Raw genomic sequence first — 140,930 nt, forward strand, 5'->3', positions numbered from 1 at the left:
AGCCTTGGGTAGGTGAGGCTGTTGTAGGTGGTCTATGTCTAGACCAGCTGTTCTTTGGGGATTTTTTGGAGTCTTGTTCAAAGAACTGAAGGAGTACATGCAAACAGCAAAGCATTAAGGGGTTTTTGTTGGGAAGCAAAGTGAGAATCCAGAGTGGATCCACTGTGAGCAAGCAGTGGGCTCTGGGCAAGCATGCAGCAAGGTGTGTGTGTGTGTGTGTGTGTGTGTGTGTGTGTGTGTGTGTGTGTGTGTGTGTAGGGGGGTCTGTGGTAGTTAGTGTTGATTTAACAGACTCTAGACTCACCTGGGAAGGGAGTCTCAACAGGGGATTGTCTGTATTAGGTTGGCCTGTGGATGCATTGATGAGGGAGTTTCTCAGCTAGGTTAAATGAACCCCCGCCCCCGAGTATGGATCACATCATTTCACAGACTGGACCCTGGATGGAATGAAAAGGGGAAGCCAGGCATGGTAGTGCACACCTTTAGTCCCAGCACTCATAAGACAAGAGGCATGTGATCTCTGAGTTTGAGGCTAGCCTGGTCTACGGTCTACAGACTGAGTTCCGGAACAGCCAGGGCTACACAGAGAAATGCTGTCTCAAGAAAAAAGAAAAAGAAAGAAAGAAAAGAGGGAGAGGGAGCTGAATACAGCGGTCCTTGCTCTCTGCCTCTTGACTATGGATGCAATGTGTTGTCCAGTTGTCCGCTGCCACTGTGTGGAACTTCCCTTCAGTGATGGACTGGAACCCAGAAGTGTGAGTGGGGTGGGGGGTGGGGATGGGACTTTCTTCTCTAGGTTGCTTTGCTCAGGTATTTTTATCATAGCAACAGAAATGAAACAGGATCCCAGGTACTAAGTGCTCGGTTAGGAAAGGAACGTGTATGGAGCTCAAAGCAAGGGGGTTCTGGGGTGGAAGCTCCCTCTCCAACTGCCTGCTTTACTGACGTCATTCACCCTCCCTCCTCTTTGCAGAAAGTTCAGCGAGGGCTGAGGGGGGAAATGCCGTGTGGCTGAAGAGGCAGAGGAGGAGAAAGACAATGGAGAGGTTTAAGGACGCCAAGAGGATCGGATTGCAGGAAGACAGGGGTGGGGGTGTGTGGATGTTTGTCGAGAAGCCAGAAGGCTTAGTGGAGACAGGATGACAAAATGCAGTAACAGCAGACTCGGGTGCAAACCAGTTGCTCGGTGCCGACTCAGACTGGCAAAGGGCACATGCTGTTTCCATTACGAATCAATAGTGGATTATGGGTGCTTACGGGGAGAACATTGCCCGTGGCCTCTGTCACAGCAGCAGGATTTTGGTAGCAGGTCTCCTCTTCTCTATGGTCAGTCATCTTTCCCGAAGTGTTCCTGACCCTGTCACAGCATAAAATCTTCTAGTGGCTTCTCAGGCCTCCAGGATGAATCCTGTAACTCAATATGGCCAACCCTGCTTTCCTGATTTCCCAGCTTCTCATCCCCACCTCTCCCTAAAGCAGCTCCCAACAGATTCTGAGCCTATGGATTGCCCATACAATTCTCAGCACCTAACACAGCACCTGACCGATACATGGGTGGTAACAAAGCTATCTGGCAGGTAGGACATCTATCCACCACTGTCCTTGCAGCTTTGAAGTGCAGCAAAGGCAAGACACACACACACACACACACACACACACACACACACACACACACACACACACACACACACCTCGCTGCTGAGGTTGTATGGCCTCCTGTCCAGTCTGGTTCTGCAGTCGATGTATCAATCCTGCAGAACCTTGGGGTCTGCTGGGGTCCTTCAACTACCTTGGTCCTCTTCTCTTCAGAGAATTCTGTCATGCCTCTTGCTGCTTTCCATGGCATCCAGGAGAAAGGGAAGGCGTGAGATCACACAGGTGTCTCATGGGAAGTTAAGCATCAGGTGTTTGGTACAAAGAGAGGGACCTTGTTGGAATTCCCCAAGACCCAAAACCCCCCAGGGAGGAGAAAAAGAAGATAAATGTGAGAAGGCAGCTCAGGCTGGAAGGAGAGAGCTACACAAAGGGGTCCTTTAGCTCCCTGTCACCCCAGGACAGCGCCCCCTCCGCCCCCTCCCCTGCAGCTAAGAAAACATTCCTAGAGCTTGTTGCTACAGGTGCCCACATTCTTGTGTAACTACAGGGGGGCAGGCCCAGTGGGAGAGCAGGGGCTGGCTGGGGGAGGAGCTGGAATCATGCTTGGAAAACCCCTGGAGATGCTCTAAAGGGCCTTTAAGGAATCTGGAAGCCAATAGTCTGGCAAGAGACTGTGCTGAGATGGTTGTGGGGGAGCCTCACAAGCAGGGTCATCCAGCTCCCCGTCCTTCCTAGTGTTGGACCATGTATGGGAACAAATCGGGAGCTACCACTCCGGACTAGATCAAAAGTAGGCCAGTCAATGCCCGGGGAGCTGCCAAGTCCTGTAGTCACTGAGTCCAGGCCTGCCTAAGAAGGAAGGAGTGTCCAGTAGACCCCCAGTGGCAGGACCAGGAGTGTTTCCCTGGGGTCAGTGTGTTCTATTCCATCTTGAGCCTCTTCCTGAGGGAGTCAGGTCTCTATGAAGCTTTAGAGAGAGGAGCTTGCAGGGGGAAGGGACATTTCCTCTCTGTTCCCAGATGGCCCCTGTATATGGCAAAGGCTGTGGCCAGGCCCATCTGTCACTCCAAGTGAGTAGCTCTTCAGGCAGAAAACAAAAGTCAGTTTAGTTTTAATGAACATCGTCCTGGAACTGGAGCAATGGCTCAGCAGTTAAGAGCACTTGCTATTCTTCCAGAGGACCTGGGCTTGATTCTTAACACACACATGGCAGCTCATAATCCAGTTCCAAGGGATCTGACACCTTCTTCTGACCTCCTGGGGCACCAGGAACATGAACATGCATGGCACACACCCATCTGTACCCACAGGGAAAACACTCAGACACATAAAATAATCGAGTAAATCTTGAAATAGGACGGTTGTTTGGGTGGCCTGATCTAATCACAGGACTTCATTAAAAGCAGGGAATTCTTTAGCAGCAGAAGTCAAGAGATCCCAAGCACAATAGAGATTGAAGCACCTTAAGTGGGCCACATGGAACATTTTAGATTTCTTCAGCCAATAGTCAACACAGGAACAGGGACCTCAGGCCTCCCATCTCAAGGGACCAGATGTCAATGCCCAAATGACCTTGAAAGGGGATTCTTCCTTGTCTTTTCAGTGTTTATGGCTGTGAAGAGACACCATGACCATGGCAACTCTTATAAATGAAAACATTTCATTGAGGTGACAGCTTACAGTTTCAGAGGTTCAGTCCATTATCATCATGGTGGGGAGCATGGCAGCATGCAGGCAGACATGATGCTGGAGCTGAGAAGCCTACATCTTGCAGGCAACAGGAAGTCAACTGACTGTCACACTGAGGGAAGCTTGAGCAAAAGAGACCGCAAAGCCCGCCCCCACAGTGACACACTTCCTCCTATAGTGTCCCTCCCTTTGGGGGTCATTTTCTTTCAAACCACCACATTCCTCAAGGCTCCAGGAGAGCTCAGCCAAACCAGTGCCTAGATCTTGACCTTGGGATGCCCTAAGGATCCTGTAGAACCCTCTAGAGACTCAACCAGGAGCTCATAAATTCCTTTTTCTTTCAAAGGCTTATTCTTAATCATGTGTACATGTGGATATGTGGATGTGTGAGTGCAGATGCCCTCAGAGTCCAGAAGAAGGCGTTAGACTACCTGGAGCTGGAGTTAGACTGTTGCCAACCACCTGATGTAGGTGCTGGGACTTGAACCTAGGTCGTCTGAAAAAGCCACACACACGGGGAGCTGGAGAGATGGCTCAGAGGATAAGAGCACTAGCTGTTCTTCCAGAGGTCATGAGTTCAATTCCCAGCAACCACATGGTGGTTTACAACCATCTGTAATGAGATCTGGTGCCCTCTTCTGGTGTGCAGGCAGAACACTGTATACGTCATAAATAAATGAATACATCTTTAAAAGAAAAGCCACACACACAAGCGCTGAGCAGCTCTTCAGTTCCATCAATCCTTCACAGAAGCCAATTCTGTTCCAGTTATTCCAGCAGGACTTCCTAACTGAAGCAGAAGACTCCTTCTTAGACACTTCCTTAAAAAAAAGAAAAACAGAAACAAAACAAAACAAAACAAAAGGCAACAGTGCTGGCAGAAGCTTCTGGAACTCACTCTGTAGCCCAGGCTAGCCTCAGACTCAAGGAGATTTTCCTGCCTCTGCCTCCTGAGTGCTGGGATTAAAGGCCTGCACCACCACCGTGCCCGGCTGAGAGAAACTTTCTTTCCTTTTTTTTTTAAATACTTATTTCACTTATGTATATGAGTGACCTGTCACTTCTTAACACTGGGGACAAAGTTGTGATAGGACTCAAAGGTAAAGCTCTCCTTTAGCACGTGTGAGGCCCCAGGCTCTCTCCAGCTCCCAAATAAACCCAAAGAAAGCAAAATAACAACAATCAGGCAGCAAACACCTCAGCGTGAGTTGCTCTTCCTTGGTGCCCTGATAGCCCTGGTCTAAACTGTCTGTCAGAACGTCCACTCTTCTCCGACAGTCCTCACTGAAGAGCAAAGACTGCATCCCCCACCACTCCTGTGACTGTGTCCAGTCACGTGACTAAGTTCTCCTCACTAGACTGTGAGCGGACACAAGCGCACCTCCTCTGAGCCAAGGCCATAAGAAGGCATCTTCCTCCATAGTTCCTCTTCTGCCAGTTGTGGGTAACCCCCAAGATCAAAAGATCCTGGGTCCCCCAATCACAGAAAGGGGGAAAGTCATCACCCACTTCTTCTATTATGTAAAAAAAGGTTTTGATTCTATTTGCATTTTATTTTGATGTGTATGAGTGTTTTGTTAGCATGTATATGCTTGGTGCCCACAGAGGTCAGAGGAGGACACTGGATCCCCTAGAACTGTAGTGGGTGCTGGAAATTGAACCCAGGTCCTCTGGAAGAGCAGCCAGTGCTCTTAACTGCTGAGCCATCTCTCCTGCCCCCAGAAATAAGTTCTAAAGTGGTGGTTCTCAACCTGTGGGTTGCCATTCCTTTGGCAAACCTCCATCTCCAAAAATATTTACATTATGATTCATAGTAGCAAAATTACAGTTACGAAGTAGCAACAAAAATAATGTTATGGTTGGGGGTCACCACAACATGAAGAACTGTACTGAAGGGTCGCAGCATCAGGAAGGTTGGGAATCACTGTTCTAAGGCACCTGAACGGTTACACAGTCAGTGGTCTCTTTGTGATTCTCTTTAGCCTGCCCTTCCTCAGACACATCCCTCTCAGAGGCTCTCAACTACATCAAGCTTCACAAGATGCTGACGAAGCTCTTGGGATGCAAACCTCCAACCAGCCCGATGTTCCGCTTTCCTCGGCTGGCTCCCGTCCCCATCCTGGTTCACACTGTCTGCCTGCGCTAAAGTCTGGCCCACTCAGCCAGCCTGGGCCACCATCCATCTGCTGTCGATGAGTGCCTGGCTCCTAGCAAAATGCACATTTATTCCCCAAACATAGGGTTCTTTTTTCAGCAGAGGTGGTGCGGCGATGTATTTGGAGAAGCAAGCTGCTATTCTGCACATAGCTGCTGGTTACTTTGGGAGGCAGCCAAGGATCTGTGAGCCTCAGCCCAGCTCCCCAAGCTAGAGCCTCCGGAGGTTGGGGGCAGGGCTACGGAGGGCAGTTTGGGGGGGGAGCAAAAGAAGGTGACAATTCTCTCAGAAAGCAATTAAGCATTTCTTGGGAGCCCCAGGGACCACTCAACGTTTTGTGCTTTTCCCCCAGGGAGGCAAGGGGTGGGGATCATCTCTGCCTGCAGTTCTAAGAAAACTCTGCTTTGAACTGTGGCTTTGGGAAGCTGGGGACGCCAGCTACAGAAAAGAGCCCCACCCTGCCTGCTTTACCCCTCCCTCCATGGGGTACCATGGGGCCAGGCATAGCGTGGGGCCCCTTGCCACAGGTACCACCCATTCCCGGAGTCTGGCTCCGGACCTGACAGAGGGCTGGATTTGAGATAGGGTGTCCACTGTAACTGGCAGAGACAAAGGCCCGGCTTCTCCAGAGTCAAATGCTCCGACGGTTACAAAGTGACATGGTCCATCCTTCTAGGGGCTCTGGGAGGCCTCTGCCTCAGCAATTTCCAGAGCAAATTTGCTGCTTGTTTGAGTCAGGAAATAACAGGCTGCAGACTCCCCAGGGGCCCAGGAATCCAGCCACTGGCTCCTCCTGTCTGTCCTTACATTGGGAAAACTCAGCCAGATGTATAGGACAGCACCAAGGTCGAATTACATGGGCCTGACCTCGGCTGCCCCACAGACACGGAGACACGGAGACCCACTCAGAGAGGGCCAGTGGGTAACCAGGCTTCTCACTGGTCTGTTTGCACAAAGGGCCTTGAATTCTCCCCACATAGCTATGGAGCATCTCAGTCCCCTCCTGCAGGCAGCTTGTAGGGTTAACCCTGCGTCAGTGATGAGCAGCAGAGCCAGGCATGGAAAATGCATCTCTTGGGATTTCCAAGGAAGATGTTTCCTAAGTACCCCTAACACTGCACGGAGGCTCCTCAACCTCCCCAAGAGACTCTCTGTCCACTGACACCATTCTCTACCCTTAGTCTGGTTCCGTTCCTTCTGTTTTACAGCTTAGGACTTTGCTCATCGATTTCCTTTCCCACTCTCCCTGGGTCCTTTCCATGCCCGGGTTCATAAACACACCTGGCCGGATTCCTTCCTGCAGCATCTACCTCTACCAGGAAGCCTAGGTTTGACAGGCACACTGCCCAGGGTACTAAATGACAAGGAATGCCAGAGTCCAAGGTCTTCCCCCAAGCCAAGTGGTTCCCAGGGGAGAAATAACCTGAGCCCACTGCCCTTTCCCTTTGGGAGTGACTCAGCAAGAAGCTGGGAGATGGCGACACACATCTACTCCTGCTTCTGGAAGGTGGAATCGGACACAAGGCCTTGCCGTGTATGGGAGGTACTGGGGCTGGTCAGAGGGACGAGAGCTGAAAAGATATTTGGTGTCCTTGTTGGTCAAAGAAGTGGAAGGGAACTTCATCTGGGGCCCATTTTCCACAGGGAAGATTGACAAAGACTTTGAAAGGTTTGACAACACATTGGAAGGGTGCTCTCCACTGGCCGGATTGTAAACCGATACAGCTTCTGTGGAGGGCAATTTGGCACATTCTACCCAGGGCACACAAACTCGAAGACCCCGGCATTCCTCTTCCCGCAGTGAAGCATCCACTTGTGTGTGGATATTTGGGAATTGGGCTGGTGGTGTTTTTTTTTTATGACAATGGTAAAGGTAGGAGGTCCCACCCTTGGGCTATACACTCCCGTGAAAGACTGCAGTTGAGAGAGAGAGACAAAAGAATTAGATCTGTGAGGTCTGAATACAGAACCAAGTTCTGGGAACACAATGAAGCCACAAATCAAACAAGTGAGGTCATGGAGAACCAGGCTGTCCGGCTTTAGGTCCCAGGGCAGGAATGAAACGGGCCGCTTCCACAGGGCCAAAGAAGAGCAACGCACACACTTGTCCGCTGTGTGTTATAAGAACATCTCTGGATGGGCTACCTGAGAAGCAGGGTGCATTGGTTTTACAAGAGCCAGTATTTTGGCAACAGACATTGTTATAACCTTCAAATTGTGGAATTGTAACCTGTAGGCTGTAACCTCTAAGTTCCTCTTCCCTGAGTTGTTTCTGGTCATGGTATTTATCACAGCCACAGAGAAGTGAACTAAATGTTGAGATCTAGTTTAAAACGGGCCAGGGTGATGAGATGGCTCAGTGGATATAGTATTTGCAATCCAAGTGTAAGGACCAGAGTTTGGACCCTCAGAACTCAGTGGGCTCCTACCTGAGTGACTCTGGGCAAGTTTGCCTAATGGGGCTGTGCTGGAATCTGAGTGTTTGTGTCTCCCCAAATTCATGAATTGAAATTTAATCCCCCCCCCTTTTTTTTTTTTTTTTTTGGTTTTTCAAGACAGGGTTTCTCTGTGTAGTTTTGGTACCTGTCCTGGATCTTGCTCTGTAGACCAGGCTGGCCTCAAACTCACAGAGATCAGCCTGGCTCTGCCTCCCAGTGCTGGGATTAAAGGTGTGTGCCACCACCACCCGACTGAAACTTAATCCTTAATGTGATGTGATTAAGAGGTAGGGTATTTGAAAGGCAACAGTGTCCTTGTAAAAGAAGCCTAATGCTCAGGAGGTAGAGGCAAGAAGATCAGAAGTTTGAGGTATTCCTATTTAAAGCACTGTCTGAGAGAGAGAGAGAGAGAGAGAGAGAGAGAGAGAGAGAGAGAGAGAGAGAGAGAGAGAGAGAAGGAGGGAGGGAGGGAAGGAAGGAAGGAAGAGAGGAGCCAGACAGACAGCTCAGCGGTAAAGTGCTCACTGCATAAGCTGGCAGTCTGAGTTCAATTCTCAGAACCAACGTAAAGGAGGAAAGGAAATTTCTGGCTGTACAAAGTTTTCCCCTGCCCCACACCTGTTGTGCCATGGCACACACAGACACAGACACACCACACATACCCTAATAACAACGGTAGTAGTAGTAGTAATAAATAGATTTCTTCAAAGAAAAAAAGAGGCAGGCTGGAGAGACGGCTCTTCAGTTAAATACACTTACTGCTCTTGCAGAGAAGCCTGGTTCTGCTCCCACAACCCACATGGTGGCTCACACCACCTGTAGTATTTAACACCCTCTCCTGGCCTCCTTGGGCATCTCTGCACACTTAGTACATATAAATTCATGCAGGCACACACACATACACATAAGTAAATAAAAAATGTTTTAAAGAAGGTTCCATCTATCTGAGAAGCCGAAAGTCTTCACAGGCTACTAAGTCAGTAGGTACCATGATCTTGAACTTCCCAGCCTCCAGAAGTGGCTGCTGTTACCTTCAAGTCCCTTATAAACTGCCCAGCCTAGCTGGGTGGTGGCGGCGCAGGCCTTTAATCCCAGCACTCAGGAGGGAGCCAGAGGCCTATGGATCTCTGTGAGTTTGAGGCCAGCCTGGTCTACAGAGCAAGTTCTGGGACAGCCAGAGCTACAACAGAGAAACCCTGTCTTGAAAACCAAAACAATAAAAATAAATTGCCCAGCCTGAGGTATTGGTTCTGGTATCCTGTATGGGCAAACGCAGGCTTCCCATAGCTCCATCTGTGAATCAGGAGTAACGTCTGCCTCACAGGACGGCATGGGCAAAGTCTAAGGAAAGAGCAGCAGCCCAGAGGCGCACACAGCCCAGGTTTCCCGCTCTGCTGTGGGCTGTTGTGGAAACGAGAAAGAACATTCTTTGCGCTCACTGGAGCATATTTTTGCATTGTCAGCTTGCCAGGGGCTGCTGGATGCTCTTTTCTCCTCCCCGGCTCTTGTTCCCACTTTCTTCTCGCCCTCAGCTGGACCTACACAGTCTGAAGGACAGAAGGACTCTCTGACCTTCAAGTTCACGTTCGTTTCTTTAAGTTAGTTTTGTTTTGCTGTTCCCACCCTCATTTTCACGTGTGTGTTTGCATGTGTGTAGGTGCGAGTGTGTGTTGTAGGTGTGAATGCACACATGTGAGCATGCCTGTGGAAGCCTGAGGTTCGTATCATCAGTTATGCACCCTTCCACCTCACTTAATTAAGTCAAGGTCTCTCAGTCAAACCCAGGGCTTGCCTATGTGGCTAGTCTTGCTCTGGGGATTCCATCTCCACCTTCCAAAACTGGAATCACAGGAGTGCAGCCACAATCACCAGGCATTTACAGGGGTTCTGGCCATCCGAAGCCCTGTGGTCCTCACGCTCGCACACTTTAAGCACCGAGACCTCTCCTCAGTAGTAATTTGGCCTTTTGTTTTTAGTGGTTTTTGTTTGTTGGTTGATTGATTGGTTTTTATTCAAGACAAGGTTTCTCTTTTTAGCCCTGGCTGTCTTGGAACTTTCTCTGTAGACCAGGCTGGCCTGTCTCTGCCTCCTGAGAGTGCTGAGATTAAAGGCCTGCACCACCACTCCCGGCTCAGAAAGGACTGTCTTAAGGGGACTCAAGAGATAACTCAGCAATGAGGAGCACTGGTTGCTCTTGCAGAGGACCCAGGTTCAGTAGTTTGGTTTTTTGACACAGTTCAGGCCTTGAACACTCCCAGACAGTCTTGTGACCACCTCCTGAGTGCCGGGATCACAGGTATGCACCACCGCTGTGGGCTTCAGACTGAGGACAGGGACCCCAGCCATCCCTAGGGCGAGCAGGAAGGAGGGAGGAATGTTAGAGTCTACTTCTGCCTTTTCTCACCCTCTCAACAACATAAATATCCAAATATTTGTTTTGCCTGAAAGTTATGCTCAAATAGAAACAGGTGGAGAGGAACAGGCTCAGAAGAGACACGAGCTTTTCTTCCTCTAAAAAAAGAAAAAGGGACTGGAAAGATGGCTCAGTGGTTAGAGCACGGGCTGTTCAGGCAGAGGTCTGGGGTTCAGTTCCCAGCATCCACAGGGCACACACAACCATCTATAATTTCAGTTCCAGGGGGTCCAACACCATCTTCTGGCCTTGGTGAGCACTGCATATATGTGGTACACATTCATACATGCAGGCAAAGCACCCACATATGTAACATAAAAATGAATAAATAAATGTTTTTAAAGGAAAAGCTTGGGTGACAACTTGCTGGTCACCTAAACAGAGATCTGTTACGATCAAGAGCAAAACTTAAGTTTTTATTTTCTTTTTGAAAAATATTTTTAGAAGCTAGGTGTGGCGGTACACATCTTTAATCCCAGCACTCAGGAGGTAGAGGCAGGAATATCTCTGTGAGTTTGAGGCCAGCCAAGGTTATATAGTGAAGAGAAGTGCTGATCTAAAATAATTTTTTAATGGTTTTCTTTTTTTTTGGGGGGGGGGGCGGGGTGTTGTTGAGACAGGGTTTCTCTGTGTAGTTTTGGAGCCTGTCCTGGAACTCACTCTGTAGACCAGGCTGGCCTTGAACTCACAGAGATCCGCCTGCCTCTGCCTCCTGAGTGCTGGGATTAAAGGTGTGTGCCACCACCACCTGGTAATGATTTTTTTTTAATGTGCATTGGTATTTTGCCTGCACATATGTCTGTGAGGGTGTCAGATCCCCTGGAACTGGAGTTACAGATGTGAAACGAGAAATGCTGATTTTTTTTTTTTTTTTTTATGGAAAGTTCTTCGGGAATGGCCATTCACCTGCCTCTGGTGGAGCAGGTTGTAATTTGCCCAAAGGACCATGAAAAATGCAGATTTGTTTCCTCTACTCACTTGGCATTGATCCATGTTTTTAAAAAGACTCAGACTACGAACCACTGTGCTAGTTTGCCGTGGCAAGTTAGTTAGCATTTGGGTTTTGTCAGCAAAAATGGTGGCAGTCTTTTGTCGTGTCCTGTAGAATATCACTTAGCTGTTGGAAATAGGCTTTTCTCTTCTTTTTATTTTTTTTGTTTGTTTTGTTTTGTTCTTTTTGAGACAGGATTTCTCTGGCTGTCCTGGAACTCAACTTTGTTGACCAGGCTGGCCTCGAACTCACAGAGATCCTCCTGCCTCTGCCGCCCCGAGTGCTGGGATTAAAGGTGTGCGCCACCATGCCTGGCTCTGAAATATGCTTTTCATCAGGTCTAATGACTTGACTAAAACTGTGCAATTCTCCTACAGATGCTGTGGGAATGCAACCTGTCTTGTGATTATCGGGTTGGAATTCAATGCACTCCAATTTTCTGTTGAGGGGACTCATTAAGAGGGAATAGGAACAGCTGTCTCTGAGGGCCTTGCTAGGGCCACCAGAGGTCCCATCGGCTTTCTTACTGGCACTGGAGTCCACTGTCCTGCCCCTGGCCTCCCAGCTCTTCCTTTCTGCATGAGGGCGGACTCCTCAACTCTGGCCATGCCTGCTAGCTGAGGCCTTCCGAGAGGTGGCCACTCTGTGTCAGCGCTACACTGGTGAGTGTCTTGGTGGCACTCACTTATCATCTCAGCACTTGGGAAGTGGAGGCCAGAGGATCAGAAGATGAAGACTATCCTAACATATCAAGTTCAAGGCCAATCTGGCTATGTGAGGAAGATCTCTGCATTTGTAGCTGTGGGGCCAGATGATCTACTTGGGGAGATGAAAGCATTCATCAGGACCAACCTCAGGGGCAGGAGCAGCAGGCCAGGCTTCGGTTATGTAGTGGGAGTGACATGTTTAGTCCTGGTAGCTTGCTCTTAGACCCACACGGAGAGCCTGACTTCCTTGGGCGCTTTTTGCTTTCTTAACGGTTGTTGTTTGCGGTGAGATTTTTTTGTTTTGTTTTATCTGTTTATAGGCAGAACTTTCAAACTTGTTATATATTCTGACCCTCCTCCCTCCACTTCCCAAGTGCTTAGATTATAGGTGAGGAGTTTTTGTTATTTGTTTTTCGAGACAAGATTTCTCTGTGTAGCCCTGGCTATCCTGGCACTTGCTCTGTAACTAGGCTGGCTTCGAACTCAAATCCGCCTCCCAGTGCCTCCTAGTGCTGGAATTAAAGGCACGCGCCACTATGCCCAGCTTATAGGTGAGTGTTTATGCGATGCCGGGGAATTGGACCCAGGGCTCCATGCATGCTAGGCAAACACTCTGCCTACTGAGCTATAGCCCCGACCTCCTTGGCTCACTTGTAAACCAGCTACTCTATATTCTGACCTGCTCATATCATGGGATTATTGCAAGATGCAAATAATTAAGCACAGGAAATTTCTGGAAAGAGACTTCCCTAACCAGTGGTTCTCAACTGATCCTTTAACGCAGTTCCTCGTGTTGTGGTGACTCCCTCAATCATAATATTCTTTCATTGCTATTTCATAACTGTAACTTTGTTACTGTTATACATCATAATGTAAACATCTGATGTGCAGGATGTGTGATATGTGACCCCCTGTGCAGTCTCAACCCACAGGTTGAGAACCACTAGCTGAAACTGAAAATTCAGGTGGCTTCCCGGGGAACACAAGCAGGAAAGTAGAGGGAGCTGAGGGAAGGTCTGCTTTTACCTTCAATAAAATCTGACTGGGTTTCAATCTTCCAAACAGGTGTGGATTCCCTTTATGATTTAAAAATGGTGTTTTAAATGATTTAAAAAAGGGCTAGGGATGTGGCTTCTGTGCCTTGAAGACTGAAGGTCCTGGGATCCATCCCTGGTGCCAAAAAGCAAAACACACTGGACACCAATGTGTAAGTATTCACGGAGCTTCCAGCCCTGTGAAACTGTGCCTTCTTCTTTGGAGTCTATACTGAGAACCGCTTGGCTCGGGATTTATCAGACTGATTTCACAGCCAACCACAGACTTCCCAGGCCCTGGAAATCTGAGGGTGACAGTGAACCAGGGTGGTAGGAAGAGCCATGGGCTCCAGTGGGACCCCATGTTCCGGAGGGATAAAGGCTCTTCTCTCCTTGCTCTTGGCCTCCTAGGCATGGGGCATATGCTGCTTCCTGGCAAGCTGGCCAGACCAACCAGCAGGCAGGCCTTGTGGTGCCAGAGAGAAGGACAGAATACTCAGCACAGAACACATTAGAAAAAAAAAAATCAATGGCTAGAGCAGCAACCCACCATAGTAAGGGGACTGGACGCCAAGGCATCCTCCCCAGGAGCCAGCTGCAGCCGGAGTTCTGGGGACGCTGATGGCTCAGCAGGAGCTGTGGTCAGCCTGAGCCAGCAGCTCTCTGCACCCAAAGGCACAGCCAGGGCTGGCACACTTCACCGGGCAGGGAGGAGGAGGGGCCCTGGGTCTATGCACTTGTTTATTTCCTGTTTGAAGCCAGAAGCAGGTAAAGTAGTGAGTGGGTGCTTGGATTTTCCTCTGTGAAGTCCCTGAAGAGCAGGCCCGCCCCCACTTCCTCAGACCCTCTGCCAGCTCCGGAAAGCTGCAGGGGTCACAGTCCAGGAGAATCCAGGACACCCCGGAAGCAAGAAAAGGGACCAAGTAAGGAGATCGCTGTTGCTCCTAATCAGGCAATCCTGGCCAACTGTCATTCTGACCAATAACAGGAGAGCAGCCTCCCTAGACCTTGCTCTTCCTGGAGTGGTAGAGAGGAGAGGAATGGGGGAGGGGAGTGCCAGACAGCCACTTCAACCAGGTCACACTAATACAGCGATCTGGTTACAGCCCTGCTCAGTCTCAGGCAGGGAAAATTCACCTTCTGCCCCAGGCTCGGCAGTCAGTCTGGGGCAGGGGGTGTGAGGTGGGGAATTCCTGTGTGTTGTGAACAAGTCCTTTCCTGTCATCCTGGGCTGTGGGATACGGGGCATGTGGTGGTGGTGGTGGTGGTGGTGGGGGGTTTGTTCTGGTTGCTGCCCAGAGGCCAAGGTAGCACTTTAGCCGCTTGGGTACCCAGTGGCAGTCTCAGGACATCAGTGAAGGCAGGGACACCTTGGTCCCTAACTGGGCTCTGGTCCTGAATAAATCCTGACACCAACACATCCTTGCCAGCTGATTACAGTCCTCAGGACCCATTGTAAAGAGGAACCTCTTATGCCCCTCTTTCGCCTGATGGAAGCCCTGTCTGGTCTGTCATGGTAGAACTGTCTGATGCAGAGGGCAAGCCTGGCAGGTTGGCAACGGCCCTTATTCGGGGTGGTCAAAGTTTCTGTAAAGGGCCAGATAGCAAGGATATTTAATTTCCCAGTCAGGTGATCTCCACCACTGCTGTGTGATGTAGCGTGAAATCAGAGGGAGGCAATAGTCAATAAATCCACAGAGCTTTGTAAGGACAAATGGTGGGCCCGGGGATGTGACTCAGTCACTCAGCCTGCTCAGCATGCACAAAGCCCTGGGTTCCGTTCCCTACCCTATAGAACCGGGAGTGGTGGGACATGCCCGTCATCTCAGCTCACGGGAGGAGGAGGAAGGAGGACCGGAAGATTGGGGGCATCTTCTGCTGCATAGTGAGCTTGAGGCCAGCCTGGACTACACTGTGAGTTCCAGATCAGCCTAGAATACAGTGTCAAAAGAGATCCCAGGGCAGAGACAGCAGTTAGAGCACTGGCTCCTCTTTCAGAGGACCAGAATTCAATTCCCAGCACCCATGTGGTGCCTCATACTCCAGGTTCCTCTCCTCCGACCTCTGAGGCGTGTATGTGGTATATACATACATACATACATACATACATACATACATACATACATATATATGTGTGTGTGTGTGTGTGTATACATATATGTGTGTATATACCTATGTAGTCAAAACACTCATACACAAATTAAAATAAATATTTTTTTAAAGATCCCCATCCCTATGACCAACACACACACACACACACATACGGTGGGGATGGGAGTTGCAGTGGGGGGCAGACAAGATTTGCATTTGGCTCTGGGTTGAGAAAGATAACACCTCTAAGGTACATACCACAATTCCTGGTATGCACACAGGTGGGGTAGTAGGTTACTCATTGGGTACCTCCCACATCCTAGAAAAGGCCTTTGTTTCTTTTTTGAGGTGCTGGGAGACTTTAATCCAGGGCCTCACATGTGCTAGACAAGTGCTCTACCACTGAGCTACAACCTTACATCCTTTTTCTTGGTTGGTTGGTTCTGTATTTTTGAGACAGGGTTTCTCTGTGTAGCCCTGGCTGTCCTGGAACTCACTGTGTAGACCAGGCTGGCCTCAAACTCAGAGATCCCCCTGCCTCTTCCTCCGGAGTGCTAGGATTAAAGGCATGTACCACCACCGACCAGCTACATGGTTTGTTTTTACTGAGATAATACTTGGCTTCTTAGTCCAGCCTGGTTTCAATTTTAGAATGATATGCCTGCTTCAGCCTCTAGAGTGGCTGGGATTAAGGCATGTGCCATCACGTCTGACTCCTGCCCTGCATCTTGTTTGAGACAGGGTCTCACTATGTAACTCTGGCTGGTCTAGAAGTCACTGTGTAAACCCACAGATGCCAGAAGTCTTCAGCATTCCTTGGCTTTTAGTAGCACAAAGCATCACTCCCATCTCTGCCTCAGTCATGTGACCTTTCCAGGTCTCTAAGTAGCCATGCTATGAGGCAGCGATCTTGGTTTTCATTTTACAGAGAGGAAACCCAGGCTTAGGGAAGCAGTTAGTTGTCCAAAACCACACAAATTTAACTATAATCAGAGGGGAACTGTGAATGCTGATATACAAGAAAAGGACGGAGTGAGGAACCCGGCCGGGGTCCTGCTTCTGCAGAGAGTAGGCACATTGGTAGCTTGCAGGGACTGTGGTTTCAGTTCATGCAGGGACAGAGCTCAGCTGCCCCTGAGCCACCATATGCTCAGCTAGGGGTCCTACTGGTCTCTCCTGGGAAAGCTGAGACTGTCCTGGGTGGAAAGACCTTTGGGCATTAGTGGGATAGACACCCAGAGGCTGTGTATTGTACAGTGTCCCTCTGTGGGTCTCAGTGTGTTTGAGTGTCTGCTGTTAGGCTGTGTTTAGATAGCAGTCCTGTACCACCACACCCTTATTGGAATCTGGGCCATGATAAATATAACTAAGTATTGAGATAAGATTTAGATGGACCCCAGGCTGTGGTGGCATACACCTATAATCCCAGCACCTGGGGGCTGACTCTAGATGGATCATGAGTTCGAGGCCAGCCTGTACCACACAGGGAGACCTTATCTCAAAAGAGATTGTGTTTGAGCTGGGCATGTAGCTCCAGGAGTCAAAGGCTTGCCTAGCATGTATGAAGCCCTGATTTTGACTCCCCAGCATAAATCATGCATGTGGTTTATACTTGTTTTCCCAGTATTTAAGAAGAGGAGGCAGGAGGATCAGAAGTTCAAGGTCATCAATGACTTATGTAGTGAGCTCCAGGCCACCCTGGGAAACATTCAACTCTATCTCAAAAACAAACAAACAAACAAACAAACAAACAAACAAAAAATAGACTGGAGGAGAGATGGCTCAGTGGTTAAAAGCACTGGCTGTTCTTCCAGAGGACCCAGGTTCAATTCCCAGCACTCACATGGCCGCTCACAACTGTCTGTAACTCCACTTTCAGGGAATCTGACTCCCTCACAGAGACACACATGTAAAACACCAATGCACATCAAAAAAAAAAAAAAAAGCAAACAAACAAAACAAACAAAATAGCAACCAACACAATAATAATAATAATAATAATAATAATAATAGATTAGAAGGAACCCTAAGTCTGATGAAGACTGTCTGAATTGGAACCAGTGATGGCTAGGAGGCTACTTAGAGACCTGGAAAGGTCGGTCACATGATGACTGAGGCAGAGATGGGAGTGATGCTTTGTGCTACTAAAAGCCAAGGAATGCTGAAGCCTTCTGGCATCCGCTAGCAGCTGGGAGAGAGGGGAGGACTGCATACTTTGCGGAGCTACCAGAAGGAACTAGTCCTGTGGACATTTTAATTTGAGTTTCTGCCCACCTCCCAGACTGTCTAACTTCTGGCCTAAAGTCACCCAGTGTGTCACAGCAGCCACAAGAAACTAATACATTCCATGTGCTCTTTGCAGGGTCATTCCGCCATCTCTTACAACCAGTCAGCTCTGAAGCATGCACAATGCTGGTAGGATAAGAGGGTGAACAGGAAAGGGGGCAAAGAAAAGGAGAAATCAGCTGGGATGGGAGGGGGTGGCTTGAAAAGCTGAGGCTACAATGACAGTTTGAAATCAAGGTCAGAGACTGTTAGGAGAGGCGTGGCTGACCAAGCACAGGCTCCTCCCCTCCGGCCCTGAGAACTGCATACAGAACTAGGGACAAGTTCTTCACTGAAGAGAGCAGCCAGGCAGTCATTTGGTTAGCCATGGCGTTTAGGCCTACACAGCTGTCCAGTGGACAATCAGGAATGCCCATGTAGCCATCACACTGGGTGGATATGGCTGAGGTCAGGACACGGCAGTGGGACAAGGGTGGTGCTGCCCAACTTCAGACACCGGCATCTTGGTGCCTCCAGGACCATAACGCCCATTGCCCTGGTAACAGAACCTGAGTGACTCCAGGAAAGGGATGCTCAATGGTTTTTCTGTTCAGGAAATGAAACTCAGCCTTTATCTACATCCTCCACCATAGCCAGGGCTTCCATGTTGCCATAACAACAGCTCTGATAAGCTAGGCAGCTCAGGAGCCTTAGAAATGGAGGCTGTCTCTGGTTCTGGGTGGCATTTGTCTCTGAAGGCATCAGACTTCACTTTCTCCCCTCTGTCACTGGTCCATGGGTAGAGGAAGTCCCTTCCTCCACCTCCTTCAACATGGACTGACTTATGAGTGCCTCCTACAGAATGTGGCAGTGCCAACCTGGGACACAGTTACATCCTCCTGAAGACTAGCTGAAATTGGGACCTTGAGCTGCCATTTAGAGGTCTGGACTGTCCTGTTGGACAGAGGCCCTGGGGAGAGGCCACAAGCTGCCATCTTGTCCATCTAGATAAGTTGGGTCTTCAGATGACCACAGCCCTAGCTATCATCATACTGCAAATGCATAGTGACCCAAGGAAGAGCCTACCTGCTGAGTCCTGCCAACTCATAGGACCATGACAGACAGAAATAAACCAATGGCGCTGGAGTCACAGCTCAGGTGGCAGATTATTTGCCCAGCATGCATGCACAAAGCCCTAGATTTGATTCTCAGCATCGTAGAAAACCAGGCACAATGCTGAATGCCTTGTAATGCTAGCACTCAGGAGAAGGAGGCAGGAGAATCAGGAGATCAAGGTCATTCTTTTATTTATTTATTTTTATTTTACAATACCATTCAGTTCTACATATCAGCCACAGGTTCCCCTATTCTCCCCCCTCCCACCCCCTCCCCTTACCCCCAGCCTACCCCCATTCCCACCTCCTCCAGGGCAAAGCCTCCCCCGAGGACTGCGATCAACCTGGTAGACTCAGTCCAGGCAGGTCCAGTCCCTTCCTCCCAGACTGAGCCAAGTGTCCCTGCATAAGCTCCAGGTTTCAAACAGCCAACTCATGCAATGAGCACAGGACTTGGTCCCACTGCCTAGTTGCCTCCCAAACTGATCAAGCCAATCAACTGTCTCACCTATTCAGAGGGCCTGATCCAGCTGGGGGCCCCTCAGCCTTTGGTTCATAGCTCATGTGTTTCCATTCATTTGGCTATTTTTTTTTCAATAATTGAGTAAAACCGAAATTTATTATAAGCCACAGTCGTTCAAGGTCATTCTTGACTATATGTCATGCTGAGCTGGGGGCTAGCCTGGGCTGCCTAAGAGTTTATCTCACTAAATAAATAGATATTATTGTTTTACGGTGCTAAATTTAGAATATCTTGTTTATATAGCCACCGATTCCTGGAATAATGTGGAAGATTTACCATCTCTGCCATCCTTGCACACTGGGTCCTTGGGAGGGAGGAGGGATACATTCATGTCCCACCTTAGCGGTTTGACCCAGTGGTCTCCCTAGCTTTGGTGACCAGCTGTGGTTACAGAGCAGAATGTAAGGGTGGCCTTGCTCCTTCTGGGCCTGGTAGGAAGCCCTTTCATTGAAGCCAACAAATATTTGTAAAGCAGCTGGACACTCATGGCTCTCCAAGGACTCGAAGGGGCTGACAATACCTTTGAAGAGCATCAAACAGCTTTCTGAGCGCTCTTAACATGACAACGTCCTCTCCACCCAGGACGACCAGCACAGGGAGCAGGCAGAAAGGCTGCCTTTGTTCCTGGGCAGGAAATGACATCATGGGCCCCACAGTCAAGGAACAGCAGAGCCCGGTCGAGTGTCTACTGGCTGCGGGTCTCTTTTGCATGACACCCTAGCTATCCCAAGCCATCGCGGGGAGCAGTTTTGGACCCGGTCAGGCCTGTTTTTGCCAGGTTGAAGGAACAGAGCTGGGAGCACAAGGGTTGTTCTGGGTACCGGCGTCACTTCTAGGAATCAGTGGTGGCTCAGGCATTACTTGTAATGAGTAGTAGTTAACTTTTCCAGGTCTCAGTTTCCCCATCTGCAAATGGAGGTATCTTAGGGTTTCTATTTTTGCAATGAGATACCATGACCCAAAAGCAAGTTGGGGAGGAAAGGGTTTATTCAACTTACACTTTCCCATCACTGTTCATCACTGAATGAAGTCAGGGCAGGAACCCAAGCAGGGCAGGAACCTGGAGGCAGGAGCTGATGCTGAGGCCGTGGCAGAGGGCTGCTGCTTACTGGCTCGCTCAGCCTGCTTTCTTATAGAACCCAGGACCACCAGCCCAGGGATGGCACCGCCCACAATGGACTGGGCCCTCCCCATCGATCACTAATTGAGAAAATGCCTTACAGCTGGATCTCATGGAAGCATTTCCTCAACTTCGGCTTCTTCCTCCCTGATGACTCTAGCTTGTGTCAAGTTGACACACAACCAGCCAGTACAAAGGGTGAACTGTGGAGAGATCTGTGAGCCTGAGGGAAGTGACTGACTCTGGGACTGGACTGACTACGTAGAGGAAGTGGCTCTGTGTGAGGACAGAATGCATGCTATCTGCAGATCAGGAAGCCATGATAGCAGGAAGAGGACAAACATGAGCTCCCCCCACCTCCAACCAATGGCTCCAGAAGCTACTTTCTGATTCTTCATTTCCAGGCCGACATGGCTAGGTACCGCATTTGAAAAGGAGTCAGTGAGCACCAGGAACAAGGGTCTGGGCAGTGTGCCTTGGAGGGGACTCTGCTCAAAACAGAACATTTAGAAAACTAGTGCTTTGGTTTCAGAAACTCAGAGGGAGACAAGGGCCAAAGAAATGTTAGCCAGCCTGGTCTACAGAGTAAGACCTAGTCTCCCAGGGTGCCCTCCCTCCACCAAAAGGGACCGTTGGAAGGGGCTAACTAATATGTAATAGGGCTGGGAATGTAGCTCAGTTGGTAGAGGGCTTGCCTAGCAGGTACAAAGCCTTGGGTTTGAATCCTGGTATTGCATAAAAACAAAACAAACAAACAAACAAAAAACAAACAAACAAAAAAAAAAAAAACTGGATGCTGGGCCTGGAGAGATGACTCAGTGATTAAGAGCACTGGCTGCTCTTGCAGAGGACCAGGGTTTAGTTCCCAGCACCCACTTGGCAGCTCACAACTGTCTGTAACTCCAGCTGCAAGGGCTCTGATGTCCTCTTCTGACCTCTGTGGACACTGCACACAAATTGCACATGTACGTACAGACAAACACACACTAAAGTCAAAATAAGTAAATCTTTAAAAGCAAGAAAAAAGAAACCCAACTGGGTGTAGTGGCATACGCCCACAGTACCAGCACTCAAGAGGTGGAGGCAGGAAGATGGGAAGTTCAATGTCATCCTTGGCTGCATGTCAAGTTCAAGGCCAGCCTGGACTACTTGAGATCCTGTCTCAAAAATAATTAAGAACAACTAACGCGCTGCTGGCAAAGAGCCCTTTATACATTGCATGAGCAGGCGGAGAGGGAGGGCGCAGTGCCTCCAAGGCCAAGAGGGGCTCTCCTGGATCACATTTCATCACCAAAGCAGGTCCGAGGACGGGGAAGTTGCTGAGCAGCTGCTGTTTGCAGGGCCTAGTTAGGAAATGGCCCAGTGAGCAAGACAACTGTTTTGAAATGCAATATGGTATTAGGGCGAAAGGACTGTCGGGAGTAAATCTACTGTTCCACTGCTCTGGGCTGGCTGCTTTAGTGTGAGCGATAAAAGTGACCTTGAAGAAGCTCAAGGCCTGCATGGAAAAACTGCCCACTCTCTTTTTTTTTCTTCTAAGTCTGAGGCTCCTGCCTACCACCTACGAGCAGGAAGCGGTGAGTGGTTAAGCGACCGAGGCAAAGGCCGTGGGGTCGGGGCAGAGGCAGGAAATCCCAGTAGTTAGTGGCATTTGCCTCTGGGATCCTTATAAGAACTGGATGCAAAGAGCCTCTAGCTGTGCTCCCAGCTTTGTGGTGGCTCCTCCCAGCCAGGTACGCCTGGAAGACATGAAGAAAGGTTACTGGGTATGGCCGTTCTCTCCTTCTGCTTTTACACTGGTTCTGAGGAACGAATTCAGGTCGCCAGGCTTTCACAGCAAGTGCCCTTATCCACTGATCCGTGTCCCAGGCCTGATAACAGCTTTTGATAACTAAAAAATGTTTATGAGGGTTTGCACTGGCCCGTGATCCCCACCCCTGCTTCCTGCCCTGGTCATGAGCACATGATGTGATGTCAGATGTCAGAAGGAAAGAAAAAAGATGGATGCATTCATGTCTTCCCACAGTGTCAGAATTTATTGAATAAAAATAAATTCAGAAAATACGCCAGTCTCGTCAGCTGCAATTTGTTGAAGCGTTCCAGTTTGCCGGGATAGCTGGTCATTGGCAAACAATAGCTCTTTTTTCCGGTCTTAATTATTATTAAATTAATTCTCAGATCACAGTTACATATGCAAAGTAATGAAGTTCTCATATATATATATATAAACCGTGTGTGTGTGTGTGTGTGTGTGTGTCTGTGTGTCTGTGTGTGTGTGCGTGCGCGTGCGTGAGTGCGTGCATGCGTGCGTGCGTGCGTGCGTGCATGCGTGCGTGCATGAGTGTGTAACAGAATGGCTACAGATGACCTAAGGATCCTAAAGAGTTCAAAGTTGCTATAAGAGGCAGAGAGCTGATAAAGATGGAGGCGCCTGTGTTGATAGGAGATAAGATACGGAGAAACTCGGAGCCTAGCTTCTGGGCCATGGGTTAAGCCAGCCCTGGAGGTTGAGCTGAGCCATAAGACAAAGTGCAGAACTTCATCCAGGTAGCTGGATGGACAGGCAGATGGACAGCATTCGACTAGGACACATCAGCAGTAGGGACTGAGCTGAACTAAAGCCTAGGGACAATTGTGTCTCTACCCACTGGTTCCTTCACACATACACACACACACACACACACACACACACACACACCCTGCATTCACATGACCCCATTGGTGGGAGCCGTTACCAACATCGTATTTGATGCCTTCCTCTTTAGGGCATCCAGTGAGAGTGCTGTTGCCTTCCTGGGTCTGGAGTGGTTGGTAAGGTCTTAGCCTGGTTATTCTGTTTTTTTATTTTGTTTTATTTTTATTATTTTTATTTATGTGTATGTGTGTCTGCATGAGTGAATGCCAAGTATGTGGCTTCCTATAGAGGTCAGAAGAGGACACCAGAGCTGGAGTTACAGAAGGTTGTGAGCCACCATGTAGGGGCTGGGAACCGAACCTGGGTCCTCTGTAAAGCAGCCGGTGCTCTTAACCTCTGAGCCATCTCTCCAGCCCTCTCATTTAAAAAATATTTCTGTGTGTGTGTGTGTGAAGGAACCAGTGGGTACCTTCCACTGACCGGCTGTCAAGGCGGGTGTCTGCTGGCTTCCTCTCTGTTTCACCCATGTTCTTTCCAAAGCTGCGTGCCTTGGGGTCCAGGGAATGCAAGTAGCCGCATTCTCCTGCTAGGACATCCAAACATGCTTTGGATTAGCCCATGTGCCCATAGGTTCCCAGTTGACGTTGACAGGTTTGTAGGTAGAATCTTTTTACTTTCAGGGATGAGTTCTTTTTTTTTTTTTTTTTTTTTTTTGGTTTTTTGAGACAGGGTTTCTCTGTGTAGCTTTGTGCCTTTCCTGGAGCTCACTTGGTAGCCCAGGCTGGCCTCGAACTCACAGAGATCCTCCTGCCTCTGCCTCCCAAGTGCTGGGATTAAAGGCGTGCGCCACCACCGCCCGGCTCAGGGATGAGTTCTTTATCAGTCTGTGTCTTACAGGTGGTAGTGTCTATGTGCCTGACACGCAGCTCCAACCAACCCACGTCTACATCTGCACAAATGCTGCTTTGTAAAATGAGGTCGCCCAGGACAAAGCACAATATGGAGTCACTTGGAGCAGATCTCCTCAGCTCCCTTCCAGGGCCTTACCACTGTAAACCAAGTTCAGGCCTCTCCTCAGTTGACTCTGGGGTGAACTTCTTATTTACTCGGGAGACTTCTTTTCCCCATCAAAACTGTTCCCCAAATGACTTCTATTGATGAGATTGCCTTCGCCCACACACCATCCACTAACAGCCCACAGCTTTGTCCACCTTGTCAACTCTCCCTGGAAGTGCCGTGTCTTAGTGACTTTTCCATTGCTGTGATAAAACGCCACACCAAGACAGGGGCAGTTTAGAAAAGAGAGAGTTTAATTTGGGATTTATAACTTCAGAGGGTTAGAGTTCATGGTGGTACAACAAAGTCCAGGGTAACAGGAACAGCTGAGAGTTTAGACCTTGATCCTCAAGGAGAGAGAGAGAGAGAGAGAGAGAGAGAGAGAGAGAGAGAGAGAGAGAGAGAGAGAGAGAGACACGGACAGATGGACAGACAGACAGACAGACATTGGAATGGCTTTTGAAACCTCAAAGCCTGTCCCCAGTGTTACATCTTTTCCCACAAGGCCACACCTCCTAATCCTTCCCAAACAGTTCCACCAACAGGGGACCAAGTACTCAAACATAAGAGTCTACAAGGGCCATTCTCATTAAAACCACTACACATCATTAGTATCCAAAACGGACTTGAATCTCAGGGGCTGCAACCTTGAGTGATCTTACAGTCACCTTTGCCCTCAATAAATGATGGATTCTGATTGGACAGGTTTGGGTGGGTTCAGAAATCTACAGTCTCGGCCTGGTGAGATGACCCAGTGAGCAAAGGTGCTTGCCACCAAATCTGACAACTTGAATTGGATCCCCAGAACCCATGTGGTAGAAGGAACAATGTCTGCAAGTTATCCTCTGACCTCTACACTTAAATACATATTAAGAAAAACCGGCTGGGTGTTGGTGGCTCACGCCTTTAATCCCAGCATCTTCCCAGGCAGAGGCAAGTGGATCTCTGAGTGCAAGGCTAGCCTGGTCTACAGTGTGAGTTCCAGAACAGTCAGAAATGTTACACAGAGAAACCCTGTCTCAAAAGACAAAACAAAACAAAAAGAAAAACAGAAATCTATAGCATATATATATATACACACACACACATATATATATACATACACACACACATATATATATATACATATATACTGTTTGTTTGTTTGAAGACAGGGTTTCTCTATGTAGCCCAGACTATCCTAGAACACACTCTGTAGACCAGGCTGGCCTTGAACTCAGAGATCCACCCACCTCTGCCTCCTGAACCCTGGGATTAAAGGAGTACACCACCACTGTCCAATTTAAGATATATTTTAAAAGTTATTTTTAATTATACATGTGTCTGTGTGGTATGTACACATGAATGCCCATCAAAGCCAGAGATGTTGGATCTCTTTGCTGCCAGAGTTACAGACAGTTGTGAGCTCCCCAAGGTGGGAGCTGGGAACCGATCTTGGGTCCTCTGTAAGAGCAGTTTGTGAGCTTTCTCTCTAGTATGAGAAGTCTATAGTCTTAATCAGCTCCTGGATGACAGAGGTGAGCCTTGTACTCCAAGGAACAATGTATTTTTCATTGTTGTTTTGACACAGGGTCTCACTATGTAGCCCTGGCTGTCTTAGAATTCACTTTGTAGACAAGGCTGGCCTCGAACCCTGGAACTCACAGAGATCTGCCGGCTTGTGCACCTGGAGTGCTGGGACTAAAGTCATGCGCCACCACATCCAGCCAAGAATGATGTGTTTAACTGAGATGATGTCAGAGAGTGCTGGAGAGAACTCACAGAAGAGAACACCAGGGCGGGAGACATAGGAGACCCAACCCACCAACTTCCTGTTCTTAAGAAACGTTTTAAAATTATATTGATTAATTGAGCGCATGCATGCTTGTGTGTGTGTGTGTGTGTGTGCCTGAGCACACATGTGCATGTACATGCTAGATCATATATGGAGGTCAGAGGACAACTTTCCAGAGTTGGTCCAGGTCCTCAGGCTTGGCAACAAACCAACACCCTTACCTACTGAGCCATCTCATGGGCCCAACTTCCATTTAATCTTCTCCTTCACAGAGATAGAGGAAAGACCTACCTCGGGGAGGAGCAGAGAGAAGGGAATTGGTGGCCGGGATGGGTTGAGAGCCCACCCAGTGTCCCACTCTGATGAACAGAAAGCTCACAGAGCTGGCAGGATGGCAGAAAAGCCCAAAGAGCACACAGCTTGCTCATCTGTAAAATGGGTAGCAGCCCCTGCCTCTGGGGACCATTGTGGAGGTGTGGTAGAGTCACCTACCCGGGGAACCACTGCCATCGGGAGCTCTGAGCTGGGCCTCATCTCCCCATCTGCAATACTGTGGGGAGGTAGCTGGGGAGGAACTGGGTCCCTCAGCGCACAAGTTCTGGGTGGATTGTGCTGCTTGGCTGACTTCTCCCCGCTGGCCTCAGTTGTGAACCCCTTCTCAATTTCCCCTTCTGATCATCTGCTGCAGTCCCTGGAGTGGCCCAACCGGCAGGACCGCAGGCAGCTTCTCGCTTTCTGTGTTTTGCCTGTCTCTCCTTCCTTCACTCCCAGAGGTTCCCATCTGTTCTTCTTTACTTGGCCTTGCCTTAAAAAAATGTACTTTTTACTGTGTGTGAATGTTTGCCTATATGTGTGCATTGGCACTGTGTGTATGCCTGGTGCTTGTGGAAGCCAGATGGGAGCATGGGAAGATCCTCTGCACTGGAGTCACAGATGGTTGCGAGTCACTGTGTGGTACTGAAAACAGAACCTTGGTCCTTTGTATGAGCAGCAAGTGCTCCTAACCATTGAGCTATCTCTCCACCCCCAACCTTATTTTTTTTTTATTTTTATTATTTTTATTTTTTATTTTATTTTTTTTTTATTTTTATTTTTTTTTTTTGGTTTTTCGAGACAGGGTTTCTCTGTGTAGCTTTGCGCCTTTCCTGGAGCTCACTTGGTAGCCCAGGCTGGCCTCGAACTCACAGAGATCCGCCTGGCTCTGCCTCCCGAGTGCTGGGATTAAAGGCGTGCGCCACCACGCCCGGCTTATTTTTATTTTTTATTTTTAATTTTTTTGGTTTTTCGAGACAGGGTTTCTCTGTGTAGCTTTGCGCCCTTTCCTGGAACTCACTCTGTAGACCAGGCTGGCCTCGAACTCAGAGATCCGCCTGGCTCTGCCTCCCAAGTGCTGGGATTAAAGGCGTGCACCACCACCACCCGGCTATTTTTTATTTTATTTTTTTGAGACTGGGCTTCATTGTGTGGTCCTGACTGCTTTGGAACTCTTAGGTTAATCAGGCTGGCCTTGAACTCACAGAGATCTGCCTGTCTTTGCCTCTGAGTTCTGGGGATTAATGCCCACCTTTGACTTTACTGTTTCTTAAGGCCAGTGTGCACCTTTTGGGGTATGGATATCAAGCAGGCTCCCAGGGACTTGGTAGGCAAAAATGGGCCCAGATCATTGATTTTCAAAGCAAATTATACAATCAGTTCTGAAGCTGTATATTCATGTAACACCACCCTAAATAAATAAATAAATATAATAAAAATATTAAAAAGGCAAGGACCTTGGAGGAAATTGGTTATTGGATTTAACTGGAAAGGACTACTTCAGAAGGCCCATGAATGGGTTAATTTTGTAAACAGGGCAGGTATGAGGATGAGGACATGTGAAACAGGAGGAAAAAGGACTGTGGGCCCTGTGAGTGACAGCAAGAAAGATGGTTACCAAGGCCAGAGCTGATCACAGGCCGCTTGCTCCTGCCAGGTCCCACTTTATCGAGACCACAACTGCTATTAAGACCCTCAGACTTGCCATCAGCGGTTCCGGATTCGCATAATGCCTGAACTCTGCCTTATCATCAGCAGGGAGGAGACCAGCTGGAAACCAAGGGAGCTGAAGTTTCATCGGCTGCCCAGCTCCATCACACTCCCAGAATAGCGCACCGGTTCCCGGCAGCCTGAGCTACACCGCAACTGGGCTTCCGGTGAAAGAGACAGTCAAGCCCCAGCAGCAGTGAGAACAGCTGGCCCCGGACATAACCCAGAAGCCAGCTGGCTGGCTCCTCCCTGCCTTGTCCTGCCCTGTCCTGCCCTGCCCTGCCTGAGGCACCATTTCTGGTGAGTGCAGGCAAATGAGCTGTCACGAGAGATCTGAGCTGAGCTCAAGAATATTGGGTGTCCTCAAATTCTAAATGAGAGGGTGGGCAGTGACTGGGTCTTTTAAAAATTTTTGTTGAGCCAGACATATTGGTGGGAGGCTGAGACAGGAGGATTGCCACGAATCTGAGGCAATCCTGCACTACAGACTGAAACTCTGGCTAACCAAGAACAGTTAACATAAGGGGCTGAAGCTGTGGCTTCCGTTGGTAGGGTGCTTGCTCAGCAGGCATGAAGCCCTGAATAAACCAGTCCTGGTAGAGCCCACCTGTAATCTCAGCTCACCGGAGGGTCAGAAGTTCAAGGTCATCCTTGGCTACACAGCCAATTCAAGGCCAAACTGGGTTACCTGAGACTCTGTCTTAAAAATCAGTCAGTCAAACAAACACAGTAATAAATAAGGCTTTGTTTCGTGGAGCACGCTGGTAGTGCCTGGATCAGCCGGGGAAGAGCCGTGTTGGTGGTGGCTGCAGAGGGGGGAGTGGGGTGAAGGGTCAAATGGCTGCAGGCTGTGTAGAGCTGAAGTGACCACTGAGGCCAATGGCCACCAGCAGAGAATGGAAACAGGCTGCAGCTGGCTTCTGAAGGCAAAAGGCTGGCTAGGGGAGGGGGGGCAGACGGGTACACTGTGGGCTGGACAGCTGGTGTGCCCCGAACCCTGATTTAACTTTCTTGGGCCCTTGCGGATCTTTTATTTACTAATTCCCTTTATAAATGATAACTGAAGCCTGGCTATGGGCAAGGGAAAAGGGAAGCACAGAGACAATCCAGCACACACCTTTCCCTCAAGTCTTACACGTTGGTTGAGGACACAGGTACATAAATAACGATCCGTTAGGCAGAAAATGGTAAGTAAGGGTCGTGCAGGAGGTGGGTTGTGGGTACAGTACAATAGGGTAGAGTCCGAAGTGCTAAAATAAATGCTTATAACTCACGGCTGGTTTTAGCCTCTATGAATCTGTTTATAAAAATCTATAAAATAGAGACAATAATATCTGCCTTGTGGAATCCTAGCTACCTTTAATATTACCTGTCTTGTGAAATCCTATTTGTCATTTGGATAGCTACAGGATTGTACGAAACATTTGTGTAAAAGATAGAAATGGTTTAATGCTATATGGAGGTAAACCATCCACAGGCATTGTATTATCAGCTAGGCTCCATCCCTGAGCCCATCAGCCCTGGAGCCAGGGACCCAGGGCCTCACCTACTCAGTTTCTTGTAGACGCTAAGCCTCCCTGACCTCCATCCCTTTACAGAAGCCTGACAGCTTCCTACAGCCCCTGACAATCAATCCGATCAATCCACCGATAGCTAGTGCTGCATTTTAGATGTGTACTGTCCTGTGCCAGGGGATGCTGGGAAAGAGAGCTTTGGAGTCTAGAATCCATCCCCAGAAGAGACTGTCAGAGAACCGGGGAGACATAAGGTATCATTAACAATACAGCCAGGTGGAGGCAGAGATTCAGACCAGGATTCAGACACCTGGAGCGGTCATCTCAAAGACAAGTTTAAAAATTAACAATGTAAAGAATAGAGTCAGGAGTAGTGATTCACACCTGTAATCTCAGGATTCTGGAGACAGAGAAAGTCAGGAGGGTCGAGAGTTCAAGACCATCCTTGCTTACTTAGAGAATTTGTGGCCAGCCTGGCTAAGCCAAACCAACCAACCAACCAATCGAACAAACCAACACTGTAAATACTGGGTGATTCCTAGATATGTGCCAGGGGAGAGGACCCTAGTGTCACCAGAATTCTTTCCAGTAGGATCCCCAGGGCTTCAAAGTGGGGATGGCTCCTGAGGGGCTGAGAGGAGGGGAAGGACATCCTGGATTGAGAATGGGGGCCAGTGGGAGTGAGCCCCAGGAAGGCCAGTGTGGGAGGCTGATTCGGACCTCTCTGCCTGGAGTGACTATTTCCTGTGAGGAAGAGGAAGGACCTTCCTTGCAGCCAGACCGGGCCAGAGGGACTGAAAGTGCAGATCCAGGAGTTCGGATTCTGACTTAGCAGCCATTACCTATCAGCTATGATCAGAACCAGTGAACGTCCTTCACTAGATGGGGCTTTGCAAGACGATGGAGAGGTCCTGAGCAGCTCGGTAGGTTTGGGAGCTTAGGGATCAGCCACAAAGTACGCTCCCCCTTGACCAAAGGTTCCAATTGGGATGACACCGTCTAAGGTAGGGAGAGCAGAACGCAGCATGGTCACATGTTTCTGTCCTGGTTTTTGGAAGAGCTGGGTGAGTGGAATGTCTTGAATGCTTAGACCTGGATTTGAAGCATGGGTCTTAGGATGTGCTAGGTCTGTTGATGAGGACTGGCCAGACCCATATGAAAATCTTAGAAAATCTAGTTCTTCCTTCCCAGGGGAGTTGGTTACTGCCCTTGAGCCACTGAGCTGTAGAAGGGGTGGGTGGGAAGTTGACGCAGGGCACGGGAGGCACGGGTTTCGTGGAAGGGTTCAGCATCAGGTGACATTCCAGCAGGCTCTACCCAAAGCCCGCTTCCGGGTACATTTCCTGAGTGATCAGCCATGGGCAGCCAGTAGTAGGGAGTGAGTGTTTAACTCCTCTGGATCCTGGTTTCCTGCTTCTTAATGTGGCTGCCCTGGTATGAATCCTCTCAAAATAACCCAGCAGTCTCAGCTCACAGCGGGAAGTCCTGTGAGCTCCAGGGGAAAGGAGCCCTGTACTGCACCTGGGGCAGTCATGGCTACCACAGGCCCAGAAGCCAAGAGAGGTAAGATACAAACTGTTTACCAGCAGCCCTGGGGCTCCCAGCCACCCCCACTTCTCCGCATAAGTTCCAGGCTCCACCCTCAGCTCAGTGTGGGATAGCCTGCCTGCCTTTCTCCCCCCACACACAACCCCCTCCTTTTTCTTTCCTTCTTTCTTGGGGGTGAGTGGAAGACCCAGCCTCATGAAGCCCAGGCTAGCCTCCTATTCAAGAAAGAACTCACGATCTCCTGTCTCTCTGTCTCTCTGGTGCTTGGATTACAGGATGTGCCATCATGCCTGACGCTGAGGGATTCTTTTTAATCCATCAGGGCCCTTGATCTCTAAGTCACGGCTGGCCTCCCTGGCTCCCTTGAGAGATTCCACACGTTGTGGTTCAGGATCCCTGCTCCTGGGATACTAAAACTTCCTTCTTGGGAATGGGTGTGACCTGTAGCACATGGGTTGACTATACCCAAAATGGGCCACCAGGTTTCTACCCTGGCTTTTTTTTTTTTTGAGACAGGGTTTCTCTGTGTAGCCTTGGCTGTCCTAGAACAAGCTCTATAGACCAGGCTGGCTTTGAACTCAGAGATCCACCTGCCTCTGCCTCCCAAATGCTGGGATTAAAGGTGTGCACCAACAGTGCTCTTAATTGCTGAACCATCTCGAGCCCCATAAGATAATCCTTTCTGATCCAGGCCTGTTGGTTCACACCTTTAATCTCAGCACTTGGGAGGCAGAGGCAGGTGGGTCTCTGTGAGTTTGAGGCCAGCCTGGTCTACAAAGTTCCAGGACAGCCAGAGCCACACAGATAAACCCTGCCTCAAAACAACAAAAAGTCCTTTCTAGGGGAAATGAGGAAGGCTTCTCAGAGGCAAGAACACTGACGCAAGGGGGAGTTTTAAACACTTTTGTTCAGACAGAGGTGGGGTAGAAGAGACAAAGCTTGAAGACAGAAAGACCAGCACAAGCCAGAGCTCAGCAGGACACAGACTGGCAGGCCTTCTCTAGCGATGGTGAATGGAATTGAAAGGATGCTGGAGAAGCAACTTCTTCCAGTGTGTGGTTTCGGAACAATTAGCTGCCTTTTTGTGGAGAGATCTGTGGCTCCGAGGGCTGGACCATCGTCACACAGGGAAAAAGAGTCTGGCCTCAGACCCATCTGTAAGTGCCAGGCGCGTGGGGGGGGGGGGGGAGAACATTCTAGACACGTTGTATTTGGAGGGTGGGGTTATCACTCTCGTTTTACCAAAGAGGAAAGTGAGGGGTCAGAGAGTCACACAGCTAGCGCGTGGCACTTCTAAGACTCTGAGATCGAGGGGCCTCCGGGCAGCTCAAAGACAGGCCAAGTGAATAAAGATGGCGTCAGTCTGCCTTTCAGCAGGAACTCGAGTATCTAGAGAGAAAAGAAGGTGAGGACAGCGCTGTGCTCCCTGCCAGCCTCACAACTCCAGGCTGTGCTCCTTGCCAGCCTCACAACTCCAGGCATGCTTTCGGGAGCAGGTGGGCAGTTCCTGCAACAGGCCATTTCTGGCGGCTGTTATACTTTGTGAAAACAGAGTAGCTATTGGGTTAAATCAGGGTGAGAGGCATCAGGGGGCACAGCTGTTCCTGTGGCTGGGGTCCCAGAGCTGCTGCCGATCTAAGGAACTTTAAAGTACTCCCGGTCTCAAGCAGCAGCCCACAGCAGGACTGACTCACTGGCAGGGCTCCCAACTCTTTCTCTTAAGACCTAAGCAGAGCGCAATAGGAATCTTGGAGAACCAGAGGTGGGAATCATCTGCCCAGAGGGACTTGCTTTGTCCTTTGAAGGCAGATCTTGTTCCAGAAGGGTGCCTGGGCGAACAGGGAAGAGCACAGAGTTCTCAGATACTGGCCTCATTTCTACTGCCCGACAGCCGCCTCTCAAGGCTGGCTGAGGGCAGGGCTCGGCCACTGCGGGGCCAGTCCCTTTTTAAATGACGCCCAGTGGGTGACCAGATGCTAGATACCCCTACCTGGTGGGGAAGGGGGGGGGGGGCTAAGAGTGGTGGCTTTGTTTTGAGACAGAATCTTGTGTAGTCCAGGGTGGTCTTGGGATGACCTTGAGTTCCTGATCCTCCTGCCTCTACCTCCCAAGTGTTAGAATTACAGGTGTGAGCTGCTATGCTTGGCAAAAATAGTCACAGTTTTGGAGGCTGTAGGGGAAAGAGAAGAGAGAAGGAAAATCGAGATGGTTTGCAGGGTCCTGCCACCAGTCTTGGACCACTTCCCTTCCTTGGGTCCCTGACCCCCACCGGCTCCCTTAGCTGGCGTCTCACAGATGCCAATGAGCCATCTCAGCAGAGTTAGGCATCAGTCGCCTAGTTAATGAAAAGCAGGCAGAGGCCAGGGCGACTCATTCCGCTCACTTAGGTCTAACCAGTATGTTTGCCTTTCTAGCTAGCGTGGGCACCAACTGCCTGCGCCATTCACTGGATCCTTAACCTTGGGGTGGGAGAAGGTACCCCTGCAGCAGCCACCCACTGAAATAGTTCGGGCTTTGCCCCAGACCGGCCAGAAACGGCAAGGCACAGAAAAGGATTCAGGGTTCTAGAAATCCTGGGCCCCACAGTCCCCACCGCCCCCTCCTAAGCAAACATTCCTCCCAGAGTCAGAAAAGAGCCGAGCTGTGTGCGAGGGGAGGAACCGGCCTGAGGTTTATCGCTCCGGCAACTCCGGGTGATTCATTGAGTTTAGACTCCAGGTTGTCATAGATGGAGGCACGCAAACACACAGCCAGCCGGGGAGGTACGGGTCACCAGCTCCCTGCCCTCCTCTACCTGGCTATCCCCTCGCCTGTGACCAGCTGCCTCCCCTCCCCCTCGAGGGCGCTCAGGGTTGAGCAAACACGCCCTGCCGCCTGCCCTGCCACCGGCTGGCTCCGACCGCGCTCCTGGCGATCCCCCAGGCAACTCGGCGTCACGAGAACCCGCACCCTGAGACCCGACGCCCTGCCCTCTCCCGCGTCCCCAGGGCCCCTGTCAGGCCCAACAACCTCTTGCTCTTGCGATTTGTCCCTTCCGGGGATACAGCGCAACCCAATCAGACCCACTCAGTGCTCCGAGGACAGCGCAGCCCACTCCCGAGGGATCTCAAGCCCCAGGGAAAGTGGCCGGAAAAAAAAGAAAATCTCTTGTTTACTGGGCCAGAGAGGCCTCTGCTGGGATTCGCTTCCCTATTTCTGCGGTTTCTTTTCAGCGGATTCCTGGGGCTGGAGAAGAAAGGGTGGTAACTGGTGGATCCACCCTGGCAGGGAGTGGGGGTGGGGTTCAGGGGAATCCGAATTCGTGGAAAGGTCCCCTGACTTCAGGAGTGGCCGGACTCGGAGTCAGGAACAATGTGGTCAGGAGCGCAGGGACCACAGGGATAGCGTTGAACACTGTACCTCGGGAACAAAACTGAGAAGGCTAATTAGGACAGGTCACCACAGGGAACCGGGACGCGGGGAGGGGAACCCGCGATGAGAGAAACTCCGGCGCGGAGTAGTCAGGCCGACGAAGATGCTGGCCAATAACTCGCAGGGGTTCTGGGCTCAGTCCACAGAGTTAGGGGCATATGCCGTGGCATCCCTCATGATCTTGGAGACTGGGCTCTCCCGGGAGGATCACGCATGAAAGAGGGGGGCGCTCAGTGTGTGCTGTGTCCTCGTGTGCAAGCTCGAGAGGGGAGGGGGCGCGGAAGGCGTGACAAAGACGGACTTTACGTCTGAGTGTGCGCCTCGCTCCAGCGGGGAGCAGCGAACTGTGCCAGGCATGTGTCTCATGGGAAAGCCAGGACGAAAGTGACAAAGGCTGGGTGTCTGTCACGGGGAAACTCGCCAAGGTGGCCACTGAGCGTCTGTGGGTGAGTGCGATCGCTGGGAGATGCAACCAAGAAGTGTGCTGGATTGCACCCCGAACCGCTTTCGGGAGAGAAAGGCGAGTCCAGAAAGTGAGTACGCGCAAGTGCGCGCGCGCCCGCGTGCGGGGGCGTGGCAGTAAACAGCAACAACCCACACTCCAGCTTGGCCAGAAACTCGGATCTCCCTTCCCAGCTCGGAAGTGCTCAGCGGCCGAGCCTGGAGGTGAGTCCGAGGGGGCAGGGCCAGGCGCGCTTTGTTACTGGGGATGCGGATCGCTAGTACCTGGAGCGCTGCTGGCGCCGAAGGAGCGCCCGGAATGGAGGTGATGTCACGGTGATGCAGCCCGGCCCACCCTGGCCGAGAGAGGGGAGCGCTGCGCCAGGGGAGAAGGGCGGGAGAGCGAGCCATCGAGCGCACCCAGCTCAGTCCGGGGTCCCGGGAAGGAAGGCCCTACACCTCTGCCTAGGCCTGGTTAGTCCCACCGGAGCAGGCTCTGGCCCTGCGCCCTTCTTTGAGTCCCTCCTACGCCTGCCGGCGCCCTGCCTGGGGCCAAAGTTGGCTCTCAGCGCGACGCCGAAGCGGGCTGGCTGCGAGTCCCAGGTAAGAGCTGCTGCCTCGGCGCTCCGCCCTCGCCATCGGCAGGCCGGAAGATCTGGGTCCAGCTGGCTGGGAGAGGGCGAGGGCCAGGCTCGGGGTGGGAACCCGAGGGGCGGGCGACGATTGCACCCACTCCGCAAGTTCGCAGAAAGTTTCCAAACCCGAGCCAGCTGGGGACTTAATGGGTCAGGAAAGCCGGGTGCTGCGTCCGGAGGTGGACGGCCAAGGAAGGACTCCACGATCCGAGTGTCCGAGAGGTGTCCTTCTACCTACTCACGCTGTGGGAGGCCACGGTTGACGGTGACTGTAGGTTGGCGTCCTTTTCCTCATTTCGCTGCGGTGCGTGGGGAAGGCAGGTTTCTGTGACCCGAGGGAATGGGAGGAACCGAGCCTGGCTCCTTGCTCTTTCGGTTCAGACTTCCAGGGGCGCGCGAGCGGAGACCTAGTAGTCTGGTTGGAATCGGGAGGCGAGGGCTCCGGGTCTCTCCGCGGGAAGTTTGGAATTTCAGAGGCCTGCGGCGCCTCTCCTTGTGGAGGCCTAAGCTCTGGATCCCACCCCTTACTCGCCCCTGGTTTTTCCAGAGCGCTTTCCGCTTCCACCTCACGCCCACACTTTTACACGTACAAAGTTCTAAATCACTTAGGACTTCATGATCTTGATCCTGAAGTACAGACATGAGGATTTATGGAAGCGTGGCTTTGTACTCCCGGAGAGCCCCCTCCCCCCAACATTGTCTGTTATGTGGCTGGGAGGGGAGTGGTGTTAGGGATGGGGGTAGGGCACATTCCAAAGTGGAAAGCGGACCCTTGACTGCTTAGAAGGCTTCTAGGACTCCGCATGCTAGGTTATTTTGGTCCAGTTACCCACTCTTGGTTATGAAAGGGGGTCGGGGGACAGTAAACGGGCTGGGCTGTGAGTCCTTCCATACATTAGCATCTCCCTAGGTCCATTCTTACCGGATTCGTTGACCAGCCTTCTGGTCAGAGGGCTGAGACAATAGGATTTGTCCCGAGACTGAGAAAACAGGAGGAAGTGGTGGATGAGAGGATTGAGGAAGGCTGGCTAAGTGTCCACCCATCTTTCCAGGTCAGCTACTGAGGGGACGCAGCCAGGGAGGAAGAAGGATGCTTTGAGGTGTCCCTGGCTGAGCTCTTCCTTGCTCCATCGAATGGGGCTGTAGGTGGTCACGGCCTTTGGCTCTAACTCTGTAGCCTTGTTCCTACCAAGGGTGTGTGTGGGTGAGTGTGAGTGTGGATGTTGATGGGGGAGATCAAGGGGATGTTCTTCTGGAAAGGTGAGAAGGTGGAGGTCTGCTGCCTCACCTGTAACTGCTTAAAACCAGTCAGGGCTGGCAGAGTCTCAGCCCACCAGCCTTGCCAAGGCTTCTCTGCTTCACCTGAAGACAGAAAGGAGAAAGAGGATTTGGGAACTCAGTGCACTGCCTTCCACCAGAGTTGGGGCTGGGTAGGAAGCTGGCCCTGGAGAAAGGCTGATTTCCAAGGTAAATAAAAATATTTGTATGGAGCCTGGTGGTGGTGGTTATGCATGCTTTTAATCCCAGTACTAGGGAGACGGAGACAGAGGCAGGCGGATCTCTGTGAGTTTGAGGCCAGCCTGGGCTACAGAGTAAGTTCTAGGCCAGGCTCCAAAGCTACACAGAGAAACCCTGTGTCAAAAAACCAAAAAAAAAAAAAAAAAAAAAAAAAAAAAAAATTGTGGCCAAGGTGGCACACGACTTTGATTCCAGCACTCGATAGGCAGAGGCAGGTGGGTTGCAGTGAGTTTGAGGCCATCCTGGCCTACAAAGCAAGTTCCAGGATAGCCACAGCTAAACAGAGAAACCCTATCTTGAAAAAAAATTGTATGACTGATTCCAGGGAGATGAAGTTAGTTAAAAGCCTTTTTATCCAGAAAATAATCTGAAGTGGAGTCTTGGCTGTGGGCTGTTAAGGCTTCTAGGGCAGGAGGCCCTGTCCCATTCCTGGCAAAGATGAGTACTGTGTCCTTTAACGGACGGGTTTCACACGGTTACTGTGTTCAAGGAGTAGAAGCTACAGAGAATAATACCAAGTACCTTGCCAGCCCCTGAAGACTTAGAGCAGTGGTTCTCAACCCAGGGGAGTCAAAGGACCCTTTCCTAGAGGTCACCTAAGATCAGAAAACAGATGTTTACATTATGATTCGAAACAGTAGCAAAATTATAATTATGAAGTAGCAATGAAAATAATTCTATGGTTGGGGGTCACAACATGAGGAACTGTATTAAGGGTTGCTGCGTTGGGAACCACTGACTTAGGGGAGGTGGGTCATATGATTCAAAAGGTCGGGCCTCAAGAGGTTGAGTCTGCAAGCAGGGTGTGTGACAGCCCACAGCAGGTGTTGGATACACAGAGTGCTCTTTCAGAGCCCTAGGCAGAGCTGGCCTCTCCTGCCTACCTTTTAGCCACCATCTTAAAAAGCAGTAGGTGGCTACAGGATCTGCTCAGTGGATAAGAGCACTGGCTGCTCTTGCAGAGGACCTGGGTTCAGTTCCCAGCACCCACATGGCGGTTGAAAACCATCTATAACTTCAGTTCCAGGGGATCTGATGCCTTTTATTGACCTCTGTGGGCACCAAACACATATGTGGTGCATATATAGACATGCAGATAAAACATTCATACTCATAAAAAAATGAAAATAAACCTGGCTGAATATGTACTCCTGGACTGGAAGACTGGTCTGTGTCCTAATGTGCTTTCTTCTCTTCAACTATCTTTTTGTTGTTTTGGGGGTGTGGGGGGTTAGAGACAGGGTCTCACTATGTAGCTCTGGCCATCCTAGAACACACTACATAGACCAGGCTGGCCTTGCACTCAGAGATCTGCTGCCTCTGCCTCCCAAGTGCTGGGATTAAAGATGTGCACCCCGCCAGGCTGTCTTCTACTGTCTTGCTTGCCCCAAAGGCCTCTGTCCTACACAGGGGAGAGAGTCCAGCCCAGCTGTCCCAATTTTCCCGCCTGACTATGTTTCCATCTCCCCATCTGCCCGCCCTTCTGTTTTCTGTGGAAGCAGAAAAATTTTAGGGTGGAAATGGTACATTTCAGGGCAGCCCAATTTTCCACACTGGAGATTTAGTGACAGAGGTGAGATTTGAAGGATCAGGTCAAGGCGGAAGCTGGTCATCCCGTAGCAAAGGCAAGAGGAAATAGTACAGGATTGTAACCATTCCCTAATCCTGGCCCCGGTGTCTGTGGGGGTGCTGGGGACTAGCCGAGCAGAGGCGTGTGTTTCTTTTCCGCCTTCTTCCTCTTCTTCCCTGGGGAAGGAAGCCAGGACCTTGTACTGGAACGTGCTCACACTGACCTACATCCTCAGTCTTGGGATGACCTGGCTGTTATCAGATGTAAACCTGTAATGTGACCTGTGGCACCCTCTCCTCCTACATCTCCTTTGTCCTTAGATCTGTGTATGTGGGGGTGGGAGGGGGTGCTCAGGGGAGTATGGTGGGAGGGTGGCAAGAATCTCTCAGATCTGGCCATTATGGTGCTACCGTTGGCCTTGCTCCTTAAACTGGATGAAATGGTTTCAATAAATTGATTGCTTTGTGCTTTGGTGCCAGACGCATCTCTGAGAGCACAAACCTGGAGATGTCCCCATCATGTTCAGCCTACAGTGACTCCTCACTGCCCTGAACAAGTCCCTCAACTCTTGCCCCTGTTTATAACCAGCCCCAGCCTCCTGTACACATGCTCACCACTCACTGGAACTTTGTTTTCTTTCTCTTGCTCAAATTTGGGGACCGAACTTGGGATACAGATGACTGTCATCTTTTTTTTTTCTCTTTCCTTGACCCTTTACCCATTTCAACTCCTTTTAGTCTGTGTCTTGTGGCAATGTCCGGGACATACTTCAATTTATTTTTTATTAATTTACCGCTATTAGCATTCTTTTTAAGAAATACTAACTTATGTGTATGGGTGTTCTTCTTCATGCATGTATATCTGCACACCACGTGTGTGCCTGGTACCAAGGGAGACCAGAAGAGGGTGTTAGGTCCCCTGGAACTGGAGTTACAGTTGTGAGCTGCCATGTGGGTGCTGGGAATCAAACCTATGTCCTTTGGAAGAGCAGCCAGTGTTCTTAACCACTGAGACATCTCTCCAGGCCCCTACTATTAGTATTCTTGATGCATTTTTGCTAAATACTGAGTAAAATGCTTTGTGTAGTGTGTTTTCAGATTGTTCATGTGTGTGTCCGTGTCCGTGTGTCCATGTGTCCGTGTGTCTGTGTGTGTCCGTGTCCGTGTCCGTGTGTGTGTGTGTGTGTGTGTGTGTGTGTGTGTGTGTGTGTGTGAATGCATATGGAGGTAAGGTTGACATTGGGAGTCTTCCTCGATGGCTCTCCACCTTAGAGGCCAGAGGACAACTTACAGGAGTCAGTGCCAGGTCCCGAGGATTAACCGAAGGCTGGCAGGCTGGGTGGCAAGCACCGTTACCACTGAACCATCTTGCCTATCCATTATTTTACTTTTTAATATCTTTAACCAGATGTAATAGTCACACACACCTTTAATTCCAGCACTTGAGAGGCAGAGGAAGGTGGATCTTTGTGAATTAGCCAAGGCCAGCCTGGTCTACATAATGAGTTTCAGGACAGCCAGAGCTACATAGTATGATCCAGTCTCGAAAATACAAATATACATACATATCTTTAATTATTCTTTGACAATTTCATTCATGTAAACAGTACATCTTGATCACATGGACTCCCTGTTCCCCCAAGAACCCCCAACTCCTGCCTCCCATTCCCTGTAGGCACCTCTAGTACATTCCTCTCCCCGCTTCGTGTTCTTCCCCTTTTTTGTTAATAATCCACCTAGCCTGTTGGAATATTGACCGATCTTGCTGATTTGACCTTGTGTGGGTAATAATAGCTCTGGTGAGTTCATGGGTACAGTGGCCGTCTCGTGTCTGTAAGAGCATTTCCCAGTCCTCCTCCCATCCTCTGGCTCTGAACGTGTCCCTGCGTGGGTCCACCTTATTTGTTGAGATAATTCAGCTAGACTGGCTGGCCAACAAACCCCGGCAATCCTCCTGTCTCCACCTCCCGAGCTGGGATTACAGGTGCGTGCCTCTGTGCTGTGCTCTCAGCGTAGGAGGTGGGGATCCAAACTTAGGTCTTCATGCTTACACAGCAAGCACTGGCTGACTGACCCATCTCCCCCTTTTTTGGAGGTGTTGGGGGAATCAAAGTGAAGGCCTCATGCATGCTAGACAAGTATTGCGCCACTGAGCCACATCCCTAATTCCCAGGGAAGTGCTTTAGACCAGGTCGTCTCCCCTTGTTTCCTCTCTTATTGCTCCCTTGCTCTCCGTCTTCCTGGAGCACCTCATACAGGGAAATTATGTCCCATGTGTAGCATATTCATCTGTGTCAGTTTTTTGCATATCTATCATATCTCTTATTAGACCTTAGCTAGCATCAGGCGAATGACTGTTTGTCCATCTTTGCATTTTCCAGAACTCTAAAAGCAATCGGGCTTTGTCTCCCTAGATGTAGTAAATACTGGCAGACTCAGAATCATTACCTATTCTATATCCCTACCCCAGTGTTGGGGATTGAACCCAGGGTCCTCACATAAGTAGGCAAGCCTTGTACCACCAAGCAGTGCCCTTGTCCTGATTGCTTGCTCTAAACTAGGATCTGGCCCAGGAAAGTAGAGTGAGAAACCCTCTACGGGGCACATGTTTCTTGGTTGTTCTCAGTGTTTCATTCTAAATTTCTAGCTGTACCCCAAATTCTAGCTATTGTCTGTTTGTTGAAACATTGGACATTTAGGATCCTATAATATTGTTACCAGTGAAGTATCTCTCGGGTGGCTGGGTATGACTCCTTACCCGTTAACTCTGATGCTTCTTCCCTTCCCAGTACTTGTAAATACCAGTGACACTTTATTGATTTACCAATATGCAGAGTCTCAGTGCAGGGGAAGTGAACTTTTGCATTAGAAATGGAGAGCAACTAGCTTTTTACAATGGTACTTATTTAGGAAAACAACTATAAACTTGTTTAAGCATGCATGTTAGTTTTAGGAGTTTAATGGTAGATGGTAGCCTAGGGAAGCTAGGAAATAACTGAGATGGCTTAAGCTACATGGATTTTTAAAAAAATATATTCTATTTATTTATTTATTATGTGTGCACTTGCCATAAGAGGGCACCAGATCTCATTACAGATGGTTGTGAGCTGTCATGTGGTTGCTGGGAATTGAACTCAGGTCCTCAGGAAGAGCAACCAGTGCTCTTAACCTCTGAGCCATCTCTCCAGCCGCCGCCCCCACATGGATTTTTATTTTACTTACTTATTTTTATGTACATGCCTGTGGGAGTGTATGTACACCGCGTGCATGTAAGAGCAGTGGAGGCCAGAAGGGGGCGTTGGACCCCAGGAACTGGAGTTACAGGTGGTTGTGAGCTGCTATGTGGAAACCTATCCCAGGTCCTCTGTAGGAGTAGAAAATGCTCTTAGCTACTGAGCCATATCTCCCGCGTTGTCCCCTTCCCTGCCTTTCTTTCTTCCTTTCTTTTCTTTTCTTTTTTTTTTTTTTTTGAGACAGGATTTCTTGTGGCTCAGACTGATATCTGGCTTACTGTGTAGCCAAGGATCTGTACTCCTGACCCTCCTGCCTCCCTCTCCGAAGTGCTGGGATTACAGGTGTGTGCCACCATGCTGTGCCCTGCAACTTTTTCAAGGGGCAAAAGCTGGGATGGCTTAAAGTACAGTAATTCCAGCACTCTGGAGGGAGGTTGAGGCAGAGGGATTGACACACATTTGAGGCTATTCTGGGCTATCACTTGAGACTCAAAATAAATGAATGAATAAATAGAAAGGCAAAGGGGGAAAGGGGTTACTGTAATGGTTTGGTGGTTAAAAGCACGAGCTACTTTTCCAGAGGACCCATTCAATTCCCAGCACCAACATGACTGCTCACAACCACCTGTGACTCCGGCTGCTGCCTCTTCTTGCCTCCATGGCACTGTATAGGCATATGTGCAGACAAAACACCCATACACATACCTTTGTTTAAGGTAAAAAGGGAATGGGGCAAGTAAACATGGAAATTGATTATCTTTATTATGTCAATGTATCTAAATTTGTGTATTGGTTACTTTTCCTGTTGTGACAAAATAACTGAGAAGGAGCATACTTGAGGAGGAGGAGGGGTTTGTTTTGGTCATGGCAGCAGGAACTCGAGTTGGTTGGTCACATTGTATCTGCAGTCAGGAAGCTGAGAGTGAGGAATGTCCCACTTGGCTAACTCTCCGCTTTCTCCTGGGACACACCAGCCCAAGGAATGGCACTGCCCACATTTTCACCTCAATTAACCTAATGAAGATAAATTCTCACAGGGATGCCCAGGCTGGACTCGTAGATCGTGCCAAGTCAACAGTCACTATTAACCATCACAATGTGGGTCATTTTCCTCTGATCTAGTGACTTTGCATTTATCGGTCATGGATGGAAGTTTTCTATCAAATGAGACTTGGCATTTTGTGTGTATATTAGAAATTAGCCAGGAGTGGTGGCTCAAGCCTATGTTCCCAGTACTTAGAAGGCTGAGGCAGTAGGATTGCCACACCTTTGAGACCAGCCAGGGATGAGTAGCAAGACCTTACCTCAAACTGAATAATAAATAAATAGTTGGGCGTGGGTGGAGAAAGCATTTAGTAACATACGTAGTGCCATGCCTTTGCTGGCCACTAGTGGACGCTGTCATCCAAGGAAAGTTTGATTGCTGGCTTCAGGGACCTTCGCCCTGGTTAGGTAGGAGAGATACTCACTCCTTTTATTTATTTATCTATTTAAAATTTGTTTATTTATTTATTTTGGTTTTTCAAGACAGAGTTTCTCTGTGTAGTCCTGGCTGTCCTGGACCAGGCTGACTTTGAACGCACAGAGATTTGCCTGCCTCTGCCTCCCAAGTGCAGGGATTAGAGGCGTGCGCCACCACCCTGCTTCTGTTATTTGTTTCCCCGTCTTTTGCTCTCCATGTAGTTTTGCTGGCCTAAAACTAACTATGTAGACGAGGCTGTCCTCAAACTCATAAAGACCCATTTACTTCTTCCCCTCAAGTGTTGGGACTAAAGGTATGCGCCACCATGCCTGCCCAGCTACAACTAGTTTCTTGAACATGTAGGGTGACCATACACAAAGGATCTACATGTCAGGGAATTTGGGGCTTTGTTAATGGTTTCATTTAGAGTGTTTGAACGTCCTATGTTAGATCTCTGTTTTTCTAGGACCAAAGCTACTTACGGAAGAAAGAGTTTATTGGGGATTTCTTTACAGTTTCAGAGAACTGGAGTCCAAGATCATGATGGGAATCATTGCAGCAGGCAGGCATGGTGCTGGAGCAGTAGCTGAGAGCTCGCATCCTTATCTTCAAGAGGCCCCAGAGAGCTGATTTAGAATGGCCTGGTCTTTTGAAAACTTAAATCCCACCCCCAGTGACACACCAGGCCATGCTTCCTAATCCTTCCCTGTTCCACCAATGGGGAACAAGCATTCAAATGCAGGTGCCTAAGGGGCTATTCTTATTCAAACTACTACAATTTCTACGTCAATTAAAGCTTTGAATGGAAAACTCACAAAGTATGTCTCTTTTGGGGTGGGGCGGGGAGCGGGGCTAAGGATGGCACCTAGAAGTTTCTACACGTGTCAGGGACAGTCCCACCACCCTAGTCTCAAAGAGTTGATCTTGAATTTCTCTTAACCCATGACACCCTTCAGTTCACACAGGGAGACTGTTCTGGGCAGCCACCTTTGGTTTTCTTCTTTGGCACAAATCTGTAACATTTGGTACGGCTACAGTGAGTAAGTGGATGATGATCTGTTCCCTTTCTGCTGTCAGTAAATAGGCATTTCCCCCATTTCACTACATACAGTGTCTTAAAGTCTTCCATTAAAGATCAGTCCCTTTGGGGTCTTGTTGTCTTTGCTTGGTTCTTGATGTGTGTGTGTGTGTGTGTGTGTTTATGTGCTTTTGTGGGGCAGGTTCTGTGTAGTGCTGGCCTGGAGCTCACTGTGTACACTAGGCTGGCCTCTACAGAGATCCTCTTGCCTCTTTCTCTGAAGTGCTGGGATTAAAGGTGTGCACCACCACGCCCAGCTCTTGCTTGTTTTTTTTTTTTTTTTTTTTTTTTTTTAATTTATTTTTTAATTTAGTGCCGAATGCTGTTTATTAAAGGAGGGAAGAGGTCTTAAATACAGGTTTATAGCACAATGGGAGAACCCCTGAGCTGCTGATGTTTTACAATCTTGCATCTAAGCTGTTAACGCCCATTATGCAGGATACACAGACAAGGAACTTCCCTTAAGCATTCAGGAGAGTAGAACCTAGCAGGGAATTAGCATAGGGAGAATATCAAGGTCAAGGTCAGCAAGCAAGGCAACAATTACCCAAAACGGGGGCCAGGGACCTACAGGTCCCCCTTTTATTAAAAAATGAGCTTCTGACTTGGGTTGCGTGGGACGTCAGCAGGTCACCTTACCTGTCATGGAGACACATGCCCAGGCCACACAGGTGCTCTGTCTTAGGTTGGTGAGCGCCCCCTAGGCATTACCCGTCTCTGAATACTCATTATCATACAGGCTCAATGTTTGCTTTCTTTTTAAGAGATTTACTTTATTTTTATTTTGTGTGTGAATGTTTTGTCTGAATGTGTGTGCACCATCTACATAGTTGATGCTGACAGAGGCCAGAAGAAGGTGTCACGTTCCCTGGCACTGGAGTAACACATGGATGTGAGCCACCATGTAGGTGTTAGGAATCCAACCTGGATCCTCTAGAAGAGCAGCCAGTGCTATTAACCTCTAAGTCATCTCTCCAGCCTGAATCCATTTATGTTATCCTTGTCTTTAGTACTGAACTAGACAATGAACTGTAGAGTCTAAAGAGGAAAGTTAGCACTAAAAGTAAAAAAACCAGAAGCCAGTCTTGGTAACCTATGCCTGAGTCAGAGTTAGCTCGGGTTATGTGGTGAGTTCCAGCCAGCCTGGGCTACACAGCAAGACCATCTCATGAATAAACAAACAGTAAGTAAGAAAAGGGTCTGTAAACAAACTGAGGAAAACAAGCCAGTGAGCAGCATTCCCCCATGGGCTCTACTTCATTTCCTGTCTTCAGGTTTCTGCCGTGGCTTCCCCTGATGATGGACTGTGACCTGTAAGCCAAATAAACCCTTTCCTCTTTTTTTTTTTTTTTGAGACAGGATTTCTCTGTGTAGTTTTGGTGCCTCTCCTGTTGGTTAAGTGGCAGCACTCATGGCTTGCTGCCACGGCCATGCTGATTACTGGATGCTGCGGTGGCAGAAGAATCACGAGCCATGGTTACCTTTCTGGAGCTTTATTGGGAGAGAGAGAGAGAGAATACAGAAGGAGAGGCAATACGGAAAAGAGAGGGCACAGAGGGCACACCGTCGCAGGCTAGTGACATAATTAAGGATATACTCCTTACATCTCCTGGATCTCGCAGACCAGGCTGTCCTCGAACTCAGAGAGATCTGCCTGGCTCTGCCTCCCTAATGCTGAGATTAAAGGTGTGCACCACCACCACCTGGCTCCCATTGCTCTTTTTAAAGCCTGCTGCCCAGCCAACCCTTTCCTCTTACCGAAGCAATAGAAAGCAAACTAGAAGAATTGAGAAACTAATTTTCAACTATTTTCTTTCGAGCTGTAGGTTATTCCTGCTGCAGGTGCTTGTTACGTGCATTGAACGGAGAAATGCATGGCTGAGTGGCTGTATCAGGGTTCTCTGGAGAACAGAACTTATAGAATGAGTATATACATATGGCTTACAGGCTGTGGTCTAGCTAGTTCAACAATGGCTGTCTGTCAACAGATGGTCCAAGAATCCATTAGTTGTTCAGTCCTTGAGGCTGGATGTCTCAGCTGGTCTTCAGTTTATGCGTGAGTCCTGAAGAAGTGTGCTCTAATGCCAGTGAAGGACTGGTCTTGCCAGTAAGAGGGAGGGCAAGCAGGCAAAGAGGGAACCTGCTTCTTCCATGTTCTTCATGTAGGCTCCCAGCAGAAAGTGTGGCCCAGATTAAAGGTGGGTCTTCCCACCTCAAATGGTTTAATTAAGAAAGAATCCCTCACAGGTATGCCCAGTCATTGGGTTTTAGTTCATTCCAGATGTCGTAAAGTTGACAACAAGAATAGTCCTCATAGTGGCCTGGACATTGTCATTTCCAGGACTTAGTTGAGGGGCACAGTGTCTTATCTGGAAGTCCCAAGGCATAAAGGACAGTGCTAAGTGGTACTATGCTCAAAGAATATTTAAACCCAGGTTTTGATGGGTTAAGGAGGGCACTGAAAGTTCATTGGTGGTCCCCACGCCAAGGTTTATTTTTATTTTATGTGTATGAGTGTTTTGTCTGCATATATATATCTGTGCACCTTGTCTGTGCAGTGCCTGAGGAGACCAGACTCAGATCCCCTGATGTGGTGATACTTTGTGTTCTGTCAAATAAAGCTTGCCTGGAGGTCAGAGTGCAGCTAGCCACTAGATAACCGTAGAAGCCAGGTAGTGGTGGCACACACCTTTAATCCCAGCACTTGGGAGGAGGAAGCAGGAAGATCAGGAATTCAAGGCCACCCTGGCCTACACAAGATGGATTCAGTCTAAAAGAAGAACAGAGCCAGTGGTGGCGCACACACATGGGATCTCTCGCCTTTAATCCCAGCACTAGGGAGGTGGAGACAGGAAGTGATATTGCTGGCTAGAGAGAGGAATATAAGGAGGCAGGAGGCAGGAGCTCGGTCTCTTTCAGGCTGAGGAGTTGGCAAGGTAAGAGGTGGTGGCTGTGGCTTGCTCCTGTGTCTTTCTGATCTTTCAGCATTTGCCCTATATCTGACTCCAGGTTTTTATATTAAGGCCAATTAGGATTTTTGCTACACCCTAGGACTGGAGTCATAGACTGTTGTGAGCCGTCATGTAGATGCTGGGATTCAAACCTGGGTCCTCTGGAAGATCACCCAGTGTTCTTAACCACTGAGCCATCTCTCGAGCAGTTAAGAAAAGAAATTTCTTCTTTTCTGTGGTTAGGAATAGGGAGGACAGCTGGGTGTGGTGGCGCACATCGTTAATCCCAGCACTCAGGAGGCAGGCGAATCTCTATGAGTTCAAGGCCAGCCTGATCTACAAAGCAAGTTCCAGGACTGCTATACAGAAGCCTTGTCTCAAACAAACAAACAAAGGATCAGGAATGACAGATGAGCCTCATTTGTTGACTCAGTTGATAAACCTTCATGAATTCGTGGTTAAGAACATTTGCTACTCTTCTAAAGAACCCATGTTCAGTTCTCCAGCACCTACATGGTGGCTCACAACCATCTCTAACTTCTATTCTAGGCAACCCAATACAGTCTTCTGGCCTCCACAGGCACCAGGCACACACAGGTGCACAGACATGCATGTAAGCAAAACACCCATACACATAAAATATAATTTTCTAAAAGATGTATTTTATTTGTTATGTACACAGTGTTCTGCCTGCATTTATGCCTGCATGCTGGAAGAGGGCACCAGATCTCATTGTAGATGTTGTGAGCCACCATGTAGTTTCTGGGAATTGAACTCAGGTCCTCTAGAAGAGCAGCCAGTGCTCTTAACCGCTAAGCCTTCTCTCCAGCCCCAAAACATAATCTTTTTAAAATTAAAAATACAAAAAAGAGCGTCACGTGTTCTGAACAACTCTTGTTCAGGATGGGGGAAGCAATACCACCCTCATCGATGTCTGACTTTGGAGAACTGATTTTGCCTATTCCTGTCTCTAGGGACCCAGCGGAAGCCTGGCCTGGGAGCCAGGATGGCCATCCACAACACCTTGCTGATGTGTCTAGGACTGCCTTTGCTCTTTCCCGGGGCCTGGGCCCAGAGCCATGCCCCACCTGGCTGCAGCCCGGACCTGGATCCGATCTACTACAACCTTTGTGACCGCTCTGGGGCATGGGGCATCGTCCTGGAGGCGGTGGCCGGGGCAGGCGTCATCACAACATTTGTGCTCACCATCATCCTCGTGGCCAGCCTGCCATTTGTGCAGGACACGAAGAAGCGGAGCCTCCTGGGGACCCAGGTGTTCTTCCTGCTGGGCACCCTGGGCCTCTTCTGCCTCGTGTTTGCCTGCGTGGTAAAGCCTGATTTCTCCACCTGCGCCTCTCGACGCTTCCTCTTTGGGGTCCTGTTTGCCATCTGCTTCTCCTGCCTGATAGCCCACGTCTTTGCCCTTAACTTCCTAGCCCGGAAGAACCATGGGCCCCGGGGCTGGGTGATCTTCACTGTGGCCCTGCTTCTCACCCTTGTGGAGGTCATCATCAACACCGAGTGGCTGATCATCACCCTGGTCCGGGGAGGTGGCCAGGCTGGCTCTCTGGGCAATGGCAGTGGCAGTGCCGACTGGACCATGACCTCCCCCTGTGCCATCGCCAACATGGACTTTGTCATGGCACTCATCTACGTAATGCTGCTACTGCTGGGATCCTTCCTAGGAGCCTGGCCCACCTTGTGTGGCCGCTTTAAGCGCTGGCGGAAGCACGGAGTCTTTGTGCTGCTTACCACGTCCCTCTCCATTGCCATCTGGGTGGTATGGATTGTCATGTACACCTATGGCAATAAGCAGCACCATAGCCCCACCTGGGATGACCCCACCCTGGCCATTGCCCTCGCTGCCAATGCCTGGACTTTTGTCCTCTTCTATGTCATCCCCGAGGTCTCCCAGGTGACCAAACCCAGCCCAGAACAGAGCTACCAGGGGGACATGTACCCTACCCGCGGCGTGGGCTACGAGACCATCCTGAAAGAGCAGACGGGCCAGAGCATGTTCGTGGAGAACAAAGCATTTTCCATGGATGAGCCAGCCTCAGGTGTGGCAAGAAGTTTGTGTATATCCTTGTGTGTGTGTGTGTGTGTGTGTGTGTGTGTGTGTGTGTGTGTGTCCAGGTGTGTCTGTGTGTGAGACTAGACAGGGTCTCATGTAGCTGAGGCTGAGCTTGAACTCACTATGTAGCTGAAGCTGGGTCTCAAATGGGTCCTTCCTTCTCCCAGTTGTTGGGATCATGGGTATGCATCAGCATTTCCAGCTTCTGTTTTTATTTATTCAGTCAGTCTTTTCTTTCCTACCATAAGGCTTCTGGGGATCAGTCTCAGTTTGTCAGGCTTGGTGGCAAGCGCCCTTACCTGGCTGAGCCATCCTTTATGCCATGTCTTTTCCTGCAGGGCAGGGAGCCATTGAGAAAAATGGAAGGTCTTGTGAATGTCTGCAGTTTTCTGCTCAAAGCCCCTGCATTCAGGGATGGAGCGTGTAGCTCAGTGGTAGAACATTTGTGTAGCAGACCCAAGGCCCCTGGTTTAGTCTCCAGCACCACAAACAACCATTTCTGATGACCCACAGTGACCTCAGCAGCACTGTTGTTTACTGTAAGGAATATTAGCATTTATGGGATACCTGCTTTTGCTGGACTCTGTGCTAAGACCTTGTAGGTTTGTGACTCATAAGCTGCACCCCCTCAGGCATGACCAGCACTCTGCTGGACCCCAACTGTGTGTAAGATATTTGGGGGTTTTAGACAGAGCCTGATTATCACATGTCGGCTCTGGGATCTCCAACAGAAGTTCAGTTAGAGGCAATGGACATTCTAGAAACAAACCCTAGGGTCTTCTCATGCTTCCTGCCTTGTGGAAATTGGTGACTCTTGCTCTTGTGGACACATAGTCTGTGATCTTACTCCCTGGAGATGACTGCTGTCCCCACACTGGGGTGGCTTCTGGCACACACACTGAATGTGCAGGGAGGGGGTCACTAAGGAAGCCAGAGAGACAGAAGACCTGGGCAGGTGCTGGGAGGAGCGGCCGGCCTGTGCCCCACGCTGCTCCTAACGCAGTACACCTTTGTCAGGCCGGAGAGTTCTTAGTCTTTTTCTTCTCGTGGAGATAACTCTGTGTTTTTATTTATTTCATTTTTTTTTTCCAAAATGGAAAAATCAATAGCACGAGCTCAGCACTTAAGAATCCTGCATAGGCTGTGGTCCCCGAGCCCAGCAGAAGTCAGCTGAATCCTGTATACCTGGCCTCCTCGGGAAGGCCTGTTCCTGGGCCCCAAGCCTAATCAGCAGCTCCCAGATACCCCAGAGGTGCCCAGCAGGGTGGATCAGATGGGAAACCCACAGCAGAAGGTGTAGGCAGCAGCTACAAATCTCTCTGGGTACTTGCCAGGGAGCCCGGGATGGACTGAGCACCAAGTCTCCCTGGCTGGACCCTGCATGGCTACAAGGTGGCACCAGCAGCCACCCATGCCCTGTGAGGACATGAACACATAAAAAGCTGCAGGGTCTCAGCTGTATTTCCTCTTGTGCCTGGCAGGGGGTCCATAGTGGTAGAGGCAGGAACTAGAGGCTGGCCGTCTTGGAGAGCAGCCGAAGGCTCATGTGCCCCTCCTGGCCTCTGGCCCTGAGGGCGGATAGGATGTGAAGGTTGCTGACAGCATGAATTTCCTGAGCTATGGGGAGGGGGCGGGGGACGAGTGGTGTGTGTGTGTGTGTGTCCCACAATGCAGGGATCCAAACAGCAGTCTTTTGTACATCTAAACAAAAGAGCACCAGGCGTGGGAGGGGGCCCAGGTCCACAGCTCACTCTCAGGTCACCACTCCTGGGTCGGGTGTTACGAGAGGGCCCTAGGGACCCCATTTCCCTATGCCCAGAAGAGTTGCTTGGGCTGTGGGTCAAAGCAGGAGACAACAGTTCAGAAATCTTCAAATTTGAGCTTCTTTTTCACCCACAGCCAAGAGACCCGTGTCACCTTACAGTGGCTACAATGGGCAGCTGCTGACGAGTGTGTACCAGCCCACCGAGATGGCCCTGATGCACAAAGGCCCGGTGAGTGGATCCCTCAGGTTCCAGTGGCCTGGATGAAAGCCTCATTTGCTTGGAGAGAGGCTGTACAGGCAGTGAGTGTATGGATGGACAGAGACATTGGGGTATGGCGAATTTCTCCTGGGACATCAGCCCTGCCAACCCAGGGCTCTAGTACACCACAGTGGGACCTGCCCTGCATCACTGGGCACCACCCACAGCCGGGTGGCACATACCTGTAATCCTAGCACTTGGGAGACAGAAGCAGGAAGCTCAATGGCTCGATATGGGGCTATCTTTGGCTACAGCTTGCACCACTAGCCTGGGCTATATGAGACCCTATGCCTGGCTAGCTAGTCTTGACCGTATACCTCCCCTGGGCTCTGGGAACCAGTGCTCCATTAGTTAGGGGGGCGGTGGGAACAGGAAGGAGGTGGATTAGACTCCAACTCCATATATGTTCCTCCCTGCTGGCAGTGGTTGCCAGAGAGGTCAGCGACCTGCCTTGGCAGGATTCTGGGAACAGGAAGCCAGGAGGTCAGCAGGGTTCTGTTCCCATCCCTTCCCCACCCCCCAAGCTGGGAGCAGGGAATGGCTGGTGTGTCTGAGACTTCCAGTCCCAGCTCTTTTTCTCTCACCAAGTGTGAAGCTGCAGCCTGGAGCAGATCTGAGTAGTTTCCATTTTCACCATGATCAGAGGCTACCTCTCCGCGCCTAGCCTCTGAACCTTGTCCACAGGAACCACCCCAGCCTCTCTCCCAGTTTGGAGGGTGAGCTGGACGGGACTGTTATTTCTGCTGAGTTCTCACACCATGGTCCTCAGACCACCAAAGTGAGCAGCGACTGAGAACTTGCTTAAAATGCAGATTGGGTCTGAGGTGGAACGGGTTATTGTGACTTCTGTTGTTGGTAACCTGGGGGTGGGGGCTCTTGAGGTCACCCGGTAGCTTGGGTTCCACCTAAAAGGGAGTCACTCCCCAAGGCAGATCTACAGGGAACTTCAGGCTTTCCCGTCCTTGCAGTTAAACATTTGTCAACCTATCTCAGGGTGGGGACCAGCAAGGAGTTGGAGTTCAGCTAGGCATAGGGCTTGACAAACAGTCCTGCTCATTTTGGTGCATTCCCGTGTGGAAGCTCCCAGATCTAAGTGTCCTAGATGGCAGGGAGTAGTTGGATGTTCCTGGAAGTGGGAATCCCCCCCACAGGTGGGAGGGTCACCCATATCTGCTGGTTTGGGGTCCTGGGAGCCTTGGAGCTTTAGTGGTAACATCTGTCTTACATGGTGATAAGGCAGCCGGGACCACCCCAGGGGTTCACGTTCCTTCCAGGCAGAATATTTGGGGCCAGATCCCTAAGCCAGAGTTATATGAACCAGGACCTACCAGAAGGGTACTGAGTGTTGTAGTAACATTTTGGGGACTCAGGTAAGACACTTGGAGAAAGGGAGCTTGTGAGTGGTACCAGTCATGCAGTAACAGCTTAATGCAGCTCATCAGAGGTTTCCCCGAGGAACTAGGAGCAGGAACTCAGAGGCAGGGTCTCCTTCCGGACACCCCGAAGTGCTCAGAAGGCCAGTCCTTTATTTCCAGAGGTAGAGTCATCCATCTTATCCTGCCAGCAGGGCCCAGGCCTAGCGGGGGTGGGGGGTGGGGGGTGGGGAGAGGGTCAAGAGGTGGGAGCCGGCAGGCACAGCCCTGCAGGAAGCTGAGTGTGTGTGCCTTTGCCCTGGCGGAACCTGGCTACCGATTCCCCCAACTGTGAGACCTCCTGTTCTTCCTTCCAGTCCGAAGGCGCTTATGACGTCATCCTTCCACGGGCCACCGCCAACAGCCAGGTGATGGGCAGTGCCAACTCAACCCTGCGAGCTGAAGACATGTACGTGGTCCAGAGCAGCCAGGTGGCCACACCACCGAAAGACAGCAAGATCTCTCAGGTCTTTAGAAATCCCTACGTGTGGGACTAAGGCAGCAGCTGTGGCCAGGCGCAAGTGGGTGGATTTGGAGAGGGCACTCAGGACCTGGCTTGGGTGGGGGACCACTAGGGGCACCGTGCTCTGTGGCTCCCTTCTCCCTCACTGGCTCAGGGTAGCTTTTGCCTCAGGGTCAGGTCCCCTGATCTGCCAATGTTTGGGTGGGTGTCGTGGGGGGCCCCCTCCCTCTCAGTATTTGTGGAGTCCAGGCGCCTGCCCTGTTTCATGCCAGGGCCACCTCTGGCGATCTGCTCTATCCAAAGTGTTCTGCTTGGGGTGGTGGCTGGTCCCATGCCTACACTCTCCGGTGACACCTGCAGCCTCCAGAGAGCTCAGAGAGGATGCCTTGGGCTGGATCCTGCTCCTCTGTGAGGAGCAAGGGTGCCTAATAAACACATTGTTGCTTTATTAACTCTTGCTCTGGGCTTGTGGTTTCTGACTGGGTTCTCACCTCTGTGACTCTTTCCTTTCTCCATGGCGCATCAGTGAGGGCACTCTCTCTCCTCCTCACATCCAGCTCTTGAGGCTGATGCTTCTTCTAGTGTCTCCTGTGCTAAGGGGCTGGTGCCTCCTCCGGGACAGGGCTCTCTAGTGTGTCTGCCATTAACTGCCATCAGAATGAGCATCTGGGTCCTTCTTGTCTGGACCCATACCTGGGAGTGTCCAACCTGGGCAGCAGCTTTCCCGAGGGTCTTATCTTCTCTCATGGGTGTTTTCAGAGACAGAACAGGAGAGGCAGACCCACCAGTGGGCAGTTCTAGGGGTGCAGAGGGAGTCAGCTCATCTTGGCCTCTCCATAGGAAGTGACTTCGAGGGTGAGACCCATGACCATTCTGCTCCAAGCTCTGAGATCATGCTTCAGAGCATGAACAGGATGGTACAGAATGGGGCTGAGCTGTTGATAATGTGAGTTCACAAAGACAGGCAGGCCAGGCCATGTCCTGGTTAGTTCAGGGGCCACAGCATCCATGTACTTAGAATTTGGGGCGCAGTAAAATCTTTTCCCCAACTGCTCAGGCTCATCTCCATGGCTGGTGGGGTAGGATGGGGTGGGAGGTGGCGCAGGATGGGGGACCAGTCTTTCCTTTAATTTCCAGAGCGAAGTCTCAGAATGCTGTCTCTTCAGGGTTCTGTAGCTCTTAGGGGTAGATGTCCCAACCCCTTTTATAAGCAAAGTGACTCAGTCAGGCCACAGAGCCTCTAGGTGGCTGAACCAAGACTGGACAGACTGACTGCCCCAGCTTTCATCCTTGGCTCTCCCTGGGATAAGCCAGACCAGGGTCCTGGGCTCTGAACTGCCTCTGTCCCTTCTGCATGGGATGATGTTCTGACCCTTGGAGGTCAGCTCCAGGTCCTTCACCAAGACTTGAGAGCCTGCCCATCCCAGGCTTGGGAATGTTTGTCCTCGATTAGCCAGAAGCTATTTTCCGACACCAGTTGTAAGGGGGGAAAATTTCATTTTTTTGCTGAAAGGGAGAGAAAGGTTGTTGGCAGAAAACTCCAGACTTCTCCCAAACTTCTATGTTTAGACTGCTCACTCCCGGCAGGCTGAGCCTTTTTTTTTTTTTTAGTACAATCCAGTACTTGGACTGTGAGCAGCGGAGTCCGTCCCGTTTGACTCTTGTTCTTTCTGGTTACTTTAGGATCAGTCCCCGAAAAGCAAAACAAGATGGTAGATGCCCTCTTCCCTGGACCACACCTCATCCGGATACCCTCATTGCTCTGCACCCAGCTGAGCAGGGCCCAGCAGTTTACCCACCTTTGTCCTTGGAGCTGGGAGGGACCAGAGGCTACCAATCAGAAGCATTGGACTGAGTGGGGACCTGAGGATAGACCTGACGCATGTGACTGGGGCTCATAGGATCATCTGCCCTCTTGCCCATCCTAGCCTCCCGGCCCCCATGTGACTGCAGCTACAGGGAGCTAACGGCTGACTCCTATCTCCTGCCTTCACACATCCCCCAAGTCACGGAGTCTGTGTCCCCATGTGGTTCTCCAGGTGGTTGTTGCCCCCGCTGTGAACATCAGGTGTGTGATGCCACTGTTTTGACTCTGGACCTTCTTGGCCATGTTGGTAACCCATCAGTGTGTCTGTCACACAGTGCCCGTCAGATGCATCTCTGAGTCTCTAGAGACAAGCCACACAGAAGTCATCCCTTGCCCTACTCCTGGCCTTCTGCCATCTTCTAGACTGTGGAAGGTCACAAGCGAGGAGCAGAGCCCAGGTTGGGCAGGTTGTTTCTCATGACCTGAGGGTCCCGGGTCCCGGCACCTTTGTGCCTGGATTGCGTCTACCCTACCTTCAGTGAGCTGGGTCCCCTCGCCAGGGCAAGACCATTCTTTCTGCCTGTCCTGCCCTCCCCACTGCCCATCAGCACTGGGGATGGGAATTACAACACTTGTCCCAACTGGGCAAGCTTTCCTGTTGTCCAGCACTGCCTGCCGCACAGAGAGCCCCCCATAAGAGTCGAAGAGCTGGCGGGCCCCTGTGTTGCTTAGAGCTTTGCATTATTTATGTACCTCGGTTAACCCCCTGGCCGCATCTTCCCAGTCTGCTTTTGGCTTCTGTGTCGGCTCCCAGGATGGCTCCTAAGACAGGTGCAGCGGTGGAATTACCTGGATCTCGTGGGTTCTGGAGGTACTTGCTGGGACTACTTGGACATACGTGGTTGGGGCCTGGGAGCACCCTTAGGAGACAGTGGGTGGGAGTCAGGGCTGCATTCTCAGGGTGACTTGAACCTTTCCTATGTTGGACGTGGGGTCCAGGACTGGAGATTGCTTGTGGGAAGATAGTTTCTACCTCAGCTTGGGCAGCAGATGTCCTTGGGACACCTGGACAAGCCCTGCTGCTTTTTATCACTAGAGGAACCTCTAGTGTCCTTGGCCTTAGGACATGCACCTGAGGAACCCGAAGGCCACCCATGTCAGAGAGGGCCCTTTCTGGGCCTGCGAGCTGCTGGCACCCATGACTGAGATGATCATAGTACCAGACCCTGGGGACAAGATCTCCACAGCATCATCCTTTGGTCTACCCTTGGGTACCAGACAGAGCCTCCTCCAGGCCCTCCCCAAGTGTGCCCTGGTGCCTGGCCTTTAGCACAGCTCTACGTAGTGCTGAGGTAGAGGTTTCCCAGGAAGGTGCCTCACGCTCAGTCCAAGGCTCCCATGCAGCCCCCTAGCAGCCTGTGCCTTTTATCATTGGGTAGTAGGTCCCCGCGGAGTGGGACTACACCTCCAAATGTGACTCCTCCTGGCTTGACCTCTCTGTTGAATGAGGATGCTCCATCTACGAGCAATACACTATTCAACCCCCCTCCTCCACACACACACACATACAAAGGAAGGGGGAATCCATGCACCTCACACTGTCCTTGATCTAGAGCTCTGAGATCTGCCACATCGAGGAAGGGACTATTTGCTGTCTTAAGTGTGTCTTTTAGGACTCCAAAAGCACCAGATGCCTAGGTGTACAGCGTCTGCTGGCTGTGGCTGTGTTTCTAGCCCAAGTCCTTGTTGCAGCTGCAGCTGAGGGGTCATGGGCTCCTGGAAGATGCAGCTCTGCCTGGGTGCAGGAAGTACCCATGGTACGTACTTATCCTGCATCTTCCAGTTCCGGTTCCAGTGAGAAGTCCATTTTTAGGAGGTTTGGGGGCCTCCTAGTTAGCAGCGCCGTATCACACTCAAGCCTTGAATGGGAGACAACAAGAAGGCCCAGGCCTGGTTCAAGTTCATCCTTCACAGGCCAGTCCCTTGGAAGATGTCACACCAACACTGTTAAATCCTACAGTGGATGTAAATGGGGGTTCAACTTTGTAACTACTCGGAATTAAATGACCGCCCTTTCCTTGCGAGGGCTCAACGCCTCTGTGTTCCTGTATGTTTCTAAGGCATTCTGGGGTGTCTGTCAGCTGGCCTGCCTGCCTCTCACCACCCCCACCCCCACTTCATCTTCATAAAATGCTTTGTTCACAGAAAGGCATGCTGGGGGATGATCACAGCTGCCCCAGGCCAAGGGGCCCTGTCATGGCCACACCCAACTTGCTCTCGTGGCCCATTGTGCTAGTTCATGAGCACAGAAGAGATGGCAGTGGCAAGTCTAGGTGTCTTGCCGGCTCTCACCACATGAACATTCTCATCAAGACCAGCACTTTCTCTAGCTCCGCAGAGGACATGCCAAGGTTGTGCTCAGGGGGCTACTAAACAGACTTCCTGTCTGCTGTCTCCATGCTGGGTCCTCCAGGAAGCTACAGCCCCCACTTACAGCAGCACCATGAATTATTTAGCGTCTGCACCAGCCAGAGTGCTCTGACCTCATCCTCCTTGGGCCCCATGTGGCTCTGACCTCATCCTCATTGAGGAAAGGTAGCTGTTAATGGGCAGAGGTGGGGGTGGGTGGGTCCCATTGGGGAGTCAGTAATTGAGGGGGGGTACCAGCAGTCTCAAAGAGGTGGTCTCCGAGACTCAATTACCCTTGTAGCAGGAAGTGATTCTGCAGAGTGGAGATTTCTATGCATGGTATAGGAATCAAAGGGCGCTTACTAGCATGGCCTTACACAATTCATTTGACCTTGGCCCAGACTCCTTTCATCTGTAAAACAGGAGTGACGACCTTTCAGATTTACAAAAGAGCACTCACGAAAATCACAGTCAAAGTGAAACACTCAGTGTGTCCTCCCTGGACTAGCAGGCCTTAGACTGGATCATTTGCTGTTCTAGGACTTGCACCGGGTCCCCAGAGTGGGTGCAATAGATGGTTTGGGGGTATATGTTGGCCAGTCTTTTCAGTTTCCTGGTGTGTAAGGGGAAAGGCCCTGGTGGGTGGTCTAGTTGCACAAGAAATCCAAGGAGCCAGCCTGGAGGACTGGGACGAGACAACTGTCCCCCAAGTACCTATAGGGGCATCGAGAGGAACAGCTATGGTCCCTCTCCTCCTTTTCTAGGCGAAATCTGAGCTCTGAAGACGTGGAGACTTCAAGTGGCCACTCCAGAGGGTAGTAACTCTCTGGGCCACAGGACATCACCGTCATGGCGTGGCCTGACGCGGCTCTGTTGGTCTTGGAGTTGGGCTGGCACAGCAGCCCCTGCCCAGGGTCTGCAGAAGAACCAGGCAGATGGAAGGTCACTGCAGGGCTGTGCCTCACACAGGAGCTGATGGGGGTAGGAGGCGCATCCTGGCCAGCTGTCTGCCTGCTGGCTCCCCGGAAGCCAGGGCAAGGAGGAGATGCTCCCTGGTATGTCCACAAAGAGGCAGAAACTCACAACACCCCCTCCCCTCCAAGGGCGCTTGAGGGTGCAAGGGGTCCAGACCTGGGAAGGTTTTACCCTGAATCCCAATGGGGAGGTTCAGATAGGACCCTGCTGGATCTCCAGGGTGCTGGGCTCAGGAGATCCTCTGCCTCTCTCTCCCACTGCAAAGTACCCCATTCTCTCCTAGGCTCTTGCGGTGTCGGGAGGCGGGGAAGTGGCCTGAACATCTGGAGCCCCACTGTCACTCTTCTTCTAGGGCCCGCCTCTTTAGTCCCCAGCCAATCGGAGACTGCCTCCTATCTAAGTCCCACCCTGATGCCCTGCAATCGGATCCCCTTGAGTGCCAGCAGGCACCAGCTGTCCCTAGCTGTCCCTGTGCCTGCCCAGCCCTGGGTGAGGATGGGGGTGGGGATGGGAAAAGGAGTGTGGGGTTGTTGGGGTGCCCCCACGTTTCCCCATCTTCAGAGCCTGGCGTTGTGATGGTTTGGAAGTCTCCGTCCCATCTGTTCCACTGGCCCAGGATCATGTAGGTCTCAGCCTAGCTCAAGGAAGCAGGTCCCTGTCCGCAAAGGACCAACGCCTGGACCAGCCAGCCTGGGCAGGGAGCCCCTCCACTGTGCTGGCTGGGCTTCAGAGGACAGGCTTCTCAGCCTGGCGCTACTGACATTTGGGAAGGAAGACTATTCTTTTGGTGGGGGCTGTGTGTGGTAGGATGCTGAGTGGGGTTCTCTATCCACTGGCTGTCAGGATCACCACCAAGCCCCAGGTTGTGACAACCAAAACCGCTTGGAGATGTGGCAAATGTTGGTTAGGACTGCCCAACCCTGGGGCCGAGGTCTGGTCCCCTGGGGAGTCACAGAGGGCCTCTGAGCCAGCCACACAGGAACCCTGGGATTCTGTTCTATTTCTGTGCTTCTTCTCTGCTGATGGGCAGCCTGGGAACCCTGACCTTTGGCTACAACACAGGCAACAAGTGATTGCCAGCTCCCTCCGTCCTGCCTGGTGAGCTGAGTTGTCTTGGGACAGGAACGCCAGTCACACACAGTGTTTGCTGTGCACTGGATCAGGGTATCGGGGCCGCCAGAAAGACCCACAGTGGGGGCCCAAGGTCAGGAAGAGTCTGGGCAGCAGGTGTTCAGCCACAGGTCACAGCAGGGGCCAGGCCACACTTGGCTGAGCATACCCGCTGTCTTGTGACCCTCAGGAGGATAAATAGAATACCACCCAACACACACACACACACACACACACACACACACACACACACACACACACACACACACAGTTGGGGGTTGTAGCCCAGGCAGATCCCCTCCAGGCTCTGTACCAGAGCCCTATAGGAGAGGCTAGCAGAATCGTGGAGGCAGGATGCTATTGGTACATACAGAGCCTACCCTACATGCAAAGAACTGTTAGGAGATCCCAATCTCAGATTCAAAGCAGATGGTTTTAGTAGCCCCCTTCCCCACCCCCATATTCAGATAGCTTTATTTGCATAAAAGGACTCTGGAATGGAAGGTTGGGAAAATGGGATTCAAGTTCACATGTGTGAGGGTGAGGGTGAGGGCAGAGTCGGGAGAGGCTTTCACTGCCTTGCTGTTTCTCTCCCCCTCTTTCCCTCCCTCCCTCCCTTTCTCTTTTACTGTGAAAATAAACCAGAAACTTAATTCCCTAATTCACTACAGTGCAGGGGACAGAGTTCAAGGCCTTGTGCGCGGGAGGCAAGGGTACCACTGCCAGCTCCAAGTCACCATTTTAAAAATATAATCAATTTAAGTTTATGTACATTGGCATGCGGGTGTCAGATCCCCTGGAACTGGAGTTACAGACAGTTGTGAGCCACCATGTGGTTGCTGGGAATTGAACCCGGGTCCTCTGGAAGAACAGCCAGTGTTCTTACCCACTGAGCCATCTCTCCAGCCCCCAAGTCACCATTTTTTAAAGTTTTTTTTAATTACTTTTAATCATGTGTGTATGTATGTGCTTGTGAATATGCACACGTGGTGCCCTTGGAGCCCAGGCTTTGGATTCCCTGGGACTGGAGTTACTGGCGGTTGTAAACCGACCACTGTGGGTGCTGGGAACTGAACTCGGTCAGATGGAAGGGCATCATGGGTGCTTGGGGCTGGGGAAAAGAATGGCTCAGTGGTTAACAGCACTGGCCGCCCTTGCGGAGGACGAAGTGGGAATGAGGCTCTGTCTCAAAGATAAGGACAGAACAGAGAAGGCTGGCTGAAGAGACGTCCGGAGGAGCTTGGGTCTCAGCACCCACATCAGGATGCTCATAAGCTGTCTCTAAGTCCAGCTCCAGGTGACCTGATGCTCTCTTCTGCTCTTCTGACCTCTGCAGGTTCTTGTCCCCCGCCCCCTTCCTCCCTCCTTCCTCCCTCCTCCCCTCCTCTCTGACACACACACACACACACACACACACACACACACACACACACACACACACACACACACACACCAAAACAAAACAAAACAAAACAAAACAAAACAAAACAAAACAAAAGCACATCAGCTGAGTACTAGCTTTTACAAAGGCTTTGGGGATGGGCGTGGGATTCTGTTGTCGGGTAAAAAGGGCCAGACAACCTAAGCCTGTGCCCTGCCCGTTCCAGACACATCCCATGTAGGGACATCCTGAAATTTATTTATTTATTTATTTTTAATTTTTGAGATGGGTTCTTGTGCGTCTCAGGCTGGCCTGGAACTCACTATGTAGCCAAGGATGCAGGGATGACCTTGAACTCCTGACCTTTTGTGCTTCCACCTCCTGAGTGCTGGGATTCAAAGTGTACACCACCATTGCTGGTGTATGCAATGGTGCTGGAGATGGAACCCAGGGCTTTGTGCACCCTAGGCAAAGATTTTATCATCTAGCAACATCCTCAGCATCCCCTCTGGAATTTTCAAGAGCTCACTGTTCATTGTGCTCTAGAATGTCTCAATGGGACAGAGATCCAGTAGGGAGAAAGCACAGAGCTGGGGTCTAGCCCCTCTGGGTCACTGGCCTGCCACTCCTCTGTGTCTGACAGGAAAACAATAGTCAGTGTCTCTGGAGATCACTGGGGTTCTGATTTGAACAGCAATTTTCACCTTTTAAGGGAATCTTCTCTTCCTTGTCTTTGTTTACATGTTTCCTACTCCCGGAAAGGAGAAGTTGTTGCATTTTTATCTCCACGACCCTATCTTTGGGCCCAGAGCCTGGCATAACAAGGGCGGCCATGAAATATTTGTTAAACAAATAAACAAGGCCTGGGTGTTAAGTGCCACCTGGTGGAGACAGCAAGTCCGGTGGCGTCTCCGAGGCCAGCCAGACCGGTGGACCTGCAGACGTGTGTGCTGGTGCTGCTCTTTGACTCAGGGTCAAGGGTGGGGTCAGATGAGGCAATAGGGTGAGGGTAGGGAGGAGGCTCCGCCCACTTTAGACATGTAAGATGTCACGGACACTAGCCACTGGAGCGTGGAGCTCTAGCAGACCTTGTCCTCCCCAGTTCCCTCTGCCTTGCTAAAACCTTGAGATTACATTCCTAAAGCGGGCCCCCAAGGTCCATCCCTTTATTTGGCCAATTCCTCCTCCTGAGGCCGTCATGGTCTAGCTATCAAAGTATTGAAGTCCAGCAATCAAAAGCCCCTTTTGGCTCACCTAATTAACCTGACCAATCAAAATTAAATACCTCGTCCTACAGTTGGGTTTCCCATTTTACCTTTATAACCCGCCACTTATGTATGGGCCACGTCTGTCTCCTCTCCATCCAGAGGCAGTCCTTCGTCCTTCTGGGACAAATAGCCCTTCCCTCTGTCCTTTGTCCCCTTTCTCCCCTCTCTTGTTCCCCTCTCCCTCTCCCTCTATCCCGTCTTTGTCCCGAATCCCTGCCCTCTGTCCTTCTGGGGCAAATAAATCTCCTTTGTGCTGAGAACTTGGTTTTGGGTGTCCTGAGCTGATACTTTTCCTTTCAGGATGGGGCATACATTGTGACATACTTCTGTAAACATGGGGGGCGCATGTCCTAAAGGCCAGAGAGGGGGTTAGAGAGATGACTCAGTTGGTCAAGTACTCACCAACTGAGCGCCCGAGTTCCATCCCCATAAAAAGCTGGGCATGGTAGCTGGTCATGGTGTTGTCCCATGCCTTAATCCCAGCACTCTGGAGGCAGAGGTAGGTGGATCTCTGTGAGTTCGAGGCCAGCCTGCTCTACAGATTGAGTTCCAGGACATTGAAGGCTACACAAAGAAACCCTGTCTCAAAAAACCAAAATAAAACCAAACCAAACCAAAACAAAAAAATGTCGGGCATGGGGTGCCTGTAACCCAGTTCTGGGGAAGCACACAGGAGGACCCCTGGAGGTTATCTGGCAAGCCACCCTAATCTAATTGATGAGCCTCAGTTTCTAGACCCTGTGGTCCCCCCTTCACACCCACCAAAAGTCCTAAAGGTGGACAACGCCGAGGAACCGCCACTAGGGTTGACCTCTGGACTCCACCTGGACACTCACACATGCACAGGCACCTGCACACACGTGTGCATTCACATACATTTGAATATACCACACATACTAACTAATTAAATAATGACAATGGACATAGCAATAACTACAAGCCCTTCTGGACCTTGGAGCCTATAAATTGATAGTATCCTTATTCCAATTTGTAGGAGGAAAAGCTGAGGCTCAGAAGGGTTAGAGATTCAGCCAACGTCACACAGCTTATTTGAGACAGGGTCGGATTCAAAACCTAGGCTACTCCGGGTGTGGTGGTGAACGTTTTTAATCCCTGCACTCGGGAGGTAAAGTCAGGTGCACCTATGTGAGTGTGAGACCAGCCTGGTCTACAAAACGAGTTCCAGGCTAGGCGTCGATACATAGTGAGACCCTGTCTGGACAAAGCCCCCCCCCCAAACCCTAGGCTATTCCTTTCATCCCTTGGAGCATTCATTCATTTCTTGGTTCATTCATTTTCAGAACTTAGTCTCTTGGCTCTGCCCATAGTTTCCAGGTGTAGCTGGGACACTGGGTTTCACAAGCTCAGCCTTTTTTGACCTGTGAAGTCTTCTCTATAGGGACCTTTCTCTATAGGGACCTCTGTCTTCTCTGGAGACACTTCTGGTGATCCGATCGTTCGTTCGTTCGTTCGTTCGTTCGTTCGTTCGTTCGTTCGTTCGTTCGTTCGTTCGTTCGTTCGTTCGTTCCTTCCTTCCTTCCTTCCTTCCTTCCTTCCTTCCTTCCTTCCTTTTCTGTAGCCCATTTGGCCTAGAACCTGCTGTGAGACCTCAGTAGAACTTGGACTCGTGATTCTCCTGTCTCAGCCTCCTGAGTGCTGCTAAAATTACAGGCCTGAACCAGCATGCCTGGCTGAGCATGGATACTCTTTAAAAGCTCCCCCCAAATAAAGGGGGGCTGGAGAGATGGTTCAGAGGTTAAGAGCACTGACTGCTCTTCCAGAGGACTTGAGTTCAATTCCCAGCAACCACATGGTGGCTCATACCAGTTGCAGGGGACCCCGACACCCATGGCAAAAACACAAATGCACATAAAAATAAAATAAAATATATTATATAAGAAAAAGCTCCTCAAAGAATCCAGGCGTGCACATGGATTTGGGTTCCTGCCAATGTAAGCGAATGTGGTCAGAGGGACTGGGAAGTGGGACTCTACTTCACCACACAGAGCCCTGCCCAGCTGGTCGCTTCTCCATTCTGAGGTGGAACCTCTCATTTCTGAAAATGGGAAAGCCTAGCAGCATTTAAAGTCGCCTCCTTGGGCCCCTTACCCTGCAGCCAAAACACATTCTTTTTTTTTTTCTTGAAGGTTTATTTATTTTGTTTCATGTGCATTGGTGTTTTGACTGCATGTATGTGTATGTGAGGGTGTCAGATCCCCTGGAATTGGAGTTACAGACAGTTGTGAGCTGCCACGTGTGTGCTGGGAATGGAACCCAGGTCCTCTGGAAGAGCAGCCAGTGCTCTTAACTGCTGAGCCATCTCTCCAGCCCCCAAAACACATTCTCAATCTCTCTCTCTCTCTCTCTCTCTCTCTCTCTCTCTCTCTCGTTTGTTTATTTTGACACATGGTTTCTCTTTCGTAGCTTTGGAGCCTTTCCTGGATCTCACTCTGTAGCCCAAGCTGGCCTCAAACTCACAGAGATCCGCCTACCTCTGCCTCCCGAGTGTTTCCGATTGGCAGCCTTGGGGTACTAGGCATTGCAGAACCCAGTTTACAGTGAATGACCAAATCATGTCTTGCCAGGAGTGGAGGTAGGGCAGTGTGACCCATGTCCTTGCATTTCCTTCTCGGGCCCCCGAAGAGGAGCAGGAGTTCCCTCTGTGCTGCACCTGCAGCCCAGCCCCTCCCCCCTCTGGAGCAGTCCAGCAGGCAAGGGACAGCACAGCACTCTGCTCATCCTACAAGACTGACAGGCCAGCAACGGTGGGTCTTAGAGAGACTGGTCCCGCTGGGGACCAGAGTACCCTTGATTTCACTGGCTGCTAGACAGGAGCCTGAGAGACCCCAAAGCCCCAAAGCCAGAGCCTCAGTGTCCAGCACCCTCCAGTCTGGCTTTTAAGTCTGCTCTCACCCTCTTTGTCAGGGAGCTTCAAGAGCTCTTTCCAGTGTCTGAGGCCCCCCGGTTGGGCAGGAGGTGGGGTGGAGGACTTGTAGAGGCGTTGATGTCACAAACTTACCTGGACACACCTGCAGTTCCTGTACAGAAGTTTCCACTTGCTCAGGAGAGCAGAAATTCCAGGAGTGGCCAGCAGATGGCGACAGGGACTGCTTGTGGCTGGCTCTCTGAGTCCAAGATGGAAAAGCACCTTCCCTCTCTCCCTCTCTCCCTCTCTCCCTCTCTCCCTCTCTCCCTCTTATCCCCCCTCTCTCTCTCCCTCTCTCCCTCTCTTCCTTCCTCTCTCTCTCTCTCTCTCTCTCTCTCTCTCTCTCTCTCTCTCTCTCTCTCTCTCTCTCTCTCTCTCTCTTTCCTTTAGACAGGGTCTCACTATGCAGCTCTCTCTATGTAGACCAGGTTGGCCTCAAACTCACAGAGATCCTCCTGCCTCTGCCTCCCCGAGTGCTGGGATTAAAGGTGTGCGCCACCACACCTGGCAGAAGCCTCTTTTCCATTGAGCTGTGGACCATACAGACTCCACAGCCAGTGACCACAGCCTGAATTGCAGTCACCGGTCCTGGTTCCCTTGGAAATCAGAGGGGAACAGATAGACCTCCCCGGGTAGTGCACACTCCAGCACCTGCCTGTTCTTAGCTTTGGCCACCTGGTCTCCCCCGGTTTCATTTTGCTCAGACCTAGTTCCTGTTCATTCTCATCCTCTTCCCTCTGAGTCTTTAGGGTTCTCATCTGGAACGAGGTTGTAGCATGCTGCCCTCTGCGCGTTAACGGCAGCCCTCTTCAGAGCACCCATGTCAACTGTCAGAGACTCTCGAGAGGAGGCTGTTAGCCAGCTCTGCTGGAGATCGCCTTCAATCCCAGTGCTTGGGAAGCAGAGGTAGGTGGATCGCTGTGAGTTCCAGGCCAGCTAGGGCTACATAGGGAGACATTGTCTTAAAAAATAAAAGAAGATAAAAAATTGAGCTGTTGCTGGGCTTCGCGGCATACACCTTTAGTCCCAGAACTCTGGAGGCAGAGGCAAGCTGATCTCTGAGGTTGAGGCTAGCCTGGTCTACAGAGCGAGCTCCATAGCAACCAGAGCTACACAAAGAAACCTTGTCTCAAAAACAAACAAACAAGAAAATTGAGCTTTTAACTGCTGATATGGCCTGGTGGTCTCTAGAGGAGCTAGCGTATGTACACTGTAGAAGGCTAACTGAAGCAGGTGGGGGAGGTGGGGGGGGAGATGGGGGAGGGTGGGGTAGTGGGGGCTCCATCGATGCAGCCATGGGAAAGTTGTCTGCTGGGGAGATGCTTTCCAGAGATGTGGCTGCTTTAGGGTCACACAGGTTCCTGTAAGTAACCTCTCAGTTCTACTTTGTAAGTAAGCCCAGCAGACTCTCTGCTTCTTCAAGTTGGACTTTTGTGGACTTTGCTTCACTTGGTTGGTGGTGAGCTATAAGGAGCTTGTCCCTGCCAGGGAAGAGTTCTGGAAACAGACAGCTACAGGGAGATGGGCCAGATGGAGGCAGGCAAGAGTCAGAGCAAGCAGGACTTGACCTGACAGGAGCCCAGCCAGGCCGGGCAGAGTCAGAATTTCTTCCCCTCGGTTCCACTGAGAGGGAGCCCCTCCATGATGACTGTACTGCCTCCTGGCTGTTTGGAGAATAAGGAATCCTCTTCCTTCCTGGAGGGTTTTAATGGCTTTGGTTCTGTCTTATCCAGTCTTGTGGGAGGTACCGAGGTTCTTGTGCTCACAAATAAGTGCTAGGGAAACCAATTTTTTAAAATTTTATTTTAATGCTTCTCTGTGTAACCCTGGCTGTCCTGAAACTCACTTCATAGATCAGGCTGGCCTCGAACTCAGAGATCTGCCTGCCTCTGCCTCCCGAGTGTTGGGATTAAAGGTATGCACCACTACCTTCATTCTGGGCTGAAACCAATAATGTTAAACACACAGGTTGACCTTTCCAAGGGAGGGATGTATAATCTGTTTTCCATGGCTGGGTCAGATGTGGTTAATAGCCTAGTGACTTTTGCACTATCTGTATGGTCAAGACCACACCAGATGCTTCCTTAGACTCTTATCATGAACTTGTCAATCTACAGAACCCATCGTTATGGAAAATGTCACGCGTACTTTTCACAAAGTTTCAATGTAGTCACATCTTAAGCTTTATTGTGCACACAGGACTGAATTAATTATCACCAGGAAAAATTTCATCAAATTGTGCTGTGTTTAAATATGCCTAAAATAAACTACCTGGGGTCAGACTCCTGAAGTTTGAACCCACACTGACTACTTATTCATGTTGTACCTAAATACCTTATAACTTCCCGTGGATCATAACTCTGCTGACCATGGTGGTGGTGGTCACGGAGACGCATACCACACCCCCCCCCCAAACACACCACCCCCTGCCACACATCTCTGGGTTTCTTTCAGCTCTGTAAGCAGAAGAGAAGTAGCTCTTTGGAGCACTCACTACTGGTCAGGGTGGGAAGGTCCCCAAAAGGACAGCACCTCAAGAATGAGGAGAACAGGGCTAAACTGGGTGGTGGAGGGCTGGGGAGGGGGTCTCTTTCCTGCTTTGTATGCAAAAGGGACTTCGGATTTAGTTTTGAAACATTTAATCATAGGGTTGGAGATGTAGCTCAGTTGGGAGAGCACTTACCCAGCATGCACAAAGCTCTAGGTTGGAACTTCAGCATCTTATAAAATTGGGCATGGTGGTGCATGCCTATAATCCCAACATTCACAGGGTAGAGGCAGGAAGATCAGAAGTTCAAAGGTATCCTCAGCTACAAGCTGAGTTTAAGGCCAGCTTGGGATATGAAAAACCAAGTGTCCCACTAATAAAAGAAAGTAAATTAGTTATCAGTGGACTTGGGAATACAAGTCTGTGATCTCAGCTCCTTAGGGAGCTGGGACAGATGAAATAGAAAGTTCGAGGCCTCTCTAGGAAGTTTAGTGAGTCTCTCTCTCTCTCTCTCTCTCTCTCTCTCTCTCTCTCTCTCTCTCTCTCTCTCTCTCTCTCTCTCTCTTTTAAAGTAAAGCCCAAAGGTCTTACAGAACCCTTCTGTGGCATGCATGAGACTCTAGGTTCAACCTTGAATACCACACAGGCAAAATTAGCTAGAACTTCAGAATTTAGTGGTTAGGCCATCTCTGGAGTGTCAGCAACCCGCCTAGCCATTCAGGTTAGAATCACTGGCCAAAGCCAGATATTAATGATGTGATCTGAACTGATTCTGACTGAGTCATCCCGTATCCACCCTCCCAACCAGATCAGGGACAAGGACTGACAAGAAAGAGTTTGCATTTGTCTGGTGTCTTCTACAAAGAAGCTTGGGTAGCCTGGGTAGCCTAACCCTGCGTTGAGAAGGAAGGAAGAAATAGCAGTGGTTGCCATGGTGCCAAAGCCTTGGGAGCCGGTCACTTCCTGTGAGGCTTTCTACTTTCCTTCCCTCAATTGCCCAATCCCCGCTCCCCCACTGTGCGCCTCTGATGGCAGCTGAGGTCTTCCCGCTGCTTCTTTCCAGTCACGGTCTCCCACGTCCTGTGCGGTCCCTTTCCCAGGAGTCGCAGCGGGGGAATTTGGGGCTAATATGACAGATGTGGAATCTTGCAAGTAAGTCGTCTGAGTTTGAGTAGAGATAAACATAGGCGTGTGACTGGCCCCAAACTTGTGATCCTCCTGCATCAGCCTCCTAAGTGCTAGGGTCACAGGCATGTGCTGTCACACCCGTCTGGTTTCCTTTTTAGCTTTCCAAAGACCCATGAAGTGGGCAGAGTGAGGAGTAGAGCTTCTATTTTGCACATGAGAAATCTGAGTGAGGACACCACCACTCCCAACTCCTCAGCTCCCAGCTCTGCCCTTCCCTTCCTTTCCCTTCCCTTCCCTTCCCTTCCCTTCCCTTCCCTTCCCTTCCCTTCCCTTCCCTTCCCTTCCCTTCCCTTCCCTTCCCTTCCCTTCCCTTCCCAGATGCCTCATTGTCACAGTTGAGGGATCTCCCTGAGGCAGGTGATCCTCTCTTACTGCTTGTTCCCTACCCATTCTGTGGAGGGAGTCCTGACCACTCTCCATGTCTCAGAAGAGACTTGAGCTCAGGGCTTGGGAATAGCCATTCTCTCAGATACCGCCATCTTTGTGCATCTTAGGTTAGATGCATGTGTGAGCGCATGTAAGGTGGATGGTCAGTGGTTGTCATTGCATCTACTTCCAGGTGCAGAGACCACCTAACTGTCCGGATCTGTGAGGATCAGTGACGTAGGTAAAGTGGACCAGTCTCAAGGGCTCAGCTGATGACTTCCTGCAGTGATACCATTTATCCTCAGACTACGAGACCAACAAATCCCACAAGTTGCTTTTGTCATAAAAAAGGAAACCAAATAAACAGTAGTTATACAACCTTGCCATCTGCTGGCCTACAGCCCCTTTCCTCCCAGTCATCACAACACCCAGGACTAGGAGTGTGCTGGCTTGAAAGAAAATGGCCCCCAAAGGGAGTGGCACTATTAGGAGGTGTGGCCTTGTAGGAGTAGGTGTGGTCTTGTTGGAGGAAGTGGGTCACTGTGGGGCGGGCTTTGAGGTCTCTTTTCTCAAGTGTCACTCTGTGACAGTCAGTTGACTTCCTGCAGCCTCTGGTCATGATGTAGCCTGCACCACGTCTGCCTGCACACTGCCGTGCTCCCCATCATGATGATAATGGACGGAACCTCTGAAACTGTAAGCCAGCCACCCCAATGAAATGTTTTCTTTGTAAGAGTTGCTGTGGTTGTGGTGTCTCTTCATGGCAATAAAAAACCCTAAGACAAGGAGGGACCTATCATGGCCATCATGACCAGCTGGGGGCCACGGGACACATTGGGTTCAAGTTGCCTGGGTTCCTTAAGGATCTGACAGCCAAGGTTAATATCCCAGAGATGGGCAGCATTGTGGGACAAAGGAAGGCCCGGAGGTCTAAAAGAGGCAGGCCAGGCCCGATAGTGTGGGGTGGCCTCGGCAGCTGAGGGGCAACCCAAACTTCCCAGTCCTAAGGCTGTCCAGAGGAAGCCCCTGCTTCAGAGCTTGTTGTGTGTAGCCCGTATCTGCCTCTGTGTCATCTGTCACAAACCCCAAGTTGTGTACACTGGGGTCACAGCAGAAGCACTCCCACATTAGGGTGTACAGGGAAGGCCGTTCCTTCTGCTTTTCTTAGGTACTCACGTGGCCACAGAGCTTTTCTTCCTACCATGGGAAACAGCCACACAGACCTGCTTCCTGTTTCCCAGTGCTTGCTTGGGGCCCAGCCTCTGACTTGCACTGGGACACTCAGAGGCTCAAAGCCATCCCTGGAATCCTTGGAGATATGCAAAGAAAGGATCGTTGATCCCAGAAAGAGGTGAGCAGGAGAGCACCTGATCCCAGACAGAGAGAACGCTGATGGACCCAAAAAAGAATTCTGTCAAGTCCAGCATGGTGAACCCATGACTTTATTGTGGTTATTTACAGAGAAAAGGGTGATTCAAAGAGGTGAGACCATGGGGAAGTCCCCCTGGGTGACTTACAGACACTGAGGAGGAGTTTCACCCACAGCACAGAAAGCCCAAGAAAAACTGTGGACAACTGGAATAACTTAAAATAGCTGCAGCAGGAAAAGACCCAGAGAAGTATTTCCCTCTTCTATAACCGAGGAAGAAGGATAGGGTGAAGGCTCCTGAGCCTGCCCTTCTCTCTGTGAAGGAGTGACAGTTGACCTGATCTCCTCAGGGCCTTGGGCAGGTTGATTACAGCCACACAAATCCAAGATGGCAGCCACATTCAGCCCGGGGAAAGAGCAGAAACACTTCCACACCTTTTCTGGGGGTCGTCCAATGTGCAGGAGTCAATGGCCCCAATCTGTCACCTCAGCACCCTTCCTCACTGGCATCCACCTCATGTCTACCCTGAGAAGAGGCTCTGAGCCAGATGGGAGGACTCCCCAAGGAAGAGCTGAGCCTTGTGGTCCTCAGGTTCTTCTCCCACATCAGATCCAGTGATGGGCATCAGGAACTTGTGAAGGAGCATTGATTCCTTGGTGCCTCAATGCCTGGGGTGATTTCCCATCATTCTGTGTCTTCCTTTGTGTCTTTGGGCTGCTGCTTGTCAGAGTTGTTTGATGGGATTGATGTGGCAGGGATGGGCTCAGACCAGCTCCTCTTTACAATAGTTCAAGGTTTCTCGTCGTTCCAAGGAAAATAGTCTCCTGGAGATGCTTTACAATGCATCCTTCTCCCCATTGAATCTAATGTTCCCATTGCCTTTCACTAAAAGTGAAGTCATTTCCTCTTGAGAGGAGATGAGTCTAGGACATTAAGGGACACTCACATTCAAGTGTCCTCACAATTACTGCACCACTCATTCCCACAGATGTCATTGCTGACCTTTTCCATAAGCCACAGGATCTCTGTGTGGGCATGAGTGTGGGCGTACCTGTGTTCGCGTGTGTGGAAGCCAGAGGAGGAGGTCCAATGTTTTCTTCTTTTGCTCTTCATGTTATTCCCCTGAGACAGCGTCTCTCACTGAACCTGGAACTCACCATTTTTCAACTGGACTTTTGGCCCGCACGTCCCAGCGATCCTGTCTCCATATCATCCCCACCCTCAGCACTGATGTTATAGATGCATGCTGTGGAAACAAGGCCCCAACTCTGTAATGAATTAGAGACTAGTGGAAGTGAGGCAGTTTTTAATATTCTGCACAAAGGGGGGGCCAGCATGGAGAAAAGGCAAAGATGGCTGGTGCACTGATTTGGCACAAGACGGCCCCCAATTCCAGACCACTTTTCCATAGGCTGGTACGTTAGACAGTCACAATCTTCACATTCTTCTAGCATGGCCCCTCCCCCAGCTCCCCACTCTGTTGGTTCAGGATGCAAAGCCTTGTCTGATGAATATCCTGGGGCGTGAGACTGCCTCCTTTTTTTTTTTTTTCTAATGCTGAGCTCATTCACCCAGCAACTTTCCAACTCTCAGAGTTCTGAGACAAGCAGGCACTGTACACCAGCTAGCGGGGAGAGGAGCCTAGCTTTGCCTGCATACCTGTGGCTTCTTTTTATGAGCTCTGAGCAGGCCTCCTACTGAGAATGGACCATCAGGATTCCTTTCTTTCCTTCCTTCCTTCCTTCCTTCCTTCCTTCCTTCCTTCCTTCCTTCCTTCCTTCCATCCTCCCTCCCTCCCTCCCTCCCTCCCTCCCTCCCTCCCTCCCTCTCTCCCTCTCTCTCTCTCTCTCTCTCTCTTTCTTTCTTTCTTTCTTTCTTTCTTTCTTTCTTTCTTTCTTTCTTTCTTTCTTTCTTTTTGTGGTTTTTCAAGACAGAGTTTCTCTGTGTAGCTTTGTGCCTTTCCTGAAACTCACTCTAGCCAGGCTGGCCTCGAACTCACAGAGATCTGCCTGTCTCTGCCTCCCAAGTGCTGGGATTAAAGGCATCCTTCACCACCGCCCCTGGCAGGGTTTATTTCTTACAGTGTCACCGTGTCCAGATTTTCACATGGGTGCTGGGGATCTGAACTCAGCTCCTCTTGCTTGCACAACAAGTGTTCCTACCCACTGCACTATCTTCCCAGCACCCCCACCTCTTTCTTGAGTCTGGATCTTATGTAGCCTGGGCTAGCCTCAGACTCTCTATATAGCAAGAATGACCTTGAACATCTGATCCTCCTGCCTCAACCTCCCAAGAGCTGGGATTATGGGTCTGTACCATCACAGCCAGTTTACAAGCCATGGGTTTTGCTCAGGGTCACTCGGATGCAAGCGAACCAGCCACACGAGTGCCTAGCCTCCTTTTTCTCTGTCTAGCCTGGGTGTTCAAGCCCACAGCAGTGCCTTTGGATCATAGGACATCTTGGGGTGTGTGTGTGTCCACATTTCTGTGAATGCTACAGTGATCAGGCTATGTAAACCACCAAATATGACTCCTATCACATTTAGTACAACAAGATAAATAGTTAGTGTCCTTGTTAGCCTCAGCTGTCAACTTGACACATCCCAGAGTGGTCATCTGAGGGAGTCACAATTGGGAGACTGCCCAGATATGATTGATAGGTGGCCATGTCTGTGAAGAATTATCTTGGTTTTGATTGATTTGATTGACCCATCTTTTTGTGGGTGGTATCATCTCTGGGCAGGTGGTCTTGGACTGTATGAGCTGGGGAGCTGAACGTGAGCCTGGGAACAAGCTAGTAAGCAGCGTTTCTCTGTGATGGATTGTGACCTGGAAGTGCAAGCTAAACAAAACAAACCAGAACAGAACAACAAAATAAAATCTGTAAATCCAATTGTAGGGGATCTGGTGCCCTCTTCTGGCCTCCAAAAGTACTGCACACATGGTGTACATACACACAAAGCAGGCACACACATGTACATAAATACAAATGTTTTATTATTTTAGTTTTTTTTTTGTGTGTGATAGGGTCTCATTATGCAGCTCTGGCTATTCTAGAACTCACTAACTAGACCAGGCTGACCTCAGACTCACAGAGATCCTCCTGCCTCTGCCTCCCAAGTGCTGAGATTAAAGGTGTGTGCCACCACATCCAGCTTAATATGTTTTATTTTTACTTTTAAAAAATATTGTGGTGGTTTGAATAAGAATGGCCCCATAGGCTCATAGATTTGGATATTTAGTCACCAGGGAGTGGCAGTATTTGAAAGGATTAGGAGGTGTGACCTTGTTGGAGGAAGTGTGTCGCTGGGGGTGGATTTTGGGATTTCAAATGCTCAAGCCAGTCCCAGTGTCCCTTCCTGCTGCCTGCAGATCTGGATGTAGAACTCTCAGCTCCTTCTCCAGCACCATGTCTGCCTGCACGCTGCCATGCTTCCCACCATGATGACAAGGGACTAAACCTCTGAAACTGTAAGAAGCCCCAGTTAAATGCTTTCTTTGTAAGAGTTGCTGTGGTCATGGCGTCTCTTCACAGCAATAGAACACTGACCAAGACACGTATCTAAAACACAGTTTCTTACTGATCTTTAGTTGACCAGTGATATTATCACCATTGTCCAGGGCGGTGGTTTTTGTTGTGGTTGAGACTGAGTCCCTCCAGTCTGTCCCCAAAATTCTGAGCTCAAGCGACCCTCCTGCCTCATCCTCTACAGTAGTTGGATAACAGGGGTGTGCCACTGCACTTGGCCATCAGAGAAGTTTCCGCAAGGACTGGAAGGCTCTGTCTTCCACTCTTCTGGCGTGTAACAAGCGAGCGTCTTCGCGGGGGGGGGGGGGGGGGGGGCATTTGTTGTGGAAAGGAAGAAAGCATGAGGCACTCAGAAGGATCTGGAAGGAAGGTGCTCTAGGGGCCTCATCGTTAGCACAGGGCTGTCTGTGGGTTTAATAACCACTAAGGTCAGGGTTTCCTGGGCTCTCATGGCCATTCTGTAAGAGCTGGGGGAGTTCACAGGAGACATGTGTGTACATGTGTGGTGTCTCAGTGGACAAGGGAAAGGGACCTGCAGGCTGTCTGTGTCCCTTCTCAGGTTCAATGAGGCTACCCAGGAAAGAAGGTCACAGCCTGGAGAGCTCCTGGTCAAACAGAAGGCACATTTCTAAGACCAGGCACCCTTCAGGGACTCTGGGGCTATTAACTTTTGGGGCTCTAGGCCTAGAGCTGGGGTTCATGGGAGCCAAGCTCCCGGAAAGGCCTTACAGTGGGTACCACCCAGGCAGGGGCAGCAGGGACTTCCTCCCGCCAGGCCGCCATCCTGCCCACAGAGTAGTGACTAGGCACCAATCAGAAAGAAGCCTGGCCCTGCTCCCTGAGCCAGAGGCAAGCAGGGGCCAGCAGCCCCAGAGCTCCAGGGCTCACTCACCCTGGCAGCCATGGGGTCTGTGCCTCACCCCGGCTTCCTCAGCTGGCCGTGGCTCCCCCAGATTGTTTCATTTTCTCAGTAGCTCCAGGAACAGAACTAGGAGAAGTCGGAAACAAAACAGTTAGACACAAAGAAAAGCAGAAGTGGGCGCTCAGAGACTGACCGTCCCTGACGGCACTGAACCGTGGAGGGTCCAGCCGTGGCCTGGCTGCCGGTGACCCGTGTGTGGGAGAGATGACCCAACTGGCCTCAGCTCTGTGGCGGCCCACACTGCTGCTGCTGCTTTTCTGGCTTCCAGGTGAGGAGGCTGTCTGCCCAGGAGGGTGGGAGGCCTCAGGGAGATGCCACGTAAGGCGCCGGAGCCTGGATTTCTCTGTGCACAACACAGAACGGGGCAGCTGCGTCCTCTGTGTCGGGTGGACGGCCAACGGTCCACAGTGCTCAGGGGAAGGGGCCAGGAGCTCACTCTGCACCCAGCTGTCAGGACAAGGGACAAGTCACACACTGTGAGGGCTGGTGGCTGCCCAGGAGGAGCGCCAAGAGGAATTTTAGATGGGTTAGACCAGGGAAGAGGAGGGCACAGAGGTGGCACTGGTGTGAGAGGACAGTGGCTAGCTGGGAAGCCCCGAGAGGTGTGTGTTGGTGGCGAGGTCTGTGAAGAGATTTAATCTGTCTGTCTGCCTTCCTCCCTTCCTTCCCTTTCTTTTTTGGTTTTTTAAGACAGGGTTTCTCTGTGTATCCCTGGCTGTTCTAGAACTCTGTAGACCAGGCTGGCCTCAAACTCAGAGATCTACATGTGCTGGGATTAAAGGTGTGCACCACCATGCCCTGATAATCTTTTTTTTTTTTTCTTTAAAGATGTTTTTTCTTTTCTTTTTGGGACAGAGTCTCACTGTGTAGCTCTGGAACTTACTATGTAGACGAGGCTAACCCTAAACTCACCGAGGCTGCCTTCCTCTGCCACCGAGTGTAAGGACAAAAAAAGAAAGGCGAAGTGGGTAGTTTTCGGCAGGCCCCGCCAAGGCATGCCGCTAAGCCAACACGCCACTCGCAACCGAGTCAGTGCAAGAGGCTTATTGGGGGAGGGAGGAGAGGGGAGAGTGAAAGGCCGTGTCGGAGTGGGGACATGCGAGAGGCAGTCAGACAGACAGAGAGACAGACAGGCAGAGAACAGGGAAGAGGAGCGAGGGACAAGAAAGGCAAGAGAGGCAGGAGAGCAGGCTGTGCCTGGGGGGCACTTTTAAGGGGCGCACATGTCGCACAGCTGACGGTAGAAAGGCACCTTAACTCTTTGGCGGCAGAGGCAGGCGGCTGCCGTGGAGGGAACTAACAGCACTGGGATCAAAGGTGTGTACCACTACACCACAAACTACTTTCCTTTATTCTTGGAAAATTTCATCTATGTGAACAATGTAGTTTGATCACATCCAGCCCTCACCCCTCCCTCCAACTCCCCCCAGGTCCATCCCAGCTTCATATTATTATTATTATTATTATTATTATTATTATTATTTTAAATAACCATTGAGTCTCATTAGCACTGCCTCTGCGTATGTGGGGTTATCCGCTGGGGGAGGGGCCACCTATACATGGCCACCCTCCAAAGAAAGGAATCTCTAACCCCAGCACTCTGGAGTCAGAGGCAGGCAGGTCTCTCTGAGTTTGAGCCTCATTTACACAGTGAGTTTCAGGCCAGCCAGGACTGCATAGAAAAACCTTGTCTAGGAAAAAAAAAGGCAAAGTAAAACCAAATAAAATGTTCTGTTTGGGGCCTATATTGGTCATTTGTATTTAAAAAAATTCAACAAACAAACATTGGTTTTATCTGAGTTTACTTATTTATAAACATTTAAAAATCATCGTGGCTATTTTTCCTTTCATTTGTTTGGATTTTCTTCTTTTTTTTCCTTCGGGATTTAAGGGGATTTGAAAGCGCTACGCTGAGGGCAGAGGTGGAAGGTGGAAAACCAGCCATCTACTGGGGTGAGGGTGGGGGTGGGCAGGGGGGAGCATCCTAGTGGGCCAGGAAAGGAACAGGAGGGCTGGGAACTTAAGTAAACAGCAGTCAGGACTGGGAGGTTGACTTAGTGGAGAAAGTGAGCGCCTGCGTTTGGATCCCCAGCACTCACTTGAAAATTGGACTTGATTTGTGTCTGTAACTCCAGAGCTGGGGGTGCAGGAACAAGCAGGATTTGATGCCTCCTTCTTGTCTCTGCAGGCACCATACTTTTGTACACAAACACACATACACATAACTGAAAATGGAAGTAAAACCGGCGAGAGATGGCTCAGTGGTTAAGTCCACTTACTGCTCTTTCAGAGGACCCGGGTTTGATTCCCGGAACCCACATAGTGGCTCACAACCACATGTAACTCTGGTTTCTGGGTGTCTCACACCCTCTTCTGGCTTCTGGGGGCTCCTACATGCATGTGTGAGGTGCACGTAAACTCACACAGGTACACACAAACACACAAATGTACTCACACAGGTACACACAAACACACAAATGTAATAAATAAACCTTAAAATAAAATCTTTAAAAAACCCCTCAAAATCAGCAAAGTAAACCTAGGCTGAGAGAGCAAACCCTCCCATTTTCTGCCTACCACCCCCAACTCTTCTTCCTGGTCACAGGGTCATGAGGACCTTGAGGGAGCAGGACATATAGCTGGCCACCTCTTCTGCCCTGACTCGTATTCCTACAGTGGGACCACATGGGGGGTGGTGGCTGTTCTCCCAGGTCCTGAGATGCCCAGGGCTGGCATGTTTGACAACATGAAGCCCTAGTGGGTGGGAGGGACTGGGGGGGGGGATAAGGGTTGAAGGAAGGAGCAGGGCAGAAGGGGAGGGTGCTGAGGGGTGATTGGCTGATGGGAAGTCAAGGGATGGAGGGTGGAACTTTTGGAGGACCTACTACCCATCCACCTGTGAGGGTCCAGAATTGGGGCTTGTGTTTTCCAGACTGTGTCCCCCTGCATGGCCCCAGCGAGGTGACAGGCACTGTGGGGGAGTCCCTGAGTGTGCGGTGTCAGTATGAGGAGAAATACAAGAGTAATAACAAATACTGGTGCAGAGGGTCACTGCTACTATCATGTAAAGAGATTGTCAGGACCAGAGCCTCAAAAGAAGCTGGGAATGGCCGAGTGTCCATCAGGGACCATCCAGCCAACCTCACCTTCACAGTGACCTTGGAGAACCTCACCCTGGAGGATGCAGGCACCTACAAGTGTGCGGTGGATAGACGGCTTTTTGATGACTCCTTGGGGATTCGTGCTTCCTTGGGGATCGATGACTCCTTCAAGGTTGTGGTATCTGTGGTCCCAGGTAAGCACTCAGGTGAGTCCTCCATGACAGCTGCAAAGTGGCAGGAATTTCTGGGGCTGGAATCAGCTCAGAGCCTGAGAGTACATTGTGTGTGGTGGGGGATGGAGATGAGGGGCAGACAGGGACAGGACAACAGTTATGGAGGCATCCTGGAGGGGAGGAAGGTGCTGGTCCATCGGGGGATGGGAGGAGGAGAGAGCAGAGTGGGGCCAGGACAGAGGTCTGTGTCCGGTGTGGTGACCCATGGAAACTAGAATCCATGGGTGTGTTGGGAGCTGAGCAGAAGGTCATTAGGGGACAGTGCTGTGTGCAGAGGGACCTGTCACTAGTGACAAGCCAGCTTTGCAGTTAGTTCTCTTTGGCAGCATGTGGCTGAGGCTGGAGGAGAGCAGACCTAGAGTGTGGTTTTGACTCAGGTGGGTTGGGGGTGGCAGCTGTGTTGTGTGTGCAAATGATCAGCTGATCCAGAAGGATGCCCCATCCTGATCCTCCCTCTGGTGTGAAATCAGCTCAAAGACAACCCATTGACAGCTAGTCAGGGTGGTGGATGCTTGTGATCCTAGCACTCAGGAGGCAGAGGATCACAAGTTCAGGGCAGCCAGGGCTGTAAACTCCATATGGAGACCCTGTCTCAAAGAATAAAGAAAAAAAGAAAAGGATGAAAGAAGGGAGGGAGGGAAGCAGGGTGAGAAGGATGAAGGAAAGAAGGAAGGAAGGGAGAGAGGGAGGGAGGAAGGAAGGAAGGAAGGAAGGAAGGAAGGAAGGAAGGAAGGAAGGAAGGAAGGAAGGAAGGAAGGAAGCGAGCCATTGGCCAGTGGCAGAGTCTGAGGAGATTCCCTAGGTCTCATCTGTGGCTTTATCTCCAGAACCAGCACCAAGGACACCTACAATGCCCACCAGCCTGACTACCAGCCTGACTACCAGCCTGACCACTGAGTGTTCTACCCAAGGATCCATCATGAAGGGTCACGATGAGGATCCTGAGTCCAAGGGCTTGAGGTGAGGTGCCCTGGTCCCTGACCTGGAGGTGGCCACCCCAGCCATGTGGTTCCCTCAGGAGAAGGGCTACCAGAACCATGAGGGCTTGGGGTAAGAACGCTTGGTTCCTGACTTGAAGGTGGTGGCCCTTCTCCTGGGAGGGGCTTAAGTAGGTACTGTGGCCATGTGCTGCTGTCATACCCCGCTGGCTAGAACCTCCTGTGCCGTGGGCTCCAGTCCGGGTAGGAGGCCATAGGTTACTGACCACACTGGGCCTGCCTGTGCTGAGGACAGGGAGAGCTCAGGCTGAGGAGGACCCAGAGTGTGATGGAAGGAGAAGAGCATGAAAAAGGCTGGTGACATCCCATCGTACATGGCTTAGTGCTTCACAGAATGTTCTCTTTCATACCTCGTGATAATCTTCATGTTACCACATGTTTTAGCTATTTTCCTATGGCTGTGATAATACACCATGACCAAGGCAGCTTATAATAGAAAGCGTTTGTTTGGGGTTAACCGTTTCAGAGTTAGAATCCACGATCATCATGATGGAAACATGGCGGCAGGCAGGCAGGCATGGTGCTGGAGCAGTCGCTGAGAGCTCACGTCTTGAGACACAGCCACAAGGCACTAACTGGGCACTGCAAATAGATCCTGGAACTGACTGGAGTTAGTAGGGATCCTATAGGTTGAGGGCTCTGGCCACCTGCACTGCTAACTTTTAACTATAAATGTGGAGGCTCCCATGATCCTCTTGGGTTCAGAAATTCACTGACGTCATCACTGTTGGAAGTGGTTTTTATCATACTTTTATGATTTTTATCTTTATAAAGATCATGAGGAGACAAATGAAGAGACAGCAAGGCCAGACTGGGAGAGTCCCAACAAGTGTCCCAGTACCCTCTACTTAGGCAGGGTCAGTGTGCATCATCCCCAGGGGCCTCTGTGTGTCTCCACCAAGAGCTCCCCGCATCTGCTTTCCAGGGTTTTTACTGGGGCCTCATGAAGTAGGCACCAAAGGCTGAATCGGTGGCATGTGGATGAACTTGTCTCTAGCCCCTCCCCTCTCTGGAGGCTGGTTAGAGCCCCTGTCATATCCATGACCCCACATTGGTTCCTGGTGAGCAGCCTCATTCTGTAATCTCACCTCTTAGCTATGTACAGGCACATCTAGACTTTATGACACAACATTATCATTTATAAAGTTTACACCCAAGAGCCATGCAGTCAAGTTACAAAAATATCAGGGAAAAAAACAACACCCAACCACCCCACCTCCCCATACTTTAAGTAAATTTATAATTTGGTGTTGGGCTGTATTTATCACTACACAGGGCCAAATGCACAAGGTCCATAGACTGAGGTCTGGACACTTCCACAAGCATCACTCAACATCATTCACAAACAACCAAGGTGCTCCTATTAGCAAAATCCCCAGCATCAGGCATGGGTGTCCAACCTTTGGACATTGTGATATGAAGTCACGGTTTGCAAATGTGTTGACCATATTCAAAGCTATCCTGGGACACATGTGGCCTCTCTCCCAGGACCCAGGGACCAAGGTCTGGCCTCTTCTCACTACCCCACACCTGGAAACCTTCCCACAAGTTTTCTGCCAACCTGGAGGCACGATGTGGCTACCAGACAAGGCAAAATGCAGGACCCGCATGCTGCTTTTGGAGGTTATCCTACAGATGTCCAAGACAGGGGGAGCCCTGCTGTGTGTGTGTGTGTGTGTGTGTGTGTGTGTGTGTGTGTGTGTGTGTGTGTGTGTGTAACAAGGAGATGGAGAGATAGAAGTCATTATGCTGTTGATCTTTATAAAAAAGTTTTTCTTTTTTTCAGCCAATCAGTGGTGGTACACTCAGGAGGCAGAGGCAGGTAGATCTCCGAGTTTGAGGCCAGCCTGGTCTACAAAACAAGTTTCAGGACAGCCAGGGCTACACAGAGAAACCCTGTCTTGAAAATCAAAACAAAAACAAAACTCCAAAAAACAAAACAAAAAACCCCCGTGTGTGTGTGTGTGTGTGTGTGTGTGTGTGTGTGTGTGTGTGTGTATGTGTGTGTGTGTGTGTGTGTATGTATGTATTATGTACATATATATGTATGTATTTTTGAGACAAGGTCTCACTACCTAGCCTTGGCTAGCCTGTATAGACCAGGCTGTCCTTGAACTCATAAAGATCCACTTACTTCTGCCTCTTGAGCACTGGATTAAAGTTGTGGATCAGTACTCGCAGCTTCATAAAATTTTAAAGGTTATTATGATGTGTGAGTAAGTGTACATGTGTGTACAACTTTCAGGAGTCAGTTCTCTGCTTCTACTGTGGATTCTGGGGCTTGAACTCATGACCTCAGGCTTGCACAGCAAGTGCTTTTATCCACTGAGTCATCTCACCAATCTTTTTTAAAATCTTGACTTTATGTGTCTGTTTTCAAAGTCAGAGAGGGTAGAGTACTTGGCTAGCGTGCATGAGGCCCTGGGTTCGATGCCCAGCACTGAATAATTGACTCCCTCCCCTTAAAGCCTCTGGGTGCTGCTGATCGTGTTAGCTCTTCTGCTGTTTCTGTTGGTGGGGACCTCTCTGCTGGCCTGGAGGATGTTCCGGAAGCATCAGATCAAAGGTGAGTTAGCTTCCTGTGTCCTTCTGTCCCTACTGTCCCTTCTGTCCAGGGTGGTGGACTCTGGCCACAGTCTTTCACCTCAGTGCTCTGTCCCAGTTCTCAAAACAGGCACCACATTAAGCACACACCCTCAGGGCACACACTCAAGATGACCCTAGAGGAAGGGCCCAGAGGTGTTCCTGGGTGTAGTGCTTACACACCCTGGGAGATAGCTCCCCGGAGGCCTTTCTCTGGGGCCCGAGTGGTTGCCCCATGGGGCAGGGCCTTCTTCTGTTTAAAACCTTCAGTGGCTTCCCACACTCTCAAGAGACTCTCTGTAGGGCTGCTAGGCCTCCACAGCGTACCCTGCCTGCATGGTGCCTCCCCCACCCCCACGTTCTTGTGACTTTTGGTTATGGGGCAGGAGCCTCAGCCTCTCTCTCTCTCTCCTGGGTTTACTCTGCATGCTGAAAGTCCTGGCTGTTATGATATATTGCACGTGGGGAACCCCATCAGGCCAGGGTATCCCGTGTGTGCAGGGAAACATGCTGGCATTCTGGGCAGATGCAGCGGCGGGCTGGTGGGCATTCATTCCCGACCCAGATCCTGCATTGGCTCGGAAATGGTTTATTATAATAGAGAGACAAAGAGAGGATAGGAAAGAGGGAGAGAAGAGAGAGGAAGAGGGAGAGAGAGGGGTACACTCCTCGTGGGAGGAAGAGCAGAAGAGAGAGAGGAAGGGGAGGGGCCTTTCCCCAAAATCAGGACTCAGGGCGGTGCGGGGGGGGGGGGGGTCAGAATATTAACACTGGCCTCCCCAGGCTTACTCCCTAGTCTCCAAGCGCTGCCCTCAGATTTTCTTTCCTCGAGGCCCTCCTGGGTATCCCCCTGCACCTCGGCTATCACAGTTCTTTTTGTACTAGATGGTTCTCACCAGCATCCCTGGCCGCCACCTCATGAGGCCTGTGCACTGCTTCCGGCCTGGGCCATGGCTGGAGAAGGTCCCCAGTCACTACTGGGTTTAGGATCTTTAGTCACACAGACAGACAGACACCCAGGAAGCTCCTGGGAGCCTGCAGTCCCACCCTCCCTGAGTTCAGATTGACAGACAGGACCAGCACAGGGTATGTCAACAAGAATGTTCTCAACAAACACAGACCCGTGAGTAAGCACAGGACAGAGGGACAAAAGGACAGGAGGAAAGGGGTCAGGCCTCCTCCAGGGGAGAAGCTGGCTTCCTTCCTGTGCAGAGACTTCATGACCTTACCAGCAGAGGGCCCTCAGGGTCATCTCTGTCATGTTGCTGAAGCCCTTCAGTGAGGATGTGGTAGCAGAAAGGAGGCCACTCTGACCTACAGACCCTCTGTATCTCTCTCTGTCTCTGTCTCGCAAGTCAGAGTGTCTCTGTGTAGCCCTGGCTGTCCTGGAACTCACTCTGTAGCCCAGGCTGGCCTCGAACTCAGAGATCCACCTGCCTCTGCCTCCCAAGTGCTGGGATTAAAGGTGTGTGCCACCACTGCTCAGCTCTCCAGTCCCTCTTGGGGGGCCTCCCGAGCTGTAGCCTTCACATGGTTCCGCTAACCACAGGGGACTTTCCCAGCCTGGACAGCTCCCGTCCTGTGAGTCCCAGCACATGGGGTGCCCTTTCACCCAGAAACACTGTGGCCCACAGATCACTTCCCCTTTAAGAAAGATGTAGGAGACTCGGTGTGTTGGGTCTTGTGATCTCTGCACTTGGGAAGCAGAGGCAACAGGACTGTGGTGAGTTCAAGGCCAGCCAGAGGAAGATGTAGGGAAGACTCTGCCTCAAAAAACAAAACAGAAAAGAGGGGCTGAGGAGAGGATTTGCTGTAGGAAACCTGAGAAATAAGAAAAAGCAACAGAGAAGAAAGAAATTATCTGAGGTATATTGTAAATCAAAATCCCATCTCCCAGAAAACCAGCCACTGCACCAGAGGTGTGTGAGCTCCTTCTAGTCTTTTGTCTATGCAGAAATGATTTAAGTTTTTTTCCAAAGGTGGCGGTGGCACACACCTTTAATCCCAGCACTCAGGAGGCAGAGTCAGGCGGATCTCTGTGAGTTGGAGGCCAGCCTGGTCTACAGAGTGAGTTCCAGGACAGCCAGGGCTACACAGAGAAACCTTGCCTTGAAAACCAAAACAAACAAACAAACAAATCTCATGTTTGAATTATGTGTATATGTGTTGGGGGGGGTTGTATGTGATGTGATGTGTGTGTGTGTGTGTGTGTGTATGTGTGTGTGTGTGTGTGTGTGTGATGTGTATGGAACCTTTGGAGGTCAGAAGTGAGTATGGATCCCTGGAGTTACAGGCAGTTGTCCAAACTCAAGTCCCCTGGAAGAGCAGCCAGTGCTCTTAATCTCCGAGCCATCTCTCCAGCCCCATGTGTGATTTCCTAAAGATCTTGCTTCATTGCCAACAAGGCACATCCCTATACTCTCAGCACTTGGGAGACTGAGGCAGGAGGATTAGGAGAGTTTGAGAGCAACCTGAGCAACATAGCAAGACCCCCTAAAAACAAAACAAAACTTCATACCACTAAAACCTGTAATTTTACACTTAACAATATTATAGCATTTCCACTGCTACTGAATGTTCTAGAACTCCCAGACCTATGGCTGAAGTCTCCAAGGAAAGCCTTTCTTGGAGTACAGCACACCCCTCCTCCCCCACCCACTTTTCCCTGCAGTTTCACCCGCTTTTCTTTCTATCTCTAGCTGATAAACATCCGGAGCTGTCCCAGAACCTCAGGCAGGCAAGGGAACTACTGCAGGAGGTGAGCCAGGGTGGCTGGGTGGGGAGGGGCCATAAGGAGACTGTCAGGGAGTCCTGGACTGGTAGAAGTGACAGATCTATTACAGGTAGATGGAGTTGTCCCAGAACAAGAGACATCACCTGGAGATCTATCGATCAACTTTGTCCCAGGTTCTGTCCAGTCTGTTCCCCTCTGGCCAGGACAGTGGACTTGGAGGAGGGGAGGGCGGGGATGGGGGGGTGGGGGTGGCCGGGGGCGGTATTCTAGAGAGAACAGGGAGAGGGTGGAGGACAAATGGGAAAGGCCAGGGCTGACACAGTGTGGTGGGAGGAAGCTGTCTTCAGAAAAGCAGGGCAGGGGGATGGAAGGGAGGGACTCCATGGATGACACTTGACCTTCTGCAGGCTGCTGAGGAGAGTGAGTCCCAGTATGTGAATCTGCAGCTGCACACATTGCCCCTGAGGGAAGAGCCGGCGCTACCAAGTCAGGTGGAGGTGGAATACAGCACAGTGGTAAGTTGAGAGCCTGGCTCCCTTGCACGAGGATCCTGGGCCGTGCAAGGGTAGCACACAGGGGTGGGGAGGACAGAGAGCCAGCCTGGCCCAGGATGGTTGTATAGAAGACGGGGCAGGTGGAGGCCCTTGGAAAGGTCACGTGTCACTGTAGTTGGAGTAGGAAGCAGAATTATGGGCGTGGCCAGTATCTAAGGTCTTGATGTCAACACATCAGAACCTGTTATTTCTCCTTGTGTTGGTCCCCTCATCTCTTTGGTATCAATTCTTCTTTAGGGGTGTGGTCAAGCCTCGGACTCAGTGACCTTCAAACAGGAGAGTGGGCATGCAGCCTCCTTGGGTGTGACCCAGCATTTTACAGACAGGGTCAAACAGAAGCTGAGAGAGAGAGAAACATCAAAGGCTTTCTGGGGAGACTTTCCCCCAACCCCAGGCTCAGAGCCCACTGAACCCTTCTTGGATGCCCTGAGGGACGCTATAGTTTGGTGGCAGGAGATGGGTGACATACACTGCTCTGAAAAAGTGTCTACTCTGGTCCCATCCAACCCAGGCTGCTGATTCTGCCCTATGAGGGGAATAAGGAACGGTTCTGTTCCACATCCACTCTGCATCACCCAAGCTATGATCCCTCACTTGTGCCAGTGTCTTCTTTCTTATTTTTAAAATGATTCATTTAGTTTTATTTTACACACATTGATGTTTTGCCTGCATGTATGTCTGTATGAGGGTATCAGATACCCTGGAACTGAGTTACAGACAGTTGTGAGCTGCCATGTGGGTGCTGGGAATTGAACCCAGGTCTTCTGGAAGAACTGCCAGTGTTCTCAACCACTGAGCCATCTCTTCAGCCCCATGCCAGTGTCTTTTGAGCATGAGGTGTGTGCAGGGACCCCAATGTCCTCATTTTAAGCAGCTGGAGAGAGATGGCTCAGCAGTTAAGAGCACTGAGTGATGTTCCAGAGGAACCGGGTTCAATTCCCAGGTCATCTTAAATCTAATCATGCCAGGATAAATAAATAAATAAATAAATAAATAAATAAATAAATAAATAAATAAATAAATAAATGGAAGAAGGGACTTCATGACCACTCTCTCCTCTCTTTTAAAGAATTTGCCCCGCTAACTCAGTCAGTAGAGCATGAGACATGGGTCCATGCCCCATGTCGGTCACCAGATATATCGAGAAACCCACAGAGTCTGTTTAAAGGGCAAAGGAATTTATTAGGGGGGAAAACTCACTGCACAGAACAGAATAGTCACAGGTTCTGGAACGCTGTCCAGCTGCCTGAGTCCGTCTGGTATCCAAAGCCATGCAGGAGAGAAGAGAGCCTGCCTATGTGCATCTCAGGTCTTAAGGGTCACTGTGAGGCCACGCCCCAGGGACATGCACTTCAAGGCCATAGGCAGGTAGAGCAGTTACCTGCTGTGTCTCTAGGGGCGGTGCTTCAAGGTCATAGACAGAACAGCCGTCCACGACAGTCTCTAGTTCCTCAGATGGTGTCATGTGTCTGAAAACTGTATTCCTTCACTATGTGACATGTTCTCATGTCTTCCCAGCTATGGGGACTGGCAACCATCACCTGGTAGCTAATGATTGCAAAATGGGTTGGAAGACAAGTCAGTGTCCAAGACAGTAACTTGGCTTTAGAACTGTTGTGCCATTGTGGCTACCTCTGCTGGCCATGATATACCCAGCATAGGGACTTCCCACTGTGGCTTGACAAGGTGGGCCGGTGTGTCTAGTTCTGGGCAGTTGAGGGGTGTGTGTTCCCTTCCCCTCTTGGCCTGAATCTGGGGTCTCTCTCTGCAGACGTTCCCCCAGAAAGAGCTTCACTATACATCCGTGGTATTCGACTCACAGAGCCAGGATTCTTCTGCCAATGGGACTTCCCCTTGGTCGTCTCAAAACCAAGAAGCAGAGTATAGCGAGGTCCGAAAGCCCAGGGAAGGCCTCGCTCACTCTCACCTGTGACTCCTTGGTCACCTGATCCCCTCAGTGGTGACCACCAGGTTCCCGAGCTCCCTGCAGGCTGCTGCCATCAATGTCATGAGCCTCGCTGGCTTCACTCAAGATGAGCAGGAACCAAGGCTCTGTGGGGACAGAGGCTCGTCCCACTGGCTCTCTCCTCTAAGCCTGCATTTTGTTCTGCCTCTGGGTGTGGAAGATGTAGCGCTGCATCCCTTGGTGCTTTGGGAAGTGACATGGTTCATATAGAATGGCACCGGTGTTGGCTTTGTAGTGTCTGCCCAGCAGGAACATCCGTGATTGCTGGGGGATGTGGAGAACCAGCAAAGAACCATGAGAACATGAAGGAAGGGGAGTCATGAAGGCGCTAAACATCAGTTCCCCCATCTCACAGAGAACTAAACCCAGCTCTGAGGAGAAGAGCCTGGCCCATGGCTCCAAGGTCAGGGGCAAGCTCCTCTGGACTCTTAGCTAGAAGATGAAATAAAGTTTAAAATATCTTCTTAAAGGGAGAAGAAAAAATTATTTAAATGATGCCTGCTCTATGCCTGTAGCCCCATCATAAAGCCCAGCTTTGAAATCAGAGGAGCCTTTGGGGTACAGGGGCTTGGGAAGGATGTGTCACCACTGGGTTGGAGAGGGTAAGTTGTAACCGTTGATCCCCAATGGGACATACAATGATATTTACCACCAGGGTAATTTTAAAGTCTAATCCAAAGGTGACTGTGAGTGTTTCCAGCCTGCAGCCACCACCAATGGCTTGAAAGCCATATCTGCTGCAATGATTTTTCTTATAACTTTTCACATTGCTCCAGAAGCAACTTCAAGGGTAAGTCATCTCCAAAGAGTGGAGAGATGATGGTTATTCATGACTTATTTGGATTTTTTTTTTAATGACAGGATCCTTTATAGCCAGGCCAGTCTTGAACTTGCTGTGTAGCCAAGGATGACCTTGAACTTCTGATCTTCCGTGTGTGTGTGTGTGTGTGTGTGTGTGTGTGTGTGTGTGTGTGTGTGTGCTTGTAGTATGCACACTCATGAGTCATCCTAGGTACTTCCCTCACTTCTTGTACTAATGTTCTAAGACACAAAAAGGAAAGAAACACACATACACAGATGGATGCATGCCCAAAGTCAGGTCCCAGAGTGTCGGGGAGGTCTGGGGGGCAGCAGGGTCCTCTAGATACAGCTCACAGAGCACTGGTGTGCTCTCAACTCTGTCCCAGGCTTCAGCCCCAAACCTACCAATGGCTCTTTCCACTTGAAAATGCAGTGACCACTGGATTGTGCAGATGGGACTCAAGAGTCTTAAGGGGGAAGTGGGGAGGCTGTGGCCAAAAATAGAGTGCTGGGCCCACAAACAGCGCAGGCACACAGGTTTAGTCCAGTGACTAAACTAGACTACCAACTAGGAGGGATGGGCGGGGAGAGGAGGGCCCTGCTTCCTGGTGTGAGTCACTCACTCATTGTGGGAAAGTCCAAGTGCCAAGTGCCAGCCAGAGGACATGTCTCTACCTTCGTTTTCTTCTCCTTTTCCTGTCTTCTCTCCCTGGTGCCTGGGACAGGTCAGCCCAAAGGCAGCTTTCATTCATTCATTCACTCACTCACTCACTCACTCACTCACTCACTCACTCACTCATTCATTTGCCCATTCATTCAAACAACCATTCACTCATCCATCCATTTACTCATTTATTCAACCATCACCCATTCACCTACCCATCCATTCATTCACCCACCCATCTATCCATCCATTCACCCATCCATCTATCCACCCACCTACCCATCCATTCATCCACCTACCCACCCATCCATCCATCCACCCACCTACCTATCCATTCATCCACCCACCCATCTATCCATCCGTTCACCCATCCATCCATCCACCCACCCACCCATCCATTCATCCACCCATCCATCCATCCATCCACCTACCCATCCATCCATTCACCCATCCATCCATCCATCCATCCATCCATCCATCCATCCATCCATCCATCCATCTACCCACCCATCTATCCTCCCACCCATCCATCTATCCATCCACCCACCCACCCACCCATCTATCCACTCATCCATCCATCCTCCCACCCACCCATCCATCCATCCATCCATCCATCCATCCATCCATCCATCCATCCATCCATCCATCCATTCCTTCATTCATCCAATCACTCAATATATTTCATTCACTCATTGCAGAGCATTCAGTGACCTGCTCCGTGATAGGCAGAAGGCTGGACACTGAGAAGCATAGGACAAAACCCCTGCCCCACGTGGACTTTTGGGTTTACAGGGATGTGGACATAGGCCTTCTCCACTCACCTCCCTGCTTTAAGGCTTTGGACAGGGGAGGAGTGCCTCTCTGACTTGGTCTCCTGTAAACAGATATAACAGACAATTCCCTGTTAAAGAACAGAAAAGCAGCAGGGAGGTGCTGGTGCACACCTTTAATCCCAGCACCCAGGAGGCAGAGGGAAGTGGATCTCTGAGTTTGAGGCCAGCCTGGTCTACAGAGTGAGTTCCAGGACAGCCAGGGCTACACAGAGAAACCCTGCCTCAAGCAAACAAACAAACAAACAAACAAACAAAACAAAACAAAACAAAAAACAAAGAACAAAAACAAAAAACAAACAAACAAAAAAAACCCCCAAAAAACATGAAAAACAGATGCTTCGAATTTATGTTGAAGATTGGCCATCAGGACTGTGGATCAGGCTCAGTGGGTAAAAGTGCTTGCCACTCAAGTGTGAGGACCTGAGTTTGATCCCCAGAAACCACATAAAAAGCTGAATGTGTGATCAGCTAGAAGTCTCAGGGGATGAAATGCTTGCCACCCAAATCTGACAGCCTGAGTTTGGTCCCTGGAACTCATGGAAAGATGGAAGGGGAGGACTTACTCCACAAAGCTGTCCTCTGATCTCCACACCATGGCACACGAGCCCCTCATCCCACCTCCCCCAAATAATTTCAATTGTAAAAAAAAAAGTAGGATGTGTACCAAGAGAGCCTGTAATCCAGTCCTGCTTCGGCAACACTGGAGGTGGAAGCAGGTCTCCAAGCTTGGAGGCCAGCAAGCCTGGTGTGCTGCAGTGTGAACTGTAAAGAGACCTACCTCAACCAGGGTGGAAGTTGAGGACTCACACCTGAGATTGTCCTCTGACCGTCACATGTGTGCCAGTATGCACACATATGGACACACACAAAATGGCTATCAGGGTCTATGGCCCTGGTAATTCAAAAGCTAAGCTGATGGGTTCCATGTCTTCTTTAGCCTGGGCTTGGAGGGAAGCAGGAGAGTCAGATGGGATGGCCTTCATCTCGCATTCCCATGGGAAAGCACCCCCTCCGTGGAGAACAGGAAATCCGGGTCCAGTCATGAACCTGAGCAGTGCCATCTGTCACGTGCTTTTCCTGGGGGGATGTGAACAAACATCTAGTCACCCCAGTTGGGGCTCAGCCCAAAGAAACAATTGCATTCCAGTCCAGCTTGATAAACCAATGAGCTTTCCGGGTTTCCTTACAGCACAAGGGTGAAAAGTTACAGCTGTGTCAATGAGAGTCCCACTCCAGAATAGGTACAGGTCTCCCCCAAACCTCTACCTGTGGAATCCCCCCAACTTCAGCTAACTTTCCGTCTCCTGTGTACTCCAGCCCCTCCTCACATGCAGACGGACAGAATTATGTGTGTGTGGAGGAAGGGGAGTATGCAAGGGGGAGTGCTGGGATCTCAGGTGAGGGACTGATGGGGATGTCTGAAAGTCTCCTGAGTGTGGGCAATTACAGCCGCTGTGCCTTCAGGATAGTGGTGGCCATGTCATGTCCAGGACAGTGTTCCCCAACATCTCTTAGGAATACTGTTTGTCTTTGTGAGGTGTGTGTGTGTGTGTGTGTGTGTGTGTGTGTGTGTGTGTGTGTGTGATGTGTGTGTGATGTGTGTGTGTGAGTGTGTGAGTGAGTGTGTGTGTGTGTGTGTGTATGAGTGTGAGTGTGTGTGTGTGTGTGTGTGTGTGTGTGTGTGTGTGTGTAACAGGAAGGTGTCAGATCAAAATGGAGTCATTCAAGTCAAGCCCTAACAGAGTCCAGGGGTCATTGTCTTAGTCTACTTTCTGTTGTTTCTTGACCTTTGGCTAAGATCAAGTGAAAATACTGGAGACTGGGAAGTTTATAGGAAAAAGAGGTTTACTTGGCTGAATGTTTTGAAGTCTGAGAGGGCCAAGTTAGGAAGCTGCTCTGGGTAAGAGCCTTCTTGCTGCTGATGGAGGCTCTGCAGAGTCTACAGGCAGGATAGGGCTTCTGATAGGGAGAGGGATGCAAAGCAGACACTGAGCGGCATTTTTAACAGACTCGTGCCTTTTAAATTAATTATATGTATGTATTTCTTTGTGTGTGTGAGTATGTGCGTGCGTGCGCGCTCGCTCGCATACCAAGGTGTGTCAAGGTGTGTATGTGGAGACCCAATGACAGTTTGGTAGGAGTCAGTTCTCTCCTTCTACCATAAGAGTTTCAGGGAGTGAATTCACACTGTCAGCCTTGACAGCAAGGGCCCTTAGCCACTGAACTGTCTCACTGGCCCATCAGACCTACTCTTTTTTTTTTTTTTTTTAAAGATTTATTTATTTATGTGTGTGAGTGTTCTGGCTTCCTGTACATCTTCATGACCTAAGAGAGCACCAGATCTCATTACAGATGATTGTGAGCCACCATGTGGTTGCTGGGAATTGAACTCAGGACTTCTGGAAGAGCAACCAGTGCTCTTAACCACTGAGCCATCTCTCCAACCCATCCTTTTTTTTTTTTTTTTTTTTTTTTTTTATGAGACTTGTTTCTCTGGGTAGCCCTGGCTAACATGAAACTCACTCTGTAGACTAGGCTAGTCTCAAACTCAAAGCTCTATCTGCCTCTGCCTCCCAAGTGGTGGGATTAAAGCTGTGTGCCACCACATCCAGCTCCCAGCATACCTGTTCTTGAGATGACCCATTTATCTAGTAATCTATGTCCTAATGCCCACCCCCTTCTCTCAGCAGTCCTGGTGATTGAACCCAAGGCCTCAAGAATGCTAACCAGGCACCCTGCCATTCAGCTCTCCAACCTTCTCTTCACTGTTTTATTTAGAGACTGGGTCTTGCTAAATTGCCCAGGTTGGCCTTGAACTCACTCTGTAACTCAGGCAGGACTTGAACTTGCTATCCTCCTGCCTCAGCTTCCTTAGTAGCTGGCATTACAGGCATAGGCCCAGGACCATCATACTTCAAGGTCTCACCTGGTCCTCTTGCACAACAAGGGTTCAAATTCAGTATCTGTTCTGATGGATTCATCCAAGTGAAGACATCCATGAAGGAGATCATTGTGTATATTTATTTGATGACAATAACTGTCACCAAAGACTCTCCAAACCACAGCCTTGCACAAAAGTCCTGATGATCTTGCACAAAGAACCACAGCCTTGCAACCAGGCCACTCCTCCATGCCTCTGCCCGGAAAGCTGCCTGCTCAGCCTCAGGCTGACTCCGCTTTCAGTACTGATCTTTGCAGGGGAGGACCATTGCTTCACCACAGCTTCTGTAATCTCCCCCACCTTCCTGTTAATCCTTGCCTTCCCTTACTCTCTTGCTCTGTGGCACCTTGCATGTTCTGCATTCTTGCTGTACCCAATAAGTTCTTTTCTCACCTGCTCAGTTTAGCTCAACACAATATCTTCATATCATGGTAGTGGAGACCACACCCTCCACCAAGGAGGGCATGCTGGCTAGTTTTATTTATGTCAGCTTGACACGAGCCGGAGACAGTTGGGAAGACTCAGTTGAGAAAATGCTCCCACCCGACTGGCCTGTGGGCAAGCCTCTGTACGTTTTCTTGATTGATGATTGACATGGGAGGCTCGTCTCTCTGTGGGTGGTGCCTCCCTGAGCAGCTGGTCCTGGGTTCTATGAGAAAGCAGGCTGAGCAAGGAGCAAGTCAGTGATCAGCACGTCTCTAAGGCCTCTGCATCAGCTTCTGCATCCGGCTGCTGCTCGTGAGTTCCTGTTGTGACTTCCCTCAGGGACAGTCTGTGATGTGGACTGTAAGTTGCAGTAAACCCTTTTCTCTCCAAGTTGCTTTTGGTCGTGGTGTTTTATCACAGCAATAGAAACTCTAACTAGGACAGAGGAGATCTGGAGTGTCCCTATCCATCCAGACTGCCTGCCAATTGCAGCCAACAGAATGATGAGCTGCAAAGATGTCCTTGTCTCAATCCCCAGAACCCGTGAATACATTTTAGTAAGTTAAAAGGTGATGGGATATAGATTTTTAAGTGAGTCTCTCTCTCTCTCTCTCTCTCTCTCTCTCTCTCTCTCTCTCTCTCTCCCTCCCTCTCTGTATGTGTGTGTGTGTGTGCACATGTGTGTATGTGTGTGTGTGCATGAGTCTTAATTGTCAAGATATATTCAGTTGTATGTAAGAAAGTGAAAAAAGGGCCAGTGTTAGCACTGTTAACCAAAGCTGGCAGAGAGAGAGAGAGAGAGAGAGAGAGAGAGAGAGAGAGAGAGAGAGAGAGAGAGAGAGAGATGAAGGAGGACATAGGAGATGTAAAGTTCCGAAGATGCTGCACTGGCTTTGAAGATGGGTGTAGGGGCCATGGGCCGAAGAATTCAGGGGACCTCTGGCAATAGGAAAGGGTAGGTGAGGGGACTCCCCCTAGAGGCCGCAGGAGGAACACAGCCTGCCAATACCTTGGTTTAGGAATTTTGACCCAGAGTTTTTGTTTTGTTTTTAAAGATTTATTTATTATGCATAGTGTTCTGACTGCATGCACGTACACTTCCATGCCAGAAGAGGGCACCCGATCTCTTTAGAGATGGTTCTGAGCCACCCTATGGTTGCTGGGAATTGAACTCTGTACCTCTGGAAGATCAGCCAGTGCTCTTAACCTCTGAACTGTGACTGTAGCTACAAGCAATGAGCTTGAGTAGATATGCTGCTGGTCAATGGGCCTACTTACAGGCAGAGCCCTGTGGCCAGAGGTGCCAGTGCAGCCCCTGAGCAGAGCGGGGACAGAAATGACCACAGGAAGAGCTCACCTCAACAATGAGGAGGCAAGCACTCAGAGAGAAGCCATGTCTCCTCAAGGCCTGGGCATTGAAGGCTTGGCTGTCAGCTTGTAGAATGTTGGAAGGTGGTAGACCTTCAAGAGATGGGACCCAACCCCTTCCTCTCGCTCTTTCAGCTTCTCACGGTCATCGGGTGTGCAGCTCGGCCACACACTCCCACCACGCTGCACCGTCTCACCACAGGACGACCGGCGTGTGGCACCACATCCACTTCTAATCACCCCTGTGAGGTCCTACCTCCCAATGCCATCACGTGGGCAATTTTTTTTTTTTTTTTTTTTTTTGGTTTTTCGAGACAGGGTTTCTCTGTGTAGCTTTGCGCCTTTCCTGGAACTCACTTGGTAGCCCAGGCTGGCCTCGAACTCACAGAGATCCGCCTGGCTCTGCCTCCCGAGTGCTGGGATTAAAGGCGTGCGCCACCACCGCCCGGCTCCACGTGGGCAATTAAATTCAACCTGAGTCCAACTGTGGTGGCTCACACCTGTAATCCCAGGCAGAAGGACCACAGAGGGTCCGGGGTTATCCTGGGCTACATAGTGAGTTGCAGGACAGCTGGGCTACAGAGTGGGACCTTGTCTCCAGAAACAAATGAAACAGCAAAACCAATTTCAGTGTGAGTTTGAGGGAGGACATCCAAACCACAGGAAGCTATAGTGTTATGTCACTCAACAGTGAGGACATGTTCTGAGAAACGAGCTTGTGGTCAGTTTCATCGTTGTGTGAATGGTTATAGTGTGTACACCTATGTAGTAGACTTCCTGTTACACACACACACACACACACACACACACACACACACACACACACACACACACAGAGAGAGAGAGAGAGAGAGAGAGAGAGAGAGAGAGAGAGAGAAATGCTCCCAGAGCCACTGTGAACAAGACAATGTGAGATTAGATTACACACAAGAGAGAGTAATGCACTCAGAGGACATGATGGGACCGGCGAGGAGGCTCAGCGGGCGAGGTGCCTAATGTGGAAATGTGACCCTGGAACCAAGTGAAGATAGAAGGAGAGAACCGACTCCAGAGTCACCCTCTGACCTCCACATGTGTGTTGTGGCACGTGTGTGCTCCTCATGCTGTCCACACACACACACACACACACACACACACACACACACACACACAGAGAGAGAGAGAGAGAGAGAGAGAGAGAGAGAGAGAGAGAGAGAGAGAGAGAGAGAGAGATGCTCCCAGAGCCACTGTGAACAAGACAATGTGAGATTAGATTACACACAAGAGAGAGTAATGCACTCAGAGGACATGATGGGACCGGCGAGGAGGCTCAGCGGGCGAGGCACCTGCTGTGGAAATGTGACCCTGGAACCACGTGAAGATAGAAGGAGAGAACCGACTCCAGAGTCACCCTCTGACCTCCACATGTGTGCTGTGGCACGCGTGTGCTCCTCATGCTGTACACACACACACACACACACACACACACACACACACACACACAAAGATGTGATAAATTAGAACTATATAAGTCTGCTGCACAACCATTTTGCAGGAAGGTTTTTTTAGTAAGTAGACAGTACACTTTAAAATAATGTAAAGCACATTTATATATACATATATAAACACATATACACATGTATACATTTAAGATAGCATCTCACATAGTACAGGCTAGCCTCAAACTTGCTATGGAGCTAAGGATAACCTTGACCTTCTGATCCTTTGCCTCCACATGACCCCACATGTGTTGATATATTCTGTACCCTAATAAATTTACCTGAAGATCAGAGAACAGAACAAGCCACTAGATTAAACATAGAGGCTGGGCAGTGGTGGCACACACCTTTAATCCTAGCACTCAGGAGGCAGAGATTCATCTGGATCTCTGTGAGTTCAAGGCTGCCCTGGACTACATGAGATTGACTCAGTCTAGGAGAGAAACAGAGTCAGGCAGTGGTGGCACACACCTTTAATCTCAGCACTTGGGAGTCACATGTCTTTAATCCCAGCACTAAGAAGGAAGTGATATGGTGAACAGAAAGGTATATAAGGTGGGAGGAGACAGAAACTAATGCTTTTCAGGCTGAGGAGTCCTAGAGGTAAGATGTGGCAGTGGCTTATTCCTTTGTCTGTCTGACCTTTCAGCATTTACCCCAATATCTGGTATTGGTTTTTTATTATATAAGACCTTTAGAAATTCGAGCAACACCCCCACCATGACCAGATTTGTTGGTTTATTGGTTTTTTCAGCGTTGGGACCAAACCCAGGGCTTGGAGCATGCTAGGCAAACACTCTAGCCACAGAGCCACATCTCCAGCCCCATACGTGCTATGGTTTTCCAATCCTGGCCAAGGGCTGTAAGTATGTTGATAGCACACTGTAAACCCACAAGTAATGACTTGTGCAGCAATGTTAGACAGCTCTGGCGTCACTAGGGGATAATTGTTCATCTCGATACATTCTTTTAGGTCCAACATTGCATATGTGGTCTGTCATTGACTAGATGTGGTTATGTGGCTTGTGACTGCACCAGGTCATTTAGCACGGATACATATAGATGTGGTCCACACGTTCACGCTCCTCCAGCCACGTGGATGTCAGTCTCCCCACCTCCAGCTTCCCTCCCTGTCCCTTAGTGTTTTCATGCAGCAACAACCTCAGAGATCATTTTACATTCTCATGTAAGTATGTCAGCACCATCCCATAATATTCCACTGCACAGGCTATGCTAGGTAAGCGTTCCACCACTGAGCTACATTTAAAGTAAGCCACAGTTACTTTATAGCTACATCTTACTTTAAATCCTTAGCTAAATTCAGGAATTCCAGGACCAGGCTCAGTGGTGGGTAAGACTCTAGGAAGGACAGTTGCAAGGCCATTTATACTGCCTGAAAAAAGATTAATTAATTTACATGGGTATTTTGCGTGCGTATATGTCTGTGAACCACATGCCTGGTGCCCAAGGAGGCCAGAAGAGGGCATAGGATCCTCTGGGACTGGAGTTGCAGATGGTTGTGAACTGACATTTGTGTGTTAGGAGTCAAACCTTGGTCCTCTGGAAGAGCAGCCAGTGCTCTTAACTGCTGAGCCATCTCTCCAGTCCTCTTCTCTTTTTCTTTACAGTTCAGGAAAAGCATTTCTCTTGGCTTCTTAAGAGTTATCTTGGGTCCGAAGTGGAACAAGTCACAGGGTGCCTGGCCTTCAGTTCCTCAACTGTAAAATGGGGGGGGGGGGTCCCCTATAACGTTTCATATGTTTGCAGATAGCAAAGTCTGGATGTAGGTGGAGTTTTCCTGTCCCGACTCTCCACTCTCAAATAACTATTCAGAAGCTTAATTATAAATGCTTGACCAACAGCTCAGGCTTGTTACTAGCTAACTCTTACATTTAAATTAACTCATATTTCTTGTCTACACTTTACCATGTAGCTTGGTACCTTTTCTCAGTATGGCATGCCCATCTTGCTTCTCTCTGCATCTGCTGGTGACTCCTGACTCCATCTGCTGGTGACTCCTGATTCCACCCTTCTTCCTCCCATCATTCTCAGTTTGGCTCTCCTGCCTAACCTTATTCTGTTCAGCTATTGGCCAGTCAGCTTCTTTACTAAACCAATCATTACAACATATATTCACACAGTATAAAGTATAACATCTGGAAGTTACATTACAGAAAAAATAAACATAACTCATAAAATACTACTTCTACAGAGTTCAGTCAGCTGTCCTTTGTCCTTGGTTCCCCAGTGCTTCCAGAAAACCTGTCTCCACCACCCAACTCATCTCTGTTGATTCTTCTCACATTGACTCTGAAGATACAGTACAGTCAGAGCATAAACCAAGAAAGAAAGATCTGCTAACCCTAGACCGTCACCTGCACATACACATGCATGCACGCATGCACGCACAGTGCAATTAAAACACTCTATGATGGGAAACTATTTTGAAATGCCAACTGATGTGTTTTTATGGTTCTGAGGTGCCTTTCTAAGCCAGTCCCCTCAGCCTACTGCAATCACGGCTCATAGGGGAGACAGCAGAGCCACAGGGTAAATTCCCTTCTGTGGTTTCAAACCCTGCAGCCATTGTGTAAGAGAATACAGTGTGCACATAGAAGGACTCGAGAGGAGAGAGCAACTCCCAGACTCAGCTAGGGAAATGATCTAGAGTGGCTCATAGGAGGAGCATTGGTGGCTTCAGAGGTGCACCCCAACTTATGAGTAGATAAGAGCCCCAGCTCAAGGACCTGCTCTAGGGGATGAGAGCACCACATTTGGAGGTGAGCAAGGGCACTTGGAATGAGTCAGTCAGAACTCAGATGGGCTTCAGGTCTAAGATTGGCACCAATGAATGAGTGCTGAATACTCACTGGTAGTGTAATGAAATGGTATGTGCAGAAATGACCGTATTTTAGCTTAAGATGTGTTACATTCATTTATGCTATATATTTGCTTAATGATGCAAAATTGTTGCATTTGTTTAATTCTGTAAAGCTGTGTTACTTTGCCTGCCTAAAACACCTGATTGGTCTAATAAAGAGCAAAATGGTCAATAGTTAGGCAGGAAAGAGAAACAGGTCGGGCTGGCAGGCAGAGAGAATAAATAGAAGAGAAGAGGGAGGCATGAGAAAAGGAGGAGAGGAAGATGCCAGTCACCTAGCCACACAGCCAGCCACGGAGTAAGAAAAAAAAGAAAGGTATATAGAATAGAGGATGGTAAAAGCCCAGAGGCAAAAGGTAGACAGGATAATTTAAGTTAAGAAAAGCTGACTAGAAACAAGCCAAGCTAAGGCCAGGCATTCATAAGTAAGAATAAGTCTCTGTGTATTTATTTGGGAGCTGGATGGTGGGCCCCTAAAGAGCAAAGAGTAAAAAAAAAAAACAATTATATATATATATATATATATATATATATATATATATATATATATATATATATATAATGTGTGTGTGTGTGTGTGTGTGTGTGTGTGTGTGTGTGTGTGTATACACATACACACACACATACACATATAAATGCTCTATAGCCCAGGCTGGACTTGAGTGCTTGATCTTCCTGCCACCCTGGTGCTGGGATTATAGGTGTGTAATGTCTTTCCTGGCCCAAGATGTACCATCAAAATCTGTTTCACTTGCTCCTTTGGGGATGAGCTTTAGTCACACTGTGGAAAGCTTTAGCAGTGACAAAAGATCATAATCCTTGTTTTTACTAAGAATACTAACCCAAGAAGTTACTCCAGAGCTCTTGAGTCTTAGCACTTAACAGGAACAAATCCTACATTTTGTTGTTTTCTTTTTTTCGTTTTCCTTTTCTTTTCTATGAGACACAGGGTTTCACCGTGTAACTTTGCCTGACCTGGAACTCACTATGTAGACCAGGCTGGCCCCAAACTCAGAGATCTGCCTGTCTCTGCCTCTCAAGTGTTGGAGCTAACTTTACTTACTTATTTATGTGCATGTATACACACATGGGAACACACACATATGTGCATGTATGTGTGGAGGCCAGAGGCCATCTTCAGGCATAATTCCTCAGGTACCATCCACCTGCTTCTTGAGTAGGTGAGGCTGGCTGTCCAGCAAGCCCCAGGACCCATCTGTGTCCACCAACACTGGGACTACAAATGGGTGCTAACATGCCCAGTTTTTTAAAAATCTGAGTTCTACGAATGGAACTTGTGTCTTCATGCTTATAAGCCAAGCCTTTTACCAATTGAGCTAACTCCTCAGCCTGGTGGAAGGTATTCTAAGTTAGTCTTCATCCATCTGTCCAAAGGAGAGAGAAGGATGACGGATCCAAAGTGTTAAACCATGACCTTAAGGCAAGATGGCAGGTTCAAGGTTAGCCTAAACTATTTAGACCAATGATTACTTTTATAATACTGTGACCCTTTAATACAGTTCCTCATGTGGTGACCCCCAACCATAAATTTTTTTTGTTGCTACTTCATGACTATAAGTTTGCTATTGTTATAAATTGAAATGTAAATATTTTTGGAGATAGAGGTTTACCAAGGAGGTCATAAACTCATAGGTTGAGAAACACTGATATAGATAGACCTTGTCCAAGAGAAAGAAAGAAGGGAGGGAGGGAGGGAGAGAGGGAAGGCTTAAGGAACATATTTCTTTGTTTTTTGACTTTGCACTTCAGTAATTCAGTGAACCACCTCCAGCAATGGTTTGTAAGCTAGTTCCACCTGTGACCAAACATAGGAATCAGACAGTCATATGTCTCCATCCTGTGGTTGTGGCTAGAACTACATGTGTCTTGCTCTGGCTGGCCAGCCAAGACTGTGAATTTTGTGTTTTCTGGGCCCTACAGCTGAGAAGGGGAAGAGCTTGAGTCAAGGGAAGGACAGAAAACCCTTGCCGAGCACTCCACTCCCTGCCTTTCCCTTGATGTAGAAAGAGAACCCAAAACTTCCCGATCATGAGTTTCCTTTGTCATGCCCAATCACGCAGTCTTGATTCTCTAAGTTTTCCATTGATTGCAGTCTGCCCACCCCCTGCAGTGGGCATAGAAAATGTGGGGACAGACTGATAGACAGCGAGGCAAGGAGACACACAAATATTTTATTTTGAATTTTTTGTTTGTTTTTTGAGACAGGATTTCCCTGTGTTGCCCTGACTGTCCTGGAACTCTAGACCGCCGCCGCCGCCGCCGCCGCCGTCATCTGGTTTGTTTCAATTTTTTGATCCAGGATCTCATGTTCTGGACTCAAACTTGCCAGGTAACAAAGGGTGGCCTTGAACTCCTGATCTTCCTGCTCTCACCTTCCAAGTGTGATACAGGTGTGTGCCATCACACCCAGCTTTATGTGGTGCTGGGTTAGAAGCCACAGCTTCCTTCACACAAAGGAGGAACTCTGTCATTCAAGGCCATCTGAGTGTCAGGCCTGGAACACCATGCCCAGTGTCCCCACATTGTCGTCACACACAATGCCCAGTGTCCTGCTTTGTTGTCACACACAATGCCCGGTGCCCCCGAGTTGGTTCTTGCTGTCACCCAGACTCTCTTCCGGACCTGGACTCACTCGTGTGCAGTTCCCCTGCTTCCTGTCCGAGGCTCTCCCCAGCTTCCTCTGAATCAGACCCTGCAGATCTGGACCACCTGGCTCAGCAGAGCCCACAACATGCTTCTGAAGCACACAACTGCCAAACCTGTTCTCCCCTGTCTGGAAGGAAAGTGCTGGGTGGGAATGGCAGACTCTGGACACAGTTCAGTGGAGCCATCAAGAGGGCTTGTGGACCAAAACCATCCTCTGTGTATGTGAGTGACTTCCCTCCCTCTTCCCTTCCACCCAGCCCTTCCTTCTCCCTGTTAGTAAATACACATGTAGTTTTAAGTGGTGACGCATTCTCAGAGGAGCCTGGAGACCAGCTTATACATGAATGTCAAAACTATATGAGGACATTACAGATTTCAAAGATAAGGACACCCAGGTGCTGTGATGGCCCGTGCCTGTAATCCCAGCACTTGGGATCAGGAGTTCAAACTTACTCTTGGCTACATAATGAGCTGAGGAGCCAGTGAACAGAGGGACAGGTCTCCTGCCGAGGTGGAAGTGAACAAGGGACAGGTCTCCTGCCGAGGTGGAGGTGTCATGGTGGTCTCCTGAAAGCGACCTTGTGTGGTGAGCAGTCTTATAAAAGTGGACCTGAGCCCAGCAACCTAAGAAAAGAATTGAAGTCTGTGTATTCATGGAGGAGGGGGTGTGGGCCAGCTACTCTCAGAACACAGGAAGTGGGGTTGCTGAGAAATTAGAAGAGAGTGAAGAACAGCTCTCAGATCAGCTGGGGTGGTGTGAACCTGCTTAGAGTTTTATTTGTAAGCCATTCTGAAGACACTGGGAATTTATTTTTAATGTTCAAAACTACAGAGGAATATTTATCATAGAAAAAATCCAAAAAGGGCCTAGAAACATGGCTCAGCAGCTAAGAACATTGCCAACTCCTCCTAAGGCTCTGGGTTTGATTCCCAGCACCCACATGGTAGCTCACAACCATCTGTAACTCCAGTTCCAGGGGACCTGACACCCTCTTCTGGCCTCTGAGGACATTACACTCACATGGTATATTATACATGCAGGCAAACAGTCATACAGATAAAATAAAGTAAAAGTAAAAAAAAGCTTCGATGCTTGAAAATAAAGAAAAGCTGAGCCATCCCCTGCTCCTTGAGACTTAAAACACCGTGTCTCTATCTTGAGAAACTGTCTCTGTGTTGCTGACTGAATTATAGCCAGCTACAATGACTCACCCTGGGACCTCAACACTTTGGAAATTGAGGTAGGAGGATTGCTGCAAGTTTGAGGTCAGCCAGGCCTAAAGAATGAGACGCTGTTTCAACAAACAAACAAACAAACAAACAAACAAACAAACAAACAAACAGCACACCTCTTAGTTAACATACCCTCTTTTCAGACTCCCATTCTCACATCCACGCCTCCATTTCCCAGCATTCCCTCCATCCTTATTTAGCACTATCTGTTAACTGTCTGTGAGACTCCAGATGACCCCAGGGATGGGGAAGTAAAGAAGATAAGCAAGTTTCCTGCTCCACAGCTTCCTCTTCTTCCTCCCACGGCTCGTCTCCAACAACAAACTTGTGGTGGTGGTTGCCATGCAGAGAGCTCACGCTCACGTGCCTTTGTGGAAATGTGCAATGAAAAGTCTGGAGCAAGCGATCGAGTGAGCGAGATGGCTCAGGGGCCACTGATTTGAGTTGAATCCCCAGAAACCATGTGAAAAAGCTGAATGCAGTGGTGCACATCTGTAATCTTAGCACAGCTACTGTGAGATGGGAGGTGAAGACAGGAGAATGTTCTAGAAGTAGGAAGGAAGTGCTGGATAGGAATATATCTTGGTTCTGCTGCATATGGCTTTCCATGGATGCTCCACCAAGCATGCTGTCCTCCATATTGTACCCGTCACTCTGTTCCAGGTCACAGCTTCATACTGTCTCAGGTCAGCCATCCTCTCTTTGTGGTCAGGAAAGTGTTCTCCCACCACGTCTTCAAGGTGAAGCTTCTGTATGTCTTTTAGGTGTGTAGGGAATGCTTTGAATTGGGTCTTTTTTCTTCCATAGTTGCTCTGTGGGAGCAATTGAAATGTTATTCACTGATCTTGGGTGTCCTGGGGTAGGTGGTGGAGCTCTGGCACCTCTGTGTGTCTGATGGAGGACAGTGTTGATTTTCTGTTATACTAGCAAGGCTATGGAGTTTTCCAGGGTTAGTTGCTGTGGGAAGCAGACAGTGGCATGCCAGCGGCTCACAACAGGGACATCACCAATGAGTCGTTGGGAGACACATCAGAGCATCCCCTCTCCTATGTAAAGGATTGATGACAGGCGACATCTTGTTGCATCTCCAGTCACCCAGATACATGGCTATGACTGATGGATAAGAGTAATTACATTAACCCAAGATGGAGGCTCAGCCAGACAGCTTCATCCAAGGGTCACACTGGGTGCCACAGCCATAAGCAGGGACCTCTTGACAGGGGCTTTGAGCTGTGACTGGTAGGATTTCTGCCACTTCCTTCTCCCAAGCCTGTGCCAGCAGTGCCCCATCTTCCTCTGGCTGATGCCATCTGAGGATACCCTGAAATTAAGACATATCTTCTCCAGAATCAGAGAGGCGACCCTCGTTAACACTGCAGAGAAAATTGTTCCCTGAAAAATACATTTAAGGGAAAATTTGGCTGCTAAATAAAGCCTCAATATTGATTGTTTGGTTGATTGATTGATTGATTGATTGATTGATTGATTGATTTACAGGAATATGGCTATTGGGTTTGTCACAAGCATCTAGAAAGTGATGGTCACCTAACCTTCAGCTGTGAGGAGCTGGTGTCCTCACAGAATATTTTGTTGCAAAGAGGAGCATTACTTTGTCCTGGAGGAGCCTGAGCTGAGAGGCCAAGGAAAGGTCAAATTTCCCAGGCTGCATCCTACAGAGAACTCACAGTCAGAAAATGGCATCTGCAACTTGACTATCAGGTGTATGCAGGAGAGGGGATGCTTTGGTGTGTATTCTGGTCTCTCGCGATGTGTCCCTGTTGAGACAGGATGAGAGAGCAAGGGACTGTTGTGTTCACACAGACTAAGGGGCAGGACCCGGGCAACATGTGAATAAGTCCAAGAACAGAGCTGTATAGCAGCCTCCTGCCCAGCTGCCACACCAAGACAGTGATGTTTTGTCTGAGTGTGAATTGGCAGAGGATTATACCCCAGTTGCAAGGTGTTTCCAATCATCTTAGCATTGATTGATTTAAGGGTGATCCCATGAATCTGAACCAGACAATGACATTTTAAGGGAGGTGTGGAAGGAGGGGCTCTTGGAATGTTCTAGAAGAGATGATTCATTTCTTCCTTGGAAGTTGTTGGAGCTGAGTGTGATGACTGTATGCAGTGTGCTTCCTAGGAATCAGGAGAGACCAGTGTTAGGATAAAGATAATGATGAGGGGACAGGCAGAAAACAGGAAGGAAATTGCATCAGTCCACCCACAAAGGCCAAATAACCAGCTTAAAGTTGTGGGGAGCTAACAGTGAGAGTATAGAGGAAGTGGTGGATGCCCTGGGACAAATGCCTGAACAAGGAGGCAAGGGCTGGGAGCTGACCTATGGAATGGGGAGAAACAGAAGGCTGGGACTTTTCAAGGAGGGGACCTAAATGTAAGACCCCATTGTGGTAGATTCAAAATTGCCTACCTATGAGCAAAGTAGAAACGTGAGCAAAATGGGATTATTTAAAAATATAATTGGGGGCTGGCAAGATGGCTCAGTGGTTAAGACCACTGACTCCTCTTGCAGAGGACTTGGGTTCAGTTCCTAGCACCCATAAGGCAGCTCATAACCATCTGTAATTCCAGTTCTAGGGGATATGGTCCCCACCTTTTGCTTCTGTGACACTAGGTATACATGTGGCACATGTACATACATGCAGGCAAAACACTCAAACACACAAAATACTAACAGATGAATATTAAAATATACATAGTTTACTTTATTGCCAGAGACATCATACAATGTGGTTACAGGACACAGAGGAATTAGGCTGGAATTGAGCTGGAAGCTTCTCCTGGGAAGTGAGTAGAGCAGGAAAGTGCTATGTAGGCACTTTGGGGGGAGCCTTACCAAGTGGTAAGGTCAGTGGTCTTACCCAAACATGGACCCTAAATATTACAATAGCAACCTTCCAGGCAAGATGGACTCACTGGTGCAATGGTGGCATTGCTGTTTTGGGGGTAAACAACCACTCTCTGCTTGAATTTGAAGCCACTCCATGGGAGGGAGTGAAAGCCTAGTAAACTTGTAACTTGAAAACTGTAAACTTGATCAAAAACACTCTGATATTTTGCCAAAGGACACATAGTCAAACTGCTTTCTAAACATCTGTGCTTATGTCTGTAGACCAGTACTGCTCTTGGCTTTGGTCAGAGAAGAAACTCATAACTGGTCAAAGTGCTGAGAATAAGTGACTGTGGGTATTCATCCTTAAACACGACATCTGTATCACCCCTCTTCAAGGCCCAGGAAACACTGAAGAAGAAAGGCTTGTAGCAGGCTTGCTCAGATTGCCAGCCCCCCGGATCATGACATGGAGACTTACTATAATCAGTTATGAATGCTTGGCCTTAATTTAGTCTTGTCCCACTAGCTCTTATAACTCATTTTAACCTGTTTATTTTTTCTTTAACTACATTTTGCCTTGAGTTTTTTTGTTTGTTTGTTTGTTTTGTTTTTTCCTTTCTTTCATTCTGTATGTCCTACTTTCCTGCTTCCTCTGTGCCTGGCTGGTTGGCCCTGGGCATCTCCTTCTCTTTCTCCCTCATTCTCTTCCCTCTCCAGCCTGGATTCCTCCTACTTATTCTCTCTACCCATTAGCCCTGCCTATCCCTCTACTGCCTAGATATTGGCCATTCAGTTTTTTTTTTTTTTTTTTATTAAATCAATCAGGTGCCTTAGGCAGGCAAAGTTGAACAAATGTAACACCTCTTTACATCATTAACAAATGCAGCATAAACAAATGTAACACCTCTTTACATCATTAACAAAGGCAGCATAAACAAATGTAACACCTCTTTACACAGTTAAAGTAGTATTCCACAACAATGGTTGCAAGAATGTCAGAGTTGAAGAATTGGGGGAGGGCTGTGAAATGCTATCCTCTGGATATGGTGTTGCTGTTGCAATTGTGAACACACAGCGGCTGTGACACAAAAGTAGGGAGACTAGTTGAGAAGAGGGGGGTTAGCAAGATTGAGATGAGGATGAGAGAGGGTGATGGGGATGGACCTGACAACACATTGTATACATATATGAAATTGTCAAAAAGAAAAGATTTTAAAATCTCGTTGGAAAACAGGTTGGAATGTAGCTCAGTTGGTAGAGTGCTTGCCTGGGTTGGATCCCTAGCACCATATAAAACTGAGGGTACGCACCTGTAATTTCAGCAGTTTTGAGATGGAGGCAGGAAGATCCTGCATGAGTTCAAGGTCATCCTCAGCTACATAGTAATCAGCCTGGAATATGTGAGACTTTAGCATAAACAAACAAATCCATAAAAGTAAAGGGAAGATTATTTATTCACTTACCAAAAATAATGTTGATAGCTTGGTATGTGACAGTCTATTTTATATGCATGTGTATATGGTTTAATCTTCTTCTTTTTTCTTTTCTTTTCTTTTCTTTTCTTTCCTTTCCTTTCCTTTCCTTTCCTTTCCTTTCCTTTCCTTTCCTTTCCTTTCCTTTCCTTTTCTTTTCTTTTCTTTTCTTTTCTTTTCTGGTCTTTTCAAGACAGAGTTTCTCTGTGTAGCCCTGACTGCTCCGGAACTCACTGTAGACCAGGACGGTCTTGAACTCACAGAACCTGCCTCTGCCTCCCAGAGTGCTGGGATTAAAGGTGTGTACCACCACTGCTGGCCACTATAATATTCTTATAAAAAGTGAAATTCTCTACCTACTTCTTGGAGCCAGCTTGTTTTAAGTTATGTTTTTCCCCTGCCATAAATTATCCATTATCTCCGTATTTGACAAAAAGAGCATTACTCTCAATAGAGTGTAAGAATAGTCATAGGATGGGAGAGAATGCTTGAAAATAGCATATTTGAAGAGACCACATCTGGACCCAGCAACAGTGCTCTTGGATATACACGCTAGGTACTTGTCTCACTGCTGTTGCAAAACACTTGAGGAAGGGAGGGTCTATTTTGGCTCACAGTTTTAAGGGCTACAGTCTGTCACGTTGGGAAGGGCATGGCGGCAGCAGCAGATCTAGCTGCAGCAGCCAGATCACGAGCTGCCCAGTCACACTTTATCCTCAGGAAGGAGAGAGATGAGCCAGCTGGTGCTCAGTTCACTTTTCCCCGCTCCTCCTTTTTGTTCGGTCTGAGATCCCAGGCTACGGATGGTGAGTACCCACGTTCAGAGTGGCTCATCCGCTCCTCAGTTAAACCTCTTGGGAAGCACCTTCATAGAGAGGCTTAGAGGAGTGTCTCGAAGGTGATTCTAAACCCAGCCAAATCGACAATCAGGATTAACCATCATGACCATATCCAAGAGAATTGAAGACAGCATCTCAACGTGATACCAACACACCAATGCTCATTGCCCACAAACATAGAAACAGCCAAAAGGCCTATTAGTAAATGGGTGGTACATCCACACAGTGGAATATTATCCAGCATTTAACCTAAAGGAATTCTGTCATCGGCTAGAAGATGGATGATCCTTTAGGACATGATGCTAACTAAAATAAAGCAATCCCAGAATAACAAATGCCTCATGATTCCACTCAGGTGCATTAGCAAAACTTATTGAGGCAGGAGGGGGAAGGAGGAGGGGGGAGTGAAATGGTGGTAGTCAGGGCCTGGTGGGGTGTGGGTTTTGCCCAGTGGGCTTAGAGGCTGAGTCTTGCAAGATGAGAATGTTCCAGAGATTTGCTGCCTTTGCACTGTGCATATTAGCTCTGTGCTGTGCACTAGAAACTCTTGAAAAAGACATGTTAGGCTCCCCCCCCCCCTGCCAACCACAGTTAAAAGCAGAAGAACTCTCTGATAAGGGACCATTCTCACCACCTTCCTGGCTGGTGCTGTTGGCAGTTGCTCTGACGAGCCACCCTAGCCCAGACTTCCTCTGGGGTGCAGATGCTGCAGTGCGGGCCGTGGGGAGGACCCAGGGCGGGAGACACATGGCTCTCTCTGCCTGCCCTGCTCTCTCTGCTGCTCTCCCCTGGCTAACCTTTGGTTAAAACCAGCATGTCATGAGTCTGTGGAGTCGGAAGCTCTATTCAAGAGTGTGCGGCCTTCTGCTCCTGGCCCTGGAGCAAAACGCACCTGCTGGGAAATGCAGCCCCGGCTCCTGTGGCTAAGTCATGGATATCTGAATTCTCCACACTCCAGACTCCGGGCCTGCCAGGCAGGCAGCACGCCTCACTTTTCCTCAAAAGTGCATGCTCGGGGTGGGCTCAGTGTGCAGGACAGAGAATGGGCGCCTGCTGCACTCTCACTGACCTTTCTATGACAGAGTCAGAGCACAGACGATCTAGCCACACCACTGGGTCCCTTTTGCTTCTCTGTGCTTTTGTCTCAGGCTCTGTACAGCAGGGGACACACAGCTGTCTTTCTGCAGCTTGGGCTCCATTCCAGCAGTTCTTACCCCGGGCTGACCGTGGTGGGTAGATGGGATAGGGCAGATGAGGATGTAAAGGAGGAGGGAGAGACTGGTACTGCAGGTGTAATGATACCTCAGGGGGAGGCGGCGTCTGAGCGGTGGCCCCATGGTGTGCAGAGTGGAAATCATGCCTGGCCGAGCCCTCCGGGCACCAGCCTCAGTCACTACCCACTGAGGACTTAAAGACATTTCTTCCATGGCCGTGGTCTCTGGAACGAGAGTCCAGAATGGGAAGGTCCTGCTTAAACATCAGTCTAAGGATCAATGTCTTTGGCCAGAGGTTCAGAGTCCAAACTGCTACAGAGAGTATCTCTCCAGTGTTCCTCGGGGACCTTCTGAGTTGACCCCTTCAGCCAGAGGACAACACCAGCCAAGATGAGCAAGACAGGCACCTTCACAAACACCAGGAGTATGTAGTGGGTCCTATGAGGAAGACACAGCCATCAGGGTCCCATGCCTTTGAGCCCCACTATGCCCCATTCCCCAACACTGGGAAGTCAACAGCCAGCTAGCTCATCACAGCCTGAAACTGAAGGCCCACATCCTACTTGAAAAATCCCCCAGAGATTTTTCTCCAAGGTCCACCCAACCATGAGGGCCCCTCAGTGACTCCAGGTGGTCTTGGTGTGGCCTGTCCCCCATCCTTTCTTCTAGGATTCTTCTCCATAGTTTCCTGTATCTCGGCAGAAACCTGGAGCTCTCTGTATCTGGGTTGTGTTTGCTTACTTTGCCCTCAACATTGGCTCCAGGTTGGCAAATCTCTCCCCCTGCCCTGCTCCCGAGATAAGACTGGGACCTTATGGGACCATCTCTCCCTTTGACTGCCATGATGCCACCAGGGCTGGGTAGTGATGGACAGACAGTTCTACAGAACGGTTTTCTAGTGGGGCTGGAATGGGACCATGGTGGGTGGGAAGTATCAGGGACAAAGATGGCCTTGGGACCTTGAATCTTGACTATGACAATCACTGGCACCTGGTGATAGAGCATGGGCTTGGCATTCCCGTAGGAGGAACCCATGTAGAGGAAGGAGAAAGCACCTCAGGACTCACCTCTTGTGCAAGTCAGAAGACATCATGTATGCACTGCTGTCCACAGTGGGCAGAGCGGAAGGTAGCTTAGAAGAAGACGTGGTATCTTTTCCCACTAGACACAAGCAAAGATGGCCATAGGTTATGGAACAGATTTGGGGTGGTTCATGAATGGATCACAATGGCACCCCTCCAACCAGCCCTCACTGGGTATCTTAGTCAGGGCTACTGTTGCTGTGATGAAACATCATGACCAAAACAACTTGGGGAGGAAAGGGTTTATTGGGCTTACACTTCCACATCCCTGTCCATCACTGAAGGAAACCAGGGCAGGAACTCAAGCAGGGCAGGAACCTGGAGGCAGGAGCTGATGCAGAGGCCATGGAGGGTGCTGCTTACTGGTTTGCTAACCATGGCTTGCTCAGCCTTCTTCCTTCCTTCCTTCCTTCCTTCCTTCCTTCCTTCCTTCCTTCCTTCCTTCCTTCCTTCCTTCCTTCCTTCCTTCCTTCCTTCAATAATTTTCTTTATTCTTTCTTTTCTAAAATAATTACATGTACGTTGGTGTCTTGCCTGCACATATGTCTGTGTGAGGATGTCTAATCCCCTGGAACTAGAGTTATAGACAGCTGTGAGCTGCCAGGTGGGTGCTGGGAACTGAACTAGGGTCCTCTGGAAGAGCAGACAGTGCTCTAAACTGCTGAGCTATCTCTCCAGTCCGCCATCCTGCTTTCTTATAGAACCCAAGACCAGCAGCCCAGGGGTGGCACCACCCACAATGGGCTGAATCCTCCCCCATCAATCACTAATTAAGAAAATGCTTTACAGGCTTGCCTACAGCCCGATCTTATGGAGGCATTTTCTTAACTGAGGTTTCATCTTCTCCAGTGACTTCTCTAGCTTGTGCCAAGTTGACATAAAACTGCCCAGCACACCAGGAGACCTTTCTTCCCCTGGATTAGGAAGCCGTCTCTTTGATATAGTCCTTTGGCTTCTTTTAAACCATCTGATCCCCCATATAATCATTTCCTCCATCAGTTTTATTAATAGAAGATATGACAGAGAGATCTAGAAATGAAGGAGGAGGAAGACTAGTTTATTCTGGAGGAGGGGACACACCATAGTCTCTTTCCATTTGTTTTGGCAGTGGGCAAGAATCTTTGTTCCTTTCCATTCAAATAGTATCTGAGTAAGGTTCAAGGACAGATGATCTCAGTTGATCTGCCACAAGTTTCTAGTGGCTAGAGTGGCGAGTAGCAGAGGGACTCCTGAAGGTGGCTGAGCGAGAAGGCACATGCCAGTTCAATCGTGAGTGACCATGAGGAAGGAAATGTTAGAGGGGAAACAATGGTTTGTCTTGCAGTGGGTGGCTGGGTCATGGCTTCCTGAGTCCAGCTGGGCATGAGGCATCCCTGGCTCACAGCTGTCCTTTGGGCTAGCTCTTGAGGTTCCGGGTTTTAATCACGCTTGGAAGCTGGGCAGAACTCTGGGGAGCTCCAGTCCTTGCAGCCCTCCAAGAGGTCACAATCAGCCTACAGGCTGGTGTCCCCAACCGCCTTGGACACTTAAAGCTCAGCATGGGGCACATTCTTTGGCTACTCTGTCTTTTGCCTACATGTCTCATTCAATCCCCTTTCTGTCCCCACACATCTCAGCTTCCCCTGGGTGGTAAACCTGAGGAAATCTTTTGGGGGTGGCCCTTTCTGTACCTCACTTCCCCTAGGGGGCAACGTCCACACCTCTCCCACTGGTTTCAGCCCTGCCATCCCATGGGCTACTTCCAGTGCCAGCACTGTTTGCCCGCTGCCTTCTCAGGAGCCCGCATGGTTGCTGGGCTGAGGAAGATCTGAGCATGACTAGTTGGGTGGAAGGGGGCGGGTGCTGATTTTCAGGCACCAACAGAAGCTCCTGGAGTCCCTCATTGAGGCTGAGGCAGGGAGAAGCCAGGAGAACCAGGGATGTCTCTGATTCTGATTTAGTAGCCGAAGCCTCTGGTTCTCCAGCATCCACTAATCACTTACAAGCCTCCTGGGTCTTCCTTACCCCATGCTTATTCTTCTGCAGTCAGAAAAAGCAGAAGTGGTCACCCAGAAAGTTCAGTCCCTCCAGCGTGGCCAGAGTCACTGTGGTTTGGCTAGGCCTGGGCTTCAACCTGGGGCCCTTCCCTACGGATGCCTTAGCCCCACTGTCTCCTGGAATGACAGGTGAAGGGTACAAGTTCTGGAAAACTAGAAACCTCTCAGCCTGCTGTGCTGAGGACTTCTTAGGCATCCGAGACCGACCCAAGACTCCAGTGGAAGAATGTGAGTTTCCAGGGCTGTGTGCCTCCAGGACAACAGGACAGCAGAACTGGGCCATGGGTCACAGAGCGAGATGCCCAAGCCCCAGCCCCACACCAACATCTGCCAGTCAGGGCACATATCAGCTGGGTTCCTCGGAGAGACCTCCGGGGCTGGCATCGGTAAAAGTGTTGGGCTGCTTGCTATTCTCCCTTACTCTGTCAACGCCCTGTCCCATCTGTCTGTCTGTCTGTCTTCTAGGCTCTCAGTCCTGTCTTCTTAGTCTTTGTGGCCCCAAGCACCAGAGCCTTGTGGTACCCATAGGAAAGCGCTTACCTGAGTAAACGGTCACTTTAACTCTGGTCCCGCGGTCAGTTCCAAATCGTTCAATACCACACCAGTAAGTGTCGGTGTCATTTTGCTTGAGCATCTCCATGGTAACCAGGAGAGAGTTGTCCCTCCAGTTGTCCCTGATGGACAAGCGGCCGCTCCTCCTTTCTTTCTCCGACCCATTGGTTCGAATGAGGACCCTGCAAGTGTTCCAGTTTGCTCCGCGACACCACCACTTGTTGTTCCCCTGCCATCTCGAGCTATAGCGACACAGCACAGTCACCGACCCCTTCTCTGGGCCTCTCACCAACGCTGGGCCTTGGATAGAGAGACAGCCTGCAAAACAGAAGGGCAGGATACGGCCTCTGCTCCTCTAAGCAGAAGGATTAGCCGAGGGTCCTCCACTCCAGCCGCCCTGACCCGCTTGAATCCTCACATCTGTTTCCTCTGAGGTCCAGTTTGTTATTAACACCCCCCTACCCCCGGCCCCCCCACCCCCCCACCCGCATGCCCGTGCCCTGGCCTCTCCAGACTCCATCTCCCCAGGCCTCCTGCATCATGGGACACTTCTTTTCCATGTCCTCTTGCCACTGTCCTCTGCAACGTGAATCTTAAAAGGTCTTATTAATAAAAACAAACCTGGGGCCAGGTACTGGGGTGAACACTGGAAGATCAGAGAGACAGAACAGGCCACAGCTAGCCTCACCTCGCCAACTTCTCATCCGGAATGGATCTCAGCTGAACTGCTGCTAAAAGCCTAAAAGCTTAACCAGCTCTAGTTCCTGGTTATACCTTATATACACCTTATATACCTTTTTGCTTCTTGCCTCACTTCCTGGGATTAAAGGCGTGTGTCACCATGCCTAGCTGTTTCCAATGTGGCTTTGAACTCACAGACGGATCTCTGCCTTTGGAATGCTAGGATTAAAGGTGTGAGTGCCACCATTTTCTGGCCTCTGTATCTAATGGCTTTTCTGTTCTCTGATCCCAGATAAGTTTATTAGCGTGCACAATATATTGGGGAACACAATATCACCACAGTCCTCTGATCGCCTCCTCAGACTATTCCACTCTGTGACTCTTCCCTTTCCTCTCTCCAGATCTTAGAGTAGCCAGTGGCATGCTGGGAAATGTTTAATAATCTTTCTCTCTTATTAACATCTGCCAGTCTCTGTGGTATCAATGTCCACACTGTGACTGACATCAGGCTATCCTTGAGTACGGAGCTGCGCTGAGATGTCTCAAACCAACTCCTATGAGCCGTTGTGAGCTGGTTCTACAAGTATCTGGGGAAATCCAGGACGTGAGCTAGTTCCCTCCCAGCCATGACAAAAATGCCCGACAAGCAACCTAATGAAGGAAGCAGGGTTGTGCTTTTGTTTTTGTTTTTCTGGTTCGTGATCTAAGGGCTGCATCCATCATGGCAGGGACCATATGGTGGTGGGAATATGAGGTGGCTGGTCACATTGCATCTGCCATCAGAAAGCAGAAATGAATGCTGGTGCTCAGTTGGATTTCTCATGAAAAGAAAATATTCAGTCCAGACTCCCAACCCACGGCACGGTGCTACTCATATTGAGGCCAGTCTTCTCTCCTCCTGTATGTCCCTGGAAAGACCACCACAGGTATACAAAGATGTGTGTCTCCTGGGTGACTCTAATCTGACCATGAAGCATCACACCCAGGACCCTCTCTCTAGCCTCCACAGAGGGAATGCCCATGTCTGTGGTTTTAATTAATGCCTACAATCTGATGACTTCCATGTGACATGTGTAGCCCACATGCTCTCCTTGGTTTTAGACCATCACATGAACGCCCCCATATCTCACCACCTCTCGCATACAGCACACTCTGCTTCCTCTCTCCAACGAGGGACAGAGGAACCAGAGCCACAAACAGGTTGGACGGTGTCTATGTGGAATGTGTATCCTGCTGGTATGTGGAGTGATTCCAGTGACGTTGACTAGACACAGATACACTCTGTCTATACAGTGACCCCTTGTTCTCAGGCACCCGGAAGCAGACACAGAGGCAGAGAGTAACAGTGCAAGCCTCTCTTGACTCTCTCAGTCCTAGACTTTGGTCTCTGTGAGTGGGGCAGGTTTGTACAATAGGCTGGGGCCACGGCTCACACCTCGGACCTTCTCTGTAGAACTAACTCAGTTTGTTCCCCCCCCCCCCAAATTCAGTTTTTATTTGATGTCTGCATCTATGGTTGACAGACTTCTTCACAGACTGTTGATATTTTTCTTTTTGAGACCGGGTCTCATGTGTAGCTCTGGCTAGCCTGGGACTCACTACATCAGTGGTTCTCAATCTTTCTAATGCTTCGACCCTTTAATACAGTTCCTCATGTTGTGGTGACCCCAACTGTGAAATTATTTTTGTTGCTACTTCATGACTGTAATTTTGCTACTGTTATGAATCGTAGCGTAAATACCTGTGTTTTCCAATGGTCTTAGACAGCCCCTTGGAAAGGAATGTTTGATCCCCCCCAAATGGGTCATGACCCAAAGGTTAAGAACCACTGTACTACATAGACTAGGCTGGCCCTAAACTCACAGAAATATGCCTGCCTCTGTCTACTAAGTGCTGACTGTTGACATTCTAGTACCCAAGCTGTTACTATGTGCCCTCACATGGAAAAAGGAAGGCCAGTGGATGGATCCATGGGTAAAAGCACTTGTGGCACAAGTTTTGAAATCAGAGTTCAATCCCCGCAGCCCATGTAAAGGTGAAAGGAGAAAACTGACTCCACGAAGCTGTCCTCTGACCTCCACACAAGCTCTGTAGCACACATGTACACACCAAAGAAAATAACAACATAGAAAGACCCTTCCATGAGCATGTGCGTAGTTTTAAAAAGCAAAAGAATAAAGGCGTTTACAGGTGTGACTAGGGATTTTGAGGTAAGATTGTCCCGGATTATTCTACGTGTCCTGATGAATGAGTGCCGGAACTGGCTTGGGTTTGAAGGCTTTCTGCTGCTGGCCTTGAAGAGGAGGAGAGGCCCCGGGCCGACAGATGCATGGGGGCTTTTGGATGAAGCCTGCAAATGGATTGCTCTCCAGAGCTCCAGAAGGAACTCAACCTTGACTTTGGCCAGAGACCATTTTGGACTCTTGATCTTGGAACAGTAAGATGAGGTTGTGTTGTTCTGGGCTACTGAATTTGTGGTCACTTGTTATAGTCGCCACAGGAGATGCATGAAGGATTCAGCCGGACCACCTTGTAAGCACTGAGTTCAGTCCACGCAGAAGCCTCGTTGGAGAAAGTGCATCTGCAACCATCTCTCCTTCCTTCCGGGAGTGGTCTGTCACCAGTTCAGCCAGCTGCACCCTGGAAATGCCGATGGGAACCACCTTCTTTGTATCTCTGCCCCCACAGCCCATGGGACATCATGACAGAGCAGAGAAAGTGTGAGCTCTGGCAGCAGATGGCCGTATCTACCATGGCGCTGTTGAGAAACCCTGGGTAAGTTACTCAACCTCTCTGAGCCTGCTTCCCTCTTTGTATGGCTGCCACGCCGCTGTCAGCCATGTACTGGCTGGACACTGCGCTGTTTGGTCAGAGATGGCCCTTGTCTGGAACCTCGTCAGGTAGCAGTAGCATTCAGAAAGGTCCGGTGCATCCTTTTTCCAATTCAGACCGCTGCTGGGACCGGACTGAGTCTGTCTCCTCCTCAGCTGAACCCAGCATCTCAGCTGCTCCCCTGCCCCAGAGTGACGTAAAAAGCTTCATTTCTGGCATGGACGTCTTATTGCACACTGGATTTAGTTTCTCGTTAGTGTCATTCCCAGCTCCCCTTGCAGCCGCCTGAGCTTTTCTCTTTCCCTAACCCCAATGCCTCCTCTTAAGGCTGCGGACTTAGTCCTGCCTGGAGAGTCCTTGTCCTGCTCACTCTCCACACCTCCTCCAGGCTGGCCTCCTTCCCAATGCCTTATCCTTTTCTTGGAGCTGCCTCTTCCTGTTGGCCCCCTGGCCCTTCGTCTGGAGCCCGACTACTTCATTTCAGGTACCCATCTCTTTTCCTAACTTCCTCAATAAGTTTCTCAATCCCAAAGCACAGAGGTGCAGCATTGACTTTCTCCCTCCCCAACCCCAGGGTCTCGCTCAGTTTCATGGTGGGTACCACTCGAGTTGTTAGTTATTTTTGTAAAGAATCTGTGCATTGTGGTCATACACACAATCATTCTAGTTCTAGGATTAACATAGACGGTGGAGGGTAGGGCATTAGCCTCAGTACTGATGTAACAGTAAACACCCGGAAAACTCAAAGGCCATTAACAGAGAATTAGATCGGGGATTTTGGATCTAGCAATAGCATAGTTAAAAAGTAAAGAGCAATGTCCAAACAATGACAGGAAAGATGTCCAAAGCACATTATGATTAGATTAACTTTTGAAGTTACCTAACAGGGTAGGTATGGTGGCATATGCCTTTAACTCTAGCATTTGAGAGGCAGAGGCAGGAGGATCTTTGTGAGTTTGAAGCCAGCTTGGTCTACATAATGAGTTCCAGGCCAGTCAGGGTTACACAATGAGACCCTGTATCAAAAAAGGGGTGGGTAGGTGGGTATCTGGAGAGATGGTTCAGTGGTTAAGAGCACTGGCTTCTCTTCCAGAGACCAGGGTTCCATTCTGAGCTCCAACGTGGTAATTTGCAACCATCCATAACTCCAGTTCCAGGGGATCTAGTAACTTCTTTCTAGTTTCTGCAGGCACCAGGTACACACATGATGTATTTACATACATTCAGGCAGAACACCCATACACACAATAAAATAAAAATTAAAATCCCTTCTGTGAACAGTCTTAGTGTATGGCATCTTAAAGTGTGTGAATGTGAGTGAGTGGATGATCGTTGAGGTATGGACAGAGTGTGACTGTATGTAGATGTGTGCCTTTGAGTGTACTAGTCAATACTGATGTGTGTGTGAGCAAATGTACAAGCCATGCACAGCTCACTCCTGTCCTCGGCCTCTAGGAGACTCTAATGTTGAGATTTAGAGAGCAGGCAGCTGGGGGACTAGAGCTCAGATGCAAGCTAGGTCATGCAGGCATCCACATGGACAGTCATCACTTTACCATTTGCATTTCCAAACTCACACTTAGCCAGTGTCCCCTCAGTACCCTGCCCACTGAGCGCTCCCTCTGCACAAGTGTGCCGTCCTCTCTAAGCCTGGAGCCCTTTTCCCAAGCCATGCCTTCTCCATGGAGTGCCTGCTCTGCTTGCTGCAAGGCTGTGAAGATCTGCCTCCTTCTGGGGCATGGAAGGAACAGGTCCAGGAGGACTTTCCGTAGCTCCTTCAATGGCAGCATCTCCCTCCCCTTAGCTCTCTCCTCTTCTGCTGTGTTCCTTCCTGCTGTTAATTCCTATTCTAAAGTATGTCTTCCCCATCAGAGCATCTGGGATTTCTTTAACAGCCATCTCCATTTCCCCTTTCCCGTCATGACCCAGGTCCCGATGCATGCCTAGCATGATGTAGAACCTAGGGTCCTTTTGCTGAATGAAGCCGCAGAGCTTCCTTTCCCTGAAGGCGGCAGCTCTCCTGAAACCCAGGACAGAGCCCTCTGCCTCCTGCTCTGCACCTGCAGTCCCAAGCCTCCAGACCCTAGCTGAACATACCTGGGAAACTGAGAAGCAGCAGAGCTGAGGACAGCCACATGGTCCTGCCTCCTCACTCCACACCCTTGACCCACAGCCAGCAGCAAATCCAAATCCCAGCTGGATACCAAAGCACTGGAGAGTCCAGCTGACCTCTTCTGCTTGTCCAGGTTGCCTGTGAGTGTCTTACTCATCTGCTTCCTTTTATAGAGTGGGTATTTCCTGCTGTCAATTACTCAGCACAAGAGACATCGGTTCTTGGCAGAGCTGGGTCACTCAGCAGACACAAGGAGGCTAGGGAAAGCCTAGGCAAGCAGAGGCAAGGGAGGCAAGCCTGTAGAGCAGTTGTGGGGATGGCCAGACTGTCAGGCCTTGGGTTAAGGAGCAGAGCACTCTGGGTATTAGGCCCAGAAATGATCTATGCTATAATGATGGACCCTAGTGGCTGAGTTCCCAGCACACCTGTTAGTAGGGTGTGCTCAGCACCCCTGGCATTGAATGTTTAACCCCCAGTTGACAGTGCTGTTTGCACAGGTTCAGGAGGTGTAGTCTTGCTAGAGGAAGTATGTCACTTTGAGGCTTCAAAGCTTCATGCTATTCCCAATACACTCTCTGTGTCCTACATGTGGTTCAAGAGATGAGCTCTCAGCTGTTTTGTGTCCACTGCCTGCTGTCACTATTCCCTCCCATGATAGACTCTGATCCCTCTGGATAAGCCCGAATAAATCCTCCCTTCTATAATTTGCCTTGGTCTGGTGTTTTATCACAGCCATAGAACACTAACTAATACACCACAAAAAGACAAAAAGAGTTGGAAAGAAACCAAATTTTGTTATGATTGAAATATCTACATATAAAAATGAAAAGAAAAAATTTCTAAGACTTTTAGAAAAGTTGTCATATTATGCAAGTACCTAGATAAACAGTTAAGCAAATGAAGATCTATATACCTGCAGTGAATAACTTCAAATCAATTAAAAACTACCATGTAGGGTTGGAAAGACGGCTCACTGGGAAATAATTACCGGGAAAGCATGAGGCCTGAGTTTGGACCCCTAGCATAGAGAAGTTAGGCACAGCAGTGCACAACTGTAGCCCCACACAATGGGTGGGGGCGGGTGGGGAGGCAAGTGGGCCACTGGAGCTTGCTGGCCAGGCAGCCAAGCTGAAAAACTGAAGGAGAGAGAGAACAGGACTATTGAAACCCTCCTCTGGCTTCCACACGTGTGGGATGGTTGCGCAGCTGCGCACACATGTGTGCACATACCACACACAATACATTCCGCCACACAACCACACACATTCACAAAATACCACTTCATAATAATCTTTCCTTTTTTGTGGTATTGGGGATCAAACTCAGGGTTTTACTCATGGTAGACAAGCGTGCTGCCATGGAGGTACATCTCCAGTCTAAAGACACCGTTTAAAATAAAAAGAGGGGGCTGGAGAGATGGCTCAGTGGTTAAGAGCACTGGCTGTTCTTCCAGAGTGGAAGAACACATCAGGTGGCACACAATCGCCTGTAACTCCAGGGATATCTGATGCTATGGTCTCACAGAGACACAAAACTAAAAATATTGAAAATGTGATAAATAAATATAAGGAGCTAGAGAGGTGGCTTACTGGTAAGAGCTACTTCTGACCTTCATGGACAGCCACACTCACATGCACATACCCACACACAGTCATATACACACACGGATAACTAAAAATAAAAAATAGGAACTGGAGAGACAGTTCCCATTGCCCTCTTCTGGTGTCCACAGGCGCTTCATTTACATGTGCATGAGTGTGGGCGTGTGTGTGACACACACACACACACACACACATACACGCAAATAATTAAAATAAATCTTTTTTTAAAATCTTGGAATAAAAACGTAGGCTATTCGAAATCAAATTTAACAGACATATGAACAGGTTTCAAAGAAGAAATAGTTTATTAAAGAACATTTTATTATTTATTTTAAATTTTATTTCTTGTGTATGTGTGTGTTTGATGTGTTTGTGAGTGTGAGTGTGTAACTCAGTTTGCACGTAGAAGTCAGAGGACAACTTCTGGGAGTTGGTTCTCTCTTGCCACCATAAGTTCTGGGCACTGAACTCAAGTGGCCAGGCTTTTACAGTAAAGCTCATCGATCCATCTCACCAACCCTTAAAAAGGTATTTTCTCTTTTTTTTTAAACCAGATATTTATTTATTTATTTATTTATTTAGAGATTTTCTATTCATTTTACATATCAACCACAGATTCCCCTGTCCTCCCTCCTCCCACCCTCCAGCCTTCCCCCACAACGCCCCCCCCATTCCCACCTCCTCCAAGGCAAGGTCTCCCAAGGGGAGTCAGCAGAGCCTGGTACATTCAGTTGAGGCAGATCCAAGCCCTCCTCCCTGCACCAAGGCTGCACAAAGTGTCTCACCGAGAGGTGAGTGCCCGGGCTCAGCCCCATCCCTGGGCACCACTCCAGGAAAACCTGCCCAACTTGGCCCCAGGTTCTGGCCACCGGATAGGTTCCCTTCTAGCAAAGTGTCTCACCATAGGCACTAGGCTCCAAAAAAGCCGGCTCATGCACTAGGGACAGGTCCCGATCCCTTTGCCTGGGGGCCCCCTATACAGTTCAAGCTAAACAACTGTCTGGCTTATCCAGAGGGCCTAGTCCAGTACTATGGGGGCTCCTCAGTATTGGTCCACAGTTCATGCGTTTCCATTAGTTTTGTTTTGTTTTGTTTTGTTTTTCCAGTCATGGTCTTGATATCCCTTGCTCATAGAATCCCTCCTCTCTCTCATTGATTGGACTCCTGGAGATATTTTCAAAGTTCCCAAATAATTGAGGTTTTGGTCCATGTCCATGGCTAGGAAAGTTATCCAAAGGTCATTTGATGCACTGTGCTGGCTAGATTTTATGTCAACTTGACCCAAGCTAGAGTCAGCTGAGAGGAAGAAACCTCAACTGGGAAATGCCAGGCATGATGGTGCACACCTTTATTGCCAGCACTAGGGAGGCAGAGGCAGGTGGATCTCTGTGAGTTCCAGGACAGCCACTAGGACTACAGAGAGAATATGTGGGGAAAAAAAAGCCTCTATAAGATCAAAAAGTGAAAAGCATTTTCTTAATTAGTGATTGATGGGGGAGGGGCCAGCCCATTGTGGGTGATACCATTCCTGGGCTGGTAGTCCTATGTTCTATAAGAAAGCCGGCTGAGCAAGCCATGGGGAGCAAGCCAGTAAGCAGCACCCCTCCATGGCCTATTCATTTACTCCTGCCTCCAGTTCCTGCCCAGCTTGAGTTCCCAGTTTTACTGCTTTTGATGCTGAACAGTGGTATGGAAGAGTAAGCCAAATAAACCTTTTCCTCCCCAAGTTGCTTTTGGTCATAGTATTTCATCTTAGCAATAGAAAGCCTAACTGAGATATGTACTCACACTCAAAGTCCCAACATAAACTTCTCAGAAACTTTCTCTAAAGTTTTATTTCATTTTACATGTATGAGTGTTTTGTCTGCCTGTATATATGTACCAACCATGTAAGTGCAGTGCCCATAGAGGCCAGAAGGAAGTGTTGGATACCTTGAGCTGGGTTCTGAGACAACCAGTGTACATGCTAAGAACTGAACTTAGTTCTTCTGCAAGAGAAACCACCATCCTAACCATTGAACCATCTCTCTAGCTCAGATGGGGTTTTCTTTTTAGGAACTGATTGGCTAGTCCGAAGGTGTGCATAGAAGGAGACCCGACCATTGTTTCCAGAGACTTCCTGACATCCACAAGAGTGGCAAGTCACCAAGACTTGAGACTAAAGCTCTAGCAATGAAACAGCAGTGGACCTGTTCAGAGCTGAGAAATTAGACAAACCACACAAACCAGAGAAGCCAGGAAAAAATCCAAACTTATTCAGAATCAGTGTCTTCCTTAAAGTGGCTGGCATTGCAGGGCACTAGGAAGATGTGAGCAGTGTTAAATTAATTGAGAGGAAAAAATTGATTATTAGTTCAACCTCAATGGAAAAATCAGTAAAAAGCAGACATGGTGGTTCACACCTTCAATCTCAGCACTTAGGAGGCAAAGGCAGGTGGGTCTCTGTGAGTTCTGGGTTATCCTGGTCTACATAGAGAGTTCCAGGCCATCCAGAGTTACATAGTGAGGTGTTGTCTAAAAAAAAATCAGTTAAGAAAAATTTGATCAAGGACTTACTTACTCATGAAAGAAAAAATTTAAAAACCTTCTATTAGGATCATGATAAGTATTTTTTGAATCCCTGGTAATGGGTTTCTCCATCAATGCAAATCAAGTTGAATTAGAAGTCCAGGGTTAATGAGCAAAGCATTCCCAGGTGATCTCAGGGGAAGGAGAAATCATATGGCAGATCTATGGATTCAGGTGCAGTCTTGAAGAGCTCCCAGGGAGGAGCCACGGATTGGCAGGCTGTCTGAGGGGCAGGGTTTGAAGAGCAAGGGGGGGGGGTGGCTGAGGCAAAGCTTCCCAGCTAAACATCTCAACCTTGATATATGGGTGCCAATTCAAGTCTGTCTACTTCCTGCTGGCATGGGATGATGTGGGGAGGAGAATTTGGGAGTCAGTGGGCTCATGCTCAGTGGGAGATGTGGGTGGGGAAGCATTTGGTTAACTACCATCCTGGAGACCTCAGGGATCTGTTCCTTGAGGAAGTGGAGGAGACAAGTTGCTAGGGAAAAAACAGATTATTAACACTGGTCCTATGAATGGGAAGAGTGAAGACTGCCAGAAAGAATGGAATGGAGATATGCCCATTTATCCTGGGTAGGTCCCTGCTTGAGTCTGGAGAGGTGCTACCAGCACTGATGTTCCAGGACCTTGGGGGAATGGCACACCAAATTGAGGGGTGATGTGTTCCAGGAGTACCTGAGCCATCACATCTGCTGTTTTCCTGGATGTGGGGAGTGCCTCCATCCATCCTGTAAAGATGTCAGTAGGAGTTAAGAGACAACAGAGCTTTTTATGAGTGGCCATGTGGGTGAAGTCAACCTGCCAGTACTTGCCCAGTTTGTGTCCTCAGAACTGGTGCTAGGAATGGTGTATTTGGAGGGCCCCCTGCAGGTTGGCCTTGGCACACGTCTGGCAGGAGGAGTGGACCTGTCTAGAGACTGATCCACCAGGCCAGATTCCTTGATACAGTAGCAGAAACCTTTCCCAGGAACATGCAGGTGTCTGTAAGACAGCTGGAACAGATTTACATCTTGGTGTCATAGCAAAAGGCTATGGCTTTGGATTAAAAGGCATGGACATTTTTTCCTAGGGCCTGGTTTTAGCTCATGAAACATACCTTTAAGCCTATACTTAGAAGACAACCAGAGAAAATTCACTGAACAAAAGAGTTTGGGTGAGTGGAGGAGGAGGGAGGGAGGCTGAGGAGCGAGGGAGGAGGAACAGAGTTGAAGAGGTCTGCAGGTTTCCATACCCTCCTTAATGCTAACCTTTTTCAGAGTGAGACGAGTTGGCATTTCAGCAGAGTTTTGCCATATGTGGCTGGAGACAATTCAGTAATGTTGAAAAAGCCTTTATGCAGTGCTAAAAGCTGGAGCCAATAAAATCCACAGAAATTTAAGAACTTCTGAGAACTTTGTAGTCAGTGTTCTATCCGTTTATCAAAACTGCATTAATCAATTCTGAAACTTGGAACCTCCGAAGTTATATCTGAAACCTGTTTATCTTGTACTATAAAGCCTTGTGAACAAGGCAACCCTGTCTGTATTTTTAACAGGAAACTTAACTAAAAAAACCAATGAGCTACCAAGGTGGTTGCAGCCTTGGGGTCGGGGGAAGAGCTGTTAAACTGGTAAATCTGTCAGTACCCTAGTCACCAAACACCATCTGAGAAGGATAAGTATCACCTGAGTAAGCAGGAGTGAAACAGCTTTCCAGCTACCTAGGCTGTCCCAGGTTACTCTGTGGTCATTGGGGACAGAGGTGCCAAGGCAGGACCAGTCTTCAGCGACCAAGCCCAGAGGATCTAACTGACTTTCCTGTTGGGGAGGAATTTGGGGAGAGTGGCCTACCTTGTCTTGGCAAAGTGGGCAGTCAGCTCCCCAGAGTCCTGCTTGTCCACAGTCTGGACAGGGTCTTGTAGCAGTTCAGGTGCAAAGCAGCTTTCTGCTCCGTGGCCAGTTTCGCCACATTTAAAGTAGGTGGAAGTTCTTCTGTGGCCATCCATCTTTCTTGGAGGAGATACAGGATGCTACCAGGAGCTGACATGTCTCTATCCTGAGAAGCTTTTTTATTAAAATGCCATATCCTCAGATCTGTGCAGCATTTGAGGAACAGGGAATCATTATCTGTTAGGTTTATCTAAACCAGAAAAATGATGTTTAGGCTTAACTTTGAGAACATATATATAAGCTAAATCTGAATATACCAAGGAAGTTGACCCTTTATGAAGTAACTGACAGTTAACTTGTAAGTCTTAGTGAAACATTATAGGACATAACAGTTTTCTGTATAACTTAGTTTACGAAATTAGCTACAGCTTATCCATATTAGTAAAATCAAGAAGGTCAGGCATATATTTTTAAACTGCTCTTTGTTAGCCTGAATATACCTTAGATAAGGGGAGATCTTTTGTTCAGGTCATTATCTTGCTGCATCATAAAAGAGAAATATCTCAGTCTCTGTTTTTCGACTGTGGTCCTAAGACAGAGAGCATAATCATAATCTGTGGAAGGCAAAATCAAGTTTTAACGTAAACAATTTAGTGTTTCTAAAATCAGTATCAAGGGGTTTACTCTTAGGCTACAAAATCTGGTTGCCAGCGAGATACATCCCTGTTCATGAATGCATGGAGATACAGCTTTAATACCTCAGTAAACCAGCATTGTTTTAAATTCTATCTTTCATAAAAATTATTTTTATGACAGGACAGAAATTATCATATAGAAATCTAAAATATATTGGAGACCTAATGTCTCCTTGGAGGGGTCACTCCATGTGGTCACCTTTATTTAAGATGGCAATGAAGTCATATGACATCCCTCTTTTCAACCTTAGTCAGATGGTGGCTGCCCACATGGCTAGCTGTACTTAATTACGGTAGTGGCAGACCATGCATTGTTTTCCAGAGCAGTCCCAATCTGGAGTTACCAGTTTTAAGTTAATTTTTTGTTACAGATTTTAAACCATACCCAATTTCTTAGCGTTTTTTTTAAAAATAAGGTAGAACAGTATAAAACAACTTTCTCCATAATTACATCAGCTTCAGGGCCAGAAAAGCCCAGAGGCTGACACACAGAACAGGTACACTCAGACATCCAAGACCAATCAGAAACAAGCACGTAGTGGCCACATATTTACACACCCAACTGAGTCTGAGGCAAACCCACAGGTACAGACACACACACACACACACACACACACACACACACACACACACACACACACACTAGACAGGACTTCTTTTTTTTTTTTTTAAGATTTATTTATTTATTATGTACACAGAAGAGGGCACCAGATCTCATTACAGATGGTTGTGAGCCACCATGTAGGTGCTGGGAATTGAACTCAGGACCTCTGGAAGAACAGTCAGTGCTCTTAACCTCTGAGCCATCTCTCCAGCCCCTAGACAGGACTTCTTAACAGAAAGACAAACTTTCCATGGGAAACCATGTCAGGTGACCAACTTAAAAACCCTGAAATAAGAGTTTACAGTATAAGAGACCATAGGAATAAAAGACTCTTTCTGCAGTGAGGAAATTGAGAGTGAAAATGAGGTCATCTGCAGGTCATAAGAGCCAGAGAATACAGCTAGCTGGCTGCAGCTAAAACTGTGGGTCTCCCAAGCTGTTGGGGGAGGGGAGCCAACAGCCATGTGCTGGGCATGAAGCAGCGGTGTCTCTGGCTTTCACTTACACATTGTAACAAACAGAAGAAGGAGACATTTATGCAGTTCAGGGTGGGAGAGCAGGCAGGAGCAGAGAACAGATCTATAGCGGAAGGAATCCCAGTGTGGCCAGAACAAACGCCAAGGAAGTCCGGTGGGCAAAGCCAAAGTCCGCACCCTTCGGTGGGCGCTGTCAGAGTGTGCCACTAAGAGAAAACAGCAGGAACAGCAGAGTTAGTGCATCAGAGAAACTGAGAGAGTGATTGAGTGAAAGGTCATCTTGCAGCAAAAACATGAGAAGCTGGCAGGCAGATGCGCAGAGAACAGGGGAAGGGGGCAGAGACCAGACAAACAGGGAAGGGGCGAGAATGCAAAGCACGTAATCCTGGATGAGGAAAGTTCAAACCAATATATGGTATGAGACATCCCCAATTTGGATGAATTTCATAGGAAACACCCTAAGGATGTCTGAGGATCGAACTTGGACCCACAAGTACTCATTCATAAGCTTTTATCTGGAGACTGGAGGCTACAGAAATGAGTCGGGTTCTATAAATTTACAGCCAGGAGTGGTATGTGACATTGCCTCTGTGCAGAACATCTCCAGCACAAGGGAACCCCAGGTCCCTGCTCCAGAAGCGAGCTGGAGTTATCTGGCACTGTAGATACCTGGCAGGTCTCCAGAAGTCTTTGGCCCCAGGGTCAAAGACTCAGAAGAGATCCTGGATCCCTTATAGACTTTTGGTTTGAAAATGGGTGACTTACCGAGCCAAAGTTGGTCCGGTGTGTTGCCGGAGGGCTTCTCTCCAGGTTCCCCAAGCCCCGCAGTCCCACAATCCACATATAAAATAATCACTCAGACGCTTATATCACTTATAAACTGTATGGCCGTGGCAGGCTTCTTGCTAACTGTTCTTTTATCTTAAATTAACCCATTTTTATAAATCTATACCTTGCCATGTGGCTGGTGGCTTCCCAGCGTCTTCACATGCTGCTTCTCCTGGCGGTGGCTGCAGTGTCCCTCCTCCTTCTTCCTGTTTCCCCAATTCTCCTCTCTCTTTGTCCCGCCTATACTTCCTGCCTGGTCACTGGCCATCAGAGTTTTATTTATATAGAGTGATATCCACAGCACCGGTGTGGTGGAGGTCGGGGAAGGTAAGAGGCAGTGGATTCCCAAGGGCCATGTAGTTGCAGGAAAGACTCAGCGCTACCCAGGCTCGGCACCAGATGATAAGTATTTTGAATCCCTGATATTCTCCACTGATACAGTAAACCAAATCAAGCCAAATTAATAAGGCCGGGTTTAATCTGAGCAAAGCATTCCCCTGTGATCTTGGGGGAAGAGGAGCAATCACCTGGCAGATCTATGGACCAGAGCTTAAAACCCCTGTAGGCTCGGACTTGAGTAGCTCCTGGGAAGGAGCTACCCCTTGGGAGGCTTTCTGAGGGTCAGGGTTTGGAGAGGGAGGAGGGAACTGAGGCAGAGCCTCCAACGGAACACTTACTCTTTTTTTCTTGTTTGTTTTTATTCTTATATAGAATCTTTATATATATATATATATATATATGTCTGTGTGTGGATGTCCATACCTGCGGTTCTAATTCTATGAAAAAAAAAAGAAAGAAAGAAAAAAGAAAAATGGAAGGAAGAGAATAGACCATCAAGGGGAGGAGGGGAACACATGCCTGAGAGAGTGGGAGGGTGGGGTTGGAGGAGGACATGATAGAGTGATGTTGTACATGTGTGAAATTATCAAAGCCTAAGATATTCTATTAAATGTATGTATATGTATTTATTGGGCACATTTTTTTTTATGTGTTTGACACAGCACAAAGAGTTTTCTAGAAAAAAAATCTCAGAGTGTCCTCAGAAACACATATTGTCCTCTGCCACCAGAAGAGCTGTGTCCAGGGACATGGACAGGGCTTCGATGTCAACAGACCTCACTGATTCTCATAATCAGGACAATGCTGCTTCTTCCCAGAGCACCTCTGAGGCCTGTTCACCCAGAGGACTGCACTGAGCATAATCAGGAGCAGGGGCACCTCCAGAAAGACCAGGAGCTGGAAGTAGATGCTGCTAACAGGGGCCTGTGGGGACAAGGTCACAATAAACTCCCTTCCCAGAAGGTGATGTTGGTGTCCTATACTGTGTACCTATCTCTTTACCCAGGTGTGTGTCCAAGGTGTTCTTTTCAGGGACAAGGACAAGGAACCCTGCCTGATTGAACAGTGTGACTGATTGTCAGGGACAAGGACAGAATCTCTAGTTAGTGGAAAAATACAGACCCCCAATAAGACAGGGAACTAGATCATCTTACAGTCAGGTTGCCTAGCAACAGGACATTGAGTCAGAGCCCTTGACCCTCTCACCCTGTAAACATCCTATATAAACATCCTGTTAGCTTGCCCCACCTTATGCAGATGACAGCTTCTTGCTCCCCCCACCCTGTGGAACTATATAAACCTTTGTGGAAGAGAAATAAAGTTGCACCTTGATCAGAATCTAGACTTGGTGTCTTTGCTTTGTATCTCCTGTCCCTACATTCCTTCCTTAGGGTGGTCGAGAACCCATTGAAGCCCTGCAGGCGGGGCAATTGATAGCCCAAGAATTAGCCTGGAACTGTGGGTCTAGCTCAGTCTCTCCATGGACCTCCACTACTAAGGCCTCTATCCAGGCAGGCACTGCCTCCTCTACCCAGGCTCCCAACTCTCTTCTAAACTGAGTTTTCCTATTTCCTCCTGGTGGCTCTTATTTGTTATTTATTTATTTATTTATTTATTTATTTATTTATTTATTTATTTGGTTGGTTGGTTATTTGGGGGGGCAGGGTCTCACTTTTATCTAGCCCAGGCTGTCCTGGAACTCACTATATAGATCAGGTGGCCTTGAACTCACAGAGATCCACCTACCTCTATCTTCCATGTACTGGTGTTAAAGGCTTGCGCCACCACAAACCAGTGACTGTATTTATTTTCCTTAGTTAATTAATTAATTTACTGATATGTATGTGTATGTGTTCAAGTGTGTGTATCCAGGTGCACATGTGTGTGCATGAATGTGCAGCCCAGATGATAACCTTGGATGTCATTCTTCAAGAATCATCACCTTGTTGTGTTTGTTTTGAGACAGGTACCACATTGCAGCTCTGGCTTGAATGGACTTTGGTGTGTATTCCAGGCTGGTCTTAAACTCAGATACTGGCCTGCCTTTGCCTCCCAGTGCTGGATTATAGACATGAGTCACCACACCTGATCCATCTATCTTCTTATCTGACAGGATCTCACATTGCCATAGAGCTTGCCAAGGAGTCTAGGCTGGCTGCCGAGTGAGTCTCAGGGATCCTCCTGTCTCCACCTCCACAGCTCAGATAATTCAAGTGTTTGCCACCATGCCCAACATGTGGGTGCTGAGGCTCGAACTCAGATCCTTTACCAGCAAAGCCGTCTCTTCAGGCTCTGGGTCTATTTGTGTAGTAACCTCTTGACAGGAAACTAACTCCATCTCAGCACGTCTGGGTCTGGGTGTCATTGCTGTGCCCCAATCTGTAGATGAGCAACTGTTGCTCACAAGACGCTCCCCCAGGTCAGTGTGGGACTGGAAGATGCAGGAGACGCCCAAGGAGGGAGATCCAAACCCTTCTACCTCCACCCTCTCAGCATTACCCCCACCCACAGTCCAGAGCCCTCAGGGTCCTCACCGGGGCTGTAGGCTGGGACCAGGAGTTGTGTCCTCTGTGGTCACGCTGAGCTGAGTGTGCACTGGTGAGGATGTGGGGGACCCCAGGGTATTTGCTCTGTTCTCGGGGCTAGAGCCTGTGACAGGAGCTAAGGATGGAAACACAGACTGTCCCAGTGACCTCCACTCCGTGTCCTCCCCACTGAAACCTCTGCAGTTCTGCTGCACACCGGTCCCTAGGGACACGGTGGACCGCTGTGTGACAGCCTACAACCCCATGGCCCCACCAAGTCCTGGTCAGGGCTTCCCTCCCCAGGCCTTCCCATGGTGCACTGGGGCTGGTTGGCACTTTCAAACTGGAGGCCAGTCTTCCTGCAGAGGAGAGTGTAAGTGTCAGTGACAAGACACTTGGTGCCAGGTCCCTTCTGGCCTCAGTGACACCTTTTGCCTCTTTGTCTTCCATCCTTCTGGGGACAGACACAGAGTGGTGGGACTCTGTCTGCCTGGCCCAGTCATTCCCACACTGTCACCCAGACAGGCCACTGGACACTCTTCTCTGAGGAATCGCCAGGTGGAAAGTTCTAGAAAGAGAGATGCTTGAAGGACCCTGTGGAGAGTCGCCTCTGCTGAGGGGAACTAGAGACACCAGTGGGATTTGGTTCCACACTCCTCACTATGAACCCACAGAGGATGTTGGAGGGAAGCTTTTATGAGGTGGCAACAAAATTGAGAACCAGAACAGGAAGCTGGTGTGGGGATGGGAGCCTGTAATCCCAGTGCCAGTGAGGCAGGAAGATCAGTCATTCAAGATGAATCTCAACTACACAAAAACTGGGCTACACAAGACCCTCTCTCAGAATAGAAAAATACTGGGATAACAGAGCAGTTCATCGCCTTCAGTCCCCACCACCACCCGGCCCTTAAAGGGAGGCACTAATTCGGGTTCTGTAAACAAGGGAGGCTCCATTAGGGGAGAATGACTGCAGACATGGAGAACATTGGGACCAGAGGAGCTGAGAGTCTGTCTTCCATCCAGCTTCACCCTCTGCCTGCGAAGGGGCACTTTTCGAAATTCTCTGAGTTTCTTCCTGCAGTAAATGGTTCCTGGGAAAGGAGGATGCAGGGTAACTTGGAGGTGTTGAATGGAATCCTCAGGGATCAAGTACCCCAAAATACAATCTACCCTTCTTCTTGTGTCCCTAGTTCCACTCAGAAGCCCCAGAACCACTGTGATGAGGCTGGCACCTCGGTACCTCCATGGAAGGGAAGTGTCCACTTGGGCCCAGGCCAGAGCAGCATTTGAGAGAGGGGAGTAGATGTGCTGGGTTCTGTTTCCACATGAGAGGGGGACAGGACCAAGTGAGACCTGGGAGAGAGGACTTGTCTGCTATCAGGGCAGGAAGTCACAAAGAGCCAGTGGTTCAGGACTTGTCTTTGGGCCTGAGACTGTCACATGGCACACACAGAGAGTCTCCTACAGGGGCTGCTGAGAGAGCTCGGTGGGGACAGTCTCTGCTTGCCAAGCCTGAAGACCTGAGTTTGAGCCCCAGGACCACACTGTGGAGGGAGAACTAAGTGCCAGTTCTCTGATTGACACACACCAGGGATAGTCCAAGTAACTAACTAGATAGATAGATAGATAGATAGATAGATAGATAGATAGATGGATGGATGGATGGATGGATGGATGGATGGATGGATGGATGGATGGATGGATAGATAGATAGATAGATAGATAGATAGATAGATAGATAGATAGATAGATAGATAGATAGATAGATAAATGTGATAGAAAGTGAGTTTCTAAAGAAGTCAGGTTTCACATTGGGACTGTGTGTACATGCACACACATGTATTGGTATACATATACTATCACACATACCAACCATGCTCTCACAAAGGCACACTAGGACTCACACTCCCTGTGGCCTGAGTCACTGATTCACCAAGCTCACCATGCTATTATATCTGGCTTCCTTCTTTCATGAGGGAATGACTGGCCTGGACTCAGGATGCCCTGACATGAAGAGGGCTTATCTGGGACCACGGACACCACAACTTTGAAGAAGTCATCTATCCCCAAGGAGGGATGGAACTTCCTCAAGGAGTCATCAAAAAGCAGTATATCCACTCCACATATGCAGGTGCCTGCATCCTCCAGGGTGAGGTTCTCCAAGGTCACTGTGAAGATGAGGGTGGCTGGATGGTCCCTGATGGACACTCGGCCATTCCCAGCTTCTTTTGAGGCTCTGGTCCTGACAATCTCTTTACATGCTGGTAGCAGTGACACTCTGCACCAGTATTTCTTATTCTTGTGTTCCTCCTTGTACTGACACCGCACACTCAGGGACTCCCCCACTGTGCCTGTCATGATGCTGGGCCACATGAAGGGAGACAGCCTGGAAAACACAAGCCCCAATTCTGTACCCTCACAGCTGGGTGGGGGTCAGTCCTCCCTTGGTCAGGTCTTAGAGAGCTGTCTGCTCTGGAGAAAGCATCCAGAAAGGAGACAGGCTTTGTTAGACCCAGGAGTCAGGACTGAGGTGAGCGCCTGTGTTGTCCTGAAGAGGGGGCGGAGAGGTGGCTTGTCCCTTGAGAAAGGAAGGGCCCAGGAGGAAACAATGTGTGTGTGTGTGTGTGTGTGTGTGTGTGTGTGTGTGTGTGTGTGTGAGAGAGAGAGAGAGAGAGAGAGAGAGAGAGAGAGAGAGAGAGAGAGATGGATGGACAGACAGAGACAGAGAGACAGATAAAGAGACAGAGACAGAGAGCTGGTGGGAGGGATTCTTTACATATGTATATATGTGTGTGTATGTCTCTGTGAGTGTAACATGTATCTGTGCAGGAATCAGTGCTTATAAAGATTTGGTATGCAAATATATGTGTATACCCAATAAAGATTGTTGGTGTTATGACAATGTCTGTCACAGCTAACCCTCTCAGCAGGTCCTGACTGTCTCAGGTGTGGTAGTCATGACTGTACTGTGCACTGAATCCTGACAGCACCTGTGAGGTGATGCTGGCCACTCCTGCCCACCCCTACTCCTTGTCTTCACTCTGGGCCCATCTTCCTCTGCTGGCTGCTCTCTCCCACCTCCCATCCCCCATCCTGCCCTCTCACTTACTCCAGGAGATCCCCTTTCAGAGCTGTAACCCCATCCCACCCCCATCCCTGTGCTCACCTGGGACCTGCAAGAGGAGCAGAGCTGAAGGCAGCCACACTCCCATCACTCCTGGGGTCATTTCTTCAGCTCTGTTGTCCTCTGCCCACACCAAGCCCAAGAGGAGGAGGGGCAGTGTTCTTCCAGAAAGCCCAGTGTTCACATGTCAAGTTCTGCTTTCTGTCCTCTGCTTCCTGCTCCCCTGGGAGGCTCCAGATGAACTGGTACAGGAAGTGCTCTGAAGATGGTCCAGGACTCAGGGGTGCAGGTTCCTATCACTCCCAGTGAGGGACACATCCCTGGCCATGGATTGAGGATGTCACCTGTCCCCCAGCCTTCAGCTAAGGGCTTCACAACCTTCCCACCTATGGCCAGCCTTTGAGAGCCTCTCCATTTTTGTTCATGCTGTCCATCCTCTGTGATAAGCCACTTCCTGAGCTGACTTGAGATCTGTCCATCTTATCTTGCTCCATCTCTGTGAGGAGAGGAACCACCTCCTTCACTCTTGTGAATCCCACACCATATGTGCCTTGTTGCTCCAGTGAAACCCTCTTGAGTTCATTGTGAGTGGGAGGTTCATGGCACAATTCTGATGGATGCTTGTCAGGTCTCCTCTTCGTATCTTGGGTCTTGTTAACCCCCCAGGTGGTGAACATGGATGGTAAACACATTGTCACGTCTTGTATTCCTCTTCTCATTTATTCCCCATGGGGACTTGTGCAGTACTGGGACTGAGCAGAATGAAGGTATTGGGGGCCTTCTGGAGAGCCTGCTCCAAGGCCACCTCCAGGGTAATGCAAGAGAATCCACTAAGTTGGCATGGGCTAGACTGTTTCTATCTGAGAGTATTTAGAAATAAGTTTTAATCATCTCTTACTGGTGAAATAAGGAAACACACATGCTCTCTGATGTTAACTTTCTCTTTTACTTAATCTTAATAACCAATTAATGGGCTCTGACTCACCCTGTCTCCACACAGCTACATATCTCCACACTGCTGCATACAGCTGCAGATCTTTACAGACACACATCTTTTCACATGGCTACACAATTTCTTAGACATACATTTCTCTTCTCCATCTCTTTTCTAGGAAGCTTCATCTTCCTTGTCTGCACACAGCCACAGCTAAGCATCATTTACACAGCCCTCTCTCCACACAGCTCCTAGGCACAGCTCCTCCAAGTAGCAGCAGCTCTTCCACACAGCGCTCGCTCTCTCTCTCTCTCTCTCTCTCTCTCTCTCTCTCTCTCTCTCTCTCTCTCTCTCTCTCTCTCACACACACACACACACACATACTCACTTCCACATGATTTCCTCACTCTTTATTTACTCTTTCACTTGCTCAGGTTCTCACACTTCTCTCATGCTTCTTTTTCTCCATCTCTCAGCACGTGCGTGCGCACCTGCGCTTGCACGCACGCTTGCATGTGCACGCGCGCCCCCGCGCGCACACACACACACACACACACACTCACACACTCACACACACAGTTCCACATGATTTCTTCACTCTTTACTCAATCACTCTCTCACTCTTTCACCCACTTATTTCCTTACACGTCATGCTTCTTCATCTCTCACTCAGCACACACACACACACACACACACACACACACACACACACACACATTCTGCAGCAGCTCTCACATAGCTCTACACAGCTTTCTCTCTTCACACCGATGCTGCTGCTCCCTCTCGGCCAAACTCTGGACAATTATAAGTCACATTTTCAGCGTGCTACCCATTCTCAACACACAAGATAAGCCACTTAGTTTCTCCTAGGCTGGTAATGGCACATTGACCCAGGCACATAGCTCTAAGTTGGTGAGGGTCCAAGACATGAAACAACCAGCTGAACCTTGAGCTGTCAGGGTACTGTATGCACCAGCAACAGAGAGGGAACTACTGCAAGGACTGAGTCTTGATGGAAACAGCCTGGCCTTGATTCAGCAATGAACAACATCTGGGAATTAGTCTGTGTACATTCTGTAGGGGCAGCTTAGTCTGCTTTGGACTAGTTCTAAGGTCTTTGCATGATATGTAAAAGTTGTTTTTGAGACTGAGAATACTGTTACTTTCCTATGTCACTAAGGAAGAATATTCTGGTGATATTTATGTTCATCAGAATTAAACTGCTTAAACAGAAATCTACAGCTAAGTAATGATGTTCTATTAAAATGTGTATGTATATGTATTTATTGGGCACATTCTTTTATGTGTTTGACACATCACAAAGAGTCTTCTAAAAAAAAATCTCAGAGTATTCTCAGGAAAACAGTTTTATTTGTTGTCCTCAGCCACCAGAAGAGCTGTGTCCAGGGATATGAACAGAGCTTTGATGTCAACAGACCTCACTGATTCTCATAATCGGGACAATGCTGCTTCTTCCCAGAGCACCTCTGAGGCCTGTTCACCCAGAGGACCGCACTGAGCATGCTCAGGAGCAGGGGCACCTCCAGAAAGACCAGGAGCTGGAAGTAGATGCTGCTCAGCAGGGACCTATGGGGACAAGGACACAATAAGCTCCCTTCCCTGAAGGTGGTGATGGTGTCCTGCACTGTGTGTTGGTCTCTTTACCCAGGTGTGTGTCAAGGTGCTCTTTTCAGGGACAAGAACAACGAACCCTGCCTGATTGAGCTGTGTGACTGAGCCCAAGAGTAGCCTGGAACTGTGGGTCTGGCTCAGTCTCTCCATGGACCTCCACTCCTAAGGCCTCTATCCAGGCAGGGGCTGCCTCCTCCACCCAGACCCCAACTCTCTTCTAATTGAGTTCCCCTATTTCCTCCTGGTGGCTCTTATTTGTTATTTTGCTATTTACTTATGATTTTGGGGGGTGAGGGGCACAGGGTTTCTCTATTATGTATCCCAGGCTATCCTGGAACTCACTATGTTGACCAGGATGGCCTTGAACTCACAGAGATCCACATTTCTCTACCTTCCAAGTACTGAGGTTAAATGGTTGTGCCGCTACAGACCAGTGGCTGTATTTATTTTCAATAATTAATTATGAATTAAATAAAATTAATTAATTTGCTGGTGTTTTGTGTCTGTGTATGTGTGTATGTGTGTGTGACTGTGTGTTTATGTAGGTGCACATATATGTGCATGAAAGTGGAGACCAGAGGAATCCCTTGGGTGTCATTACTCAAGAATGATTACTCATCACCTTGTTATGTTGGTGTTGGGACTGGTCTCACTATGCAGCTCTGGCTAGAATGAAATTTGTTATGAAGTCCAGGCTGATTTTCAGCTCATAGACTGACCTGCCTTTGCCTCCCAAGTGCTGGATTAAAGACATGAGTCACCACACCTGATCCATCTATCTTGTTAATTGACAAGATCTCACATTGGCCTAGAGCTTGTCAAGTAGGCTAGGCTGGCTGGCCAGTGAGTCTCAGGGATCCCCCTATCACTACCTCCACAGCTCAGGTATTTCAAGTATATGCCAACGCGCCCGACATGCGGGTGCTGAGGCTCAAAATTATGCTCTTGTACCAGTAAAGCCATCTCTTCAGGCTCTGGGTGTGTTTATGTAGTAGGCAGGAAACTAACTCCATCTCAGCAGATCTGGGTCTGGGTGTCACTGCTGTGCCCCAATCTATAGATGAGCAACTGTTGTTCACAAGACACTCCCCCAGGTCAGTGTGGGACTGGAAGATGCAGGAGATGCCCAAGGAGGGAGATCCAAACCATTCTACCTCCACCCTCTCAGCATTGCCCCCACCCACAATCCAGAGCCCTCAGGGTCCTCACCGGGGTTGTAGGCTGGGACCAGGAGTTGTGTCCTCTGTGATCACGCTGGGCTGAGTGTGCACTGGTGAGGATGTGGGGGACCCCAGGATATTTGCTCTGTTCTCGGGGCTAGAGCCTGTGACAGGAGCAAAGGATGGAAACACAGACTGTACCAGTGACCTCCACTCCGTGTCCTCCCCACTGAAACCTCTGCATCTCTGCTCTACACGGGTCCCTAGGGACACGGTGGACCGCTGTGTGACAGCCTACAAGCCCCATGGCCCCACCAAGTCCTGGTCAGGGCTTCCCTCCCCAGGCCTTCCCATGGTGCACTGGGGCTGGTTGGCACTTTCAAACTGGAGGCCAGTCTTCCTGTAGAGGAGAGTTTAAGTGTCAGTGACAAGACACTTGGTGCCAGGTCCCTTCTGGCCTCAGTGACACCTTTTGCCTCCTTGTCTTCCATCCTTCTGGGGACAGACACAGAGTGGTGGGACTCTGCCTGGCCCAGTCATTCCCACACTGTCACACAGACAGGCCACTAGACAGTCTTCTCTGAGGAATGGCCAGGTGGAAAGTTCTAGAAAGACAGATGCTTGGAGGACTCTGTGGAGAGTGGCCTCTGGTGAGGGGAACTAGAGACACCAGTGGGTTTTGGTTCCACACTCCTCACTATGAACCCACAGATGATGTTGGAAGGAATCTTATATGAGGGGGAAACAAAACTGAGAACAAAAACAGGAAGCTGGGTGTGGGGTTGGAGCTCGTAATCCCAATGCTAGAGAGGCAGAGTCAGGAAGTTAAGTCATTCAAGATGAATCCCCACTACACACTACAGTTTGTGGCCAGCCTGGGCTACACAAGACCCTCTCTCAGAAAAGATAAATACTGGGAACAACAGAGCAGTTCATGGCCTTTAGTCCCCACCACCACCCGGCCCTTAAAGGGATGCACTAATTCGGGTTCTGTAAACAAGGGAGGCTCCATTAGGGGAGAATGACTGCAGACATGGAGAACATTGGGACCAGAGGAGCTGAGAGGCTGTCTTCATCCAGCTTCACTCTCTGCCTGTGAAGGGGCACTTTTGGGGGAATCTCTGAGTTTTTTTCCTGCAGTAAATGGTTCCTGGGAAAGGTGGATAAAGGGGAACTTGGAGTGGTTGAATGGATTTCTCAGGGATCAAGAACCCCAATATACAATCTACCCTCCTTCTTGTGTCTCTGGTTCCTCTCAGAAGCCCCAGAAACACTTTGATGAAGCTGGTACCTCAGGACCTCCATGGAAGGGAAGTGTCCACTCAGTCCCAGTTCAGAGCAGGCTTGGAGAGAGGGGAGCAGATACTCTGGGTAATTTTCCCACATGAGATGGTGACAAGACCAAATGAATCCTGGGAGAGAGGACTTGTCTGCTATCAGGACAGGAATTCACAAAGAGCCAGTGGTTCAGGGCTTGTCTCTGGCCTGAGACTGTCACATGGGACACACAGGTCAGCTGATGTGATAGCTCAGTGGATAAAGACTCTGCTTGTCAAACCTGAAGACCTGAGTTTGAGCCCCAGGACCACACAGTGGAGGGAGAACTAAGTGCCAGTTCTCAGACTGAAACACACCATGGGCTAGTTCAACTAAGTAATTAACTAACTAACTCACTACCTACCTACCTACCTACCTACCTACCTACCTAACTAACTAACTAAATAAATAAATGTAATAAAAAGAGAGATTCTAAGAACTAAGTTTCCACATTGTGCCTGTGTGTACTGGCACACACATGTATTGGTGTACATACACTATCACACTTACCACACATACTCTCACAATAGCACATGTGGACTCACACTCCCTGTGTCCTGAGTCACTGATTCACCAAGCTCACCATGCTATTGTATCTGGCTTCCTTCCTTCATGAGGGAATGACTGACCTGGACTCAGGATGCCCTGACATGAAGGGAGCTTACCTGGGACCACGGACACCACAACCTTGAAGGAGTCATCGATCCCCAAGGTGGTATCGGTTTCCCAGAAGGAGCCATTGATAAACGGTATGTCCACCCCACACTTGTAGGTGCCTGCATCCTCCAGGGTGAGGTTCTCCAAGGTCACTGTGAAGGTGAGGGTGGCTGGATGGTCCCTGATGGACACTCGGCCATTCCCAGCTTCTTTTGAGGCTCTGGTCCTGACAATCTCTTTACATGGTGGTAGCAGTGGCACTCTGCACCAGTATTTGTTGTTCGTCTTGTATTTCTCCTCGTACTGACACCGCACACTCAGGGATTCCCCCACTGTGCCTGTCACCTTGCTGGGGCCACGCAGAGGGACACAGCCTGGAAAACACAAGCCCCAATTCTGCACCCTCACAGCTGGATGGGGGTCAGGCCCCCCTTGGTCAGCTCTTAGAGAGCTGTCTGCTCTGGAGAAAGCATCGAGAAAGGAGACAGGCTTTGTTAGACCCAGGAGTCAGGACTGAGGTGAGCGCCTGTGTTGTCCTGAAGAAGGGGCGGGCAGGGGGCTTGTCCCTGGAGAAAGGAAGAAACAACAAGTGTGTGTGTGTGTGTGTGTGTGTGTGTGTGTGTGTGTGTGTGTGTGTGTGTGTGAGAGAGAGAGAGAGAGAGAGAGAGATTTTATCTATGTAAATATTGAGTGTATGTCTCTGTGAGAATCAGTGCTTGTGTGTATGTTTGGTATGCACACACACATGTATGCAATACATGTGTGTACACAATAGAGATTGTGTGTATTATGGCAATGTCTGTCTCAGCTAACCCTCTCAGCAGGTCCTGACTGTATCAGGTGTGGTAGTCATGACTGTACTGTGCACTGATTCCTGACAGCACCTGTGAGGTGACACTGGCCACTCCTGCCCACCCCCACTCCTTGTCTTCATTCTGGGCCCATCTTCCTCTGCTGGCTGCTCTCTCCCACCTCCCATCCCCCATCCTGCCCTCTCACTTTCTCCAGGAGTTCCCCTTTCAGAGCTGTAACCCCACACACACCCCCATCCCCGTGCTCACCGGGGACCTGCAAGAGGAGCAGAGCAGAAGGCAGCCACACTCCCATCACTCCTGGGATCATTTCTTCAGCTCTGATGTCTCCTGCCCACACCAAGCCCAAGAGGAGGAGGCGTGGTCTCCTTCTAGAATGTCCAGTGTTCACATGCCCAGTTCTGCTTTCTGTCCTCTGCTTCCTGCTCCCCTGGGAGGCTTCAGATGAACTGGTACAGGAAGTGCTCTGAAGATGGTCCAGGACTCAGGGGTGCAGGTTCCTATCACTCCCAGTGAGGGACACATCCATGATCAAGGATTGAGGATGTCACCTCTCCCCCAGCCTTCAGCTAAGGGCTTCACAAACTTCCCACCTATGGCCAGCCTTTGAGATCATTTCCTTTTTTGTTCTAGCTGTCCATCCTCTGTGATAAGCCACTTCCTGTGTGGATTTGAGGGCTGTCAATCTTATCTTGCTCCATCTCCGTGAGGAGAGGAACCACCTCCTTCACTTTTGTGAATCCACACCATATGTGCCTGTGTCACTCCAGTGAAAGCCTCTTGAGTTTGTTGCGAATGTGAGGTTCTCGAACAATTCTGATGGATGCTTGGCCAGTCTCCTCTTTGCATCTTGGATCTTGTTAATCCTCCAGGGTGGTTGTATCGATCACATACCCCGGTTACAGGGGAGGAATAATCACTCTTGATTCAGACTTGGTATAACACTCATTTATTCACACAGTAAGATTACAAACACTATTCATCCTGTCTTCCAAATCGAAGCAGGAGTACCTCTCCAGGTGTACAGGTCCAGACTCGCCACGTCTGTTCCTCTGGATCTTGGTCATCCTTCCTCAGGTCAGCCACGTCTGCACTGGGGACAGGATCTCACGTCTCTGGCGGAGGAGAGTTGTCTCGAGTGAGGGCCTGACGAGCTCTGTTGGTCGGGTCTGAGGCTTCATCTTTTATATTCTTTCCTGGCTGGGTTTCTAGTCTTATTCCTACTTCCAAAAATAGCTTATAGCTTATCACTACTCCATTCGTGGTTTGCTTACATCATTCTATTGCTTGTCACTCCTGACCAGGGTTGTTCACCCTAGGCCTTACATGTGTTCCTTACATTCCATCCCCTGATGCCTGAAATGTCTTCAACATAAAAGGCATCACATGAAGTCGCAGCCTGGGAATTTACAATATATTATCCTAACTTGTTAATCCTAGCATTCTTATCCTTCTCATTCTGGGTGGTTTATTTTTATGCTTTTTCTATATATATGTTTATATAACTTCAACCAAGTGCTATAAGCTGCAAATTCTTTTAACATATATATAACAAAATCTCTACACAATATTCTAGTACATATGCTTTGTAAATACATTGGTTCTCCTGTTTCCCACTGTGGGTCATTCAGGAAATTTTATCAATGCTTATTATTGCTTCATCAGGATTATGTTTTAGCCATGCTCTATATGTTTCATATATTCTGTGATTACCATGGCCCACATATGCTGCAGCTAAAGCGGTGCTTATAGGTAGGGCTGCATCCATGTTATTTCTGTGAATTTCATACATTCCATTCACTCTATATATACTAGATTGCATGGTTCCATAATATCTCATGTACGCTAAAGCGGTGCTTATATGTAGGGCTGCATCCATGTTATTTCTGTGAATTTTATACATTCCATTCACTCTATATATACTAGATTGCATGGTTCCATAATATCTCATGTACGCT

The 140,930-nt window shown here is 49.4% G+C and overlaps 5 protein-coding genes across 24 annotated transcripts in view; 2 read left to right on the forward strand and 3 right to left on the reverse strand.

Annotated features, from left to right (window-relative positions):
- The first annotated feature begins 13,795 nt into the window (after window positions 1-13,795).
- Window positions 13,796-56,860, forward strand: Gprc5c (G protein-coupled receptor class C group 5 member C). Of its 17 annotated transcripts, XM_076543691.1 has the most exons (6): window positions 13,796-13,946; window positions 27,670-27,924; window positions 47,959-49,044; window positions 50,958-51,052; window positions 52,812-52,961; window positions 54,641-56,860. In XM_076543691.1, exons 3-6 carry the CDS (start codon window positions 47,991-47,993, stop codon window positions 54,671-54,673), a joined length of 1,332 nt encoding a protein of 443 aa, XP_076399806.1. In that variant the 5' UTR covers window positions 13,796-13,946; window positions 27,670-27,924; window positions 47,959-47,990; the 3' UTR covers window positions 54,674-56,860. The 17 variants fall into 17 exon arrangements, with proteins under 17 accessions (XP_076399806.1, XP_076399798.1, XP_076399802.1 ...); XM_076543683.1 differs by lacking the exon at window positions 13,796-13,946 and having other exon boundaries at window positions 27,901-27,924; window positions 52,812-52,903; XM_076543687.1 differs by lacking the exons at window positions 13,796-13,946; window positions 27,670-27,924 and adding an exon at window positions 30,517-30,701.
- A 17,696-nt stretch (window positions 56,861-74,556) lies between these two features.
- Window positions 74,557-87,334, forward strand: Cd300a (CD300a molecule). Of its 3 annotated transcripts, none has more exons than XM_042283069.2 (7): window positions 74,557-74,964; window positions 77,629-78,003; window positions 78,858-78,990; window positions 81,497-81,594; window positions 84,311-84,369; window positions 84,753-84,860; window positions 86,671-87,334. In XM_042283069.2, the coding sequence occupies exons 1-7, from the start codon at window positions 74,901-74,903 to the stop codon at window positions 86,830-86,832; spliced, it is 999 nt and encodes a 332-aa protein (XP_042139003.1). In that variant the 5' UTR covers window positions 74,557-74,900; the 3' UTR covers window positions 86,833-87,334. The 3 variants fall into 3 exon arrangements, with proteins under 3 accessions (XP_042139003.1, XP_015849046.1, XP_042139005.1); XM_015993560.3 differs by having other exon boundaries at window positions 77,629-77,991; XM_042283071.2 differs by having other exon boundaries at window positions 74,561-74,964; window positions 77,851-78,003.
- A 19,328-nt stretch (window positions 87,335-106,662) lies between these two features.
- Cd300lb (CD300 molecule like family member b) lies at window positions 106,663-117,974 on the reverse strand. Its single transcript, XM_006970428.4, has 4 exons — window positions 117,817-117,974; window positions 112,195-112,524; window positions 109,604-109,697; window positions 106,663-108,974 (listed from the first exon to the last, which is right to left on the reverse strand). The coding sequence occupies exons 1-4, from the start codon at window positions 117,854-117,856 to the stop codon at window positions 108,806-108,808; spliced, it is 633 nt and encodes a 210-aa protein (XP_006970490.3). The 5' UTR covers window positions 117,857-117,974; the 3' UTR covers window positions 106,663-108,805.
- Window positions 117,975-129,472: 11,498 nt separating this feature from the next.
- Window positions 129,473-131,694, reverse strand: LOC102910178 (CMRF35-like molecule 8). Its single transcript, XM_076577791.1, has 4 exons — window positions 131,279-131,694; window positions 130,577-130,689; window positions 129,611-129,851; window positions 129,473-129,491 (listed from the first exon to the last, which is right to left on the reverse strand). Exons 1-4 carry the CDS (start codon window positions 131,692-131,694, stop codon window positions 129,473-129,475), a joined length of 789 nt encoding a protein of 262 aa, XP_076433906.1.
- A 3,051-nt stretch (window positions 131,695-134,745) lies between these two features.
- LOC102927763 (CMRF-35-like molecule 4) overlaps window positions 134,746-140,930 on the reverse strand; it is a 39,226-nt gene continuing 33,041 nt past the window's right edge. The window contains exons 1-4 of one of the 2 annotated variants that reach the window (XM_042283074.2): window positions 139,222-139,541; window positions 138,169-138,534; window positions 136,236-136,350; window positions 134,746-134,981 (exon numbers count right to left, since the gene is read on the reverse strand). In XM_042283074.2, coding sequence (XP_042139008.2) covers window positions 134,834-134,981; window positions 136,236-136,350; window positions 138,169-138,534; window positions 139,222-139,282 — 690 coding nt within the window. In that variant the 5' untranslated portion in view covers window positions 139,283-139,541 and the 3' untranslated portion in view covers window positions 134,746-134,833. Of the gene's footprint in view, window positions 134,982-136,235; window positions 136,351-138,168; window positions 138,535-139,221; window positions 139,542-140,930 lie in introns of those variants that run through there. The other variant, XM_076543694.1, reaches the window with a different exon arrangement.

The sequence above is a fragment of the Peromyscus maniculatus genome, chromosome 8 (assembly GCF_049852395.1).
Source record: "Peromyscus maniculatus bairdii isolate BWxNUB_F1_BW_parent chromosome 8, HU_Pman_BW_mat_3.1, whole genome shotgun sequence".
NCBI classification, from domain to species: domain Eukaryota; kingdom Metazoa; phylum Chordata; class Mammalia; order Rodentia; family Cricetidae; genus Peromyscus; species Peromyscus maniculatus.

Excerpts from the sequence above, each read along its gene's own strand:
- Gprc5c (XM_076543682.1), top strand. The coding sequence starts at position 30,575 with ATGAATCCTCTCAAAATAACCCAGCAGTCTCAGCTCACAGCGGGAAGT. Across the intron at positions 49,045-50,957 it reads CATGGATGAGCCAGCCTCAG|CCAAGAGACCCGTGTCACCT; the intron begins GTGTGGCAAGAA and ends TTTCACCCACAG. Across the intron at positions 51,053-52,811 it reads CCCTGATGCACAAAGGCCCG|TCCGAAGGCGCTTATGACGT; the intron begins GTGAGTGGATCC and ends TCTTCCTTCCAG.
- Cd300a (XM_042283069.2), top strand. The coding sequence starts at position 74,901 with ATGACCCAACTGGCCTCAGCTCTGTGGCGGCCCACACTGCTGCTGCTG. Across the intron at positions 78,004-78,857 it reads GGTCCCAGGTAAGCACTCAG|AACCAGCACCAAGGACACCT; the intron begins GTGAGTCCTCCA and ends CTTTATCTCCAG. Across the intron at positions 84,861-86,670 it reads AGGTGGAATACAGCACAGTG|ACGTTCCCCCAGAAAGAGCT; the intron begins GTAAGTTGAGAG and ends CTCTCTCTGCAG.
- Cd300lb (XM_006970428.4), bottom strand. The coding sequence starts at position 117,856 with ATGTGGCTGTCCTCAGCTCTGCTGCTTCTCAGTTTCCCAG. Across the intron at positions 109,698-112,194 it reads TAAAGTGACCGTTTACTCAG|TGGGAAAAGATACCACGTCT; the intron begins GTAAGCGCTTTC and ends GCTTGTGTCTAG. Across the intron at positions 108,975-109,603 it reads TCTTCTGACTTGCACAAGAG|GACCCACTACATACTCCTGG; the intron begins GTGAGTCCTGAG and ends TCTTCCTCATAG.
- LOC102910178 (XM_076577791.1), bottom strand. The coding sequence starts at position 131,694 with ATGACAGGCACAGTGGGGGAGTCCCTGAGTGTGCGGTGTCAGTACAAG. Across the intron at positions 130,690-131,278 it reads AAGCCAGATATAATAGCATG|GTCTCACTTGGTCCTGTCCC; the intron begins GTGAGCTTGGTG and ends CCTCTCTCCCAG. Across the intron at positions 129,852-130,576 it reads GACACTTCCCTTCCATGGAG|GACAGTGTGGGAATGACTGG; the intron begins GTACCGAGGTGC and ends GCCTGTCTGGGT.